The sequence below is a fragment of the Oncorhynchus gorbuscha genome, linkage group LG02 (genome assembly GCF_021184085.1).
Source record: "Oncorhynchus gorbuscha isolate QuinsamMale2020 ecotype Even-year linkage group LG02, OgorEven_v1.0, whole genome shotgun sequence".
Classification (NCBI taxonomy): Eukaryota; Metazoa; Chordata; class Actinopteri; order Salmoniformes; family Salmonidae; genus Oncorhynchus; species Oncorhynchus gorbuscha.
This window is the reverse complement of record NC_060174.1, coordinates 71,917,680-72,061,858: the sequence shown is the minus strand read 5'-3', so window position 1 is coordinate 72,061,858 and position 144,179 is coordinate 71,917,680. Positions and strand designations below refer to the sequence as shown.

Genomic DNA, 144,179 nt, shown 5'->3' with positions numbered 1-144,179 from the left:
AGACGCGATTTGTATCAATCCAGGGTATTAGTGTACATTTGCAATCCCACTGGTGCAGACTAAGATTTTCCAGACACCACTTTTTCTTAGAAGTAATTCTCACTCATTTAACAACTAAGCTCTTGCCTGTGAATAAAGTGAAGGACTATGTATTTAATCTACAGTATGCGCATCATATTCTAGATCTATTTTAATAGGGGTTTGTATAATACACATTTTCTGTGAACTTCTCTGGATTATAAATTGTGAGATTGCATCACTTTGTGAGATGAACAAGATATGCTTGTGCATTTCATTACAGTAAACGGAGCTTGCTGTATGAATGAGAATGGGAAATCCATCTAGCTTTTTATGAGATTATCACATTAGATAACAAAGAAAGTAAATAATGCAATAAGGGTTGGATTAAATTGAGCCTTAAAGGGATACTTCGGGACTTTCGCAATGAGGCCATTTATCTACTTCCCCAGATTCAGATGAACTCATGGAAACCATTTGTATGTCTCTGTGTTAAGTATGAAAGAAGTTAGAGAGAGTTTCGCTATCCAATGCTAACTAGAGTTAGCATGACTTCCAGCCATTGTGCTAACACCAGTTAGCAACTGCACTAGCGCTAGTTAGCAACTTCCTTCAAACTGCACGCAGAAACATAAAAATGGTATCCATGAGTACATCTGTCTCTGGGGAAGTAGCTAAAGGGCCTTATTGCCAAAATCCCAAAGTATCCCTTTAATTTCTCCTTTTCTAATAACTGGAACAATGAACTGGTCCAATATCCTCCCGTCACCTCTAGTACATCACAGCAGTACAGTTGCTTACTTTGGACAAACATAGGAGCATGAAATAGCTGAACAAAACGTAATCATGATATGGATGGAATATGTACGGTAGGGCACTTTTTGTATCATAATGGCATACATGGAAAGATACTTCCACAACTTAGTGTGCTGGGAGAAGGATAGAGCTCAGGGAGCCAGGGGTGAGCCCTAAAAACTGCTTATGTCATTGTATTGGGTTTCCATTGTAGGGGGGATGGTGGTTGGCCAGTGGCAGCATTCTTGTTCACTCTGTCTCTCAGTCAGTGTTCACGGTCTGGTAGGACTGCTGACAGAGCAGAGCCATGCCAGCGAGCCAGCGGCGCCTCTACGGCGGCTAGGGCATCAAATAACAACAGCTCTTTAGCCCATTCAGCCCAATGTACCCAGGAATGAAGCCTCAATGGATCAATTCACCCATGTACTGTTGCAGAACAGGACCAACAGGGTGCATGGACACTGACTCTGACAGACACGTCAGAATCCGACGCAACACACTGGATGTATTCAGAAGAATACACCAGGGAAACTGGGATGTATTCACAAGAATAAGTATTCGAAGAGGTGCATTTGGGAAAGACAGTATTACAGTGCATATCCCTGTGGGGTAGTACAGACATGAAGAATGTCATCAATGAGAGGCCCAGGCCCCACCTCTAAATCTAGACATTAATTTGTCTAATTTCTGATAAATTCAGTTTTTCATTTGTGAATTGGAGAATTGTTTGTTTTCACAATGTTGTATCTGTGGATACATGCAGCATGTTCCATATTCAAAATATGTACTAAAAACAATTTTAAATTGTTTAAACCCATCGCTATTAATAACAGCATTCCCTTGGCCTACATTTCAATGGGAAACATAAGTCTAATTGTCAGCTGGCACAACATACTTTAGAATGGCTTCCTAATGAATATGCTGAGAGCTAAATCAATTATTTAATCGGGCAACCCATCCTGAAATCTGTTCAGCCATGCTAAAATACATTAATAATGAATTAGATATGCACTCACCTAACATAGCCAAGTGAAGCATAGTTTATGGGAATGCAACAGGTCAGGAATGACATGATTAGTGATACTGGACTTTTCCCTCTGTTAGGCTTCCAGGCCTATGAAATACCTGAGGCATACAGAGACACACACTTGCATGTTTACATACACATATGGGCACTCACATTTATATAATGAATGTGTTTGTTAGGGAATCCAGTAATTGGCATATAACAAGATGAGTAATTGTTCCCAAAATACTGTACTCCACAGATCCAAAGGACAATCAGACTGGTTCTCTTTTGAGAAGATAGAAAAATAAATGTTGGTAGCACAGAGGCTGTACTAATGATAAAAATGCCACAAGAAAGTATTGATTATATTAATAGCTATATATTAGTAGCATCTATTTCCTGTGTTTGAGGGGTGCAAAATCCACTTGTCACTTAAATCTCGCTGGATTGATTGCTTTCATTTGACTCTTGTGACTCTTTCATACTCTTGTTTGTGCCTGTTTTTTTTTACCGTTAATGTTACGACTGCGGAAATGTTTGTAATGACCTGTCAGACACACACAGGTAATGTCTGAAATAGGCTCAATGGAAAACATTGGCTTTCTGTTGAATCTATAAGAATGTTAAAGCTTTGTCGGGGATTTAATGCAACATCTTGACACTTAAATTACAAGAAGTAGAAGAAAGAGAACCTTATTTTGATGGGTATTTATTTTTTGTGGAATTTAAAAAAGTAGTAATTTGATACGCTGAAATGAAAACAGCTTCCAAAAATTAACACTCAGATTATAGTGATATTATGTTTGATCTCGCAAACAATGTAAAGTATGCTTAGATGGGTGTATTCTAGAGCCCAGCTTGTTGATGTTTAAGATGTTATTGACACACGTGGAATTATGTAACAGAATGTGACAACAGTAGTTAATGAGGCAGACTAGACAGCGCAGGTGAGTGCAGGGTAGACAGAGCAAAGACAGAGCAAGTGTTTGATGGTTGTCCCCACCCTTTACGTTAATTGATTAATATATCCAAATGCAGCCAGTGTATTTATGCAAATTAGGCACACATAATTGTATATATTTTTAACACAAAAAATATTTATAAAAAAATACCTGATACAATAACAAAATGTATGAGTGCATTCTAAGATTATTATTTTATTTTTACAATAATTTGAATACCTCAATTCCCACTAAAATCCTTGAACTGTCATTGCCAATAAAATGTTTAATGTGATGTAATTCAGTCAATTTTGGATGAATTATAAACATTTATTAAAATGCATTGATTATAATTGTTTTTAAAACTTCTTACCAATTGTTATGACCATTATGAGATTATACCCAAAATGTATTATGTTTAGAGGTGTTAGAAATGTAATAACAGATCTGGGTTCATATTTATGTTTCATGTATGCTTATTAAAAGCCTCCTAATCCTAACTACCCATTCAGATGGTCAGATAGCGAACTGTCTCCTGAATGAACGGGTAAAGATTCAAATCAATGCCACCCCTATACAATTCAACATTTTCCCATCTGTTCTGCATCATCTGATAAATATCATCAGAGAAATAGAGCACTGTCCTATTTTATTCTGGTCCGACCTGCCACTTCTACTTGCAACTGCAAGTCTCTTACAGGCACTGGAGAAATAGCTGTGGAATCAGCCATTTAAATGTTTTCCCATTTGACTCAATTGAATCTACTTTCAGTTGTGGGACAGGCTGAGATGTGACCACAAGTGTTTGAATGCACGCACAGTGGTCAACTGCTTCTATAGGATCTATCACGTGGTCTTCTTCAAAGGTAAGGTGTTGTGCCTCTCAATTTCAGCAGCATTTTCACCCATGTCTCTCAGGCGTGACACCATGGAGACTCCATTAAGAAACACTGCTGTAGAGTGAAGAGGAAAATAGAAAGTCCATTCCCACTGGGCACAAACTGGTTGAATCATCACCATCATAAAAAAAACAATAGGCTGAGAAGCACATCCTACTGGAGAATTTACAATATGCCTAGAATTTCAAGCTCTGATTGATTTCAAGTGTAATTATATTTAGTAATGTTGAATTGTGTTTGGTTCACGCCCACATCTCAACCAAAAATCTAAGTTAAAGTATAGGACTAAATCAAATCAAACTTTATTTAAAGTGCATTTAAAGTTTGATTTGATTAGATTTAGTCCCATTTTTAACTTAGATTTTTGGTTGAGATTGAGATGTGAATCCAACATGTCAATTATTAATTTGTAGACAAACTGGAATTAAAGCCAGACTAAATCTTTGGCACAGATGGAACTATCCAAGCAGAAGATACATCTCCTTCAAATGTTGATAATTGATTGTGTTGACAACCAAACACAATTAAATATCACTTTTGAAATACAATAAATAGCCTATTAACTTGTTAACAAATTATAAGTTTGATTCACTTCTCCAACGCACCCAAAAATGTATGTTTCCTCTTAAATGTAAAGTCCCCAATGTTATCTGATGATGTATGACTTAATGACAACATCAAGTGTCCACCGAATGACTATATCTTGGCGCATGACAAATATGATGTTGCTTGCTTACGTACCATAGGCATCCATTACACAGGGGATTGGCTACTACGGAACATTGACAGTCTTGTAGTCAATGAGAAAAGCTTTCCCGTGATATGCAGTTGACCTGGATGGGACAAAGCAAGGACTAGAACCTTTTATGCATAACACGGAATCCAAACTGGCTGCGTGCGTGCGCCATCGTGCTTAAATGTATTTTGTCCCCCCCACACCAAACGCAATCACGATATCAGCTGATGTACGAAGGGCTATATAAATACATTTGATTTGATTTGAATCATGACACGCAGGTTAAAATATCAAAACAAATTCTGAACCAATTACATTAATTTGGGGACAGGTCGAAAAGCATTAAACATTTATGGTAATTTAGCTAGCTTGCACTTGCTAGCTAATTTGTCCTATTTAGCTAGCTTGCTGTTGTACCTTTTCTTAGTTGAAACTTCTTAGGGCTGCAATTCCGTTAACGGGATGATATGACAACAGCCAGTGAAAGTGCAGAGCGCCAAATTCAAAACAACAGAAATCTCATAATTAAAATTCCTCAAACATACATGCTGTCATGTTTTGTCTTATATTGTCTTGTCATTTTGCTTTTCCTTCTGTTCGTTTTCCCCCTGCTGGTCTTTTTAGGTTCGTTCCCTTTTTTCTCTCTCCCTCCCTCTCTCTCTTTCTCTCTATCGTTCCGTTCCTGCTCCCAGCTGTTCCTATTCCCCTAATCAATCATTTAGTCTTCCACTCCTGTTCCCTATCTTTTCCCCTGATTAGAGTCCCTATTTCTCCCCTTGTTTTCCGTTTCTGTCCTGTCGGATCCTTGTATATTGTTCACCGTGCTGTGTCTTTGTATCGCCCTGTCGTGTCGTGTTTCCCTCAGATGCTGCGTGGTGAGCAGGTGTCTGAGTCTGCTACGGTCAAGTGCCTTCCCGAGGCAACCTACAGTTTATGATCGAGTCTCCAGTCTGTTCTCGTCATTACGAGTGGAATTGTTTTTTATGCTTTATTTACCGCTCCGATTTGTCTAGGAGTATTGCATATTTCCTTTTCTGGATTAAGGACTCTGTTTTCGCCAAGTCGCTTTTGGGTCCTCATTCACCTGCATAACACATGCATCTTATACCGTTTTAAAGGTAATCTTGTTGTTAATCCCACCACAGTGTCCAATTTCAAATAGGCTTTACGGTGAAAGCACCACAAACGATTATGTTAGGTCACCACCAAAAACACAGCCATTTTTCCAGCCAAAGAGAGGAGTCACAAAAAGCACAAATATAAATCAAATTAATCACTAACCTTTGATCTTCATCAGATGACACTCATAGGACTTCATGTTACACAATACATGTATGTTTTCTTTGATAAAGTTCATATTTATATAAAAAAATCTGAGTTTACATTGGAGCATTACGTTCATTAGTTCCAAAAACATCCAGTGATTTTGCATAGCCACACCGATTCAACAGAAATACTCATCATGAATGTAGATTATATTACAAGTTATACACATGGAATTATAGATATACCTCTCCTTAATGCAACCGCTGTGTCAGATTTCAAAAAACCTTAAGGAAAAAGCAAACCATTCAATAATCTGAGACGGCGCCCAGAAAATTTATCAAATTAGCCGCCATGTTGGGGTCAACAGAAACCAGATATTACATGATAAATATTCCCTTACCTTTGATGATCTTCATCAGAATGCACTCCCAGGAATCGCAGTTCCACAATAAATGCTTGATTTTTTTCGATAATGTCTGTTATTTATGTCCAAGTAGCTGCTTTTGTTAGCGTTAGGTACACATATCCAAACGCTTGTGCATTTGGACAAAAACATCGGACAAAAATTTCAAAAAGTTATATTACAGGTCGAAGTAAGTATAGGTCAAAGTAAGTAAGTATAGAATCAATCATTAGGATGTTTTTATCATAAATCTTCAATAAAATTCCAACCGGAGAATTCCTTTGTGTCTACAGAAAGTCGATATCATGTGGAATGCGCATGACCAGGAAATGGCTCTCTGCCAGTAAGCTGACTCATTCATCTCTTATTCAGTCCCACAACACATCAGAAGCCTCATTCAAGTTTCTAAAGATGGTTGACATCTAGTGGAAGCCCTAGGAAGTGCAACTGCATTCATATCCCAATGTGAATTCAATAGGGCCTGGGTTGAAAATATACCAACCTCAGATTTCTCACTTTCTGTTTGTATTTCTTCTCAAGTTTTTGCCTGCCATATGAGTTCTGTTATACTCACAGACATCATTCAAACAATTTTAGAAACTTCAGCAGAGTGTTTTCTATCCAATACTACTAGTAATATGCATATATTAGCAACTGAGACTGAGGAGCAGGCCGTTTACTCTGGGCACCTTTCCTCCAAGCTACTCAATACTGCCCTGCAGCCATAAGAAGTTTTAAGGACACATGCGTAACAAAGTTTGTGTTTGATAATACATTTTTATATATGTTTTATGTATATCTGTTGTTTTATATTGTTTTTGTAAACCATTTTTTTGTATGTGGGACCAATAAATTGCATAAGCCAAGGTTAAACATTCAGGCACTTTGGAGAAGTTGAAGTTGAAGACATCAACACAATGTTTGAGAGAAGTTTTAGTTTCTATAATGAACAATAACTTTAAGCACATCCAGTGTGCAAAAACAGTGCAATTTCCACATTCGGACACTTTGGAGAGGTTGAAAGGACACTTGGTCGGCGGTCCGGAGCCTCCTGCGACGGTCAGCAGTCCAGAGCCTCTGGTGACAGTCGGCGGTCCGGAGCCTCCGGTGACGGTTCCCAGTTCGGAGTCCCCGGCGAAGATCGACGTTCCGGAGTCCCCGGCGACAATCTACGGTCCGGAGCTTCCGGCGATGATCCCCGCACCAGAGGCGCCACCGAAGTTGGAAAAGCCACGAGCAGAGCAAGGTCTGTGTCCCACACCGAAGCCATCAACGAGGGTAGATGCCCACCCGGACCCTCCCCTATAGGTTCAGGTTTGCGGACCTTTGGGGGGGGGTTATTGTCATGCCCTGACCTTAGATCTTTTAATTCTCTATTTGGTTAGGTCAGGGTGTGACTAGAGTGGGCAATCTATGTTGTATATTTCTTTGTTGGCAGGGTATGGTGACCTATCAGAGGCAGCTGTCTATTGTTGTCTCTGATTAGGGATCATACTTAGGCAGCCTTTATTCCACCTTAGTTTGTGGGATCTTGTTTTTGTACTGTTGCTTTCAAGCCCTACAGAACTGTGCGTTTCGTTTTGTATTTGTAAAAAAAAATCGGTGTCATCAATAAAAGAAAGATGTACGCCTACCACGCTGCACCTTGGTCTACTCCTTCCAATGACGAGCGTAACATTGTGTGTGCTTGAGCTTGTGTATTCTGAACTATGTAACTCCTATCTATCTTCTGATAATTTCCTCATTCCTTCCAAATGTTTTCTTTTCAAATGTCCCAAGTTTTGGCATGTCAGAATCATGAAATTTCACATGAATAGCAGTTACTTTGGGTATGTCTATTTAGGCGGAAGTCTATATATTGCCATTGTATTTAAGAGGTCAAAGAAAGGGATTACGTCAGTAGCTCAGATGCAACTATCCAAGCAGTAGATACATCTCCTTTAAATGTTTATATTTGGTTTCCTTGTTAACCAATCACAATTCAGTATTACTTTTGTAATACGGTAAATAGGTAAATAGCTTAAAAGTTGATCAGACTGATACAAACAAATGTAACATTCAACCTTGCAATGAATAACACATCCAGAGAGTGGGTGAATATAGGTTGTAATCTCATTGGTCAACGTCTCAACCAAATATTACCCAATTATCCATGTTGAAATGACGTGGTATCCCTGGGTTGTTTGCTTCTTCAAGCCTTCCGTGTTTGCTATCCCAGCCTCCTCCTCTTCCTCCTCATCATCATCCTTCGCTATACCACAAGACTGACTGCTTGCTTTCATTTCTTGGGCTTTGTAATGAAATAGATTTATCTTGGCAGTGCCAAAGTGCAGTGGTTCAATACATTTTTTTACAGGCATAGTACATCTGAAAGCCCACGATTCCCGTGATACGGTAAATACAGTGCCTCATTGAAAGTATTGGTATGTACTGTAACAGTAGTGTCGACCAGTTTGGTTAGCACTAAATGCAATGCAAATGATTCATGTCAAATCTGAGTTGACGAGACAAGGCTGCTGCGCTTGTTGTTAAACAAATCAATCTTTGAGCACTATTGGCAGTCAAGGGATGGAAAGACATCAAGGTGAAATCAAATTCAAATCACATTTTATTGGGTCACATAATCATTTTTAGCAGATGTTTTTACGTGTGTAGTGAAAAGCTTGTGTTCCTAACTCCAACAGCGCAGCAGTAACTAACAAGAATACACACATCTAAAAGTAAAATGAATAGAATTAAGAAATATTAGGACAAGTAATGTCGGAGTGATATTGACTAAAATACAGTAGAATATAATACAGTATATACATATGAAATGAGTAAAGCAGTTGGTAAACATTATTAAAGTGGCCAGTGATTCCATGTCGATGTACATACTGTAGGGCAGCAGCCTTTTAAGGTGCAGGGTTGAGTAACCAGGTGGTAGCCGGCTAGAGATGGCAATTTAACAGTCTGATGGCCTTGAGATAGAAGCTGTTTTTCAGTCTCTCAGTCCTAGCTTTGATGCACCTGTACTGACCTTGCCTTCTGGGTGGTAGCAGGATGAACAGGCCAGGGCTCTGGTGGTTGATGTCCTTGATGATATTTTTGGCTTTCCTGTGACATCGGGTGCTGTAGGTGTCCTGGAGGCCAGGCAGTGTGCCTCCAGTGATGCATTAGGCAGACTGCACCACCCTCTGGAGGGCCCTGCAGTTGAGCGCGGTGCAGTTGTCATACCAGGCGGTGATACAGCCCGACAGGATGCTTAGGGTCTTAGGGGCCAAGTCAAATTTCTTCAGCCTCCTGAGGTTGAAGAGGCGCTGTTGCGCCTTCTTCACCACACTGTCTGTGTATATGGACCATTTCAGATTGTCAGTGATGTGTGCACAGAGGAACTTGAAGCTTTTCACCTTCTCCACTCTGGGCCCGTCGATGTGGATGGGTGCGTGCTCCCTCTGCTGTTTTCTGAAGTCCACGATCATCTCCTTTGTTTTTCTAACGTTGAGGGAGAGGTTAGTTTCCTGGCACCACTCCGCCAGGGCCCTCACCTCCTCCCTATAGGCTGTCTCGTCATTGTTGGTAATCAGGCCTGTGTCGTCTGCAAACTTGATGATTGATTTGGAGGCGTGCGTGGCCACGCAGTCAAGGGTGAACAGGGAGTACAGGAGGGGAATCAGCTCGCACCCTTGTGGGGAATTTTAGATCGGTATTCCTCTTATCTAGATGGGATAGGGCAGTGCAATGGCGATTGCATCGTCTGTGGATCTATTGGGGCGGTGTGTAAATTGAAGTGTAGGTTTTGTTAATTCATGTTTAAGTTGATTTTGGTGTAGATATATTGTTTCACAATAATGTGTGTTATGGTACAGTAGGCCTACTGCATCAATGTGTATCACAGTGGAATGTTAAGGAAATAAAAAATGTTTACATAAGCAGATCATTCAGCAGTAAAATTAGATTTAAAAAACAGATAAAAAAACACCTTATGGAAGCAACACAAGCATTTGGCAGCAGCTAATGGGGATCCATAATAAATATAAATACAAAATTGCAGATTTCTTTCAGGTAAATAAATCCATTTTTGGTGTTTTTAATTTCTTAATTTACTGTAGCATCCACATACAGCTGAAGTGCTGTACAGAGCTAGAGAGAACAAAGAAAACACTATCTGTGCTTTGATTTGTGAACCCTAGAGGTTTATAGTTTCTGGATGTTGGGATGTTGAGTACTGTACAGTAACAGGCCTCTCATACACCTTAATTTGTGTATTTTCTGTTTAAGCATTCAAGGGTAATTTAATTACAGATTATAATGAAAGTGCAATCATAGCCTTTTACTGTATATTGTATACACTGCCAATTGAGTTTTTTCAATGGAAAGGCGAGTTAGAAGGTTAGGTCAAGATTTTAAGGCACATTTCAGCAGTTTAAATAACTAATAAATATATTCAAATTTAGCAATCAAAAGAAATTTAAAGTCGATGCATTCCAAAATGTGGTAATAATATACAATACGTAAATTGCACATGGATGCCAATTTAACGATACCATACAGGAAATGTATCTTGACATTAGTTTGATGCTCTTTATTACTCCTTCATATGTCTTCCGTCGCCGTTCTTTCATATTATTTTCTCAAAAGCGTTAAAAGCCAAGTCACAGTGGGCTTCGCTCTGGGGGAAGAGGAATGCCGTCTCTGCTCGGCTGCACTCCTCTGCCAACTTGGCTAAACTGTCATTGGCCTGCTGTTTCTGAGGAGGTCCTCTCTTCTCCACAGCCTAACAAACTCTGGCATGTGTCTTTGGCTCTTTGATTTATGAACTGATATTAGGCATGTCAAAGCACCCACAACACACATCAAACGCTTATCCCTAGATCCCTCTGAACTCCTCTGCAGGCTCGGAGACAGGGGAGTTTATAACCTCTCACAAATTGTTCAGCTCTGCATGGGACGGGCAGGGCGAAGAGGGCTCGATGTTTGCGTAAGTGTGTGTGCGTGTGTGTGTGTGTGAGTGACAGTAAGAGTTCAGATAAACCTCAGTAAAATGAAGACCAACATTTGACACTATACAATCTTTGTCTGAGGAGAACCCAAGGACACTTTGTTGTTTGACATAGAAAAGTATACATGATCAGTCTTCCCTGTCTCTGTCTCTCTCCCACACATCAATGCAGCTGGGATGAAGGACACACAGAGGAGAGAAGCAAGTGTTTTATTTTCTTCACTGAAACAGAGGAGCCTCATTGATAAGCATCACTCAATCATACCTGTCATCCACTTAAAAGCTTTGCAGGGGGCCTTCCCCATACTTGAATGCTTAGTGAAAACCAGTCTTCCCTTTGAAAAGACAAAAACACGACATCAGCCTCCTAATGATCCCGCTATTCCTGCTGCCTTATCTTCAGCAGGGTAATGACATTTCTGTTCACTTGATGTACACCACTTTTCATATGTGCCCATGGCTCCAATTATGAAGGGGGAGTCCAGCGGTTTTCCAGTGTGTTTAATGAAACATTTCTTTCCCTTTATTTGGAGCAGTGACACTGAATCTGGAAGCTGGCAATCAACAGTCGACTGGTCTTTTGAAGTGCTATGCCAGATCTAAAACACTTACATATGCCCTGGGCTTCTGTTATTGTAGAGCATGGGAAGTTAAAAGACATTGGGAATAAATATGTCACAGTTGTGCATTCTGAAGCCATCGTATGACTTCATAATGTCTCTTTGGATTCAGAAAACACCTGCTAACTATTATCCTCAAGAGAAAAAAAATATTTTAAGGCAATTAAGATGCTAGGGCTTGTCTTGATATTCCTTTGGGTAGTTAAAGAGGAGGATCAGCTTGTAATGTATGAGTTTGTTCTATTCAAAGGTGCCCATGTACTGTATGTTCATACTGTGTGCACAACTGTTGCAGATAAAGTGAAAGTATGTATTATAATGGTTGGATTGCAGCACCTTTCACGTTGGATTCTACCCATAGTGTTTTGTTCTAGGTTATATGTACACTGCCAGTCTAAAGTTTGGACACCCTCATTAAAGTGTTTTTTTTATTTTTTTGACTATTTTCTACATTGTAGAATGATAGTGAAGACATAAAAACTACGAAATAACTATGAAATAACACATGGAATCACATATAAAATCCTGTGGCGCACTGCACAAGCATCGAGTAGTCCTCACAACATGCAACTTTTCAGGGAATTCAGGTACCAATATACACAGTCACTTAAGAAAACAAAGGCTAGCTTTTTCAAGCAGAAATTTGCATCCGGCAGCACTAATTCCCAAAAGTTTTGGGACACTATAAAGTCCATGGAGAATAAGAACGCCTCCTCTAGGAGGCTAGGAAACACTGTCACCACCAATAAATCCACGATAATCAAGAATTTCAAGAAGCATTTCTCTACGGCTGGCCGTGCTTTCCACCTGGCAACCCCAACCCCGGCCAACAGCTCTGCACCCCCCACAGCACCTGGCCCAAGACATTACTTCGGTAATGTCATTTACAAAATAGCCTCCAACACTCTACTCAGCAAATTGGATGCAGTCTATCACAGTGCCATGCGTTTTGTAACCAAAGCCCCATACTACCAACCACTGCGATCTGTATGCTCTCGTTGTTTGGCCCTCACGACATATTCGTCACCAAACCCACTGGCTCAGGTCATCTATGGCTTTGCTAGGTAAAGCCCCGCCTTATCTCAGCTCACTATCGGAAGTTGACATACACCTTAGCCAAAGACATTTAAACTCAGTTTTTTTGCAATTCCTGACATTTAATCCTATTAAAAAATTCCTTGTCTTAGGTCAGTTAGGCTCACCACATTATTTTAAGAATGTGAAATGTCAGAATAATAGTAGAGGGATTTATTTCTTTCAGCTTTTATTTCTTTCATCACATTCCCAGTGGGTCAGAAGTTTACATACACTCAATCAGTATTTGGTAGCATTGCCTTTAAATGGTTTAACTTGAGTCAAAAGTTTCAGGTAGCCTTCCACAAGCTTCCCAGAATAAGTTGGGTGAATTTTGGCCGATTCCTCCTGACAGAGCTGGTGTAACTGAGTCAGGGTTGTAGGCCTCCTTGCTCTAATATGCTTTTTCACTTCTGCCCACACATTTTCTATATGATTGAGGTCAGGGCTTTGTGTTGGCCATTCCAATACCTTGACATTGTTGTCCTTAAGCCGTTTTGGTGTTCTTCGCCTTGCAAGACTCCCTCTTTTTCCTCCAAACATAACAATGGTCAGTATGGCCAAGCAGTTATATTTTTGTTTCATCAGACCAGAGGACATTTCTCCAAAAAGTATGATCTTTGTCCGCATGTGCAGTTGCAAACCATAGTCTGGCTTTTTTATGGCAGTTTTGGAGCAGTGGCTTCTTCTTTGCTGAACGGCCTTTCAGGTTATGTAGATATAGGACTCGTTTTACTGGGGATATAGATACTTTTGTACATGTTTTTCCCACCATCTTCACAAGGTCCTTTGCTGTTGTTCTGGGATTGATTTGCCTTTTCGCACCAACATATGACAGAGACGAACGTACGCTCCTTCCTGAGCGGTATGACGGCTGCGTGGCCCCATAGTGTTTATGCTTCCGTACAATTGTTTGTACAGATGCATGTGGTATCTTCAGGCTTTTGGAAATTGCTCCCAAGGATGAACCAGACTTGTGGTCTACAATTTCTTTCTGAAGTCTGGTCTGGTTTATTTTGAATTTTCCCATGATATCAAGCAAAGAGGCACTGAGTTTTAAGGTAGGCCTTGAAATACATCCACAGGTACACCTCCAAATGACTCAAATTATTTAAATTAGCATATTAGAAGCTTCTAAAGCCATGACATCATTTTCTGGAATTTTACAAGTTGTTTAAAGGCACAGTCAACTTAGTGTAAACTTCTGACCTACTGGAATTGTGATACAGTGAATTTTAAGTCAAATAATCTGTCTGTAAATAATTGTTGGAAAATGACTTGTGTCATGTCCTAACCTACCTGTCAAAACTATAGTTTGTTAACAAGAAATGTGTGGATTAATTGAAAAACAAATTTTAATGACTCCAACCTAAGTGTATGTAAACTTCCGATTTCAACTATATTAATTACTATACTCTACTATAATTTAGGAGTGCAATGTTATAGTTTTAGAGGTTAACAATTCACCCCCCTGCAACATTTGACCTCAACATGAAAGTGTCTAACAACATTTTATCATACATACACCATAATACAAATGCGTGAGTCAAAAGATTAGATTTCCCATTAGTGCTGTAACGTCCACAGTCTTTTTGTTTCACAGCTGGGGAAGTCGTCTCTTAGTTTTTCTGTGCCTTTTTCTCCATGCAGAACAGATGCTGCAATAAACATCACTGGGGCCACCTAGATACTTTCACAAAGATACAGATTTATAGGACAGGGCAGCGTATGGGCGATGCTGCTGGGCATGCAACCCTTGCAGCTCTCATTATTTTTAGTCTCATAAACGCTTGATTCAATTAAATTGTCAATTTAATTGCACTTGGTTTAGGGGGAAGGCACATAAAAAGGATATTATGTATGCCACAGATCTGGAGGTTCATTCATTTTGATCTTTCACTTTTATGGATCTAATGTAAATAAAATTAGATGATGTGTGGAAAGACTGGCAAACCAACCTGGCCTCCACATAACTGACAGAATTCCATGTGTACTGGGACATTGGAAATGTAATCAAAGCCTACTGGATAACAATTTGTTCTTAAGTAAGACAAAATAATGTATAACTTACTTTTTCCAGCACAACACATGCCCTTATTGTATGGGACACTATCAAATTAACCTTTATTAGAGGCTATTCAATTCAATACTCATCTTTAATCAAAAGAGAATAGACTAACAATGGAAATAGTGGAACTGTTACGAATCCCTTTTGGCCCGACAGTCTAGGGGGGATGGTAATGAGACCCGTAACATAACTCATGCAAATTATTATTGTGACAAAGTAAAAGTGTGCAAGAAATAACCACGACAACAAATCTACCGTCAAACTCTAGGTTTATTTATAAACACACGGTAATGGGGGAGCAGGAAAAGGGGCTGAGCTGGACCCAAGGAAAGAAACAATAAATATACAAAAACACACCCCTAAGCTAGACTAGCCTACTTTAACAACTAACTAACTAACCAAAAATACAGTGGGTGGTCCGCCCAGTTCTAACTAGTGTATTTAACAAAGTTCACCTACAGGTAGTGTATGCCCATGGGCGACTTGTCTTGGTTTCCCCTTTTTCCCACCAGCAACAAACAAACACCATAACCAAAAACAATACTCACAGGTGATGACAAAGTGCTATGAGGTGCTTTAAACAAAAGAGAGGTTAAGACACAAAGTGAGAGTGAAACACAGAGACCTACAGACATGGCATTTACAGAGAGATTGAGCTAGAGATTGAGCTGAGCTAGAGATTGAGCTGAGCAGAGTTTATGAACAAACAAATGATGGGGTTTTTAAACCATGGGGAAGGAACTGTGATAGGTCAGGAAATAGGAGGAGGTGTGTCTTCTGATTGATGATTGATTGTTGACTGATTGGGGAGTGATGATTTTCACCTGTGAGGGGAGAAGGAGAGAAAAGAAACACACACACAGGATACACACACACAGGATAACTGTATCCGTAACAGGAACTAACAGCACAGGTAGATACAGTAGCAAAATAAACTGTACTATAGATGCACAGAATAAGTTAGAGGGGAAAACAAAAAGAACCAGAGGAAAGTACTCAATTACGATCAAGTGTAATCTATGAAAAGATAATAAACCAAACTGCATGGAAAAAGATGAAAAATGCAATTATTTTTTATTTCTTATCTTGACGGAGTCATGTATGATTCTCCAAATTATTTTGAAAGAGGAAGCAAAATATTTTAAGCATACATTTTATTTTCAGTCTCCTCTATCGCCACTGAATGATGTTAGCTCTAAAGCCTCTTACACTTCGATATTGTGATGCAAAAATCCTGCTGAAATGCATAGCACAGAATTTAAAGGGTTTTTATCAGATATTGTCCATTCTGATCAGACAGTTTTTTTTACATGGACAATACATACAGATAATATACGACAATTATATGAAACAATAGAACAATATGAAACATCAAAGAAACCAGGCCTGGTCTTCATAGCAGATGTTGAAAAGTTTTTGATAAAGTACGACTAGAATTTATATATAAATGCCTGGACTATTTTTATTTTGGCAAATCTCTTATACAATGAGAGGAAGTTATTTATAACATCCCCAGGTGAAAAATAGTAAATAATGGTTACTTTTCAGAAAGTATTTAAATGTTAAGAGGAGTAAAACAAGGCTGTCCACTGTCTCCATATCTATTAGTTATGTCCATCAAAATACAAGCTATTAAAATCAGATCCAACAAGAACATCAAGGGGTTAGAAATCTAGGTCTTAATTAAAAACCTTAAGTTTCAATGTATGCCGATGACTCAACTTTTCTCTTAAATCTGCAGTCTGGATTCCAGCACGGTCTCATTGAGGATTTAGATCACTTCTCTAGCCTCTCTGTACTAAAACCCAATTATGATAAGTGTACCATATTACATATTGGTTCGTTAAAATACACAACCTTTTCATTACCCTGTAGTTTATTAACAATGAAATGGGCTGGTGGTGAAGTAGACATTCATGGTATTCATATTCCTAGATATATAAATCTAAATATATAACTTAACTTACCACAGCAAATCTAATCAAATCAAATTTTATTCGAGTTAAGAAATATAAATATTAGGACTAGCAATGTCGGGGGGGAGGGGGTTGACTTAGAAAATAGAAAGTTAACAAAAATAGACAAGATTCCATGGAGAAATAAATATAATTATATGGAAAAATCGTACTGATGAACTGTTCAGTCATATCACAGTTTACTTATTTACTTATGGTGAGGCCTACTCCAGATGACTCATTTTTTAAATCAAATGAGAAAAACAGATTTCACTTAATTTGGAATGCTAAGCCAGACAAAATTAAATGTGCCTATTTATATAATGAATATGAGTTTGGGGGGCTGAATTTATTTAATATTAAAGCATTAACTATCTCACTAAAAGCTTCACTAATACATCAGTTATGCATAAACCCAAACTTGTTCTCCAGTAGATTTTTTTTAAATGCTCACCTTTTTTCAAAATTTTATTTTAGCCTTTACACAGATTACAACTTCTAATTTTTGGTTAATTGAAAATTAATCCTTGTTCATTTAACATGCCATACAAAGCTAGTTGCAATTAAAATATTATCCTCCAGAAAAGACAGAACAAACATTAAATCAAATATTATAGTTAAACTCAAATATACTGATTAATAAAAAAAACATTCTCTATGGATTAAAAAAAAGAGTATATTTATTAATAATATTATGAATAGGAATGGTTATGTCGCACATGCAGCAATTAAAAATGTATGGGAATGTTGGCTAAATCCAAAGTTAAAACCATTTGAATGCAGCATTACAGCAAAATTGGAGGAGGCAAGGGGATGAGGGAGAAGGTAGGGAATGTGATTGTCTGCTATATATTAAAGACCAAAATTGTGTCATGTTTTGTCATATATTGTCATGTCTTGTCCCTGTGCTTCCTCTTCTATTCATTTCCCCCTGCTGGTCTTATTAGGTTCTTTCCCTCTTTCTATCCCTCTCTCTCCCCCTCCCTCTCTCTCTCGCTCTCTCTCTCTCTATCGTTCCGTTCCTGCTCCCAGCTGTTCCTCATTCTCCTAACTACCTCATTTACTCTTTCACACCTGTCCCCTATTTTGCCCTCTGATTAGAGTCCCTATTTCTCCCTCTGTTTCTGCGTCTGTCCTTGTCGGATCCTTGTTTGATGTTTGCTGTGCTGTGTTCTTGTTCCGTCGTGTTTTTGCCTTTTTCAGATGCTGCGTGTGAGCAGGTGTCTATATCAGCTACGGCCTGCGCCTTCCCGAAGCGACCTGCAGTCTGTGGTCGCATCTCCTGTTGTTCCCCTCTACTGACTAGAGGGTTTCAGTTTTCCTGTTTGGACTTTACCTGTGATAGTATCCAGGATTATCGTTTTGTTAAAGACTGGAATAAACTCTGTTTCTGTTAAGTCGCTTTTGGGTCCTCATTCACCTGCATAACAGAAGGATCCGACCAAGAATGGACCCAGCGACTACGGATTCTCTCTACTCTGCTGTCGAGTTCCAGGGAGCGATGCTAGGCAGACACGAACAGGAATTGTCTGCTGCTCGACATGCCGTTGAGACCCTGGCCGCCCAAGTCTCCGGCCTCTCGGAGGAGATTCACAATCTCCGCCTCGATCCACCGGTTACCTCCTGGGCTTCCGGGTCTCCGGAGCCCAGAATTAATAACCCACCGTGCTACTCTGGGAGCCCACTGAATGTCGCTCGTTCCTTACCCAGTGTGATATAGTGTTCTCTCTCCAGCCCCACACGTACTCCAGGGGTATTGCTCGTATCGCCTACGTCATATCTCTCCTCACTGGACGGGCTCGGGAGTGGGGCACGGCTATCTGGGAGGCAAGGGCTGAGTGTACTAACCAGTATCAGAACTTTAAGGAGGAGATGATACGGGTTTTTGATCGTTCTGTTTTTGGGAAAGAAGCTTCCTGGTCCCTGTCTTCCCTATGTCAAGGTAATCGATCCATAACGGATTACTCTATAGAGTTTCGCACTCTTGCTGCCTCCAGTAACTGGAACGAGCAGGCGTTGCTCGCTCGTTTTCTGGAGGGACTCCACGCTAAGGTTAAGGATGAGATTCTCTCCCGGGAGGTTCCATCCAGCGTGGATTCTTTGATTGAACTCGCTATTCGCATAGAACGACGGGTAGGTCTTCGTCACCGAGCTCATGGAAGAGAGCTCGTGTTAACTGTGTCCCCCCTCTCCCCGACACTACCATCTTTCCCCACTGACTCAGGTGTTGAGCCCATGCAGCTGGGGGGTATTCGCATCTCGACTAAGGAGAGGGAACGGAGAATCACCAACCGCCTCTGTCTCTATTGCGGTTCCGCTGGTCATTTTGTCATTTCATGTCCAGTTAAAGGCCAGAGCTCATCAGTAAGCAGATGGCTACTGATAAGCGCTACTACTCTGTCCTCTCCGTCAAGTTCCTGTACTACCTTGCCGGTCCATCTACGCTGGACCGGTTCGGCAGCTTCCTGCAGTGCATTAATAGACTCTGGGGCGGAGGGCTGTTTTATGGACGAAGCCTGGGCTCGGGAACATGACATTCCTCTCAGACAGTTAGGGGAGCCCACGGCCATGTTCGCCTTGGATGGTAGTCCTCTCCCCAGTATATTATGTGAAACACTACCTTTAACCCTCACAGTATCTGGTAACCATAGTGAGACCATTTCTTTTTTGATTTTTCGTTCACCTTTTACACCTGTTGTTTTGGGTCATCCCTGGCTAGTGTGTCATAATCCTTCTTTTGATTGGTCTAGTAATTCTATCCTTTCCTGGAACGTTTCTTGTCATGTGAAATGTTTAATGTCTGCTATTCCTCCTGTTTCTTCTGCTCCCTCTTCACAGGAGGAACCTGGTGATTTGACAGGAGGGCCGGAGGAATATCATGATCTGCGCACGGTCTTCAGTCGGTCTAGAGCCACCTCCCTTCCTCCTCACCGGTCGTATGATTGTTGTACTGATCTCCTCAAGAAGCGTTTTGCATCCGCTCCTATCCTTGTTGCACCTGACGTCACTAAACAGTTCATTGTCGAGGTAGACTCGTCGGGGGTGGGCGTGGGAGCCATTCTGTCCCAGCGCTCCCATACTGACGATGGGGTCCACCCTTGCGCGTATTTTTCTCATCGCCTGTCGCCGTCGGAACGTAACTATGATGTGGCTAACCGCGAACTGCTCGCCATCCGTTTAGCCCTAGGCGAATGGCGACAGTGGTTGGAGGGGCGACCGTTCCTTTTGTCGTTTGGACTGACCAAAAGAACCTTGAGTACATCCGTTCTGCCAAACGACTCAATGCGCGTCAAGCTCGTTGGGCGTTGTTTTTCGCTCGTTTCGAGTTCGTGATTTCTTATCGCCCGGGTACTAAGAACACCAAGCCTGATGCTTTAACCCATCTCTTCAGTTCTTCTGTAGCGTCTACCGACCCCGAGGGGATTCTCCCTGAGGGGCGTGTTGTCGGGTTGAATGTCTGGGGAATTGAGAGACAGGTTAAGCAAGCACTCACTCACACTCCGTCGCCGCGCGCTTGTCCTAGTAACCTTCTTTTCGTTCCCGTTTCTACTCGTCTGGCCGTTCTTCAGTGGGCTCACTCTGCCCAGTTAGCTGGCCACCCCGGCGTTCGGGGTACGCTTGCTTCTATTCGCCAGCGTTTTTGGTGGCCTACTCAGGAGCGTGACACGCGCCGTTTCGTGGCTGCTTGTTCGGACTGCGCGCAGACTAAGTCCGGTAACTTTCTTCCTGCTTCTGCTCCTGGCCTTGCTGGGTCTTAATCTGTCCCCTGCCACCGCATCTCTCCTGGTCCTGCTCCTGCCCTTGCTGTGTCTCAGTCTGTCCACAGCCACCGCCTCTCTCCTGTTCCTGGTCTTAGCCTTGCTGTGTCTCAGTCTGTCCCTAGTTGTTACTCTACATGGCCTGTTTGGTCCTGATTGCTCTAACGCTTATAGTTCTCTACCCGTGTCTCATTTTTATAAGAGTTATTGCCCTAGATTCCCTCTTCATCGTCTCCCGTTACGGTCCTGAGGAGAGGAGTTGGGTTCCTTCTCGGGACGTGCTGGACCGTTCGTTGATCAATGATTTCCTCCGTTGCCGCCAGGGTTCCTCCTCGAGTGCGCCAGGAGGCGCTCGGTGAGTGGGGGGGTACTGTCATGTTTTGTCATATATTGTCAAGTCTTGTCCCTGTGCTTCCTCTTCTATTCGTTTCCCCCTGCTGGTCTTATTAGGTTCTTTCCCTCTTTCTATCCCTCTCTCTCCCCCTCCCTCTCTCTCTCTCTCTCTATCGTTCCGTTCCTGCTCCCAGCTGTTCCTCATTCTCCTAACTACCTCATTTACTCTTTCACACCTGTCCCCTATTTTGCCCTCTGATTAGAGTCCCTATTTCTCCCTCTGTTTCTGCGTCTGTCCTTGTCGGATCCTTGTTTGATGTTTGCTGTGCTGTGTTCTTGTTCCGTCGTGTTTTTGCCTTCTTCAGATGCTGCGTGTGAGCAGGTGTCTATATCAGCTACGGCCTGCGCCTTCCCGAAGCGACCTGCAGTCTGTGGTCGCATCTCCTGTTGTTCCCCTCTACTGACTAGAGGGTTTCAGTTTTCCTGTTTGGACTTTACCTGTGATAGTATCCAGGATTATCGTTTTGTTAAAGACTGGAATAAACTCTGTTTCTGTTAAGTCGCTTTTGGGTCCTCATTCACCTGCATAACAAATTGTTTTAAAAAGATTGGAATAAATAAACAAATATACCAGTTTGAGCACAATTTTGACAGCTACGCCATACAGGATGCAAAATAGCTGGGAAGACATTTTCGAAGTACCGATTCCATTGCACATGGTGAATCAAATGATATACAAAACAACACTTGTTTTAACATTTCCTGTTTTTCAATTTAATTTATTATAAAAAATGATTGCCACCAACTGAATGTTATATACATGTACAGCGCATTCGGAAAGTATTCAGATCCCTTCCATTTTTCCACATTTGTTACGTCACAGCCTTATTCTAAAATGGATTCAATTAAAACAAGTTATACACAATACCCCACAATGACAAAGTAGAAAAACATTGTTGCAAATGTTTAAAAAAATACAGGATGCAATGAAGTTTGACATGTCCACTTTTAAATTTTAGACTTGATTTTCCCTCTGGAAAAATGTATCAACCCCTACAAAAATGTCCATTAACTATAATCCACATAATGGTTCACATTTAGTAGCAAACTGGCTCAATTTAAGATCCTACATCTGTATCCCACTTTCCATCAGAAATTTGTTAATCATTCCCAGATTGAGAAAATTCGAAAATAGGACTTTTTGTTTTTTGGCTTCAGTGGTCATTTTAGCATGAAAATGTTGGTGAGGAAATAAAAAAATGTTTTAGATGCATGCCAGCAAAGCCACTACACAACACAATACACTAACTGGACTATAACGGTGAGAAACGGTGCCCACAAACTGTTAGGGCCTACATAAATCTGTCCCAACTGCAGAGTCCCGACAGTAGTCCCAACACCTTACCACCGCTACACATAGCTATCAGAGGAGCCTTGTCTGGCAGCGAAACCGTTAATTCAGCCTCATTTACTGCCTTTAAAAAAAACATAGCTGATATGGCTGACTTGTTTTAACACCTTGAGCCTTCTTGGATGGGCACTTCTTCTGTAACTATATGGCAGCACCCAAGGGGCTTGAAACACCTGGAAGCACTGAGCTAGGCTGAAACACCTGCATTTTGGAGATGCCTTACTCAAGAAAGCAAAAAAGAGACCATGTTTGTATGCAGCTTTATTAACCCAATGTTTTTTTTACATTGTTTGCAAACTGATATATGACACGTATTAATGCCAAAATAACATGCAAAAGAGGTCACCACTGGTTCTCTCCTTATAGCATATCGAATGACGTGAACGCTAAAGTCATTGAATGCAAATCATATTTTATTGGTCCTCCGTGTGACCTGCAAAAGTAAATCTTCCCCATATGGCTGGGTACAGCAGGGTGCTGTCATCTCTGAAGTAAGATACGCTGTCATGCTGAGCAGTGACAGCTGTCCACTCATCTCCTCATTCACTGACATTAGGAGAGATGACCAACATACAGTATATTTCAGATGACAATGACAAGTCTATGGGGGAAAAAACACGTTTTTGTGGAAATGAGTCAGTGAACAGAGAATTTAAAGTTAACCGGAGCAAGAGCACTGGAGCTTTAATAATTGACAGCTCAGTTTAGCACTGAGCATACAACTAGCAACTTCGACACTTTAATGAGCTTGAGTTGCTTGAATACCCTCCCAGTGAAGCATCTGCATTATGGAACACATCAGGTTAGATGGAAAGAGAATGGACTGCCACTAGTTTATTACAAATGAACTGAATCATTCATTACTTTAATGTAATGGGGGTATGAGAAACTATCGATTAACCTTCACTTTTGGGTACTTTTGATGATTTTGTGCAGCATTATTCAGATCCAATACAGCATCTTTCATGCCAGTATAGCATCAACATAGACCACCTGAAACAACAGGCTGACAATGATCAGACCAGGAGTCTGAGTGGTTAGTTGACTTGTATTCCAGAAACTCATCTCACATTCTTTGATCATTTTCTACATAATCTAATTTCTATTTATTGGTACTTTCCAATATGGATATCAAAGACTTGCATAATTGATTCTTCAATCTCATGTCATTTGAGCATCCACCATGAATATTATAATGATCATCTAGGCGGTGTTGGACATTTGCAAACCTATATATCACTGTTCATAAGCCTATGATTATCACTTCAGACTTGTATTGTTGTGCTACTTTATGCCTGAGGGGGGACAGGATATTATGATGGATAGTGTTATGTTGAAATTCTATTCCATAATACCATCAGTGAGCAAAGGCCTTTTATCTTCTATATCCAGGGAAATGTCACCTGTAAATGCAAGTATTCTTGTACTCAATGGCCTCACAAAGATGTAGAGAATTTTGTAATATTGTCTTATTAAACACTCATAGAAATATTCAACATCTTTAAACTTTCAACAACGCGTCATTGTTTTCTCTGCTGTATTTCAGTTTAGACGTCCAGAAAATAATCAAGGAATGAGGCAAATATAATAAGCGCTCTCATTCCATGAATGGTAATTCTCGTATTGTTGCAAGTTGTACTTGTTTCCATAAAATAAGCAGCCACACTCACATTAGAAATGCTTTTTTTAAATGCAGGCTGAGGCTTATAAAAAAATAAAATTTGAAACAACACTTTAATCTCTGTATGTTAGATTGAGTCCACCTACGCATATAAGCGGTTTTGTGAGTCAAACCAATCTAGGAAAGCTGCCACCAAGTCATCAGTGATTTAAAAGTGCACAGACTCTCTCTCTCTCTCTCTCTCTCTCTCTCTCTCTCTCTCTCTCTCTCTCTCTCTCTCTCTCTCTCTCTCTCTCTCTCTCTCTCTCTCTCTCTCTCTCTCTCTAAGAAAACGAGCAGTGTGCCAAAAAAGCTGTCACCAGTCAAGCCGTCAGATGCCCTGTAACAGAATACATAAGCTGTGCCAAACAACTCGGATGTGAACTAACCCCACAATTAGAGGAGGAGGCCCTTATCAGAGAACATGAATTGGCATGTTGCAGCCTGAAATTAACTAACAATAGTGGCAGTAATTTAAAACAGTTGTGCACTTTGGGAATAATTTAGTTTATATGCAAAAGAAAATCAAGCAAGATAACCTTTCATTCAAAGTGGTGTTGTTAAAGTGGAGATTGAAATAAGGCCACCAGGAACAAGGAAAAAATCATTCATCTTCATCCTTTCTTACAAAGTGAAAAGCGTTGCAATGTTAGATAGCATTTAGCCTACAACCTGAAGCGTATTGTACCTAACGACTGAAAGAACTGCTATGAGCATCAATCAACTGGCATAATTCAATAAATGTGTTCTTACGGACTTTGGTTGCCCTAACCTGTTCTTTCCTCTTTAGTTCATACTACCATACCCCTTATATCTAGGGAGAGGCCATTTCTTATACAGAGAAAAGTGTTTGACTGTTATACAGTTTAAAATCCTTCATTAATATACAAGACCTGTTACTGCAGACTCCCAAGTGTAACCAATCATGATCCTGTTGTATGGAATGGGTGCAATTAAATATTGGAGCCTTTCGTTAAAGGTGCCTGCAGGAGTAACCTGATTATGTTTTTTTTGCCAGAGCGACGCTTAGAACACTGCATATTCCCCTAAGTGTGGACGTCCAGTCCTCACAAAATAATGACAGAACCAGCCATTCATGAGAACATGGAGCCTCTCAAGGTTCCTCTCTAGTTATTTTATTTTTTATTTCACCTTTATTTAACCAGGTAGGCCAGTTGAGAACAAGTTCTCATTTACAACTGCAACCTGGCCAAGATAAAGCAAAGCAGTGCAACAAAAACACAGAGTTACACAAAAACAAATGTACAGTCAAAAATGTATGTACAGTGTGTGCAAATGTAGAAGAGTCGGAAGGTAGGGCAATAAATAGGCCTTAGTGGCAAAATAATTACAATTTAGCATTAACACTGGAGTGATCGATGTGCAGATGATGATGTGCAAGTAGAGATACTGGGGTGCAAAAGAGCAGGAGCATAAGTAACAATATGGGGATGAGGTAGTTGGGTGTGCTATTTACAGATTAGCTGTGTACAGGTACAGTGATCGGTAAGCTGCTCTGATAGCTGATGCTTAAAGTTAGAGAGGGAGATATAAGTCTGCAGCTTCATTCATTGCCAGCAGAGAAATGGAAGGAAAGGCGACCAAAGGAAGTGATGTCTTTGGGGATGACCAGTGAAATATACCTGCTGGAACGCGTGCTAAGGGTGGGAGTTGCTATGGTGACCAGTGTGCTGAGATAAGGCGGGGCTTTACCTAGCAAAGACTTGTAGATGGCCTGGAGCCAGTGGGTTTGGGGTGCGACCTGGAGCCAGTGGGGGGTGCAGGCAGCAATCGGTTGAAGAGCATACACTTAGTTTTACTAGCATTTAAAAGCAGTTGGAGGCCACAGAAAGGGTGTTGTATGGCATTGAAGCTTGTTTGAGGTTTGTTGGCACAGTGTCCAAAGAAGGGCCAGATGTATACAGAATGGTGTTGTTTGCGTAGAGGTGGATCAGAGAATCACCAGCAGCATGAGCGACATCATTTTTATATACAGAGAAAAGAGTCGGCCCGAGAATTGAACCCTGTGGCACCGCCATAGAGACTGCCAGAGGTCCGGACAACAGGCCGTCCGATTTGACACACTGAACTCTCTCTGAGAAGTAGTTGGTGAACCAGGCGAGGGAGTCATTTGAGAAGCCAAGGCTATTGAGTCTGCCAATAACAATGCAGTGATTGACAGAGTCGAAAGCCTTGGCTTTTTGGTTTTTAACTGGGCTTTCGAAGATTTTAGAAAGGCAGGGCAGGATGGATATACAGATGAAGTCAGAAGTTTACATACACTTAGGTTGGAATCATTAAAACTTCTTAGGGATAGGGTCTAGTTTCCTGATATTCCGCCTGTTACTTAGGCCCAGAAGCCAGGATATGCATATAACTGTTAGCATTGGATAGAAAACTGTTAAAATAATATCTGAGACTATAACTGCATTGATATGGCAGGCAAAACTCAAAAGAAATCCAACCAAAATGTGTTTTTTTTTTTTTGCTCCCAGGCTCTTATAATGGGAGTCTACTGTTTCTATGTAAATCAGTCTCCAAGATTGCAATTCCTATGGCTTCCACTAGATTCAACCGTCTTTATTCGAGGTTTCAGGCTTGTTTTTTTGAAAACGAATAAGTATTTGGAGCACAGGAAACAATATCAGTCTTTCGGCAACAAAACAACAAAACGACCAAATGACCATTCATGTTGTAGCTGGGACCCTTGGGATTGCAAATGTTACGCCCCTGAAAACAGGGGAGAAATAATCACGAGAGTGATACAGTGTTGTATTCTCAATTCAACGTTTAGTGTAAATATTTCACAAAAGTAACACATTACAAAACAACAGAAAACCCATTATACAAATAACACAGCAAAATATCTTATTAACCACGCGCATGTTCATTCACAATCGACATAAAATGGCAGCTACTCTCAGTACGATGCTTTTCTTCACTTCAACCGAGCAGGGCTAATTGTTACGGAGTCTAGTTGATAGGTAATCAACTAGCCGGACTGTTCCCCGGGACTCCAGTTGTTGCCATTCGTACAATGCACAACAAGGCTATTGAACCTGACATTGGTGTCTGTCGTTATTCCTTTATGTAACATATCATACTGAAATATGGTATGAGAAGTGGCTCGGAAAACACACGTTTGTTATTTTTGTAGCTAAGTACAGTATAGGCGCAGTTACGTTCCATATGCGAACACACGCCATTTCCTACTCACAACACTGATCAACTCATTGTTAGCTGCCTAGCTAGCATCACTACCTACGTCGATGACTGAAGGCAAAGGAATCTCATATTCCATTGCTATGGCAGCGAACATTCCGCCACCAAATCCCATGGTTCTCACAGGGGACTGGAATACTAATTGGGACAACTTCAGGGATGAATTCGAGGACTATGCGCTGGCGACCGGTCTACATGAGAAACCCAATGAGGTACAAGCGGCAACTCTGAGGAGTTTAATGGGCAGCGAATGCAGGCATATCTACCGGCACAATCTCACCCTCACAACACGTCAACAGTGTGATGCAAAGGCTATATTGGATGCATTGGAGAATTACTTCAAACCCGCCAGAAACGTAATTTATGAGCGGTTCGTTTTCGGAAGCTGTAAACAGGAAGAGGGTGAGTCAGTACACAACTTTGTAACCCGTTTGAGAGAGAAATCCGCCACTTGTGAATACGGGGGATTGAAAGATGAATTGATTCGTGACAAAATAGTGCTGGGAATTGCAAATGAGGATACACGCCGGCGTCTACTGAGAGAGAGAGACTTAACATTAGTAACTGCCATTGAAATGTGCCGCACTGCTGAAGCCACTGACATGAGAATGAGAGCAATGGAAATCGAAACCCCACGCTCCGACGTTGATACCGTTCACACTGTTGCTAGGCAGACATTCAGACTAAACCAATCGAGGCAGAGCAATTCACCACGAACGGTGAACACAGAGAGCCCCGTAGCATGTAAATACTGTGGGAATACACACACACACGTGGCAAAGAGCACTGCCCTGCCTACGGAAAACCATGCAGAGCTTGTGGAACTAATAATCATTTTGCAAAAGTGTGTCTCAAAAGCAAAAGAAGGGTGAGTGAGGGCAAGATTCACTGTGTTGATGATGTCATTCAATGTTCAGAGCTGAAAAGTGAAAGTGACATTTACATGCATGAATCCATTGGGGCTGTACACTCAAGAGGGAAGAAATGGTTTGTGACACTACGATTACACAACAAGCAACAACAATGTCAACTGGATTCTGGTGCTACATGCAACGTAATGAGCTACAAAGACAAAATCAATCTGGCACCTGACACACATCTATTGCCCAGCGATACTAGACTAAAGCTCTACTCAGGAGAGCTAATGAGCTCTATGGGCACATTTGAGACCGAATGTGTTATTCGGGGACGCAAACACAAGCTGGAGTTTGAGATTGTAAAAACCAGTCAATATCCTCTCCTCTCAGGCTCTACATGCGAACGCCTGGGACTGATGCAGTTCACTGTACCACATGACCTGCACATTGTGGATCATGTCCAGCATGGCCCACTGTCCAAAGAACAACTACTTAGCAGATATGACGATGTATTCAACATGCCCGTTGAATCTGTGCCTGGGGAGGTACACTTTGAAGTGGATGAGTGCATCACTCCAGTCCAGTGTGCTCCTCGCAATGTGCCCATTGCAATGAAAGTGGCTGTGAAGGCCCAGCTGGACAAGTATGAGGCCGATGGCCACATGACATCTGTGACTGAACCAACTGACTGGATCAGCAATATGGTCATAGTGAAAAAACCAGAGAAGCTGAGGGTCTGCATCGTCCCAAAGCATCTGAACCAAGCACTGAAACGATCCCACTACATCATGCCGACACTAGAGGATGTCCTCTATAAGCTTCCCAAGGCCAGGATTTTCACCTTGGTGGATGCCTGAGATGCATTCCTTCAATGCAAGCTGGATGAAGAAAGCAGCCTCATGACTCCCTTCTGGACCCCCTGGGGTCGGAAACGCTGGCTCAAGCTCCCGTTTGGTGTCTCGGTGGCGCCTGAGATATACCAACGTAAGCAGCACGAGTTACTGGCTGGGCTCAAGGGCATTGAACCCATCGCAGATGATGTCCTGATCGTAGGCTGTGGTGACACAGATGAAGAAGCAGTACGCGACCACCATGTGAAGCTCCTGGCACTGATGGAGCGCTGCCGATCAGTTAAGCTTCGACCTTGGCCTGAAGAAGCTGCAGTTCAAGGTGAAAGACGTCCACTTCCATGGCCACATTCTCTCGGCAAAAGGCCTGAAGCCGGACCCAGACAAGGTCAGAGCGATCCTCGACATGCCAAACCCGTCTGATGCAAAAGGAGTACAGCGTCTCATCGGCTTTGCAAACTATCTTGCAAAGTTCATGCCACACCTATCAGCAGTCTGTGAGCCTCTGCGCCGGTTGCTGGACAAAGACACACCATGGCACTGGCTACTCAAGCACGAGGCCGCAGTGCAGGAGATGAAATCTCTGGCTTCATCCATGCCAGTGTTGCGCTACTACGACGTCATGAAGCCTGTCACAATCCAGAGCGACTCCAGCCAAAGGGGACTTGGATGCTGCCTTATGCAGGAAGGCCAGCTCATTGCGTTTGCCTCGAGAGCGCTCACCCCCACCGAACAAAACTATGCACAAATTGAGAAAGAGTGCCTCAGCATCGTCTTCTCCTGCCAGCGATTCCATCACTACTTATATGGGCAAGACCTGGTCATCGCTGAAACTGACCACAAACCACTTATTGCCATATTCAGTAAACCTCTCCTCAACGCGCCCAAGAGGCTTCAAAGCATGCTCCTGACTCTGCAAAACTACAGCCTGAAGGTCATTTACAAGCCAGGACCAGAGATGTACATCAGCGACACACTGAGCAGGGCAACAACACAATGTACAGGCAGAGGCACTGTCTATCAGCGGCTGGCCATCTGTTCGCTACAGCAGGAACAACAAGATGTTCAACATATCAATCAGGCAGACTACTTAAACGTCACAGATCACCGCCTAGCCCAGATAAGGCAACACACTGACAAGGACGAATGCCTACAGTCACTGAAGTCCATGGCTCTCGCAGGTTGGCCATACCTGAAAGAGGAGACACCTTTCACAGTGAGAGAATACTGGACCTTTCGAGATGAGATCAGCGTGCAAAATGGCATCTTGTTCAGAGGTCAGAAGGTCATTATTCCCAAATCACTACGTCCAGAGATGCTTACCCGCATACACTCCAGTCACATTGGAGGTGATGCATGCTACCGCCAGGCTCGTGAAACATTATACTGGCCAAACATGCAAGCAGAAATTAAAGTCTTTGTCAGCAACTGTACCACATGCAACGAGTACACTCATGAACAGCAAAAGGAAACCATGATGTCACACGAACTGCCCACAAGGGCCTGGCAAATCGTCAGCATGGACTTAGTCCTTTTGTCTGTGGCTGAATATCTTCTCATCGTTGATCACTACTCTGACTTTTGGGAAATTGAACTGCTCCCTGACTTGTCTGCAGAGACGGTCATAAAGCGCTGCAAGGCGCAGTTTGCAAGGCAAGGTCAGCCTGACAAGGTAATCACGGACAATGGCCCACAATTCACTGCACAGTTCAAGCGTTTCGACTCAGAATGGGAGTTTGACCACGTGACCTCCTCTCCAAGACACCCAAAAGCAAATGGCAAGGCAGAATCAGCTGTCAAGATTGTAAAAAACCTGTTAAGCAGGGCCTTGCGCGACAGCAACGACCCATGGAAAGCGATCTTACAGTGGAGGAACACACCCACTGAATACATGGACAGCAGCCCAGCACAACGCCTTCTGTCCAGACATCTGAAGACTACCATCCCCGTAGCTAACAAGCTACTTGAGCCCTGCGTCATGGTTGGCGTCACGGACAAACTGCGTCACAGAAAGCAGCTCGCTAAGTGCTTCTACGACCGGACTGTTCGGGACCTACCAGAGCTGGAGGTGGGTGAAACAATAAGGATGAAACCGCTGCAGGGAGACCACACAGGACTTTGGAGGCTGGGCACATGCCTGCAGAGAGTTGCACCACGTTCTTACCTGGTGGATGTTGGTGGCTCCCTCTATCGTCGCAATCGGGTGGATCTGCGCGTAGCAGAGCAGACAAACCAGAACACGCCATACACTCACCTAGATGAGCTGGATCACAGTCCAGGCCTAAGGGTAAGGGGTGCAGAATTGAGACATGGGCCAACTGAAGGTGAGGCTTCTACCCCACCAAGCTCTCCAGCTCGTGCCCCTAATCCTACCCCTGTCAGAGCCAATACTTACTCACGGGTGGGTCGGCTGTGCAAGCCACCGGACAGGCTTACTCTGTAAGCAAGGGACTGTTAACTTGCCCTCGGTTAATTAAAATCTATATTTGTTCTTAAATAATTACATTGAAATTAAAAAAGGAAGATGACAACTGAAGTAAAAAAGAAAATGTAATGCTTTTTCTATTGTTATGACTTGCCATCTATTGTTAAGAATTTAATGTTATGCCTTTATGTTTGCACTTTCTATTGAAAAGGATGATGTTACGGAGTCTAGTTGATAGGTAATCAACTAGCCGGACTGTTCCCCGGGACTCCAGTTGTTGCCATTCGTACAATGCACAACAAGGCATTTGAACCTGACATTGGTGTCTGTCGTTATTCCTTTATGTAACATATCATACTGAAACAGCTAATATTACTCTCTGCAAACTTAACTCTAACTTCCTCAAGACGTTACTAAAACACACCTTAAACACTCTTGACATGTTAGCGAGTTATAACATTTAAATTACTATTTTTATCATCAATAAAGTACCTGAAAACAGGGGAGAAATAATCATGAGAGTGATACGGTGTTGTATTCTCAATTCAACGTTTAGTGTAATGAGAAAAGACCGCGATTTTCCCCAGGAATATGGATGGAGACCAGAGCAATCGATCTCCGGCTCATAGATTAAGAGCATTTCGTAGATCACAGATTAACACTTTTAGGCATTACAAAATAAAGTAATCAATATAACATTTACACATTACTCTCCCAATTCGTACCCTTTGACAGATTTTAACTTTAACACAATTATATGAATGTTATCAATCTCTATCAACTAATACTGAATGCATCTTTTTAACCTTAGATGTTTTAAGATCCTCACATACTATGAACTTACTAATACTTTTTAATGTATAACAGGCTATGAATATTTCCTTTAACCTGTCACACAAACAGAGGAAGATCTTCAAAAGTAAGTGATTTATTTAATTGCTATTTGTGATTTTATGAAGCCTGTGCTGGTTGGAAAACATGTTGATGTGGGGTGCTGCCCTCAGACAATTGCATGGTATGCTTTTGCCGTAAAACCTTTTCGAAATTGGACAATGCAGTTAGATTAATAAGAATTTAAGCTTTTAAATGATACAAGACACTTGTATGTTCACAATTATTTATTTGAATTGCGCTGCCTCCAATTTTACTGGAAAATGTCAGCTTGTGTCCCTCCAGCGGGACGCCTATCCCTAATTAAAACATGCATTTCAACCACTCCACAAATTTCTTGTTAACAAACTATAGTATTGGCAAGTCGGTTAGGACATCTACTTTGTGCATGACACAAGGCATCTTTCCAACAATTGTTTACAGACAGATTATTTCACTAATTCACTGTATCACAATTCCAGTGGGTCAGAGGAATACTTGCACTAAGATGACTGTGCCTTTAAACAGCTCGGAAAATTCCAGAAAATGATGTCATGGCTTTAGAAGCTTCTGATAGGCTAATTGACATCATTTGAGTCAATTGGAGGTGAACCTGTGGATGTATTTCAAGGCCTACCTTCAAACTCAGTGACTTTTTGCTTGACATCATGGGGAAATCGCAGGAAATCAGGCAAGACCCCAGAAAATAAATTGTAGACCTCCACAAATCTGGTTCATCCTTGGGAGCACTTTCCAAACTCTTGAAGGTACCACGTTCATCTGTACAAACAATAGTCTGCAACTACAAACACCGTGGGACCACGCAGCTGTCATACTGCTCAGGAAGGAGACGGGTTCTGTTTCCTAGCGATGAACGTACTTTGGTGCGAAAAGTGCAAACCAATCCCAGAACAACAGCAAAGGACCTTGTGAAGATGCTGGAGGAAACAGGTACAAAACCATTATATCCACAGTAAAACGAGTCCTATATTGACATAACCTGAAAGGCTGCTCAGCAAGGAAGAAACCATTGCTCCAAAACCACCATAAAAAATACAGACTACGGTTTGCAACTGCACATGGGTACAAATATCATACTTTTTGGAGAAATGTCCTCTGGTCTGATGAAAGAAAAATTGAACTGTTTGGTCATAATTACCATCGTTATGTTTGGAGGAAAAAGGTGGATCCTTGCAAGCCGAAGAACACCATCCGAACTGTGAAGCACGGGGGTGGCAGCATCATGTGTGTGGTGCTTCGCTGCATGAAGTACTGGTTCACTTCACAAAATAGATTGCATCATGAGGCAGGGAAATTATGTGGATATATTAAAGCATCTCAAGACATCAGTCAGGAAGTTCAAGCTTGGTTGCAAAGGGGTATTCCTAATGGACAAGGACCCCAAGTATACTTCTAAAGTTTTGGCAAAATGGCTTAAGAATAACAAAGTCAATGTGTTGGAGTAGCCAACACAAAGCCCTGACCTCAATCCTATCGAAAAAAAGTGGGCAGAACTGAAAAAGCACTTACGAGCAAAGAGGCCTACAAACCTGACTCAGTTACACCAGCTCGGTCAGGAGGGATGGGCCAAAATTCACCCACCTTTTTGTGGGAAGGCTGTCCAAAATGTTTGACCCACGTTAAACAATTTGAAGACAATGCTACCAAATACTAATTGAGTGTATGTAAACTTCTGACCCACTGGGAATGTGATGAATGAAATAAAAGCTGAAAAACTCATTCCCTCTGCTAATATTCTGACATTTCACATTCTTAAAATTAAGTGGTGATCCTAACCGATCTAAGACAGGGAATTTTAACTAACATTAAATGTCAGGAATTGTGAAAAACTGAGTTTAAATGTATTTGGCTAAGGTGTATGTAATCTTCAGACTTAAACTGTAGGTCTATAACAGTTTGGGTCTAGTGTCTCCCCCTTTGAAGAGGGGGATGACCGCGGCAGCTTTCCAGTCTTTGGGGAACTGAGACGAAAAGAAAGAGAGGTTGAATAGGCTAGTAGAGGTTAAAAAAATTTCAGCTGATAACTTTAGGAAGAGGGTGTCCAGATTGTCAAGCCCACCTCATTTGCAGAGATCCAGATTTTACAGCTCTTTCAGAACATCAGCTGTCTGGATTTGGGTGAAGGAGAAGGAGAAGAAGGGGGGGGGGCTTGGGCAAGTTGCTGCAGGCGGTGCTGAAATGTTGGCTGGGGTAGGGGTAGCCAGGTGGAAAGCATCGCCAGCCATTGAAAAATGCTTATTGAAATGATTGATTATCGTGGATTAATCGGTGATGACAGTGTTTCCTATCCTCAGTGCAGTGGGCAGCTGGGAGGAGGTGCTCATTCTCCATGAACTTCACAGTGTCCCAAACCCTTTTGGAATTAGTATTACTGGATGCAAACTTCTGTTTGAAAAAGCTGGCCTTAGCTTTCCTAACTGACTGAGTATATTGGTCCCTGACTTCCCTGAAAAGTTGCATAACGCGGGTACTTTTCGATGATAATGCAGAACGCCACAGGATTTTTTTTGTGCTGGTCAAGGGCAGTCAAGTCTGGGGTGAACCAAGGGCTATATCTGTTCTTAGTTCTTATGCTTACTTAAGATGGTGAGGAAGGCACTTTTAAAGAGAAACCAGGCATCCTCTGCTGACGGGGTGAGGTCAATATCCTTCCAGGATACTCACCCCCCTTAAAATATTTAGATGCCAGGTTCGATTGAAGAAAGGCCTGCTCTAAATGACTTAAATAAAGTGTTTTAGGGAGTGTTTGACAGTGATGAGTGGTGGTCGTTTGACCGCAGACCCATTATGCACATAGGCAATGAGGCAGTGATCACTGAGATGCTAGTTGAAGATAGCAGAGGTGTATTTAAGTTGGCCAGGATGATATCTAAAAGGGTGCCCATGGTTACGGATTTAGAGTTGTACCTGGTAGCGTCCTTAATAATTTGTGTCAGATTGAGGGCATCTAGCTTAGATTGTAGGACGGCCGGGGCATGTCCCAGTTTAGGTCACCTAACAGTACAAACTCTGAGGATAGATGAGGGGCATTCAGTTCACATATGGTGTCCAAGGCACAGCAGGGGGCTGAAGGGGGTCTATAACAAGCGGCAACGGTGAGAGACTTGTTTCTGGAAAGGTGAATTTGTAAAAGTAGATGCTCGAATTGTTTGGGCACAGACCTCGATAGTATGACAGCACTCTGCAGGCTATTTCTGCAGTAGATTGCAGTAGATTGTTATAGTTAGGGATGGAAATTTTAGAATTTTTGGTGGCCTTCCTATGCCCGGATTCAGACTCAGCTAGTACGTCCGGGTTGGCGGAGTATGCTAAAGCAGTGAATAAAACAAACTTAGGGAGGAGGCTTTTAATGTTAACATGCATGAAACCAAGGCCTTTACGGTTACAGATGTCAACAAATGAGAGCACCTGGGGAATGGGAGTGGTGCTAGGGGCTTCAGGGCCAGGGTTAACCTCTACATCACCAGAGGAACAGAGGAGGAGTAGGATAACTGTATGGCTAAAGGCTATAAGAACTGGTCGTCTAGTGAGTTCAGAACAGATAGTAAAAGGAGCAGATTTCTGGGCGCGAAGAATAGATTCAAGGCATAATGTACAGACAAGTCTATGGTAAGATGTGAGTACAGTGGAGATAAACCTAGGCATTGAGTGACGATGAGAGAGGTTTTGTCTCTAGAGGCACCATTTAAGCCAGGTGAGGTCACCGCATGTGTGGGGGGTGGAACAAAAAGGCTAGCTAAGGCATATGGAGCAGGGCTGGAGGCTCTACAGTGAAATAAGACAATAATCACTAACCAAAACAGCAATAGAGAAGGCATATTAACATTAGGGAGAGACATGTATAGCCGAGTGATCATAGAGTCCAGTGAGTAGCTAGGTGAGCTGGAGACACGGCGATTCAGACAGCTAGAGGGCCGGGCTAGCAGGCTAGCAGATGGACCTCCAGGGGACGTCGCAACGGAAGAGCCTGTTGAAACCCCCTCGGATGGTTACGTCGGCAGACCAGTCGTGATGGATGGGCTGGGCTCCGCTTCGGCAGTTACAGTGTCCAGGGCAATTGGCAAAATAGGTATTGTAGCCCAATAATTGGCTGATGGACCTCTTCGGCTAGTCGGGAGATGTGCCTAGCTCGAGGCTAGCTACAGGCTAACTGGTGCTTGCATCGGGACAGATACGTTAGCCAGGAGAAGTCAACCGGATAGCAGCTAGCTAGCTGCAATGATCCGGTGTAAAGGTTCAGAGCTTGCGGTAGGAATCTGGAGATGTGTTAGAGAAAAAGCAGTCCTATATGTTCTGGGTTGATATCGCGCTGTGCGGGCTGGCAGGAATTGACCGTGCTGAGGCTGGCTGATGTCCGAGTTAACAGTGATGACCGCTAGCAGTGGCTAACTGACTACTAGCTAGTAGCTAGTTAGCTGGCTAGCTCCTGATGGGGGTTCCGGTAGCAGATCCGCACCACATTGGGTGAGATGGGTTGCAGGAGAGTATGTTCAGTCCTTAGATGGAAATTGAGATAAAAAAAAATATAAACAAATACGAAATATAGAATGAAGAAAACGATATATACACGAGATCGGTCGGGACAAGACAAAACATATTTCCGACTGCTACGCCATCTTGGAACACACGTGGTCAGATTCGATTTTCCAATAAGGCTGAATGGATGCATTTTGATTGCTCTGCTATATCCCTGTTGTAAATGCATGAGGTAGCATCACTGGTTTTGTATGCTCTCTTATTATGACCTTTCCCTACCAACACGGAGAGGGAGAGCCAACACAATTGCTTCAAGGCCCATTCCATCAGGGAATGTTATAAATGCACATGCTCTGTTATATCTCTTAGCAGGCTATTAGGAAAGAATGTATCACTGTAGGTTCAATAAGATCCATACATATGGGATAGTCATTTGTGTCCCATGCATGAGAGTCAGTAGAGCTTACAGCTAAATACAACAAAGCTGTCCTGGTCCTTCTCTTCCGCACCATAAAAACCCACACTTCCTCCCTATATGTGCTCCTCTAACAGTCACGTCTCTCTCCATGACTCTGATGACTTTCTTGTGTTCTCGTCCTGAGACACACCGTCTCTAAGCCATTGTCTCCGACCATTCCTACACGCACTTCATCTTATGGATTCCTGAAACCTGCTTTGCCAAGGATGTTTCTACCTGTCCTTCCGCTTGTTCTTGTGGCCATAGCTCACTTTAGATCCACATCTTGATCTGGAGACAAGGATCGTTATCCTCTCCTCCACTGGAGGGTTTGGTGTGAAGATGTCCACTTCATATGGCTGTAATTCTATATAGTAAATCATGTTAACATATGACTGTTGTGTCATCATATACTACTGTATTTCCAAGCTACCCCAGTTTAAGCATGTCTACTCTTCTCTTACCATTCAAGTTCAAACATGAAGACTTTTTTTGCTGATTTTCTCCCCCACTGTGCAGCCAGAGCTTTTGGAGACTTTGCAGACTTGGCTTGCCTCTGGCCTCCTCCAGACTAGAACATTATTTATCACAGTGGCAGTGCCTGCAGGAGCTGGAGAGCTACATACGCTTATTTTTAATTAGTGAATCGCCCCTGTAATGTGGGAGATAGGGAGTGTCCATTTCTGTGGGGCAAATAAACACAAATTGGTTTCTTATGAATTTGTGTTGTTGTAACCATGAAAGACCATTAATACTGTGTCTGTACTGTAGCCTTTAGGACATTATGATGTTGACATGGCCATTTCTAGCATTTTGGTGGCCCTAAGTGATATTTGGTTGACACCCACCCCCAACCCCCTCCACCCCTCCTCGTCGGCAAAACATTTTAATGGCCCCCTCTTGGCGTCGGAGAGAATAATATGCAGCTTTAAAGTTCATGTCCTGCAATTCTATGCATTTTTTTATGGGGCAGAAATAAGATTTTGCAGTTTTAAAATGAATTACATGCGATTCTACTCATTTTGCCATGGGCAGGAGAGAGAACTGCAATTTTAAAGCAAAATTCGTGCAATTCTACACATTTTGCTACAGGGTTAAAACATGTCAATCCATTTTTGAAGCAAATATTTTGCAGTTCTTCACATTTAGCCTTGGGATGGAGAGAACATTTAACCTTGGGATGGAGAGAACATTTAGCCTTGGGAAGTAGAGAAAATGTAGCCTTGGGATGGAGAGAACATTTAGCCTGGGGATGGAGAGAACATTTAGCCTTGGGAAGTAGAGAACATTTAGCCTTGGGAAGTAGAGAACATTTAGCCTTGGGAAGTAGAGAACATTTAGCCTTGGGATGGAGAGAACATTTAGCCTTGGGATGGAGAGAACCTTTTGCAGTTTTAAAGCGAATTTCCTGCAATTCTACACATTTTGCAATGACTTATGCCATGTTTATATGACACCTGAGTGAGAGTGACTAACAAAATCAATGCGGGCTCCCTGGAGGGCAGGGCCCCTGGGCACGTGCCTTGCATGCCCAGTCAGTAATTTGGCCTTTATTACTACAATGTTTAGATAGCTGGCTGGACTAACTTACCTAGCAATATGTGAAATGTTAGCTAATATATGGGATAATTGTCACTGTCAGTGACTGACATAACAAGAGTAAAATCGTGTATTCTACTATCCTAACTAACATTAAGTTGAGACCACGACTGACTTCCTAAAAAAAAATGTTTGGAGACCCCTAGCGGACACACCTATGTCACTTATGCCTAGAAACGGCACTGCCCTTGTATGTTGACATTACATAGTGCTGTACGTGCAAAGTGTACAGAGTGCATAATGCATATGGCCATAGGTCTTCAGGTGTTGTATTATGGTATCAGGAGTTTAAATGTGACCAGCATATGTACAGTTGACACAATTTAGACTGCAAACATGTGCTCACATGTGCGTCATTGTGTACAGTATGTGTGCATTGTAAATATAGCTACATATTGTATGCACAGATAAACAAATACTGTATGCAAACAACGTATCAACCCGATGCAGGTTTGTAGGTAATCCAGTGATACATTTTCATGAAGGTGAGGTGTTAATTATCAAATTGAAGTAATTGTGGAAAACAATTCCACAGAAGCCTTTGGTCTGCCTCAAAAATGATCCTAATGAAAATAATGACTGTGGTGGTGAATTACGTCTGTGGTCATAATATGTGTGTGCCACATGAAGTTTGCGGAGAGACTCATAATAAATGCTCTTGGCACTTTCATCCACAGAGATTTATTAACAGCCTACTTTATGTGAGAAAAAAAATCCCATCTGTTGTTTCAAAGGTGGCAGTCTTAAAATGCCTTCCAGGGATGAGAATGAAATCTGTTCATATTCATCAATATTATATGAGTTAAAGCTCACTCTTTAGTTTATCCCAAGTCAAACTACTGTATAAGGAATTCGCTCATTCAGATACACAAAGTCAAGGCTCATTCATTCATTCAGTTGAGTGAGGTGCTTGTGATTTTACTCACATCATTTGTGTTCATATGAGAATGAGCCACTCATATTATCTCACATTTACTTATATTCACTCTTATGGCTCTGCACCAGTTCAGATGTTATCTACCGGGTGCACTGCAAGTTCTAATGGGAGGGCTGCTAAAGTCATCATGTGTGATATGATATCACTTAATCTCAGCCACATGTTTTTTAAATTCCACCCCCTACTCTGCATCCAGGGCCTGAGTGCTCTGGGATTGATGTGTGAGTACTGTTCTATGAGTGCCAGAAACCCCTGATATGAAAACTTGCACTGTTGGATAGCAGAGCAATGTCGCATGCCACAGTCATTCTGATAACATACGTTAATACATTTATCTTACAGTAAGTAACTCATTTATCTTACAGAAAGCATTATGAGATGAGGTTGGGAGTTTAAATAAATCTCATATCTTCAGATTTGCCCACTACAGTGATCTGAGGACGAACGAACGGTTAAGTAATTTACACATTTTTAATGGCACTGTTTAATTTAGCAGCTACATAGAGAACAGTTTTGAACGGATAATACTGTACATGGTACAGAAAATATTTATCAGGTTTATCTGGTGACTAAATGACTAAGGAAATACCACATTTTAGGGGGATTGCATGCCTGATAGACCGTCTCCAGGAATAATTCTGTAACTTTCAACTAAGTCTCAGGAAGCCTCATGGCCAACAATTCAAACTATTCTGTTTTGATTTTGCTGGGCAGCAGAACATTAGAATGGCTTTGAGAAAAGATGGTGCTTTCCGCTGTATTTGGAACTGATCATGGATCATGCCAAGGCTTGACACAGTGGAAAGTAACACTTACTTGAGTTTAACTGGGAGCTATAACTCTTTTTGGGCATATATTTATTTATTGTGGCGGTTGACTCTTGAATTCCACCCATTTTGTTTAATAAGGTCATAGTTAACATAGTACTAGTTCGCTTTGAAGAGGCATTTCGTGTCCATGTAAAACTGTCTGTGAACTTTAAAACTTTAAAAGTGTCACTTTATACTCTCTATGTACTATCTGTTTGAAATGACAAACGGGTGGCATACATTTTTTGAATATTTTCACTAATAAAAAGACACTACTTACAGTAATATCATCTCTAAGTTGATTTTCATACGTTACCTCTCAATTGTGATATGGTATAAAAACATTTTAAAGTGTTAATACATTTCACATGCTTTAAGCCTATCACCCCTAATAATATATAATACTTGTGCTCCTTTTTATCTCTCCAAAGTAAAATAAAGATCTGGTGTGTGTTCTTGGAAGGCTATACTCTGGTCTCTCCTGCTGGTGTATAAAAAGTGTGAATCTATTTCCGGCTGATGTATATAGATAATTTAGAACACATGGTGACAGAAGGGGAGCAATTGTGACAGACCCTACACAAAAGCATCCATCTTGGAGGATGTGTGAATTATGTTCTACATTATGGTATTTTGTTTACCTAAACACTACTATTGTCTTCTGCTAAGAAACAAGGACAGACAAAGAGCGACAGGAGAAATTAGGGTGGGGCCTTGCTCAAGGGCACATTGGCAGATAGTTCACCTAATCAGCTCTGGGATTTGAACCAGTGACCTTTCAGTTACTGGCCCAACGCTTTTAACCGCTGGGGTTGGGATGTCATCCTCTGCCTCTGCTTGTGAAAGATCAGGAAAGATGCAGTAGCAGCAGGGGACCCCCAAACGTTTTGAAGCCCCATATGGCCAGCACCCTGACAAACCAGAAAGGGCATAAATTACAACCCCTACTTCTCTCTTACACACAGACACAAAAATGCACACATGTGCACTCAGAGAGAGAGAGAGAGAGAGAGATGAAAAGAGAGAACGATGCTAGTGTCCCAGCACGTCTGAGAACAGCTTAATTAAGTGTCATTCTGATCCTGCGTGGTAATCTGTGTTTTAATGTCATATGTACAAATTGGAAGGTGAAGCAATTTGGCTAAATCATGTGGTGGCATGTGGATGTCTATAATCCTGCCAATGCATCACCAGCCGGTGTGCTGTAGCTCACTAACCAGGATAAAGTACAGATTACATTAAAATATGTGCAGACAGGGACCTCTGGAAATTATTGTGTGATACAGTGCAGCAATTTGTGGGCTGTGTCACAGTATTTCACACATTATGTGAATGTCCCAGATAAGCTGCTGACAGTTGATTCAAGCAGGCAAGGTACAGACGAGAATGTTTATGGATCCTGTTCAATCTGATATGCATTGTAAAAGGATGTACTGTAGGTGAATAAAATATACTATGAGAAAGAAAGCTGTGAAAAACTGTGAGAGAATTTCATACTTATTACACACCCTGACATATTCATACACATGCACGTACACGCACAAACAGGCCTACTGAACAGGAAAGCTTGTTTTCCATCCCCTCAATTGTGGCTGAAAAAAATTGCAATTTGCTCTTGGTCATTTTTTGCGCTTTCTTCTCTGCCCATCGTTTCTCCAAAGCTCCCTGACAGACATATTTGTCTTAAGCCAAGGCTCTTTGGCTCCTGTCGTGAGTAGGAAGGCAATATTAAATCTGACATTTCCAAACATCCTCCCTCCTCACTGTGTGTGTGTGTGTGTGTGTGTGTGTGTGTGTGTGTGTGTGTGTGTGTGTGTGTGTGTGTGTGTGTGTGTGTGTGTGTGTGTGTGTGTGTGTGTGTGTGTGTGTGTGTGTGTGTGTGTGTGTGTGTGTGTGTGTGTGTGTGTGTGTCTGTGTATGCGCGTGTGTGCGACAGAGAGAGAGAGAGAAAGAAAGTGACACCGACAAACCTCAATGCATTGGGGAGAAGGCCGTTAAGCAGGAAGACCAGGAGACTAAGATAACTAATGGGAACGTTTTCACACACTGGTACTTTTAATGATGTGTGTACAGTTGTATGATCTTAATTTGACCGGTATTGCAATAGCAAAAATAATTCTCCAGCATCAGGATTATTATTATTTTTTTAAACTTGCTTGACCAGTAGACCAGGCTAAAATTAGGCTACATGAAAAGTGCAATACTGTTAATATAATTGCGTGTTAGTGCGGGTTTTCAGGGAATTTTCAGAAGCAACAGAGTGATCAAATTAAGATCATACACTTGTATTTGTTCTTTAAAAGTGTCAAAGCTTGCTTAATCGTAACAGGTGCTGCAGGGTTGAGTATGTGTTTCCTATAGCCTCAGGCTCTCTGCGGGGAAAAACTCCCATGAATAAGCTTCTTGAGGTTTGTTTTACTGCACAGAATAAGTATGGGATATTTAGCTACTGTACAGAAATTCCTCCCAAACCAGTGAGAAGCCTTTTAATTGATACCAAATGTTTGTGTGTAGAAAGGAATTGATTGAAATTGTGAGGTTTATTGAGCTGCTGGCTCTGTGGCCTGGGAATGTCAGAGGTCAAGTCTAATTGTCTGCAGATGTATTCTTGATGTAGGGTTCAAAAACCAACTAAATGCCCTTGCTTTTTAGTTGCATTAAAATAATCTAACACTGCAGAGAGAGATAGAGAGAGAGAGAAACTGCAGTGTTAGTTGTTTATATGTGAACCCTAGAAGGGAAACATTTGTGGTTTATTTAGGGTCATTCAAGGTTTATTATCTTCTCAAACGCTCACACATTCAGCCTTTAGGACTGTATAATGTAAGACCACACCTTAGCTAAAGGCTTGAGTAAACACTACTTGTATTTCTCAATGTCTGGTTGACTCACAGAAAAAGCATACTGTTCGGAGTAAATTGCCATTTGTTTAAATATTCTGAATAACATGACAGTCCGCTCTCTTGGCAGCGTTCATTTGATTTCTCAGGATGTGTACTTTATTGTCAGGGGATTTATATTGTACCATAAACACTGCCGTTCCACTGTCGTCTGCAAAGGACCTCCCAACTGCAAGTAACTTTAACACTAGTATTTAAGTTATGAATACAGTACATGGAGATTACTCAGAACAGAGATTAATGGGACGTGGGACAGACTTGCTTTCTCTTTCCAACATGAATATTTACTTTATCTTCATTTTCAGGCAGAGTGGAGATGATACTGATGCTATCCTGACAGGGCTGCATATGGCTATTGTTACTTTCAAGTAACTTGTATTAGCCGTATATATGGGATATATATACAAGTAAATTGTATTAGCCGTATATATGGGATACGCATGGTATAGATTGTCCAACAAAATGTTTACTTGCAGGCTCCTTCTTGACAATGCAGCAACAATAATACATAATAAAATATAAGAATATGAACATAAAGTAAATGGCTCAGTGGAATAGAATAATACATTTTAGCATAAGCATAATACAGGAAGGCACAATTTATAGTCCAAAATTGTACATGTGGGGCCTCCCGAATGGCACAGTGGTCTAAGCTGTGCCACTAGAGATCCTGGTTAGAGTCCAGGCTCTGTCATAGCCGGCCGCGACTGGGAGACCCATGGGGCGGTGAACAATTGGCCCAGCGTCGTCCGGGTTAGGGGAGGGTTTGGCCGGCAGGGATGTTCTTGTCCCATTGCGCTCTCGTAACTCCTGCGGCAGGCCGGGCGCATGCACGCATGCACGGTCGCCAGGTGTACTGTGTTTCCTCCGACACATTGGTGGGGCTGGCTTCCGGGTTAAGCGGGCATTGTGTCAAGAAGCAGTGTGTCTTGGTTTGGTCATGTTTCAGAACACGCACGGCTCTCGACCTTCGTCTCTCCCGAGCCGTATGGGAGTTGCAGCGATGAGACAAGACTGTACTTGATACCAATTTGATACCACGAAATTGGGGAGAAAAAGGGGGTTAAACAAAATGTTATATATAAAAAAAAATATTAAAACAATTTTAGGCAAAAAATTACAAAAAATGTCACCTAAAAATACTACAAAAAGAAACATTCATACAAAAAAACAATTGTACATGTGTATTGGGGAAGGTGGGGATGGTGGGCAAGTGTATACATTGAGCAGTATAATAAGAGGGGTATTTATTAGGATCCTTATTAGCTGTTGCAAAAGTAGCAGCTACTCTTCTTAGGGTCCACATGAAACATGACATAATACAGAACATTAATAGACAAGAACAGCTCAAGGACAGAACTACATAACAACAAAAAATTAAAGGCACAAGTGGCATACATATCAATACATACACACAAACGATCAAGGTAAATAAGGGAAAGGTGTTGTGTCGTGAGTTGTTGCTTTATCTGCTTTGTGAAACCAGGTTTCTGTTCATTTGAGCAATATGTGAGGGAATGGAGTTCCATGCAATAATGACTCTATATAATACTGTACTCTTTCTTGAATTTGTTCTGGATTTGGGGACTGTGAAAAGACCCCTGGTGGCATGTCTGGTGGGATATGTGTGTGTGTCAGAGATTTGTGTAAGTTGACTATGCAAACAATATGGGATTTCCAACACATTAACATTTCTTATGAAATGAAGAAGTGATGCAGTCAGAAGAAGTGATGCAGTCAGTAATTTAGTTACCTCAACTTGTTAAACAGCCACACCATTCATTACCAGATTTAGCTGAGGTCTAGAACTTAGGGAATTATTTGTACCAAATAGTTTTAGAGATGTTCAGGACCAGTTTATTACTGGACTGAAACTGTTTGTTACAGACTGAAACTGTTTGTTAAGGGTTTCTGTGACTTCATTAGCTGTGGTTACTAATGCATATATGGTTGAATCATCAGCTTACATGGACACACATGCTTTGTTTAATGCAAGTGGCAGGTCCTTGGTAAAAAGAGAAAATAGTACAGGGCCTAGAGAGCTGCCCTGCGGTACACCACACTTTAAATGTTTGCCAAAGAGAGGCTTCCATTTAAGAAAACCCTTTGAGTTGTATTAGGTAAATAGCTCAGAATCCACAATATGATGGATTCTGTTGTAAAGCCATAACATATGTTATTTCAGCATCAGGTTATGGTCAATAGTATCAAAGGCTGCACTGAAATCTAACAGTACAGCTCCCACAATCGTCCTATTGTCAATTTCTTTCAACCAATCATCAGTCATTTGAGTCTGTGCAGTACATGTTGAGTGCCCTGCTGACAGTCTGTTGTTCATTTTTCTTCTAGGCTCAGATTAAAGATATGACAGAGTCAACTATCATCCTTAGTAGCTTTCCATCTAAGTTGTCAATGCCAGGAGGTTTGTCATTATTGATCGATAACAATAATGTTTCCACATCTCCCACACTAACTTTACAAAATTCAAACCTCCAAAGCATTTCTTTCATTTTTAGTTTTTTTTATGCATGAACACGATGGCTCACTGTTTGTTTTTGGCATTTCCTGCCTAAGTTTGCCCACTTTGCCAATGAAGTAATCATTAAAATAATTGGCAACATCAAATGGTTTTGTGATGAATAAGCCATCTGATTTGATGAAAGATGGAGTTGAATTTGTCTTTGTGCCCATAATTTCATTTAAAATATGTCTGTTCAAACTCTCTTTCATATCATCCGATATCCCTAAAGATTGGAAAGCTGCCGCGGTCATCCCCCTCTTCAAAGGGGGTGACACTCTAGACCCAAACTGTTAAAGACCTATATCCATCCTGCCCTGCCTTTCTAAAGTCTTTGAAAGCCAAGTTAATAAACAGATCACTGACCATTTCGAATCCCACCACACCTTCTCCACTGTGCAATCCGGTTTCAGAGTTGGTCACGGGTGCACCTCAGCCACGCTCAAGGTACTAAACAATATCATAACCGCCATCAATAAAAGACAGTACTGTGCTGCCGTCTTCATCGGCCTGACCAAGGCTTTCGACTCTGTCAATCACCGTATTCTTATCGGCAGACTCAACGACCTTGGTTTCTCTAATGACTGCCTCACATGGTTCACCAACTACTTCTCAGACAGAGTTCAGTGTATCAAATCGGAGGGCCTGTTGTCCAGACCTCTGGCAGTCTCTATGGGGGTTACACAGGGTTCAATTCTCGGGCCGACTCTTTTCTCTGTATATATCAACAATGTCGCTTGTGCTGCTGGTGATTCCCTGATCCACCTCTACTCAGACGACACTATTCTGTATACATCTGGCCCTTCTTTGGACACTGTGTTAACTAACCTCCAAATGAGCTTCAATGCCATACAACACTCCTCCAACTGCTCTTAAACGCTAGTAAAACCAAATGCATGCTGTTACGTTCCCCAGTTTATGTGTTGTAGTTTGTGTATTTGCATGTATGTATTTCAGGATATGGCTTTGTGAATTCTCCCCAAGCAGCTGATTGGTCAGCCCCGTTGATGATTGGTGCTGACCCCGCCCCCTCGTCAAGATGCAGCTGTCTCCAATTACCAATTCCTTCTGAAACTATATAAAGGCCAGTGTTCTGTTCAGAAGAGAGATCATTGCTGGGAGGTCATTGCTGAGAGAAAGAGCATTGCTGAGAGAAAGAGCATTGCTGAGAGAGGAGGCTGATGGCTATGGGTGATATACTGTGTTGGTTGTTCTCAGAGGGAGATGATTAGTGTGTCCTGTATTGGTTGAGTGAGAGCGCTGATTGGTTATGTCTGTTGTGTGTCAATAGGACGCAGTGTTTTGATTATTGAAATTGTTTGTGTTATTCTGTTTCATTTGTTCCCAGGGGGAAGGGGAAGGCACCTAGTGAGTGCTTAGGCAAGACGCCCGCGGGCATACATATACCCGTAGTATATTCACTGTCTAGGCACACTAGGTAAGACCTGGGCGAACCACCCCCTGTATTTTGGTTAGGGCACCAGGTGGTGCTAAATTAGGTAAGTTGTGGGTAGGCAGGTAGGGGAGGGGGCTTTGATATTTACTTTCTTTGCTTTGGTTCCGTCCAGTCCATGTTTCCCATATTACCGTGTGACGGAATAAATTCCTTGTAAACGGTACCACTCTCTCTGCCTTTGTCATCCTTACTCGCACCGACAGTCCCATACCTCTTTCATGTCACGTTGAGTTGAGTTGTAGCAGGGTTTTGCGTTCCCTCTTCACAGAGGCGTGCATAAAACATGCTCTTCAACTGTTCACTGCCCGCACCCGCCCGACTAGCATCCCTACTCTGGATGGTTCTGACTTAGAATATGTGGACAACTACAAATACCTAGGTGTCTGATTAGACTGCAAACTCTCCTTCCAGAATCTTGTAACTAGGGGGCACTATTTTCATTTTTGGAAAAATAATGTTCCCAAAGTAAACGGTCTATTTTGTCAGGATAAGAAGCTAGAATATGCATATAATTGACAGCTTAGGATAGAACATTCTAAAGCTTCCAAAACTGTAAAAATATTGTCTGTGAGTATAACAGAACTGATATTGCAGGCGAAAGCCTGAGAAATCCAATCAAGAAGTGACTCATGTTTTGAAAGCTCTGCGTTCCGATGCGTCCCTATTGAGCAGTGAATGGGATATCAACCAGATTCCTTTTTCTACGTATTCCCCAAGGTGTTTACAGCATTTTGACGTAGTTTCACGTCTTTATGTTGAAGAATGAGCGTAAACGACTACATTGCGTAAGTGGCCGGCTGAGTGCTCTCAGAGTAATTCTTGCGTAATAGACAGAGGTAGCTATTTTTCCTCCCAGTCTTACTGAAAATACAGCTGTCCCGGTTGATATATTATCGATTAGTTATTTGAAAAACACCTTGAGGATTGATTATAAACAACGTTTGCCATGTTTCTGTCTATATTATGGCGCTAATTTGGAATATTTTTTGGCGTTGTCGTGACCGCAATTTCCGGTTGAATTCTCAGCCAAACGTGAAGAATTTACGGAGCTATTTCGGCTACAAAAATAATCTTTATGGAAAAAAGGAACATTTGCTATCTAACTGGGAGTCTCGTGAGTGAAAACATCCGAAGCTCATCAAAGGTAAACGATTTGATTGCTTTTCTGATTTTCATGACCAGGTTGCCTGCTGCAAGCTCGGCATAATGCTATACTAGGCTATCGATAAACTTACACAAATGCTTGTCTTGCTTTGGCTGTAAAGCATAATTTCAAAATCTGAGATGACCGGGTGATTAGCAAAAGGCTAAGCTGTGTTTCAATATATTTCACTTGTGATTTCATGAATGAATATTTTCTAGTAATAGCTTGTCTGTTGCATTATGCGGTAGTTCCTTCTCTAATCCAAAATTTAAATCTAGAATCGGCTTCCTATTTCGGAACAAAGCCTCCTTCAATCTCGCCCCCAAACATACCCTCGTAAAACTGACTATCCTACCGATCCTCGACTTCGGCAATGTCATTTGCAAAATAGCTTCCAATACTCTTCTCAGCAACTCAGCAAACTGGATGCAGTCTGGATGAAGTCTAACACAGTGCCATCTGTTTTGTCAACAAAGCCCCTGATCGCACCCACTATTGCGACCTGTATGCTCTAGTTGGCTGGCCCTTGCTACATATTCATCGCCAGACCCACTGGCTCCAGGTCATCTATAAGTCTTTGCTAGGTAAAGCTCCTCCTCATCTCAGCTCACTGGTCACGATAACAACAACCACCCGTAGCACATGCTCCAGTAGGTATATCTCATTGGTCATCCCCAAAGCCAACACCTTTATGCTCTTTTGCACACACATTTTTACTTGCACATCACCATCTGCTCATCTATCCCTCTGGTGTTAATTTGCTAAATTGTAATTACTTTGCTACTATGGCCTATTTATTGCCTTACCACCTCACGCCATTTGCACACACTGTATAGACCTTATTTTGTTTTCTATTGTGTTATTGACTGTACGCTTGTTTATTCCATGTGTAACTCTGTGTCACAATGCTTTGCTTTATCCTGGCCAGGTCGCAGTTGTAAATGAGAACTTGTTCTTAACTAGCTTACCTGGTTAAATAAAGGTTATATAAAAGTACTTGTTTTTTTCATAATTCTTTATATCATTGATCTTGGATTTACAATACAGTCTATTCTTTTTGTTGAGTTTAGTCACATCATTTCTCAATTTGCGGTAACCAGACTTTTATTAGCCATTCCTTTCCCCCCATCTTTCAACCATAGTTTTTTTTATTTCCTCATTAATCCTTGGAGCCTGAACAATTCCAACAGTCAGTTTCTTAACAGGTGCATTATCAATAATTGGAAGCATTTTCTTAAATTAAATTCTGCGTCTGAGTTACATGCAAAATCGTTTGTATGATTTCTTATGCACTTTTAGGCCCAGCTTTTGGAATTTTGGCTTTCCTGGATATCACCACTATATTGTGATCACTGCATCCAATGGGTACGGATACAGCTTTAGAACAAAGTTATTCAGTATTAGTAAAAATGTGATCAATACATGTGGATGATCTTGTTCCTGTAGTGTTTGTAAACACTCCGGTAGGTTGATTAATAACCTGAACCAGATTACAGGTACTGGTTAGTGAGAAGCTTCCTCTTGAGCAGACAGCTTGATGAAAAGCAGTAAATATTCAGGTCCCCAAGAAAGTAGTCATCTCTGATTACATCACATATTGTACATTTACATTTAAGTCATTTAGCAGACGCTCTTATCCAGAGCGACTTACAACACTATCAAGCATTTCACACAAGTTATTTAGATACTGACCGTTAGCACTTGGTGGCATATAGCAACACCCCAAACGAAAATAGTTCAGCAGTGCCAGGTTAACCTGGAATCACAGTTGAGTAACACTTGACATAAGATCTTCTCTAAGTATTACTTCTGGGAGGGAGGATGGACAATGAGCCTGTCATAGCTGATGTAAGCAATATCCTCACGCGCTCTGGGCTTTCATGGCTGAGAAGTTCTTTCCACTTCTGGTGCACATCTTCAGGATAGTCCTCATTGAGGAAGATATATGTCCCTCATGTTCTTGGCTATTTTCAGCACAGCTACCTTGTCCTTGAGCCTCAGGAACTTGACCACAATCGGCCTGTGCCTGTCACTTGGGCCGGTAGTGGGTTTTCCAGACCTGTGAGCATGCTCCACCTCAATATTCCTGTGGTCAATCTTCAATCTCAGAGATCATTTCCATCACTTTGTCCTCAGACTCCTTCCAGGTCTCATGTGGAGATTCTGCAATTCCGTCCACAACCATGTTCTGCCTTTATTGTCCCTGGAGAGTCTGATTTCTCCGTAATTGTTATCATGGATTCACACACAGAACTGATGTCCTCTCTCAATGACTTACAGATTGCTGTCATCTTGCCGTTCTCCTATTTCAACACATCGAGTTTACCCTGGGAGAACTACAAACTGTTCTTCAGGTCCTGGACCTCTCTGGTCAGGATGTCCATTCCACCATTTTCTTGTGGTTGTAACAACTTGTAGAACTTGTTTGTTTAAAATATCCCTCAGGGCCTCCCGGGTGGCACAGTGGTTAAGGGCGCTGTACTGCAGTGCCAGCTGTGCCACCAGAGTCTGGGTTCGCGCCTAGGTTCTGTCGTAACCGGCCGCGACCGGGAGGTCCGTGGGGCGACGCACAATTGGCCTAGCGTCGTCCGGTTTACGGAGGGCTTGGCCGGTAGGGATATCCTTGTCTCATCGCGCACCAGCGACTCCTGGTTGCCAGGTGCACATTGTTTCCACCGACACATTGGTGCGGCTGGCTTCTGGGTTGGATGTGCGCTGTGTTAAGAAGCAGTGCGGCTTGGTTGGGTTGTGTATCGGAGGACGCATGACTTTCAACCTTCGTCTCTCCCGAGCCCATACGGGAGTTGTAGCGATAAGACAAGATAGTAGCTACTAACAATTGGATACCACGAAATTGGGGAGAAATAAAATGAAAAAAATAAAAGATCCCTCCCGCCAGCTGTACTCCCGCCAGCTTTAGTCTTTGTAATGGTCGCCTGCAACCTAGGTTACGCTGTTACTCCTCACAGTTCAAGACAGGGCAGGTCACAGGGGAGATTGAAAACAACAACAAACAGCAGGGATCTAGACAGTCACAAACTCGGGACAATCTGCAGTCCCAGCCACAATGGCTAACCACATCGCGGGCTGTGTTCAAGCCCTCAAGGAAACCCTACTAGCTTGATAGGCTACACCAAATAGCTCCTCAGACCCGCCCTTGGTCGGCAGGATCACTAGACAGAGAGTATCTGTCCCAGCAACTGATGCCAACTGCGTCACGGGATCCAAACTCAAAGGTTAGCTAGCTACTAAGTAACTTACCAATAAACTTTCAAAACATCAAACATTCCAAAACAACAAACCGAGCTCTCCCCTTGTAGCAGCAGTTGTGGTGTGTGGGTGTGTTATTAAGGACACTTTAAAAAAATATTATCCTAAAATGACACCCAAATCTAACTGCCTGTAGCTCTGGACCTGAAGCAAGGATATGCATATGCTTGATACCATTTGAATGGAAACACTTTGAAGTTTGTGGAAATGTGAAATTAATGTAGGATAATATAACACATTAGATCTGTTCAAAGATAATACAACAAAATGATGTTCCATCATCTTTGAAATGCAAGATAAAGGCCATAATATAATATTGCAATTTAAATGCAATTTAGATTTTGTCCACTAGATGACAGCAGTGTATGGGCAATGTCTCAGATTGATCCTGTGAAGCATTGCAATACTGGACAATATTTAGTCTGCCCAAATGTGCTGAAATGATCCATTTTCAAGTACATAACTATGTATAACTATGGTAATACAACATTTTAGTTTACACACTCCCAGGAATGTCATACATGATGGATCATTAGCTTATACACTAACCGGGCAAGGTAGGTATGGAGCCAGAGACAGCAGGTGTTCAAACTGTAGAACCCAGTTCCTACATTTGAATATAAAAATGGATTTTATCCCCCAAAAAACTATGCTACATTTTATATCTGGGACCCTCAGGATGACAAATCAGAGCAAGATTACTGAATATCGGTACATTATTTACCTTCAGAGGTGCATGTATCAAACCAGTTGCTGTGATAAGTGTGTTGTTGGTGTGCACTCTCCTCAAACAATAGCATGGACAGTTTTTCACTGTAATAACTACTGAAAATTGGACAATGCAGTTAGATTAACAATAATTTAAGCTTTCTGCCCATATGAGACATGTCTATGTCCTGGAAAGTTTGCTGTTACTTACAATGTCATGTAATCACATTAGTACACGTTAGCGCAACCGTCCCGGTATAGGGACACCGATCCCGTAGTCAAGAGTGAGTGTATGCATGCAAGGTGCGGAGAATCAGAGCAGGTAGTCAGTTCAAGTGTTCAGCAGTCTGATGGCTTATAGATAGAAACGGTCTCTGAGCCTTTTGCAGGAGTAGTATTTGAAGAGGAGTCGTGGCGGCATGCTGAATTTCTTTAGCCGCCTTAGGATGTAGAGACGCTGGTTAGCCCTCTTGCCAAGAGTTGTGGTGTTCTTGGTCCATGACAAGTCCTCAGTGATGTGGACACAGAGGAACTTAAAACGTGTGACTTTCTCTAATGCTGTTCCGTTGATGTGGATAAGTGTTTGTTCCCTTCTCTGCTTCCTGAAGTCTGCAATCAACTCCTTTGTTTTGCTGATGTTGAAGGAGAAGTTGCTTGATAGGAAAGAAATTGTTTCTCAAATATTATAGTATATCAACTCCATCTTTACTCCCTCCCTCAATGCCAAGCAAGACACATGAAAAAAATCTGATATGAATTCTCTATATTCCTTTTTAACAACAATATACTGTACACCTTGTTGTACAAAAAATACACTGTACTACTGATGGGGAACAGGTCAAAAACACATGATGTATGCTTTTCACATTGCTATGTTCTTTGATCAGACCGTGACATTTTGTGTATGACTAATACAGCTATATTAAGAGTCAGAGGCCCCTTGCTCTGGCTCTGGGGTAGAGGCACCGTTGAATGGGCATCTTTCCAGGTCCTAAAGCCATGACTGTGCCTGATATTCAAATTACCAGTTCCCTCTGCTCTCTCTTAAGATTGTAGGATAGCATTGCTTGGCCTTAACCAAATCAACTAGCCCCCCTTGACAAAAAAGCACATGTACAAAATCCCTGACTAAATGATTCCAGTCTTACTGTAGAAAACATCCCAAAGGTAGATCCAAAATTTAAATAATAACATATTAATACCAGAGAATGGATTCTTTCTCTTTCTGCACAGAGACACTTAAATTAGAAGCAATGATTCTAACCACAGGAAAATAAACCTCTGAAGAAGGATGGACAATCTCTGTGGTTTCCACTCATTGTCCAACATACTGTACCAATGTTTCCACTTTACTACGTATTTATAAATGCAAATGAAGGTGTCACAATAGACTAAATAGTTTACCTTTTCCATCTAGATATTGTGTGATGGCCGTCAGATATGGGTAATGCTGCCTTTGTGGCAGTGAGTGGGACTGCAGAGGTTGTTAGTGTTTAGATGGTATTACAGTCTATTTCGCCCCTGCCTCTGCCCCTACCGCCCCACTGTCTGCACATGGCTCCTAGATTTAGGTCATGTCTCAGATGGAGGGGCTGCCGCTCTGCACTTTTCACATGACACAATTGATAGTGAGTGAACTGAACTGTACACTATGTACGAGGGTGAGTGGATTTCGGGAACAGTTATGCACTGCTCAGTCTATGAAGCGTAACAAGACCCCATCAAAGGCTTTTTATGAGTTTGGCAATGTTTTCTTTCAAACTTTACAACAGATAAAATATTGAATTAGTGATTGACATAGCATATAAACACAAATGTATATGCATTGCTTTTAAAAATGATGGGCATCTTTTATATCGGACCACTGCACTTAAGTGTTACCCAATGTCTGACTAACAATGACAAAAATAATGCCGTAAGTAGGCCTACAGTGAAACATGGAGAATCATGTAATCATTGGAATTATTATAATAATTTATCAAGTGCAATTTGAGATCAAGGGACAGGGATTAGAGCACATGTTTGTCCTTGTTGTCCTTAAAATATATTGAATATGTCTTTTTTGAATACATCTTTAATCCTGTACCGTGATAGTCATCTAATAGGCGAAACTATTCCATCACAATTAAATGTTTTATTTTATTGGAGTATTCAGTATGTTTGATTTCAGTATCGGGTGTGTTTTGGCTTGTATTGATATGCGGGAGGAATTCCAGGCATCCCATAATTAAGGTAATAGTGTAAAACAAACCATAACCTGTCTTCGTCTCCGCACTCATAAAAACAATCCTGTGGCTGTTCCAAACACGTATTTCAGCCAGCCTGTCTTGTACCCAGTTATCAGATGGCCGGAGGAGGTACACGTAGCCAGCAAAGATTTGAAACTGGCAGAAAAATGTAATGCTCTCAGCCATGCACCTGAATACATGCCTGGTAATTTCCCAGGTTGTAGGAAAATGTAATGCTCTCAGCCATGCACCTGAATACATGCCTGGTCATTTCCCAGGTTGTAGGAAAATGAGCTGCCCCTGCTTTACATATTTAGCAGTTTAATCTGCACCCCAATATTAATCTTTAACACAAGCATACCCTGTGTTGGTTGGTCTTCAGCCTATGCAGTGACAGTGTGTGTTAGGATCCGGTCCGGTGCATTGCCCTAAATGTGGATTGGTCTGTTGAGGCTGTTTCCAGGGGAAATTAGCTCATTCGGAGCAGTGGAGCGTCAGACTTGCCTCCAATTGGTTCTCACCTGTGATGTTACTGGAGACACATTACTTGTCAGGAAATTACAGTAACTGCACTCATTACAACATCCTGTCCTGTGTATCTTGGATATCTGTGTATCACAAGTATCCAGCACATGAAAAGTTTATATTGCAATTGATGTATTCAGTTGCTGAAATGTTGGTTTAACTGACATTAAAGGGCAGTAATGCCAATATATAAGTGTTTAGGAATCTCAAAGTACAATGTAACGGGGGTCAACGAGACTAATTTCCTAATGGCATCACCATCAGTAAATTGAATGCATTTATTAAACCAGGAATGACTAATCATGACTGCATCTCTTTATTTAAAGACACCTCGGTTTGCTGTGTATGAGCGTGTTTTAAGATCACCCCTAGCATACAGATTGCTGAGTGATGTCAAGAGAGGGTGAAGGTCGAGAGTCGGCCCTTTTCATGTCACGGAAAGTGGTTTATTTTTCGTTCCAGTCGCAGCACAAACATTCATGATATGCATGCGAATTCACAGCGATGGGGAGATCAAACAGTCCGTCGTGAAGGAGAGAGGGGGAAACTACTTTTCCTCATGACAGTATGATGCACTGCAGAGTGTCTGCAACATAAACATGGCCCAGAAAAGTAATTTCACTCTGAATTTGAGCACCGGTCTGACAGCACAAGCCAGATAACCAGAATTTGTGGGCAGAGTGTTATCTCTGCAGGCAGTGTCAGGAAATTTACTGCTGAAAACATTCAACGGTAATCCATTTGTTGCTTACGGTCATTCCTAAAAGAGTGTTTCTCCCACCTCACTGACCAGATCTCGGTCTCTCCACTTTGGCTTGATGCTCTCATCAAAGATGAAGAGAAATGTCATCTACACTATATATTACAGACATGATACAAAATCATGCATGCATAGCTTCCAAGGTGAAAAGTTCAAGGTGAACTGTATATGAAAGTAATAATGTTTAAATAATACTAATAATGTTTAGTTTTCATTATTAAAACTCTAATGTTAAAATCAAATCAAATCAAACATTATTTGTCACATGCGCCGAATACAGTGAAATGCTTACTTAAGCCCTTAATCAACAGTGCAGTTCAAGAAGAGTTAAGATAATATTTATCAAATAAACTAAAGAAAAAATAATCAAAATTAACACAATAACATAACAATAACGAGGCTATATACATGGGGTACCGAGTCAGTGTTCAGGGGTACAGGTTAGAGGTTAGAGGTCGACCGATTAATCGGAATGGCCGATTAATTAGGGCTGATTTCAAGTTTTCATAACAATCGGAAATCAGTATTTTTGGAAGCCAATTTTGCAGATTATTATTATTTTATTTTTTACACCTTTATTTAACTAGGCAACACCTTTATTTAACTAGGCAAGTCAGTTAAGAACACATTCTTATTTTCAATGACGGTGGGTTAACTGCCTTGTTCAGGGGCAGAATGGCAGACTTTTACCTTGTCAGCTCAGGGATTCAATCTTGTAACCTTACGGTTAACTAGTCCAACGCTCTAACCACCTGCATCACGAGAAACCTGCCTGCTACGCGAATGCAGTAAGAAGCCAAGGTAAGTTGCTAGCTAGCATTAAACTTATCTTATAAAAGACAATCAATCAATCATAATCACTAGTTATAACTACACATGGTTGATGATATTACTAGTTTATCTAGCGTGTCCTGCATTGCATATAATCGATGCGGTGCGCATTTGTGAAAAAGGACTGTCGTTGCTCCAACGTGTACCCAACCATAAACATAAATGCCTTTCTTAAAATCAATACAGAAAAATATATTTTTAAACCTGCACTTTTAGCTAAAAGAAAGGTTAGCAGGTAATATTAACCAGGTGAAATTGTGTCACTTCTCTTGCGTTCATTGCACGCAGAGTCAGGGTATATGCAACAGTTTGGGCCGCCTGGCTCATTGCGAACTAATTTACCAGAATTTTACGTAATTATGACATAACATTGAATGTTGTGCAATGTAACACCAATGTTTAGACTTAGGGATGCCATCCATTAGATAAAATACGGAACGGTTCCGTATTTCACTGAAAGAATAAATGTTTTGTTTTCGAAATGATAGTTTCCGGATTCGACCGTATTAATCACCTAAGGCTCGTATTTCTGTGTGTTATTATGTTATAATTAAGTCTATGATTTGATAGAGCAGTCTGACTGAATGATGATAGGCACCAGCAGGCTCGTAAGCATTCATTTAAACAGCACGTTTTGCCAGCAGCTCTTCGCAATGCTTCAATCATTGAGCTGTTTATGACTTCAAGCCTATCAACTCCCGAGATTAGGCTGGTGTAACCGATGTGAAATGGCTAGCTAGTTAGCGGGTTGCGCGCTAATAGTGTTTCAAACGTCACTCACTCTGAGACTTGGAGTAGTTGTTCCCCTTCCTCTGCAAGGGCCCGCGCCTTTCGTGGAGCGATGGGTAACGCTGCTTCGAGGGTGGCTGTTGTCGATGTGTTCCTGGTTCGAGCCCAGGTAGGGGCGAGGAGAGGGATGGAAGCTATAATGTTACACTGGCAATACTAAAGTGCCTATAAGAACATCCAATAGTCAAAGGTATATGAAATACAAATGGTATAGAGAGAAATAGTCCTATACTTCCTATAATAACTACAACCAAATCTTACCTGGGAATATTGAAGACTCATGTTAAAAGGAACCACCAGCTTTCATATGTTCTCATGTTCTGAGCAAGGAACTTAAACATTAGCTTTCTTACATGGCACATTGCACTTTTACTTTCTTCTCCAACACTTTGTTTTTGCATTATTTAACCAAATTGAACATGTTTCATTATTTATTTGATGCTAAATTGATTTTATTGATGTATTATACTAAGTTAAAATAAGTGTTCATTCTGTGTTGTTGTAATTGTCATTATTACAAATACATTTAAAAAATCGTCCGATTAATTGGTTTTGGCTTTTTTTGGTCCTCCAATAATCGGTACCGGCGTTGAAAAATCATAATCTGTCGAACTCTAGTACAGGATAGAGGTCATTTGTACATGTAGGTAGGGGTGAAGTGACTATGCATCGATAATAAACAGTGAGTAGCAACAGTGTACAAAACAAATGGAGAGGGGTCAATGTAATAGTCCGGTGGTCATTTGATTAATTGTTTAATTGGGGGTAGAAGCTGTTAAGGAGCCTTTTTGGTCCTAGACTTGGCGCTCTGTTACCTCTTGCCATGCGGTAGCAGAGAAAACAGTCTATGACTTGGGTGACTGGAGTCTCTGACAATTGTATGGGCTTTCCTCTGACACCACCTATTATATAGGTACTGGCAGAAGCAGGAAGCTTGGCCCCAGTGATGTACTGGGCAGTACGCACTACCCTCTGTAGTGCCTTACGGTCAGATGCTGATCAGTTGCCATACCAGGCAGTGATATAGAGCCTTTTGAGGATCTGGGGACCCATGCCAAATCTTTTCAGTCTCCAGGAGGGGAAAAGGTTTTGTGCCCTCTTCACGACCGTCTTGGTATGTTTGGACCATGATAGATCGTTGGTGATGTGGACACCAAAGAACTTGAAACTTTTGACCCGCTCCACTACAGTCCCGTTGATGATAATGGGGGCCTGTTTGGCCCGCCTTTTCCTGTAGTCCACGATCAGCTCCTTTGTCTTGCTCACATTGAGAGAGAGGTTGTTGTCCTGGCACCACACTGCCAGTTCTCTGACCTGCTCCCTACAGGCTGTCTCATCATTGTCTGTGATTAGGCCTACCACTGTTGTGTCGTCAGCAAACTTAATGGTGGTGTTGGAGTCGTGTTTGGCAACACAGTCGTGGGTGAACAGGGAGGACAGGAGGGGACTAAGTACACACCTCTTAGGGGCCCCAGTGTTGAGGATCAGTGTGGCAGACGTGTTGTTGCCTACTCTTACCACCTGGGTGCGGCCCGTCAGGAACTCCAGGATCCAGTTGCAGAGGGAGGTGTTTAGTCCCCGGGTCCTTAGCTTAGTGATGAGCATCGTGGGCACTATGGTGTTGACTGCTGAGCTGTTGTCAATGAACAGCATTCTCACATATGTGATTTTTTTGTCCAGGTGGGAAAGGGAAGTGTGGAGTGCGATTGAGATTGAGATTGCGTCATCTGTGGATCTGTTGTTGCGGTATGCGAATTGGAGTGGGTCTAGGGTATCCGGGAGGATTTTGTTGATGTGAGCCATGACCAGCCTTTCAAAGCACTTCATGGCTACCAACGTGAGTGCTACGGGGCGTTTAGACAGGTTACCTTCGCTTCCTTGGGCACAGGGACTATGGTGGCCTGCTTGAAACATGTACACTACTGTTCAAAAGTTTAGGGTCATTTAGAAATGTCCTCGTTTTTGAAAGAAAAGCACAAAAAAATTGTCCATTAAAATAACATCAAATTGATCAGAAATACAGTGTAGACATTGTTAATGTTGTAAATGACTATTGTAGCTGGAAACGGCAGATTTGTTATGGAATATCTACATAGGCATACAGAGGCCCATTATCAGAAACCATCACTCCTGTGTTCCAATGGCACGTTGTGTTAACTAATCCAAGTTTATCATTTTAAAAGGCTAATTGATCATTAGAAAATAATTTTGCAAACATGTTAGCACAGCTGCAAACTGTTGTTCAGATTAAAGAAGCAATAAAACTGGCCTTCTTTAGACTAGTTGAGTATCTGGAGCATCAGCATTTGTGGGTTCGATTACAGGCTAGGCCAGCATCCCGGAGTCGCCTCTTCACTGTTGAATATTGAGACTGGTGTTTTGCGGGTAATATTAAATGAAGCTGCCAGTGAGGTGTCTGTTACAGACTCATTCAGGGAGAGGTTGAAAATGTCAGTGAAGACACTTGCCAGTTGGTTTGCGAATTCTTTGAGTACACGTCCTGGTAATCGATCTGGCCACACAGTTTTGTGAATGTCGCTCACACCGGCTAAAGAGAGCGTTATCACACAGTCATGTAGAACAGCTGATGCTCTCATGCATGCTTCAGTGTTGCTTGCCTCGAAGCAAGCATAAAAGGCATTTAGCTAGTCTGGTAGGCTCGCATCACTGGGCAGCTCGCGTCTAGGGTTCCCTTTGTAGTCTGTAATAGAATTCATGCCCTGACATATCCGACGAGCATCAGAGCCTGTGTAGTAATCTTGCATTGACGCTTTGCTTGTTTGATGGTTAATTTGAGGGCATAGAGGGACTTCTTATACGCGTCCGGATTAGTGTCCCGCTCCTTGAAAGCAGCAGCTCTAGCCATTAGTTTGATGTGGATTTTGTCTGTAATCCATGGCTTCTGGTTGGGATATGTACGTACGGTTCCTGTGGGGACGACGTCGTCGATGCACTTATTGATGAAGCCGATGACTGAGGTGGTATACTCCTCTGGTACTTCCTGCTCCTGCTTGTAAGCAGGAATCAGGAGGATAGAATTATGGTCAGATTTGCCAAATGGAAGGCGTGTATGCATCTCTGTGTGTGGAGTAAAGGTGGTCTTGAGTTTTCTTTTCCTCTGGTTGCACATGTGACATGCTGGTAAATCTTTGGTAAAACTGATTTAAGTTTGCCTGCATTAAAGTCCCCGGCCACTAGGAGCGACACTTCTGGGTGAGCATTTTCTTGTTTGCTTATGGCCTTATAGAGTTGTTTGAGTACGATCTTAGTGCCAGCCTTTGTCTGTGGTGGTAAATAGACATCTACGAGTAATATACGTAGATGAGAAGTCTCTTTGTAGATAGTGTGGTCTACAGCTTATCATAAGGTACTCTACCCACAGGCAAGCAATACCTTGAGACTTCTTTAATATTAGACGTTGCGCACTAGCTGTTATTGACAAAAAGACACACACCCCACCCCTGGTCGTAGCTTCTCTGTTCTGCAGATGCTTTGAAACTCCCTCGAGCTCTATATTGTCCATGTCGTCGTTCAGCCACAACTCGGTGAAACATAGGATATTACAGTTCTTAATGTCCCGTTGGTAGGGTAAGCAAAATAATGAACAAATTGCACAATTGATTACGGCCATGTAAAGCGTTGGCCATCTTCTTCGGCACCATTTTATTTAAATAATCAATTATTTAAATAATCAAAATAATCAACTTCTACCATCTTCTTTATGTTAGATGGGTTGCTTACTGCTTAACGTTGCTTATTGATTGTGCCATATAAACGTTTGTACTTTTTTCCCTACTATGTTCAGAATGGAATAAAAAAATAAAAAAAACATGTTAACAGTAAAATCATACCTTGATCTCACGAATGCAAGAGAATGCGTGGCCCTCCTGAGGGTGAACAGCCTTGGTTAGATTTTTATGAACACATAGATCTCTATATTATAACTCTCATATTTAAGTGATGGGTTGGGATAGGTTGAACCCTTTATCTCATGGGAAGTCTGCTGCCTTACTGGGTCACATGGCCCAGCACTGCTTTCTAGCTCTGCTGTTCTGTTCCAAGAGGAACAAATTAAAGTTGCAGGGAGGAGAGGAAAGTTTCCAAAGTTAGCAGCGTTAGCATTCACTTTTCTCTTGAAGGCGGTGCATGTAATGATTTTTTCCCTCCAGACAGTTTTCTTTCACTCCATGAAGCAAATATGGAAAAGTTTATTTTTTTATATTCATGACAAGATATTTGCTGACAGTGGCACTTATGAAACTTTTTGAGAAGTCAAAGAAATATGTGCTGAATTTTCTTTCACAAACTGAGTGTCTGAAAGAGTTGAGGATGAAACATGTATTGGGGAGTGCCTGGAACATCTGTTTAAGAACCAATTCAATGCCTTATACAAACATTTAGCAAACCGTGTGAGAGACAGGATACTTCCAATTAATACCACCAAATACATGTGTTTGACTGAAATTCTGTTCGAAGTGACGACACCTAAGAGCTTGCTGTGGTTGTGTTTGAGATTAAAATGACCAGCAATGTCTAAATAAATGATCGCTTTGAAGAGTTGAATTTCTATAAATTCTGGAGGACTTCAGGGAGCTAATAGGGATCACTGCAACAACACATTTGTTCATTTGGATCAATCGCCAGTTGGGATGTCAAAAAGCCAGGATGTCAAACACCAGGATGACTCAGCAGCAGATATATCCACAGTCAGAGCTCAACCTGCAAATACACATTTATTACAAGACCTCCTGCATTAACTCCAGCCATGAGAGCAACATTTGCTCATTAGATGTGTGCTGGAAGCTGAGGCTCGGAACAAATGAATAGCATCAACGAAAAAATCAATGGAGAAGAAATGTACAGTCGTGGCCAAAAGTTTTAAGAATGACACAAATATAAATGTTCACAAAGTCTGCTGCCTCAGTTTGTATGATAGCAATTTGCATATACTCCAGAATGTTATGAAGAGTGATCAGATGAAATGCAATTAATTGCAAAGTCCCTCTGCCATGCAAATGAACTGAATCCCCCCCAAAAAAACATTTGCACGGCATTTGAGCCCTGCCACAAAAGGACCAGCTGACATCATGTCAGTGATTCTCTCGTTAACACAGGTGTGAGTGTTGACGAGGACAAGGCTGGAGATCACTCTGTCATGCTGATTGAGATTGAATAACAAACTGGAAGCTTCAAAAGGAGGGTGGTGCTTGGAATCATTGTTCTTCCTCTGTCATCCATGGTTACCTGCAAGGAAACACGTGCCATCATCATTGCTTTGCACGAAAAGGGCTTCAAAGCAAGGATATTGCTACCAGTAAGATTGCACCTAAATCAACCATTTATCGGATCATCAAGAACTTCAAGGGGAGCGGTTCAATTGTTGTGAAGAAGGCTTCAGGGCGCCCAAGAAAGTCCAGCAAGCGCCTGGACCGTCTCCTAAACTTGATTCAGCAGCGGGATCGGGGCACCACCAGTACAGAGCTTGCTCAGGAATGGCAGCAGGCAGGTGTGAGTGCATCTGCACGCACAGTGAGGCGAACACTTTTGGAGGATGGCCTGGTGTCAAGAAGGGCAGCAAAGAAGCCACTTCTCTCCAGGAAAAACATCAGGGACAGAATGATATTCTGCAAAAGGTACAGGGATTGGACTGCTGAGGACTGGGGTAAAATAATTTTCTCTGATGAATCCCCTTGACCGATTGTTTGGGGCATCCGGAAAAAAGCTTGTCTGGAGAAGACAAGGTGAGCTCTACCATCAGTCCTGTGTCATGCCAACAATAAATCATCCTGATACCATTCATGTGTGGTGTTGCTTCTCAGCCAAGGGAGTGGGCTCACTCTCAATTCTGCCTAAGAATACAGCCATGAATAAAAAATGGTACCAACACATCCTCCGAGAGCAACTTCTCCCAACCATCCAGGAACAGTTTGGTGACGAACAATGCCTTTTCCAGCATGATGGATCACCTTGCCATAAGGCAAAAGTGATAACTTAGTGGCTCGGAGAACAAAACAGATTTTTTGGGTCCATGACCAGGAAACTCCCCAGACCTTAATCTCATTGAGAACTTGTGGTCAATCCTCAAGAGGCGGGTGGACAAACAAAACCCCACAAATTCTGACAAACTCCAAGCATTGATTATGCAAGAATGGGCTGCCATCAGTCAGGATGTAGCCCAGAAGTTAATTGACAGCATGCCAGGGCGGATTGCAGAGGTCTTGAAAAAGAAGGGTCAACACTGAAAATATTGACTCTTTGCATCAACTTCATGTAATTGTCAATAAAAGCCTTTGACACTTATGAAATGCTTGTAATTATACTTCAGTATTCCATAGTAACATCTGACAAAAATATCTAAAGACACTGAAGCAGCAAACTTTGTGAAAATTAATATTTGTGGCATTCTCAAAACTTTTGGCCATGACTGAACACTAAAGCACCCAGTTGTTTTTCTCTCGCTCTCTCTAAATCAAACTACGAAGTTCCAAACTGCCTCTGGAAGCAACATCAGCACAAGAACTGTTTGTCGGGAGCTTCATAAAATGGGTTTCCATGGCCGAGCAGCCTAAGATCACCATGGTTGATCATGGTTCGGGCTAGGCCCCTTAGTTCCAGTGAAGGGAAATCTTAATGCTACAGCAGACAATGACATTCTAGACAGTTATGTACTCCTAACTTTGTGGCAACAGTTTGGGGGAAGGCTCTTTCTTGTTTCAGAATAGCAATGACCCCGTGCATATAGCGAGGTCCATATAGAAATGGTTTGTCGAGATCGGTGTGGAAGAACTTGACTGGCCTGCACAGAGCCCTGACCTCAACCCCATCGAACACCTTTAGGATGAATTGGAACACCAACTGCAAGCCAGGCCTAATCACCCAACCTCAGTGCCTGACCTCATTAATGCTCTTGTGGCTGAATGGAAGCACCTCAGTACCTCCAGGCTCTGATCAGGCCCTACACCCAAACAAGGGCACTGCGTTCATCCACCTCTGGCCTGCTCGCCTCCCTACCACTGAGGAAGTACAGCTCCCGCTCAGCCCAGTCAAAACTTTTCGCTGCTCTGGCCCCCCCAATGGTGGAACAAACTCCCTCACGACTCCAGGACAGCGGAGTCAATCACCACCTTCCGGAGACACCTGAAACCCCACCTCTTTAAGGAATACCTAGGATAGGATAAGTAATCCCTCTCACCCCCCCCCCCCCCTTTAAGTTTTAGATGCACTATTGTAAAGTGACTGTTCCACTGGATGTCATAAGGTGAATGCACCAATTTGTAAGTCGCTCTGGATAAGAGCGTCTGCTAAATGACTTAAATGTAATGTAAATGTAAGTCCCCGCAGCAATGTTCCAACATCTAGTGAAAAGATTTCCCAGAAGAAGCTGTTTATATCAGCAAAGGGGGACCAACTCTATATTAATGTCCATGATTTTGGAATGAGATGTTCGACGAGCAGTGTCCACATACATACTCATGTAGTGTAGCTATACCACCACATTTATTTTGTTCAGCTAAGAAATGTGGCAGTCCAGATATACACTCTGAATTGCTTTACAATAAAACCCATATCAGTGTTGCCTTGCGTAAGACACATTCTACCGTGCATGGTTCAATGCACCATCTGCTTGCTATACATTTTGAAATAAAAGACACCAGATAAATTCCATAGGAAAAATTTATTTATCAATATGCAATATCAGGATTTCAAACTTGGCTCATGGAATTTCCATTCCATAGTAACTGGTTATGTTGAACATGGGTTGAAGCTGCGTGTGAATGAAAGGCGAAATATGAACGCGGAGCAGATACAAAAAACACAAGTGCACTGGGATTGCATACATGTACATTGAAAATAATACTGTATCATGAACAGAAATAAAACAATGACAATAATGACACAGAGCAGGGAAAGTGAGCAACCAGTCAAACTGAACAAGCCAGTACTGTTTAAACGGTGATGAGCAGGAAAACCAAAACACTGTATTACTACTCTAATAACACGGAGCTGTATATGTTCATGTACTGTACTTCCGCTATCATGTCGCTAATCACTGCTCGAATATGTTCCTTTGTGAGCGGCCTGGCCACCACACACAGCACAGCAGAGTTTGGCTGAACTTGGCTGTGTGGCGGCTGATAGCTGAAGAAATGTCTGGGGCTTGAGCTGCTTTACCATTAAAGAGAGCCAGAGATAATATTGTGATAATCTGCAAAGGTCAAGAGAGCATCTCCATTTCACCTTGAGGGCTGACAAAGGAGTGAGAGATCGAGCCATGTATGCTGGCATTATTTATTTCCTAAAGTCGCAAGCTCAGCAGACCTCCAAGCACGCAGCTCCCCCTTGGACTCTCACAAGTAGAGATGGAATGACTGTATTTAGGGAAACTTGCCCAGAATAATATACTGCCAAAGAGATGCCCGGAATAATGCTCTGTTCATCTGAATATTTTAAATCAGCATGGGTTTATTTATTTACCTATGGAGTATGTTATTATACTCAGATGAATCTTGATCAAGGCATTGGATATTTAACTGGTTGCTGACCCTCCCCTGTTTTACGTTCACTAACAGTTCCATTGATATCAAGGGGTGACTGTCACAGAGAAAATTGATTACATGTATAGTAGAGTGTCTAGCCCTTCTCTAGGTTCCCAATCCAGCACCCACAAACAAACAGTCTGGGACAGCTAGAATGAAACTAAGGGGTGGGGGGGGGGGGGATCTCTCATGCTGAATGTATGTGGTGAACCATGATACGATGTTCTTCTCCCTTTGCAATGTCTGACACTTAAACACTGTCTCTAAGAGATGTGTCATCTATTATCAGTCTCTAAAGAAAAATCTGGATTTATATGAAATGTATTTCCAAAAAGACATCTATTTACAAAATTCTGCATACAAAAAAAAAACAAATATGTTCATAAATGGGGCTCTATTAAATGTAACTTTTAAATTGAATTTTTTCACATATTTACATTATTTTAGGGCACTGAACTAACCAAACAATAATAAACAAGTAGTAAATGGATGTCACTTCTAGGACCACATGGTGTTTGTGGTAGTGTTAATTGAAGACCATACAGTGGTGTAGACATTATCCTTCCAACATTTTGATGATTATCATTGTATTCAACTAAACCTTTACCCAATGACAAACCACACACAATAACCACACAATGTTTGTTCAATATCTGAAGAATTTGGATTCTGTTGGTCACCAGTTTGTCATTGACTTCATCTGAGTTTTTTTTAATTTATCACTTATCGAGTTGTGCCCTCGATAAAACTTAGTTACAGTATTGAACAAAATATGTTTAAAAAAATGTAATGCCAAATCATGATTACAGTCATTTTACATATGTTGTAAACAATGTATTTTTTTCAATGTAGGTGTCAATGTACAAGACACTAGGAAGGCAATAGTACATTTTTTCTAGGCCCTTTTTAAGCCAAACAAATGTGAATGTATCAACATAAATCCAGACTGGGAAAAAATAAAATAAATGTTTTGTTATAAAAGAACAGGCAGTCTGCTATAGCCCTCAAAGCAAACAAATATGTCTGTGTACAGCACAGGAGGTTGGTGGCACCTTAAGAATCTGAAACAATGCCAACCAACTGGTCGCACATGTCCTGCTCTTGCTGCTATACTTCTTAATAACTTTAAATAATGTCAATGTTATCAGCATTAAACATATGCCAAAATAACCTCTACTGTAAATACAGGACAGTATCTATCTTCTTTCACAATAAACACAGACAACTAAACAACGGGACCAACTTCAGAACATGGGGATAAGATATTGACACAGAAAATACTGTACGTGTAATGATTTGTGTTTAAAAACTATTTGGTACCAGTGTAATCTTCCCTGGTCTTTGAGGTTGCCATGTGATAGGAATTGTAAGTCATTAGTTGTCCTCCTGTTGACACCAGAGATGTTGAAGCGCCACCCTGTTGCAGTGGTAATAACTCTTTAGGAATTAAAAAAGCCTTTTCATGAGCAGGAATAGTTTAAGATAAAAATGTTCTGTATTGCAATTACGTTTGTACAACAATTTGTAATGTAGAATCATTATTTACTTTAAGTGTCTACTCTGTGCCTCATCTGCGCTAAGTGATTTTGAAAGGTTTGGTTTTCCCACCATCGCACAGCTGAGGAGAATAGGGACTGGAGCTGGTTGCCAAACTCTTTCTATTATCATTTATTCTCCTGAAACTAGCTTTTATTGAGATGCACAACACACATGATTGACATTACCTGCACCCACTTCTCATTCTGAGCACATGACTGATCCAGGCACCATGTCTACAGTATGTGACTATGAATGAATTCAGACCCAAAAGAGAATGTGGAAAACAATAAAACCATCCTTAGCAACATCCCTATCCATTCCATTGTCTCCGGGTGCAGAACTAACACTACAAATGTCATACCATTCGGTGGACACCACTCATTCCCTCCAAAGCCATCCAATTCTTCTGAGAGCACGACCTTTAGGTGGGAGTGAAAGGTTTGATAACATCTTAATTGTGCCCACACCTTTTCTGCTCATACAAATCAGATCTTGTTATTATTTTTCGCCGAAGGGAAAACTCAGGCCTAATTTAAGAGGAGCAAAACCCCTTGAGGCTTCAGATACAGAAGTGACTTGTCAATTTGAAACAACCTTTGTTTTCTTTTATTTCAGTCATGATGGCCTCTCACCATGATTGAGTATGAGCTATTTGTTTTTTATTCATTTATATCCAGGGTGAGGCAACTTCGTTGCTCGTTTTTTCCCGCCACAGTTGCATAACTGACTTTGCCTGTTCAGACAAGCTTAGAGGAGTAGAAGAGGAGACACTTATTTCACACAAGTATGTCACCTAGATTTGTGTGTTTAAAAAAAAATACAGTACCAGTCAAAAGTCTGGACACAACTACTCATTCAAGGGTTTTTCATATTTTTTAAAATGTTCTATATTGTAGAATAATAGTAAAGACATCAAAACTATGAAATAACACATATGGAATCATGTAGTAACCAACAGGACAATGACCTAAAACACCTCCAGGCTGTGTAACGGCCATTTGACCAAGAAGGAGAGTGATGGAGTGCTGTACTAGATTACCTGTCCTGCACAACCACCCAACCTCAACCCAAGTGAGATGGTTTGGGATGAGTTGGACTGCAGAGTGAAGGAAAAGCCGCCAACAAGTGCTCAGCATATGTGGGAACTCCTTCAAGACTGTTGGAAAAGCATTCCAGGTGTAGCTGGTTGAGAGAATGCCAAGAGTGTGCAAAACTGTCATCAAGGTAAAGCGTGGCTACTTTGAAGAAAATATATTTGTATATGTTTAACACTTTCTTGGTTACTACATGATTCCATATGTGTTATTTCATAGTTTTGAGGTCTTCACTATTATCCTACAATGTTGAAAATAGTACAAATTAAGAAAAACCCTGGGATGCGTAGGTGTGTCCAAACATTTGACTGGTAATGTGTGTGTGTGTGTATATATATATATATATATATATATATATATATATATATATATATATATATATATATATATATATATATATATATATATATATATATATATATATATATATATATATACAGTATATATATATATATATATATACAGTATATATATATACAGTATATATATATACATATATGTGTATATATATATATATATGAGAAAGAGTGGCAAAGTATCACTAAAGGACACATGAAAAATATTAATATTTACCATAATATTGTATGTATTAACTAGATATACAGTAGAAAATAAACAACGTTGAAGGAGCAGACATTGGTGAAGAGGGAGCTACTGTAGGTGACTGATAAAAAAGAATAGTGCAGGTAAAACATATTAAAGGGAAGTGTGTTATGCTATATCATCACACTGTGCCTTTTTCTGTCTCTTAGCAGACCATGGAGGCTTCATTACAGGAATGGAGCCCATGAGTGACAGCCCTATCACGGGTCCTTTGTTTGTGTAGTATACCCTGTTTGCAACTTGTCTCCATTGTCAGAGCAAAGGCTTTTCTACTCCATAGGCTTGACCATCTTTACAGTCCTCTCTGACACACAGAATAGCAAAACTTGGGTGAATTCAATTTCTAGCAAGAAGCAGGAAGAGAAGACGACACAAACCCTCCAAAACCTGCCCTTTGGCCTATCTGGAAACAAACAATTATTCAACTACCGTGTCCATGACGACCTGTTTTGTATTTCTGTTCTTGTGATGCTATTTTGAACATCAGATGGACAAGGTAGTAAAAGGTAGACCAGAATTATCCCCTACAAGCAAACATCCTAAAGATAGTCTTTGCTCAGACCTTGTAGTAGATGTTGGCTGGGCTCTGCGGGGGCATCTCCTGGACTATATAAACCGGATGGCCGTAGTCCCCGCTCACCTTCTCGTAATGGGGGCAGTAGTTGTTTTCTGTAGTCCGTAGAGGGATGATGATATCACTGGGTTCTGAGCCAGCGTTCCCAGAGCACTTGGGGCTGGCCAGCGTGCTGAGTGACAGAGCGGTGGTCCGCTGCTGGGTGTGCTTGCGGTTCCTCTTCCTCAGCTTGATCAGCAGGACGATGAGGATGATGATGATCAGCAGGAAGATGACGCATCCCGCCCCGATGGCAGCAAACAGCGCTGGCTTGGAGGCAAAAATACCCTCTGCTGAGTTGGACTTGTTGTCCTGGTTCATGGTGTCTGTGGATGGAAAAATAAAGGAATCAGTTAGCAGCAGGGAATGAACAAGTGGTGGTCTGCTTGGCAGCCAAGTCAGACAAAGCTGTACTGTTGCTGATCAGGATAGAGGTGGAACCCTGCGAGGGTGCAAATGGGTTCTCAATGAGAAAAAGGCTTCTTCCATTATTTCTCTGAATTGACTGAGTAGCTAGGGGCTTCCTGACTGTGTGGCCTTTGTGAGCGTGTGGGGGTGTCCGTTTTCCACAGATGATAGCTCATTTCTTCTTGGCATGCATCCTGAGAGCGAGTGGAGGATTAAACTGTGTATGTTTAGCCATATGTTATAACTCCACATGAGGGGGTAAAGGAAGAGAAACTGTTTAAACGTATATAACCGGCTGCGAGGGAAAAGAAAACAACACCAGTCCCTCTATTAGACACAGAGGATGAGGATTGAGTCCAATTAGAGTGGCATGCCTATTTCCTGTGTGGTCCTGAAGCCTCCCTCCCTCCCTATCCCTCCCTCCCTCCCTTCACTATGTATACTTCACTGCATCCCAGCGCTGCCTGCCTGGGAGCACAGCTTCCGCCGCTGTCTGCCTGCCTGCCCAACGGTGCTGCGGCACTGTCAAATCAGAGGCTGCTAGCTGCATTTACACTGGGGGTAGAGGAATGGATTCCACAGTGATCCCAAACATAACCAAATCACCACTAGAATTATTCCCAGCTCTTATTATTTTCTTTCATTTTGCAGGGTAAGACGGCCCTGATGAAAGGGGAAGAAAATCACATTTCAAAGTTGACAGATGGAAAACAGTCGACTATTGATCTTACACGAGACCATAGAGCCAAATGTGTGTTGAAGGCAATGGAGCTGATCAGTGTCTGTCAGTCCCCACTGTTTTTACTTTCCAGCATGTCGAGTGAACAGAAGATTAGTTTGTGAACAAAAGACTAGTTCGTTCTCGCTCATATGAATGAAGTCAAGACCACCTGCCGGTTAATGAGCACGAGGACGTTATCGTGACATGGAACATTAGCTTTCCTCAAGATCGTCTGAACGATTCTAAGACACTAGAATTATTCAAATGACTTCTGGGTGAACTAATCTTCACATTTGCACCTAACTGTAGACCCATGCCAACACTTCAGAATGTTCTGAATAATTTATAGAAATCTATTCTGGCCATCTCTCTACCCAGTTTAATTTAGATGCTGAGCATGAATGACTGTGAGTGTTATTATAATGTGCTTTCCTCACTCTGCTGAGACCTTTTCTGCTTCCAAAGACCTTAATGGCTCAGGAAAAAAAATGTGCATACAAATTAAAACGAGGTATTACCTCTTTGTATTACAGAGGCAAAACAACATTTGATCTTTCCACTGAATGAATGATAGGCAGAAGGAAGCAGCTTGATAAAAGCCTTTTTCTGCCATAATAAGCAGATACAGATAGTACCTGTGCTCCTCTGTCAAAGCATCAACACCATAAAGGCAAAGCATTGTACCGGATATCTCACTATATTTTCACTTTAGTGCAGAGGGATAAACCTCCCAACAGTATCTCTGACTGTTTAAATGCTGAAGTATTTGTAAATTGAAACGTATCATTTTGCTCCTGCTGACAATAATCCCATGCATTTATTTTGTCTGTTGTCCTGATTGGCTTTGGATGAGTTGTGCCCATTTAGCCGCCGTTCAGCACTCAGCTGTGCAGACAGGCATGATAAACTGTGCACCTGTATTATATTCCTCTTCACCTGTGGTATGAGAGAAGTCAGATGCAAAAGGTTGTTAGGCGGAGCTCTCGTGTGCAGGTAAAGGAATAGCACAGAAACAGAAGTTCAAAGTAACACACCAAGAAAGATGACTGTCAAACCTTCACATTGAAAGAAAACCCCACTGTGGGAGACTTGGCAGCTCTCCAGGATGAGAGGGAAGGCCATTTTGTTTGTCCTGCTGCAGAGCCAGAACTCAAGGGTCCAAATGACTTTCTAAACCTATGTAAACTTTAGCATTTTCTGCCTCCCTGTGAAAAAATACCATTCTGGTGACTGAAACCCAAGCAAAACAAACACAACTTGCTATATCTAATGTGCAGAAACCCTGCTGATGGATTTAATAGTCTCTGATCATTTTATCATCTGCCACTAGATCTCAGCCGAGCAGATATGGTTTTCATTTTTCATTACCACACTTGAACACTGTTTCTATCTATCCACATTACTACTCAGCATAATTAAAAAGGTAGATTAGTGTAGCTTTCTTAAACCAAAATGGAAAAATATAATACTTTTGTGCCTGTGTTTGTGCATGCGTGCGGAACAGAGGATGCTGGTGGGTGGAGCTATAGCTGGACAGGCTTATTGTAATAGCTTGAATGGAATAAATGGAGCGGAGTCACACATGTGGTTCCCATACGTTTGATGTGTTTGTTAGTGTTCCTTTATTAGTTTCCAGTCTTTACAATGAGCCAATCCTCCTATAGCTCCTCCCACCAGCCTCCCCTGGACTGAGAGAATATGTGTGTGGCAGACGTGGGGAAGCATTGTACTTAGAAAATGCAGTTACAAATGGTTTCACAATGTGGGATACAGTATTGGAAGCAAAACCATGACCTTTTGGCATTGAAGGTTACAGTCCAATCCACTGATAATGAGGACTATAACACAAAACAAGGAAACAGGGCTCATACTGAGACAAATATTCCTTTTCCCACAAGTTTGAGAATCCTCACCTTTGTTGCCTGGTTCCACAGCCCCACCACTGCCCCCCTTTTTCTTATATGGGCTGGTGGTTGTCTCCTTCACAGTGTTGTCCTGGTCTTGGCTTGGCTTGTCTGTTATAACTGGGTCCGGTACAACTGTGTTTGGGTCTGCAATTTATATGAAGAAAGTCAACAAAGTTAGATTCTAATGTGAATACTGTAAATTCTGTTGCTCTTTTTATAATTTTCCATTAAAGATTTGAAAATGGAGTTTGAAATGGGAGCCATATTTATCAGTTCCTTTGAACTCAATTTCTTCAAAGTAGTCGATGGCACACTTTTCAATTTAAAAACGGACAAGTCATGATGTCATATTTTGAGACATGCATGACAGTATCTACTATACCTTGCCAAATTAAGCTATAAGAAATGATGTAACTTGTCTCCTGACAAAAATGTCACTTTTTTCATGGTTCCCCTGAATCTCATCGATACCATGCAGAAGTCTACGGGGATACAATGGCATTAAGGGAGATTTCATCGACTGGAATATTATTGAAGTGTGCATATGAGTTTTACTGCCCCTCCTTCCAAGAGAACTTAGAGATCTTGGAATTATTTTACTGTAATAGTTTATAGAAAATATTCTAAATGTCCAATTGTTCTATTTTTAGAATAGCATTTTAAGAGCCCTAATGGAGGTGTGTCTCTTTGGTTATTAACACAGTATTTATAAAGGCATAGCTACAGATATTGATTATTTTAAACCAGCTCATATTGCTGCTACAGTGTGCTATGTATAACCTAAACTGCACCCTCAGTTTGTCTGTTTGATTACAGTTATTAAGAGAACTATTGTTCCAGGCGCTTTGGTGGTGTGCTGTCTGCTACTGCTGAGTGCTAGTTTCTAATGTGCAACACAACAAATGGATATGTCTACAACCACTAAAGAATCTCCATCACAAAGACAATATCACACATTTTAACATGACAGCTTGTTCTATAAAGACATTACACACCCCATACTAATATAAATGTGACCAATTCACCTGAGTTTCAAACATCGACAGGCCTGGCTCTTTCTCATTATACTAACATTTTGAAAGCTTCGTCTGCAGATAAGAGAGAGTCCATCAAAGCCATCAGCCTCCCTTTAAACTACCCAGCATACGGTGCCATACAATCTCATTTCATGGGTGAATAGTCATCTTATAATTGCATAAAATTCAATGTTCATATACAAATCAATAAATTACATCTCATAGTGTGCAGTAATACAAGAGTGACTCAGTATGAGGAAGTGTATCAGCAGATTAACAGTCTGCTATATATCCAGATATTGGTCATATGATCGTCTCCAATCATTGCCATTTATGTTAAGAAAGGCATTTTGTTAGAGATAAAGTTCTCTCCGTGAAAAATATAGGAATTACTTTTTACATTTTTTATTTTATTTTTTACAAAAGGGTTTAGCTTACTGTATGTATCCTCTTCTGATAATATAACATTTGTTCATGTTGCTTTGTGTGTATTTAACAATAATACTTTAGTGACCGTTGCCCTGGATGAGTCAGTGTAATAAAAGCAAAGAGACGATACCGTTTCTTCCTTACTTTATTGTATGTAAACCGTTTCTCTGTGTCTACAATATTTGTGGCAACAGAGTTGCTATGACTCAGTGGCTGAAAATAGGACCCAATCCTTCAGCAAACACGCAGATGAATGTACTATGACCTAGGGTCGGTAACGTCATTGCTCCAAATCCTAAAGAAATAAACCGTTGCATTCCAATCGTAACTACCTGCACAAGACAGCACAGTTAATGACATCTATAATCTTTTTACTGTTTCCTAGCTTCTAACATAATGGGCATCTTGTGCATTAAACACAGATTTACGCAAACAAGTCTTGAGAAAGACAAAAGGAATGTCAAGCCAACTATGATAATTATTATCTAAGGTCAGCTATACAAATAATCCCTATCTGTAGAATAAGAGTCTTATCGGCAGACCCTCCCTTTGTGGTTTGTTTGTTTTGGATGTGTGGACGCTGACTAGGGCAGTGATTAAGACTGACCCTGCCACTCCTAGCATGACGGCAGGCCACGAGCTACACTCTTCCAAAGAACCTAAAATGGTTCTTCGGCTGTCCCCATAGCAGAACCCTTTTAAAGAACCCTTTCCAAGTTGAACTATTTTGGGTTCCATGAAGAACCCTTTCCACAGAGGGTTCTACATGGAGCCAAAAAGGGTTATCCTATGGGGACAGCCTAAGAACCCTTTTGGAGCCCTGTGTGGATGAGTGGGCCAATATATCAGTGAGGATTTAAGGAGAGGGAGAGTGCATGTGCTGACTGATGCATATATATGGAGAACCTGGGTTTTTCCAGTGGTCTCATCTGTTCCACACGGCTGATGGTGCGTCTTTATTCCTTCATCACATTGATTTGTGTTGAATTGGTTTGTGTTGGCCTCGTAATCCACTGTCAGCATGATTATGTATTGAGACAAATGCGTATACATGTTGCACAGTGTTATTTCTAAAAGCTAGTGGGGACATGCCATGGCAGATTAGACAGCCCACACCACACCAGTGTAGAATGCCTGGGAACTCTTGCCCCACTTATCTCAATACATTGACATTATGTTAAGGCTGCTGCCTCATTTGGAAAACAATGTTAACACTTATTTGAGTTTGTGACACTGTGAGAGACAAAGTTCAAATTTAAGAGTGACAGTGTGTGAGAAACCTGGGCTCTTCAGGCAAAGCAATCTCATTCATGTTAGACCAACAGACAGTCTAAGTTATAGGACAACAGGTAGTCCATAACATGCTCTATCGAATGTCCTCTATGTTTTCCACAGCTTTAATTTGTCATTGTGTGAGTGAGGTCTTTTGGTATGTGTGAGAAAGTGTTTCAGTGTGTCCATCTGTATTTGCACAATAGCTTTTCTTTGTTTCATCTTTCCCTTCTCAAAAAAGAAAAGTAAAGAATGGAGTGAAATGTGATGTCTGAGGCCCTTATTTTATGAGCGATGAAGTCACTGGGCGACTCTCCACACACTGTGAGCAGCGGAGTATCCCACTGTAAAACCCACGCCCGGGGTGTCTGGCTTTATGAACAATAGCTCACGAAACGCTCCTCTTGCACTGCAGTCATGACAGTCCCCATACTAAGCTTTCATTATCACTCATCCATACATATCCTGCCTGGCTCTATTGTGACTGCCTTTTACTGCTTTTCTGGCATTCCTGCCAGCCCGCATCGAGATGCTTACTTACCCTGGCCCACTTTCATGACGATCTTCATGGAGAGGGTGTTGCAGACCCCTCCTTCCCTGTTCTCTAGACCCTCCAGGGTCCCATTCGACGTGGCTGTGATGAGACAGGAAACAGTGTTGGAACATAAATAATAATTACAGCCACTCAGAATTAATGTATGGCTTGATTGTTCATTCATGAAGAGAAAATATATTTGCTTCATAAGATACAATCTAACCACTTGCGCTGAGAAAATACTTTTTAACATCAAGCTGTATATATTGCTTTACAACAGGTTCATTTTCTAAACCGCACACTGGTAATGTCCGCTCAGGCTGTGGCACCATATAAAAACAAGGTTCTATTATTTTTGAAGGTGCTGCTTATATCTGTACATAGGAAGGAAATGGATGATGAAAAGTGGTGTCTCCTCCTACTAAGACATGGCTGTGATAGTAATCTGATCCCAAGGGAATGTGGTGGCCTTCAAAACACTGCTGAAATCATACATGTGGAGAGAGGGAGGTGTGCACAGTGCACAGTCCAATAATGTATATGTGGTAATCACTTTTACCCACCTCCTCCTATCTCTCCCCCTCCTCTTTAAAACAGGTTTTGTACCAAACATTTGGCAAGGCATGTTATGCCAGAAGCAATTATCGCAAGCTGCAAATGCCAGGGGCTTAGCTTTCTCTTTCGGCATGTCCTGTAATTAGAGACTGGGTGGCACAATGGCCTGCAGCCCTTATCTCTGAGGGGCTTTCCTTCAAATCAATATCCACTGAGGGGAGCTGAAGAGGCCAGGGGACAGGGGAGGCCAATAGGATCTCTGTCGCCCTGTGTTGCTTCTGTCAGCTTCGCTTCCCAAGGACTTAAGTCACAGAAACGGGGCGCAATTGGCACTCTCTATTCTAAGTTGGGACAGAAAAGACCAAGGAGTGTGAATATGGATCGGGTTCTCAATAATGCTTTCAGCCCATATATACGAGGAGGTGGTTTCCATGCCAGTGAAAGCTGGAGCCCGCCCTGCCCTGTGTGATTCTTTTCAGACCTGCTCCGTGGGTATTTTTACCTCCAGAAACCTCCGCTTTTTTCTCCATCTGCTCCATTCTCCCCCTCACATGGCACTAAAGGGACGGCCACCTTATTAGCTGGTCCAGATTCCTCTCTCATTAAGAGTCATGAATGAGTTGCCATGTAGGAGAGTGTTTGACTAATAAGGTCCCTCTCCAGGAGAATCAAAGCCCCTCTCAGTGGAGCCCAGGCACAATGGCGGTGGGCCGGTGAGAATGAGGCATGTGGCGCTGCTCCAGCAGAGGTATCCCACCACACCACTGGCTCAAATCACCAACCGCTCAACAACACAGAATGGGAGGCCTGTGAACCTGATTTCACTCTTTCTTTCCCACATTTTGTTTTTTCATTCTTCAAGGATGCAATTAGAAGACAGAGGACACACAAAACCGGGCTCATGACAAACATTTTGGATTAGCAATTTCTTCTTATGGAGCAGCCAGATAGAATAACATGAGAATTTGAATTATTTTGTTTTACAGGCAAAGCTTAAAGGAGCTTATATATTTCACTAATGACACCCTGCATATACTGACAGCCGTACAGTATGGCCAATCAAGAGACATTATAATGGAAAGGGATTCATTAAGTTAAGGAGCTGTGAGAGGTACAGCGAAAAGACAATCTCATTGACTATTGGCCAATGCCGGGAATAAACGTGGAACCAAGCCTCGTCTACCTACAAGCCGCGACCTTAGCTGATTACATTACCTGACTGGCTCATTCACATTGCATGCTATATCATGCAGGGCACTCTTTTACTACTACTACTACCACCAAATGAGACTTCTTTGTCAGTCGAGAGAGGCTCCAGCAAACTAATGTTGGGTTTAAATAAAAGTGACAAGCTAACCTTGAACAGTTTGATGGAGCAAGAGAAGCAAAACCCTAGACACAATTCATTAGTATTTTCTGATTGCATTAACCACCAAATAGACTTACCATGTTTCTCAAAAACCAACTGTCTCATACATCCCATATCTGTCCAGTATTCCACAAATAGAACCCCTCATTTGACAGATGCCTTTTTAAACTTTGTCGTTGAAAAGGTGGGCTTGTCTTATTAGGTTTTGAGCACTCGTGAAATGAGAATGGATGTGAGAAAAACATGAGCAATCGATAGCTTACAGCACTTAACCCCAAGAACAAATTGCGTTACAAAAAAAAATTTGAACGGATCCTCAACGCTCTGTTAGTGGAAAGTTGAGGCAGTGAGTGGGAGAAAGCTCCGCTGCCGTGAATGATGTCACAACTATTAAGATGCATGGGCCTGGGAGAGGTGCCAGGCTCCGACCGAGTCGTCATGCACAATGTGAGCATGCCACCGTGCCCGCGAGAAGCAGGGCAGAGATACAGACAACTGTCCAACAAGGCCTCTATTTATAGGCCACTATGTTGCCCATCAGAGAAACACTTAGATTCCAGGACAGGAAATCACGGCATCACTGAGAAAGGATAAGGGAATTTTATAACATGCATGGCCGTTGTCTGTTATTATTGTAATAACAAATATTGTATAATTGTTTGTCACTGCAATGAGTAAACTCATAGTTGGTTCTAGGACTGCCAAGGCCAACCTTTGAACTGGGAAAACATAATTTAACACAGGATATGAAGCAGGGTCATCAGCAGTCCCATCTCTTCCACAGCTGCTGAAACTGACTTCTGTTTTCAAGGGAACTGGGGGTCACGTTTCACAACTCATGGGGCTCTGAGATGTTGGAAAGATATCTTTACCTTGCAACAACACTGGTCTCTATCATTCAACTTCAACAAAGCTACTGCACTCGTTCCATGAAACGGAGTCTGGAAAATAGGTATTCCAATGTAAAAGTCTGAAATAATAGTCAACTCTAAAAAAATTCAAGGACAATACTCAAACTATTCCGTCTGGGGGGTACTAGGAAATGGTATTTTTTTTTGTCCCCAACTGTACTGTAGTGTACCAAAAACATCTGGAGGACATCTTGAGATTTGAACACAGCAGATTAGTTTAGGGACTGGGGATACTTTTTGCATGACAGCCTGTATCGACAAAAAGTTCCCTTCTTACCCAATAGATCAATGATTTATGTTGATAAAAAAACACCTTTCGGGGAAAGGGGGATACCTAGTCATTTGTACAACTGAATGCCTTCAACTGAAATGTGTATTCTGCATTTAACCCAACCCCTCTGAATCAGAGAGGTGTTATATGTAAGATTACCACCTCAAATTATCAGGGCAAATGTTTGTTTATTTCTAAAGAATGTGGACCATATAGTGCATAGTTCAGGTCTGAGAATTCTAACTCGTTCCTAGGTATGTTTATAAGACTGAGATGGGACCCTTTGTTAATATACGGTGCTCAAAATATAAATGACTTACTGTATAGCTACCAATTATAAAAATCCCCTTGAGAAAGTGGAGCCTTTCTGTTTGAATCATAGCATGGTTGTTTGGAGCCTTTACCACTGGGGGTAGGGAGCCAACAGACATTAGCACATAATTCATTTGGCAAGAATAACTCTATATGCTATAGTGTGTGGCTCTGAGGGAGGTTTCTCTGAGGGAGGCTTCATGACTAAAATAAATCTTGTGCCATTCTAGGTTTCTTCCTTTAGCACCTCTAATTAACTCCAACATGTTTCCTCTTGATTATGGTTTCTTTCTTTGCTCCAAGGACAAATAGCATGGTCTTGCAGGCCATCATACTTGTATGCAACTGCAACAGCACAGACACTGTGCTGCTTGTTTAAACATAAGCCAATCTGAAGGGAGTCTTATTCACTCATTGTAAGACATTGTGGGTGAGGATATGAAGCAAAACAGTTTGTTTTACAATTGACATTCTCTGTGGTTTGTCCTCATTTAGCTGACAAACTAAATGCAGACAGTATTTCCAAACTTAACTGTCATTTCAGTTTGTAGGACGCTATGGATGTTCCTCTGAGCGCAGCCAATACCACATCCCCACATACTCACACATGCACACCATGTTTAGAAGCAAACACGATTTGTCCCAAAAATTATTCCCTGTACTTAGATGAAATGACAAAGACATTCTCCAAAAACAAAAGACCAAGCGCATTCAATTTTAATGAATGTGCTCTGCAGCATGCTTCTGTAGAATGCGTAGACAATACCTTATACACAGTCCTGTGCATGTGTTTACTGAGCAATAGCATGTACTTATGCATGCATGAGTCAACATCTGACATACAAGGACTCTCTTTACTGTAATTAAACATGAGCAAAATCTATACCGTATACTCATTATTCATTTTTCAATTATATTTGATTACATATTGATTTAGCAGTATTACAGAACTTGCCAGTGTACACTACATCAGGCCCATAATGTTAATGCCACGGCTTCTGTATTCTTTCCCTGTAACTCACTGTAACTCCTAGTGGCATCTTTGCCCCAAACACCATCTGACATGTCTGAGCTTTGCCCCGTCTGACAAAAACTCATGTAATCTGTTTCAGTGGAGTCAGAACCTTCACTGACGCGCCACTTTAAAACCTTGGGACAAATGGTAAGAAAAAGGCACAGAGAAAACCACGCAAAGCACCTTTAAAAGGCCTTGATGAGTGATAGGCTTAGCGGGATAGAAAGGGTTGTTGTAAACTCAACTCCCAGATGAGCACTGATAACTGTGTTCCAAGGACTATGCCAGGTAGCCACCCTGACAGAAACTGGAGTGGGATTCAGCATTCTGAGACAAGGCCACAGCTACTCTCTGACCCACATCATTTAGACACACAGGGGACACTGGAAACATTGAAGCTAGCTATTCTGTCCATAATAGAAGGAAATTATAAAAGTCTTGAAAAGTAAGAAACTGTGGTATGTTAGACAGTTTAAAATTATATTTTGACAATGTCAATCGCTTGTGAAATAGAGAACATTTTGGACTCACTATCTTTAGTGAGAAACTGGGTTTGGTCTGTGTTTATGATCAGTAAGATAATAAGATGCAAAATATTTGGGTTAGGAATAGAAGCAGTTGTTTTAGGGATTCAAGGGAGAGTGGCTAAGTCCCAAGGCTGCCCCATCAGATCAGGCACAGTTGACCTGCCTGCTGACAAATTAAGCTGAGGGTCTGGAGTGGATATTTCAGCGCTGCTGCAAGATTACAGCACACTCAGCTCCGCCAATGATATTAAGAACAACCTTTAAATCCCGGGGGCCAGCTGCACCATGGGAGCTAAGAGTCCCAGAACAGGAGGGAGGGGGAACTCAGCCCAGCCGCCACCACTGTCTCCCACCTACCCACCTCACATCAGAATGAGACCACAGGCTCACTACACGACATCAGAACCAAAGCAGGGCTTTGACGAAAATGAAGAGAAACACATTTTTTTATTTTTCTCCCACTAAACCTGTCAGCTCTGTGAGTGTCTCTGTGGATGCTAGGGTGGATGCCAACTCACAACATTGCGATTACGAAAATGGATTGCTCCTACAGACAGTGAGTCACGTGGCCGTGGCTTGATATATAAAGCAGGCATCGAGGCATTCCGTTACTGTTCGATTGAACATTAGAATGGGCAAAACGAGTAACCCAAGCCTTTGAGAGTGGTATGACCGTCTGTACCAGGCACGCCGGATCCACTATTTCAGAAATGTCCGGCCTCCTGGACTTTTCACGCACAACAGTGTCTAGGGTTTACCGAGAATGGTGCGACAAACAAAAAAGCGGCATTCCAGTCAGCGGCAGTCCTGTGGGTGATAAAAGCTCATTGATGAGAGGTCGAAGGAGAACGGCAAGAATCGTACAAGCTAAAAGGCGTGCCACAAACTGACAAATAATGGTGCTGTACAACAGTGGTGTGCAGAACGGCACCTCGCAACGCACAACTCCTCGATCCTTGTCACGGATGGGCTATCACAGCAGACGGTTCCACTTCTATCAGCTAAAAGAAGAGGCTTCAGTGTGCACGCAATCACCAACACTGGACAATAGAGGAGTGGAAAAACATTGTCTGGAACATAACAGTGAGTTCAGTTTACTTGAGTGGCCTCCAAAGTCCCCGGACCTCAACCAAATAGAGCATCTTTGGGATGAGATGGAACAGGCTGTTCGCAAAATGAACGTACCGCCGTCTAATCTGCAGCAACTGCGTGATGCCATTGCGTCAGCATGGACCAACATCCCTGTGGAACATTTCTGACACCTTGTAGAATGCCCCAAATAATTCAGGATGTTCTGGAGGCAAAGAGGGTGGTCCGACCCAGTACTATATGGGTGTACCTAATGAACGGTCCAGTGGGCACCTGAGAGGTTGCCTGTGGTTGAACAGACAATTAAATGTGGGTTATGAGTGGAGACACGTGCTCAATATTTACAAAATAGGATTCTGTAAACACTCCAGGGTGTAACAACAATGAAAAGCCCTCAGATGTGTATTTTTACATTTTGACAGCAGTCAAATGTAAATTGAAAAGTCAACATTTAATTCCGTTCCATATGACTTCATTAATGTATTGGGTTGGTTGCCTGAGCTTGACAGGGACCAGTAAGTGACTAGTTTTACCCAAATCCCCAGTTTAATGGGCATAACTGTAATTATACACAGAGCACAGATCAAAGCTGTAACCCATGTTTAAAGATGATGCACAGGCACAGTAATTGTTTGTCTTTGGGGAAGCGGCGTTTCTGACAGAAATAGTGAGTTGAAAAGACCCCAGTCGACTCGTTCTGGGTCACTCCCTACCACTGTTCACAGGAACCTAAACTCTGGTGCCGCAGAGTGACAGAGGAGACAATGTCTGGAAGGCTCTGCCGGGATCTTCCTGCAAGCTGGGAGTATCTGATTTCACTCGAAGGAAACTACAGAGATAATATACAATCATTCAATAGACACCAGAAGGGTTTTATTGGGAAACTACTGAGCTCAGGAAACAAACATTTGATATGCTGAATACCACTTTCAAAGATTCTTTATTCTCAAGGTCATGCTGAAAGAGGGATTAACGAAGAATACAATAGTTGAGAGGGGATGTCATTTTTTATTCTTGTTCAAACTGATTCACGTAGAGTGGGATCAAATAGAATAGGATCAAAAGAGTTTCAGAAAGCAATTCAAACAGAAAGCTTGACTTGAAGAGGACGTAATGGTGAAATGTTTATTTAAACTATTATTTTCTGTGCACAATTTCTTCTTTATGCTACATACTTTCAATGAAATCCCTCAAATTAAAAATGAAACACCAGATTTCAGATTTCTTTTAAGGGGGCAGAATTTAGGTATGCACAAGTACCCCCCTACACAGTCAAATCATAAGAGTTAATTCAACTCCTATGGATTCAAATGTAACAGTATTTTGGGGTTTATATTGTCCCACCCCCATTTGCTAAATCCCCTCTGGTTATGGTGTTGATCTTTTTTTCTTATTTTTAACGACACTAAATGGAGTAAATATTCAACTCTCAGAGAGTTGCTCAAAATGAACTTAAATGACAATTTTACTCTTCTCAGTATTATTTTTAATCAACTCCCTTGCTATGATACATTTGCCTGTGTTAACAATCAACTACAGCATAGTACATTTGTCTTTCAGTTTACCTCCTTTAAGGGTGTAAAGGGTGTATACGCGTGTAATTTTGAGAGAAAAAAAATGTATGTGTCACATTATGGTGGTTTGCAAAGTGATATCCAAACTCTGTTGGAAGCCGACTTGCTGGAAGAAATCCATCCCTTTTCATCACTCACAACTTGCAATTAAAATCCCTATCAGGGTAGGAAAGAAAATATCATACATGAAGACTACCTACACCCTTCAAATTCAACTCTGGACCTCGAAGCGAGTTCCACAGAATTTTTTTACATCTTTTATCGTTTGCCTCTAATCGGGGACTGATTTAGACCTGGGACATCAGGTGTGTGAAATTCATTATCAGGTAGAACAGAAAACCAGCATGCTCCAGACCTTGTAGGGTAAGAGTTGAGTACCCCTGACCAACACCATGTAAACTGGAACAACTATCTCACTAACTAACAGTTGCAATTAATCCAACCACTTACAGATTGGATTAGTTTAGAAAGATGTGTGTTTCTTATCTTTGTGTAGTAATAGATAAAAACAATCAAATGTAAATGCAAAAACACAGATATTGAAACAAACTATTTGAAATATGACAAGGCCCCTCCCACATATGTGGATAACTCAAAATATTTAACTGTCTCTGGTTACTCTTAATGGAGTTAAATGTACTCTGTCCCAATTAACCATAATTTATCAACATTACGGAGCGTATCACTCCCTCGAGGGATAAGATGATTCACAGTAGAGTCAATTTAACCAACATTTTTTAACACTGATTTCAACTATCCTTGATTTACTTGATTTTATTTATTTTCCTGTAGAAATCTTGGTGTAAAGGTGGAAATTGCACATTACGAGAATGGTGTAGCCTCACATATCGCTTTTCTTCCAGAAGAGAAGCTTGCCAGCATTCCAACACTGGAACTGACCTGCTTTAATGTCCATCCATTCTCCCTCCCATAGGCAGATGTGATATTTAGTATACTGCCAGTTGAATTTTATACTCTCTGAACTCTTTTTTTCATGGGGACAACTGACATTTTTCACCCCCCATCCTATATACAGCATGATGGTAGCGCCATCCTGTGATCATACAGCAGTTCATCTTTAGTACCATAAGAGGTGATACAAACATAAAAAGGATCCAGATTATTGTAGCTTTATCATAGACCTAGATGTCTTGGTGCTAACTCAAACCCCTGCAGTACTTCATCACACACACACACACACACACACACACACACACACACACACACACACACACACACACACACACACACACACACACACACACACACACACACACACACACACACACACACACACCAGCTCTCTGTGCTGCAGAGTGTTTGTAATTCGATTTGAACTCTGGCAAATTGTTTGATGGGAAACACAAAAACAGTAATGCGGTCCTGCACCCGGCAGGAGGTTCATTGAACCAATATACTCCACTAATTTTCATAGACAGCAGGCGGGGGAGGGGGCAGTACAGGTGCATCAAAGCTGGGACCGCGAGACTGAAAAACAGCTTCCATCTCCAGGCCATCAGACTGTTAAATAGTCACCACTAGCCGGCCTCTGCTCAGTACCCTGCCCTGAAATTGAGTCACTCTCACAAGCCACCACCACCCTGTACTCAACCCTGCACCTTAGAGACTGCTGCCCTTTGTACATAGTTATTGAACACTGGTCACTTTGACAATGTTTACATACCATTTTACACAATTTATGTATTCTAGTCAAGGCTCACCCTATATAACTACTGCTGTTCACACCTTTTATATTCATACACTGTCCATAAATGTCTATACACACCATCATATACAGTTGAAATCGGAAGTTTACATACACTTCTGTTGGAGTCATTAAAACTTGTTTTTCAACCACTCCACAAATGTCTTGTTAACAAACTATAGTTTTGGCAAGTCGTTTAGGACATCTACGTAATTTTCCCAACAATTGTTCACACACACACTAAGTTGACTGAGCTTGGAAAGTTACAGAAAATGATGTCATGGCTTTAGAAGCTTCTGATAGGCTAATTGATATAATTTGAGTCAATTGGAGGTGTACCTGTGGATGTATTTCAAGACCTACCTTCAAAATCAGTGCCTCTTTGCTTGACATCATAGGAAAATCAAAAGAAATCAGCCAAGACCTCAGAAAAAAAAATTGTAGACCTCCACAAGTCTGGTTCATCCTTGGGAGCAATTTACAAATGCCTGAAGGTACCACATTCATCTGTACAAACAATAGTATGCAAGTATAAACACCATGGGACCATGCAGCCGCCATGCCACTCAGGAAGGAGACTCGTTCTGTCTCCTAGAGATTAACGTACTTTGGTGCAAAAAGTGAAAATCAATCACAGAACAACAGTAAAGGACCTTGTGAAAATGCTGGAGGAAACAGGTACAAAAGTATCTATATCCACAGTAAAACAAGTCCTATATTGACATAACCTGAAAGGCCGCTCAGCAAGGAAGAAGCCACTGCTCCAAAACCGCCATAAAAAAGCCAGACTATGATTTGCAACTGCACATGGGGACAAAGATGGTACTTTTTGGAGAAATGTCCTCTGGTCTGATGAAACAAAAATAGAACTGTTTGGCCATAATGACCATCGTTATGTTTGAAGGAAAAAGGGGGATGCTTGCAAGCCGAAGAACACCATCCCAATTGTGAAGCACTGGGGTGGCAGCATCATGTTGTGGGGGTGCTTGCCGCAGGAAGGACTGGTGCACTTCACAAAATAGATGGCATCATGAGGGGGAAAATTATGTGGATATATTGAAACAACAGCTCAAGACATCAGTCAGAAAGTTAAAGCTTGGTCGCAAATGGGTCTTCCAAATGGACAATGACCCCAAGCATACTTCCAAAGTTGTGGCAAAATGACCTAAGGACAACAAAGTCAAGGTATTAGAATGGCCATCTCAAAGCCCTGACCTCAATCCTATAGAAGATTTGTGGGCATAACTGAAAAAGCGTGTGCGTGAAAGGAGGCCTACAAACCTGACTCAGTTATACCAGCTCTGTCAGGAGGATTAGGCCAAAATTCAAAGGGAAGCTTTGGGAAGCTTTGTGGGAAGCTTGTGGAAGGCTAACCGAAACATTTGACCCAAGTTAAACTATTTAAAGGCAATGCTACCAAATACTAATTGAGTGTATGTAAACTTCTGACCCACTGGGTATGTGATGAAAGAAATAAAAGCTGAAATAAATCATTCTCTCTACTATTATTCTGACATTTCACATTCTTGAAATAAAGTGGTGATCCTAACTGTCAGGAATTGTGAAAAACTGAGTTTAAATGTATTTGGCTAAGATGTACGTAAACTTCCGACTTTAACCATACATACAATGAGTGTCTTTCCGAGACAGACTTACCAGGTGAATCCAGGTGAAAGCTATTATTCCTTATTGACGTCACTTGTTAAATCCACTTCAAAATCAGTGTAGATTAAGGGGAGGAGACTGGTTAAAGAAGGATTTTTAAGCCTTGAGACATTAATTGCGCAAGTGTGCAATTCAGTGGGTGAGTGGGCAAGACAAAATATTTAAATGCCTTTGAATGGGGTATGGTAGTACGTGCCAGGTGCACTGGTTTGAGTGTCAACAACTGCAACGCTTTTGGGTTTTTCACACTCAACAGTTTCCCGTGTGTATCAAGAATCGGATTATTAATATTAGGAAGGTGTTTGGAATGTTTTGTGATGTTTAATGTTTCAAATATGTCTATATTTCTTAATAATTTTCTTGAAATGTTTTGGCTTCGCATGGATTGTTTTGACAGGTATTACTGCACTCTCGGTGCTAGGAACATAAGCATTTCGCTACACCCACTAGAACATTTGCTAAATATGTGTACGCGACCAATACTATTTCACAGCCTCCCAGCAGTGTCTCCTTATATTTTATTTATGTTAATTAATGGATGCTTAAAGGAGAAAAACGGCATCTTAACTTGCTCTCTAAAGTCTCACAATCCATTATGTACAGGATTGACAGCACTGGGACTAAACCGCCTCCTAAAATCCAGTAGATGCCTGGATAATTTATGCATCGGTGCAATGAGATAGCAGTGGGACACAGAGGCAGATATTGCAAACCTTATCAGGCCCTTATACACTGGACAAGATGGAGCTGTTCCCAAACTGGTATAGGGAATTATTACATGGTGTGTATAACCTACATTACATGGTTTGGAGGTGTGTGTATGTACATCTGTACTTGGTTGTGCGTGTTGGGTGGGCGTGATAGATATGTTTCACATTTGTTTCTCATTTTCCCCATGTTTTCTATTTCTAATAAAACAGTGGATTTGAAAGGATAAAGTAGCTGCTAGGGCTGATTCCATTTAGTAGACTGGTCGATTGTTTGGGCGATAAGAAATGTTGGCCGACCAACAGCCTTAGTCGAGCAGTAGCAAAAAATATAAAAACAGTACCAGTCAAAGGTTTGGACACACCTACTCATTCAGGTTTTTATTTTATTTTTTACCATTTTCTAAACAAATCAAAATATATTTGATATTTGTGAGATTCTTCAAAGTAGCCACCCTTTGCCTTGATGATAGATTTGCACACTCTTGACATTCTCTCAACCAGCTTCATGAAGTAGTCACCTGGAATGCATTTCAATTAACAGGTGTGCCTTGTTAACCCTTTCATGTGTGAGTTCCAAATATCTCTAACGGTTGCCCCAGCGTTATTTTTTTTATGCACATGATGTTAGAACGTTCTCTCCATCTCAGAATGTGATTGTTACGCAACAGTACAACAGTACATTTAATCCGCGCTGCCCTCAAACCAAGGCACTTAGCTTGTTTTTATTTATAGGCTGTTTCAACTTCAATTTCAAATGATTTTCGAACAAGTTTTTATTTTCTAAGAACAGTTTGAATTGAAGTGTGTTCCGCCTCCTCATTCATTGACATAAAAATAGTCCTTTTCACTTTTGCGGACAATTATGTTTTGGGACATTTCTGACCCAGACAAAATTCCCCAGGCACTTCCCAATTGTTGGCATGCATTCCGATTCTTGCATAGATTGTAATGGGCACATATTATGTGTGCAAAATACTTTTTTGAAGGTTGTACTGATTATGATGATCTAAGCTAATTCCAGCTGTGTGTAGCCATGTTTGTTGACAAACAATGCATTATGGGTTTCACGTAATCGTCTGTTGGACCAAATATGTTATAACAAAATGAGGTGAGTAAGGGTTCACTCATTTTTTGAGTAAAGTTCCGGAAATGAATGGTGGGATGTGAACGATGGTGGACGACACCCTCCCTTGAACATGCAAACTATAAACAGACCAAAAACACCGTCTCCTCTTATTATCTTTGGTTTCTGTGAAGGGAAAAAAGCATGACAGCGCGCAGAAACTACCCATCTTCTAATTACTTTCAATTTCTAGAGATGTTTAACTCAATTATTTTGATCAATGGTGAGCTCACCTGTGATGTGATTAATTATAAACAGTCATTTATATTAGCTAATTCATATTGTAGTTTGTCAGCGAGAGTTATACAAACATGACCGCTTGTGTTACGTCAATCTTTTCTCAGTTAGCGCTAGGACAAATGTAGCCTACATTTTTCCGGTTTGGATGATTGTGTTATGCTGTAGATACTTTTGTGTATGTCTGAACATTGCATCCAAAAATAAACTGCTCACATTTTGGACATAACTTTGTAAGGACTGTGTTTGTGCAAAATGTTTCTGAAAAATGTGTGGCCAGCTCAAATGCTGTTTGTTGCTTCATTCGAAACTGGCCCTTCTAAATAAGTGTTCTAATCACAACAGTTTTATCGTACACTACAGGGACCACTGTAGAACGATCACACCCGTGTGTCCGTACGTGTGAAAAGGTTAAATGTTCATTTGTGGAATTTCATTACTTCTTAAAGCGTTTGAGCCAATCACTTATGTTGTGACATGGTAGCGGTGGTATACAGAAGATAGCCCTCTGGGTCTTCCAGGAAAGGAAGAGTTCTCTCTGCTGCAGAGGATAACTTATTTAGAGTTAATTGCACCTCAGATTACAGCCCAAATAACTGCTTCAGAGTTCAAGTAACAGACACATCTCAACATCAACTCTTCAGAGGAGACTGCGTGAATCAAGCATTCATGGTCAAATTGCTGCAAAGAAACCACTACTAAATGTCACCATTACGAATAAGAGGCTTGCTTGGGCCAAGAAACACAAGCAATGGGCATTAGACCGGTGGAAATCTGTCCTTTGGTCTGATGAGTCCAAATGTGAGATTTGGGGATTTTTTGTTACATGCAGAGTATGTGAATGGATGATCTCTGCATTTGTGGTTCCCACCATGAAGCATGGAGGAGGAGGTGTGACGGAGTGGGGGTACTTTGCTGTCGACACTGTTGTTGATTTATTTAGAAGTCAAGGCGCACTTAACCAGCATGGCTACCACAGCATTCTGCACCGATACGCCATCCCATCTGGTTTGAGCTTAGTGGGACTATCATTTGTTTTTCAACAGGACAATGACCCAAAACACACCTCCAGGCTGTGTAAGGGCTATTTGACCAAGACGGAGAGTGATGGAGTGCTGCATCAGATGATCTGGCCTCCACAATCACCTGACCTCAATGCAATTGAGATGGTTTGAGATGAGTTGGACCGCAGAGTGAAGGAAAAGCAGCCAACAAGTGCTTAGCATGTGGGAACTCCTTCAAGACTGTTGGAAAAGCATTCCAGGTATAGCTGGTTGAGAGAATGTGGCAACTTTGAAAAATCTAAAATTGCTTAACACTTTTTTGGTTATTACATGATTCCATATGTGCTATTTCAGTTTATTTCTTCACTATTATTCTACAATGTAGAAAATAGTAAAAAAATTATAAAGAAAAACCCTTGAATGAGTAGGTGTGTCCAAACTTCTGATGGGCACTGTTTCTCACAAATCTATTGTCCAAGGACATGCTATCATCTACTCTACAGGGATATTAAACACTTTGAATTATTGTTCCAAAAGGGACTCATATGATATCAACATACATTTTTTTAAATTCATATCATTGACATAGAAACCAAATCATGGCTCCTAGAAGCATGTCGTTTGTCATATTTCAGCAACATTTTTCTAATCTTAAACAATTCCTAGAAACAGCTTAATAGGATGAAAGGCAGAATGCCCACTGTGTTTGCTTACAGCTTTATCTCAGACATAATGAGAAAGGTAGACAACAGGAATATTTGCAAGGGCCCGTGTAGAGGAGTTGGAAATAAAAAAATTCAGTGCGACTAGCAATATCCATATTAGCACATTTATTTATTATAGAGCAACAATAGTTTGTTTATGAGCAACAATATTGTGGAGGAAAAACATCCTCCCAACGAACCTTCCTCCCGGTCTTTGATGTCTCAGCCAAGACAAATGGCAGTAGATTGGGGCGTGCCCTGTTTTCCTTACTGTACTCCCTGTCTATGATGGATCTGACACTACCAACACCGACCTTTTCATAGTGCCCTTCTGATTTCATCGATTGAGGCATGGTTAAAGTCAACAGTGACTTATGAAACCCTACCACAAGAAATAATTTCCACAACTACCGATCCTTTGGCCAGGACTGAGATGGATGGTTTACAAAAGAGGGCTTTCACATCCAGCTTGAAATCCCATTGGCAGCAACACTTTTCTCTGGTCTGATTATGATCGCTCTCATTTATTTTAATGATGTACACTGAGTGCACAAAATATTAAAAACGACTTCCTAATATTGAGTTGCACCCCACCCTTTCGCTCTCAGAACAGCATCAATTCATAGTGGCATGGTCTCTACAAGGTGTCGAAAGCGTTCCACAGGGATTCTGGCCCATGTTGACTCCAATGCTTCACACAGTTGTGTCAAGTTGGCTGGACGTCCTTTGGGTGAAGGACCATTCTTGACACCTGGGAAACTTGAGCGTGAAAAACCCAGCAGCGTTGCAGTTCTTGACACAAACCGGGGCACCTGGCATCTACTACTATACCCCATTCAAAAGGCACGTAAATATTTTGTCTTACCCATTCACCCTCTGAAAGGTACACATACACAATCCATGTCTCAATTGTCTCAAGGCCTAAAAATCCTTCTTTAACCTGTCTCTTCCACTTCATCTACACTGATTGAAGTGGATTTAACAAGTGACATCAATAAAGGATCATACTGTCGCTTCACCTGGTCAGTCTATGTCATTCATGTTTTGTACACTCAGTGTATAAGTGAACACAACCTCTGCAGTCATTTTCAAATGTCTGATTAAAAAGTCCACTATTATTCAAAATGAGATTATTCCAAAATAGTGCAGCGTAACCTACCATTTACAATGGCGGAGCGTGTTCTAAGACCTGTCCAAGCAATTTGACTTAAATGGGAAAAATCATGATCCAGGATTGTAGGACAGTTCGTTGGAACTGCAAGCTTGATCTGACACTGCGAGATTTCTGAAAGAGCATTAACTTAACTACAATCTCTCCTCAGGGATGTGAGAAAGTCCCTGAAAGCATTAATTGGTGTAAAATTGGTGTTAGTTTCTGCTGTACGCACAGGGAGCGTACTCATTACCCTACATAACACACATCACTACATCCCATCATGCCTCACTCTATGGCCCCCAAAGGTCAAGGTGACTACCTTGGGGATATTGCTATGGCAACAGGTGGGGGATCTGATCCATGTGGGGGCTCAGATGGTTCAGTGTTTGAATAAGCAGAGGCTGACCAATGACTGAAAAAACAGCTACACTCTGAGAAGGCAAAGGTCAACTTTAATCATCTCCACAGCTCCCCACAGGAATCTCATAAAAAAGTTACACAAGTTCATTCTCATCTCCACTCTACAAAAGAGAAAGGTGAGAAGAGATTAAAAGTATTTATCTAAAACAGTATTTAATCCTCTGAAAACTGATATAAAGACTAGTAAGTCATATTGAAAGTAGTTTACAGATTGGGCACTTTGTAAGAAGTTAATAAAAACTTAAAATAAAACGAGCTAAGATTGGATATTTACCAAGAAACAAAAGGAAAGCTTTGCCTACGATCTCGACAGAACCTAGTTAAATAAGATAAAAAAATCTAAAGCATATGCTTTGTTGGAACTCCAAAGGCTGCGATTAAATGTGTTGTCTGCAGAGCGAACAATTAATATGCTTCTAAGCCTAAGCGCTCATTACGTTCACATCAAGGCAGTAAACAAGTCTACAAGAAAATGCAGATACAGTAGATAGTACATTACTGAACTCTGGTATGCAGCATACCACCCTGCATACCACTGCTGGCTTACTTCTGAAGCTAAGCAGGGTTGGTCCTGGTCAGTTCTTGGATGAGAGACCAGATGTTGCTGGAAGTGGTGTTGGAGGGCCAGTAGGAGGCACTCTTTCCTCTGTTCTAAAAAATATGTCCCAATTCCCCATGGCAGTGATTGGGGACACTGCCCGGGGTAGGGTGTTGACTTTCAGATGGGATGTTAAATGGGTGTCCTGACTCTCTGAGGTCATTAAAGATCCCATGGCACTTATTGTAAGAGTAGGGGTGCTAACCCCAGTGTCCTGGCTAAAAAAATTTTTTTAATCTTTATTTAACCAGGTAGGCAAGTTGAGAACGAGTTCTCATTTACAATTGCACCTGGCCAAGATAAAGCAAAGCAGTTTGACAGATACAACGACACAGAGTTACACGTGGAGTAAAACAAACATACAGTCAATAATACAGTATAAACAAGTCTATATACAATGTGAGCAAATGAGGTGAGAAGGGAGGTAAAGGCAAAAAAGGCCATGGTGGCAAAGTAAATACAATATAGCAAGTAAAACACTGGAATTGTAGTTTTGCAATGGAAGAATGTGCAAAGTAGAAATAAAAATAATGGGGTGCAAAGGAGAAAAATTAATTAATTAATTAAATACAGTTGGGAAAGAGGTAGTTGTTTGGGCTAAATTATAGGTGGGCTATGTACAGGTGCAGTAATCTGTGAGCTGCTCTGTGATTCCCAATCTGGACCTCAAACCATCACAGTCACCTAATAATCTCCAGTTTACAATTGGCTCATTCATATCCCTCCTTTCCCCTGTAACTATTCCCCAGGTCGTTGCTGCAAATGAGAACGTGTTCTCAGTCAACTTACCTGGTAAAATAACAGATAAATAAAATAAATACATTACTATGTAACACACTTTTGAACTTTTCACACTATCTTTTATGAGACAACTGACTCCTTTCAATGAAGGTGTTTCATGTCACAGACTCCTCTACGACTGATTTCTATTTTCAGTTTATTCACCACACACTGCTTCTGTCAATAAATCAAGCCTTTGACACTGTGGGTCACACAGAGATTTAGGAGTTTAGTCACCACCCTCACACCATTTGAATAAACCTCTGAATAGGATGTTCTTCACACTATACTAGCGACCACTGTGGAAAGCCCCTTGGTCCCCACCTCAGGGAAACGTGACCCTTCTGACATGGCAGCCACTACGAAACAAAAAATGAACCTGGTAATTATAATTTTTCATCTGTGGCATATGAAAAATGTTTGCTCAGGCCGGCTCCAAAAGCGGTGGCTGCTCTGCGGTACATCAAAGCCAGGGATATGTCCTCAAAATCAGAATCATATGTTCTTTATTCCAAAGTGACCGGCTATTCAACTTCCTTATGCATTCTAGTCAGCTCCGGCTCCGATCTCACCCTCAAGGTGCAGTCTAGGCCAGCGACGACTATCAATAAATAATCAGAGGCTCTTTTAGAATAAACCAGGCCCTAGATTAGCATTTCCCAAACTACACAGCTGATTTAAATAATAAACTCATCATCAAGCTTTGATTATTTGAATCAGCTGTGTAGTGCAGCGGAAATGCTGCCCTAGATAACTAAGCCATGAGCAAAGGTTCTACACTCCAGTGCCATTGTTGTGATATGTGCAACACAATACACTTGATAGGCCTTACATTTTTCATTATGCCTTCTCAATTGAAAATGTGGATCTATTCCTGATGAAACAAACCATTAGGGGTATCCAGGGACCAGTTCAACTAGTGATAAAAAGAGAACCTTTCAACTGTACATTTCCTGGTCTTCGTTTTTCAGTCTGTTCCAGATTTGTAATACTTCTCTAGAGAGGATGACACTAGTTTCCCGGATCATGTTTTTCACATTATCTTCTCTGAGACAATACCAGGTCCTTTTTAAAAAAATATTTAAACTCAGGCATGTTTCTTTACAGATTTACGTTTTTTTTTTTTAAAGCAAAGCCAATTCATTTGACGCCAGATTCATTATGAGCCAAATCACAGTTACTACACTGTATGTGACCTGACACATAACCACAAGTTTCACAAAATAAACATATTCTGCATATTCTTCCATGGCCTTCAGTCCGCATATGAATACTGGCCCAGTTGTTTCTCTCTCGGTGCATCTCGACTCGTGTGCAATGAGAGACTAATTGTAGGGTCTTAAACCGACTCGTAGACGATGGAGATGTCGTGGTGTGTCAAAAGGTAAGATGGAGCGCGGCAGATGACATCGTTCCTGGGGCTGTGCTGAAGATTAGAGAGTCAGCTGTCCGAGGGAGCCTCCATGACAAATCTCCCCATTCCCCTCCTGCATCCCCTGTGCTCAGGGGGGAACGTTGCTATATCTGGCCCAATTACACTGTGATTCCATCCTCCTCAGTGACAAGGCTCCTGCAGCTCTCTGCCTGCTTCCTGATTAACCTGATATGAAGGAGACCTCCAGAGGTTGTTAACTCCCGGGCATGGAAGGTAGCAGAGAAAAATCAAGAGGAATCAGGACAATAGAAGAGAGGCAACATGGGGGATATACGATCGGACAGATCGGTGCGGTCGGTCATAAAGATGGAGTAATGCCTGAGCAGCTGTTTGGCTGTGCTTGTGTTTCACATCCATTTGAATTACTAGAGGAAGGCTTTTGAGTCAAGCTCAGTTAGCGACCTTGACCAGTAACAGAAACCAGTTAACTGGATACACAAGTAAGATTTGACTAGTCAGCGTGTTGAACCAATGACTATGCATCAGTGATGTTCCGCTTGCGGTGTCATTTTTGTGCAATGCATTCCAATGTTGCGAGTCCTATAATCAAGGTTCCCACTGTAACATTTTAGAGAAGTTATGTCAGTGAGAGACGGTGCTAGCGGAACACGATGAAAGAGTTTAATTGTTATCGGGCCCGGGATTGAAGATTTTCAAAGCTACAGTGAATTCTGCAGACGCAGTGCTTTATGAGCTGAATCGAGCAGAGGGAGATTATGGGAGAAGCAAATGCACTACACATGGTGTGGGAGAGCCATGGAAGCAACACCTCCTGAAAGACGCTGCCTGCAAAGGCTTTGTTGTGTTTTGCTGTAACAGCATGGGCCAGATCAAATGACTTGGGAGACATAATGGGATAACTAGTCACATTTGAATGCTGAAAAACATTAAAACAGTTTGTTAGCTTGAAATGGTACTCATTATTTCATGTCATTTGTTCAAATCTATCATTCTTTGAAAATCTTCATGTATTTCTTCCACAATACCTCTCATGAAAAATATTTGCCTTTATTGAACTTACACTCACGGTTATCTTTTCTTACCAGCACTAACTTTGTTGATAGCTACTTTGAGAATAAATGTACTTATTACTATGACTGATGTTTGATTGTTTCACCTAACTATTTTAAGATGAATGCACTTTAAATTGCTCTGGATTAGAACGTCTGCTAAATTACTCTAATGTAATGTATGTATACTACACTGCCCTACAAAGGAAAAACTTTGATCTGTTGTAATCTGATTAGTGTGGTATTTAGTTTCCTGAGACAAGAATGAGCCAGTTGATCAGAACATATCATGGAATATCAGAAATGACTATGTCTAGATGGAAAAAGACTTCGAATTCAGATTTTGCAGTAACAATAATTACATAGTTACTGTGTTTTGCCTTTGTAGGGCAGTACAGTTAAAAAAGGTATTGTTTATATTATCTTGTAGCATCTCCTTACTCAGCTTTTCTTGCACAAATGTCCTCGTCTGCCCCTGCAATACACTGGATGGAAATTCAGTCTGTGGTGCCAATCAGATCAGTTTCCAGAGACATTTAGTGGATTATGTCCATTTCCTGCCAACAGCCCACCCAACACACACACACACACACAAAAAAAACACATACGCATGCAGACTTACATACTGTATGTGATCAAGCCCCCCCTCCCCACACACACAGACACCCATCCCAATTGGAGTGGCAGCTGTCAAAATGCGTCACCATCAGGCATGGTGGGTTACAGGGAATCAGTGTGTAGCTGACAACACAGCCAGACTGGTTTAGTGCAGGCTAAAAAAAATATCCCTCTCCCAATAAATAACCTACTGTACATACACATCGTTCATAGCAGGGGATGTGTTGTCTTCTGAAAAGAGAACAAGATAAATTGCATGGAAGAACTCCATGCTAAGATGGATTTTTGTTTGAAGGATTGTTTTCTTCTCTGGGAGTATAATCACTCCAGTATGTCTGTTTCTTTCTCCTGCAGTTCTGTGGCCTTGCTGCCAAATGGTGGTCAGGTTGGAGTTGACATCAGTGGGTTATTACTGACACCCCTCCCGCTGAGACTCGATGACCCTCTGTACAGGGGCACATGGGAAAAGACCCACACCACAGGGGGAGGGTGTCGGTGACCACCACAGGCCACCACAGTCACTCTGTTTACTATGGGGCTGAACTATGCAGTGCAGCCAGCGCAAGAACTGACTCCCAACACACAACATGTGTACGAACTATACCAGTGTGCATACAGTCAACAAAGATAATCCTCTCCATGTCAGTGTAAACACAAGGGAACTATGCCAACGAATCAGTTGGATGGGCATTTGATTTCCATACGCGGGCACGTTTTTTATTTTTCTACACGGGACATTTTTTTAAAGGATGTTACAGTAAAGACCATAAGCGGCATCTGAGTTTCAAGTTTGGGGAAGCTTACAAGCTTACATACATTTATACTGATCTGAATGCCAGGTAAGAGTTCCATATGTGCATTTTTGTGGAACTGTCATTTCATGAATAAAGTTTTTTTGTTTTTCAAAATCATTGTCAGGCGTTTAATCATAAAAATCTGAACTAAAATGATACAATTCTAAAAGTAAAAATTAAACTAAAGGAGAGCACCAGCCTCTGCCATATGGACACTGATAAACTGTGATCCGTTGGCGGCTAAAGAAATGAGCGCATGGAACTCCGAGATGCATCATCAGCTAAGTAAAATACATACAGTACATTCGGAAAGTATTCAGACCTTTTACAAATGTTGTTAGGTTACAGTCTTATTCTAAAGTAATTACATGGTTTCCCCCCCTGTTCAATCTACACACAATAACCCATAATGACAAAGCAAAAACAGTTTTTTTATTCATAATAAAAACTGAAATATCACGTTTACATTAGTATTCAGACCCTTTACTCAGTACTTTGTTGAATCACCTTTGGCAGCGATTACAGCCTCGAGTCTTTTTGGGTATGATGCTACAAGCTTGACACACCTGTATTTGGGGAGTTTCTCCCATTCTTCTCTGCAGATGGAAGAGCAGGTAGCCTAGTGGTTAGAGTGTTGGACTTGTAACCGAAAGGTCGCAGAATCCCCGTGCTGACAAGGTAAAAACAAGGCAGAATGACAATCTGTCATTCTGCCTCTGAACTAGGCTCTCACTGAAAATAAGAATTTGTTCTAAATAAATAAAGGTTCAAAAAAATGATCCTCTCAAGCTCTGTCTAGTTGGACGGGTTCTGGCAACTCAAGGACATTCAGAGTCTTATCCTGAAGCCACTTCTGTGTTGTCTTGGCTGTGTGCTTAGGGTTGTTGTCCTGTGGGAAGGTGAACATTTGCCCCAGTCTGAGGTCCTGTATGCTCTGGAGCAGGTTTTCATCGAGGAACTCTCTGTACTTTGCCCTGTTTGTCTCTCCCTAGAGCCTGACTAGTCTCCAAGTCCTTGCTGCTGAAAAACATCCCCACAGCATGATTCTGCCACCACCATGCTTCCCCGTAGGGATGGTGCCAGGTTTCCTCCAGACGTGACCTTGGCATTCAGGCCAAAGAGTTCAATCTTGGTTTCATCAGACCAGAAAACTTTGTTTCTCATGGTCAGAGAACCTTAGGTGCCTTTTGGCAAACTCCAAGCGTGGTGTCATGTGAATTTTACTGTGGCTTCCATCTGGCCACTACCATAAAGGCCTGATTGGTGGAGTGCTGCAGAGATGGCTGTCCTTCTGGAAGCTTCTCCCATCTCCACAGAGGAACTCTGGAGCTCTGTCAGGGTTCTTGGTCACCTCCCTGACCAAAGCACTTCTCCCTTGGTTGCTCAGTGTGGCCGGGCGGCCAGCTCTAGGATGAGTCTTGGTTGTTCAAAACTTCTTCCATTTAAGAATGGAGGCCACTGTGTTCTCGGGGTCCTTCAATGCTGCATAAATGTTTTGGTACCCTGACCCAGATCTGTGCCCTGACAAAATCCTGTCTTTGAGCTCTACGGACAATTCCTTTGACCTCATGGCTTGTTTTTTGTTGTTGTTGCATGCACTGTCAACTGTGGGACCTTAGACAGGTGTGGGCTTTTCCAAATCATGTCCAATCAATTTAAATTTACCACAGGTGGATTCCAATCAAGTTGTATAAACATAAAGGATGATTAATGGAAACAGGATGCACCTGAGCTCAATTTTGAGTCTCATAGCAAAGGGTCTGAAAAATTATATAAACAAGACTGGGGTCTGAATACTTTCCGATTGCACTGTAGGTCTAAAGCCAACAATTAAAAACATAAAATATCCTGATACAGTCATGTACTTTTAATCACCTTCATCTCTCTTCTCTGCCTCCCTTTTAATCTGTCTTGATTTGAAACATTGTATTAAATCAATCAACTGGGTGTGGCCCAAAGCTGTAGCTAGCGAACTTGTAACATTGTAACTAGCCTATTCCGGGCCCTCAGTTTCCAGCCAGTGAGCTCAGGACAGAAAGCTATTTTTGAGTAAGGGAAAAAACATCAGGTACTTAATTTTAAGGCATTTCCACTGGATATGTGGGATCATCAGATCATGATGTTTTGCTCTTTCACACTGAGGCTTGGTGATTATCAAGGCCGGTGAGGAACTATTGTAATTCGCAACGGATGTTAAAAAACATACTCCACTGACTTAGGCTACTGTGTGAGGTGAACAAAATGACTGAGTAGCTCAGGTTATAAGTGGTGGATGTGGTGAGTTAAGACAAACAGAAATCAGACATCCCCAGATGGGCATTTTCCTACATTTGCGCGCAGCAGGTCAGGTACTTCTATGCATGCTCACACGCAGTTCTCCCTCAACATTATCAGAACAGATACACCAGATTCATGCTCATTGTTCACATGGACCACTCCAAACAAAAGACAATGAAGAAATGATATACAAATTTTACATTGCCGTGTATTTTACCAATACAATAGTCAGACGGTGAAGTGGACATTCTCTGTATTCATACCCTGAAAGAAAGACATTATCTCACTACAATACATTTTTATAGAAAATTAGACAAGATGTTGCTACCTTGGAAAGAAAGGACAACACCAGTCCATTTGTGGAAAAATCACCCTGATTAATTCTTTAGTCATATTCCTGTTTACCTATTTACTTATTGCCCTGCCTACACCTAATGACTTGCTTTTTTTAAATGTATGTGCCTATTTGGGTAGGAACTATATCTTGTGGAAGGATGAAATAGTATGAATACATTTTTTTTAATGAAAATATGTCAATCATTATATCAATCAACGGTAAGCCGTTGTATAAGACTGATAATGGAGGATATATTGGCACGATTTTACCGGCCCGAGACGTATGATTAAATATTAAAGCATTGGACCTCTCACTAAAGGCTTCAGTCATACATAAACTAGATTTAAAATCAAACTGGTTCTCTAGCAAATTAGTACAACCTCTCACTTTCGGTTATTTCAAAATGAAATCTCCAAAATATTGCTATTTTTAAAACAAGCCATAGAAAGCTGGTTGCAATTTCAATTTAATCCACCAGAAAAGACAGAAGAAATATTATAAAAAATATATATTTCCGTTATAAAAACTATATAACTAATTGATAAAAATGTATAAAAAAATAGGACTGGTATGCCACACATGCAGTTAACAAATATATATAGAAATGGCTGCTCTATCCAAAATTATAACCAACTGATTGCATCATTACTGCAAAAATGGAGGAGGCTAGTGGAAAGGGGAGAAGGTAAGGAACTTGTCTGCATTAAAATTGTGATAAATAAAAGTATACCAGTTTAATTTAAGGACCAAAAAATGTATAGCTGCACCATACAGGTTGCAAAATAGTTTGAAGGAGATTTCTGATGTACTGATACACAAAATGTTTTAAAATGTAAATTATTATACAGAATTATTGCAACCAATAGAATGTTAAATATATTAGATTACTTGTTTTGGTACTGCCCATATTGTGTGTAGCTTGTTTTTGGTCGCAGGTTTGGGAATGGCTGAAAAATCTCACTTAAATTAATTTAAAATTCAGTCTAACACAACAAAATGTTGAAAAAGTCAAGGGGTGTGAATACTTTCTGAAGGCACTGTAGCTCTATGCGTTTGATATTTGAAACAATCCACAGCGAATTATTTAAAGAAGCTAGTGATCCTCTGTGGCTAAGTCATTCTCTCTGGTGAAGTGCTTTGAATTTTTTTATTTAGGAGTAATGATATAATACTGGCAAAACATACATTTATTTTAGGTAAAGCCAGCATCTGAACAGTGCACTGTGCAGTTGACAAGCTTAGGTCTTTCCTTTCCAATTCGCAAGAGACTGCTTGAAACCAGAGAACTGTATATAATGAAGAGATGCTCATGTCTCCGACCTAACAATGGGAGTTGTTGTCCCAAAGGCGAGAATGCAGTTGACAAGCTCAGGTCTGCATATTAAGCCCAACGCCACGCACAGAGGTTATTCTGGACAGATTTTGACAAGAGTGAGCCTCTTTCGCTTCGTCTCTTCCTCTCTGCTTAAACTCCCTCACCGGAGAAAACATTGGAGCGAGTGAAACAGCGCCACTCTGTCTTACTATATGTAGCCCATGTATCTGATGCTGTCTGGTCAAAAAGAGTATGGCATCAGATACATGGGCTACACATACAGAGACAGAGGGGCAAATGTTTCGCTCGCTCGGATACTTTATCTGAGATTGATGCGTCTGTCTGTCGGCATGCGTCTCTGTCAAATAAATGATAAATATTTCTATATTTTACTTGGATGGGCAAGGAGGTAAGGTAGGGTGGGCCAAGCCCCCTAAGGCCCGCCCATAATGCCGGCCCTGTATGCCAGAGCATATATTTTTATTCTTAGAAGAGAGAGGGAGTTCAAAGTTCATGCTAGCCTTCTCTGTGTACTGTATTATCCACCAATCACTGGAGCTAATTAGAGGCATTATCTCTGGTCAGATGATGTTTACAGAGCAGTATACAAATCTTTGATGAAGCCTTACGGCTACTTTGCCACAGATCAGTAAAACAAGCACAGTTTGTCATAAAGCCACAGTTATTCTGAGAGAGAGAGTTAAAGTCCACACAAAGCTGGACCAGCTGTGTCCCATTGCCTCGAGACAATATTAAAGTGCCAGGGAAGTTTAATCTTATCAATCGAGTGATACCTAATAGAAAAATTGTTATCACAGAGATAGATTGAGACAATTTGGCATACCAATTGAAAAAAGTGTATGATTAATCTGTACTGACTGAGGAATGTTCATGGTCAGTTGTTTTGAGTCAAAGGAAACAAAGATCTGACCCTCAACAGGGAAACTCTTCGAGGCACTTTCTTTTCTCTAATGTCATAAAAACTACTTGGACCCATAAAACAACTTTTATACGCCCTTAGTACACTCTAAATGTAACCCCTAGGATCTCTGCCAATTTTCTGAAAATGAGGTTTCAATACACCAACAAGTAAACTAATTACATATGTTCTAATATGGACATATTGTATAACAGATTATATTGTCAATGGCTTACGAACATATATATTTTATTTCCTGTCTATGTCTGACATACACTGAGTGTACAAAACATTAAGGACACCTGCTCTTTCCATGATATAGACTGACCAGGTGAATACAGGTGAAAGTTATGAATCCTTAATGATATCACTTGTAAAATCCACTTCAATCAGTGTAGATTAAGGGGAGGAGACTGGTTAAAGAAGGATTGTTAAGGCTTGAGACAATTGAGACTAGGATTGTGTATGTGTGCCATTCAGATGGTGAGTGGGTAAAACAAAATATTTAAGTGCATTTGAATGTGGTATGGAAGTAGGAGGTTTGTGTCAAGAACTGCAACGCTGCTGGGATTTTCACGCTCAACAGTTTCCCTTGTATATCAAGAAGGGTCCACCACCCAAGGGGGTGAGCAACTAAATATTAGGAAGGTGTTCTTAATGTATTGAAATATAGAAGTTGACCACTAATGATCAGATCATCAAAGACACAAAGTCAGTAAGATCTCAGAGAGACTCACACTGACAGCAGCACTCTTGGCAATAGACATCCTGCGTTGTATTAAACCATACTTTGATTTACGAGGAAACAATTGAATCAGCAGTGTAGAGTGCACTCTGCCCCTGCCTCTCGTCTTCATCACTAATCCATCACTACTCAGAAAGCTACAGAGTTCACTAATTAAACAAGCACTTGAGCTCATTTCCCCTATATCAAGGGTGTTTAAACAAAAAAAAAGAGGCACTGTTTATCAAATGGATGTCAAAAGGATACTGGATACCTGATCCAACATACTGTACATGTGTGACTGGGACACCTCTTACACATTCAGTGTGCACACGTTTTGATAAATGTGGCCCATTTACTCGTGAAACCACATAAATCGTTCTTTTAGAACAAGACTAAAGAACATGAGAAAAATATACTGACTACTTTCAAGGATAGTCGAAAATGTAATCGGTTTATATCAAAACTGCAAGCCTTTTTTTTTCATGGGTCATTCACGTTGGGTTGGATAGACATTAGTGAGACTGGACATTATGGTGTCATTGATGTTCTAATGCTAGATCTCTGAGAGGATAGGACAATAGCAGAGTACCTTCCCCAGCCAGCCACCAGTGATTGTCTAAAGACATACCATGTGGATTAGAGGGTTAAAGAAAAGCAGCCGTGGGCCTGTGGAGTCAGTTGAAGTCGATTATGTGCTGGTGTTAGGATGTCAGAGCCAATGGGCCCGGCTCAGCGATGTGTAACAGAACAAATCAGGCCTGCTTGACTGGAGCTGACCCCTCTGCCACTGAGTTTTAGTGTTATTGCAACTGACCGGATCTGACAGAAATGATTTTGCCGCAGAAAATTCAGAAACGCCACTGCGTTTAGAGTCGCGCTGAGCAGGGAGAGCTAGGCTAGTAATGGCTGCACTTAAACACAATGGGTCAAAAAGATATCAAGGCTGCTGAGGCATTCCTGACCAAGGACTACTTGATAAGGCTTTTATTCAACACACATTATATTCCGACGACCTTAAGAAAATGTTTATGGGGGGCCATGGGAGGTTAATGTGAGCTGTAATGATATCAGGCTCAGCAGGATAATCAATTCAGTGGTACTAGACAGGTCTCTTTCAGAAAGTTACATGCTCCACAGCAAATATTTTATATAAGCTTTAATTCCAAATAAAAGGCACAAGTAAGTACAGTACCTCTTCTATATGTTGCATACTATGGAACGTTAAGCCCATGGAAATTACAATTGTTTGATTTTATCGCAGCATTGCAATGCCCATTTCTAAATTGTAGATTTAGGAAAAGCCTCATTGCATTTAAGTGCCTTGTGAATCCTTTGTATTCCATGTCAGGACTGTATTAAAGGGATACTTTGGGATTTTGGCAAGGATGGCCCTTATCTTCTTCCCCAGTGTCAGAGTTTTATGTATTTACTATGAAGGAAGTTAGAGATAGTTTCGTGAGCCAATGCTAGCTAGCGTCAGCGCAATGACTGGAAGTGTATGGGGTATCTGCTAACATGGATACCCATAGACATCCAGTCATCCAGTCAACTCTAGTACTTAGTTCAAACTGCACTCAGTCATAAAAATGGTATCCACAAGTTCATCGGACTCTGGGGAAGTAGTTCAAAAATCCCAAATTATCCCTTTAAATGAACAATTATGTTGTAATTTGTAAGCATAAATAAAATGTTTATAGATGGTGTAAAATACGATACAGTAAGGTAAAATGCCAGATACTCACATGTGATGAAGTAGTTGATGTTCTTTTTGAACTCCAGGCCCATGTAGTTTGGACTGAACTCCTGAAACTTGATGGTGAATTTGATGTCCTTCTCAGGTTTATTGCAGTTGACCAACACATTGGGGTCCATGACCGTGCTGCACTGGTCTGCCTGGTCCTTCTTCACCAGGTACAGTTTGTAAAACTCATATGGCCGCCCCATGTCTGCCTTTGGGCAGATAATGTCCAGCTTGTCCCCTATCTCTGGGTAGATCACCAAGCCCTTCCCATACTGAAATCTGAAACAGACAAAATAAGACAGAGAAATATTAGAATATTTCAAATATTCTAATAACCATACATGCAACGTTTGGGCATACATCACATTAATTGCGTAAGTGTGTAATAACACTGTAAAATGCCATTAGTCTCTTCACACAAGTGTTTTTTTCTTCTGTGTCTGGCTGAACAGCGACTAAGGGGGCATTCACACCAAATTGGTTTGGAGTGTTTTTTTTCCGAACTCTGGTGCATTAAACCCCCTAGTTCGGTTCATTTGGACTGGTCTACGCACTAAACAAAGCACCATGGTTCGTTCAAAAAGGGTGGTCTCGGTCTGATTCAATTCATATAGTGGTGGTGTGGTTCTTTTCAGGTGAGAACGCAGTCCAAACACAGGAAAAAAGAACCAGAGTTGTGTAGTCATATTAGTTTGTTAAGTGCGAGCATAATTTGATATCTTTGAAACATTGTGAGAGTTGATGCATTTAGAAGCACATCCAATGCAGACGGGGGCTATACCGGGAATATAGGCTACTGAATATAGCATATTCACTTCGCAGTTAGAGCGGCAATTGCGCCAAAGCAATATGAAGATTGGGAATCAAAAGTGATGCTTTATAATAATCATGGATGGATTTAACATGAACATTTTTGTCCAAAAAATTAATGACTTGCATGGGCACGTGGTTTTGTTTAGGAATTTTTGTTTGTTTGACATTTGGAAATGTGAAACCAACCGGGCCAAGTGAAAGAAATACAAATAATCAAACTATTCTAACCGATTTGAACTATAGCTCAAAACTGTGTGAAAACGCCCAAATATAGAGTAGATTGTTTGTTATTTCACTTCACTAAAAGCCGGTGCAAAATAAATCATGAGTGAATTCGTTGCAAGGAACAGGTTAAGGGAAGCAGGGGCGGGTATTTACAACATCAAACACACAGATAACAACCGAGAGCCCAAGCAGTTATACGGTAAACACATGCATTAATTTACATGAATTCCCTTTGATTTAAAACACTGTAAACAAAGCAAACATACAGCACATTGCCAGGGTAGATGTCAATAGGAAATCAGTATGACAGAGGGCTGCAGGGGTCCTGACTGAGCTTAATCTGCGCCCGGCGAGGGAGAGTATAGATAAACACAGAGCACTGTGATGGTCAGATGGCATGCATGCCTTATCGAGATGCTCCACGCCTTATCTTTCACATTCATTTTGATATCTTCTCTCTAACTCAAAGAGACAGACACTGCTGAATTCTATTTGAGGATTTGGACCCGCTGATTGCCTTTGGTGTGTGATACTTTGAGTGGTTTCATTTCCTTTTTTCCTTCTTGATAAGAACCCTTAGGTCTGCCGACATGCTTAATCCGCACAAATTCATTATAAAAGAAGAGCTGATGTAGGCAATATTTGATCTGGTACTGTAAGAAGTCAAACAAATCTGTGTTGAATGTATTTTTGTTCCGCTTAAAGTCTAAACAACCTTGTCCTAGTTACCAGAGTGACGTTGCTCAATTTGATAATGACGTATTCGGTTACGGTGGAGACGGAAAGGGACAATCTGATCCTTATTTACATTTGATTTGCATATACACTTTTCCAGACCATTTTAAACATGGTTAAATTGACAAGAAAACAGCTTTCATGACTCATCTTAAGGCCCTGGTGGTTAGGCGGCTGACTAATACTCAACACACATACAATTAATCAACAGTCAGCATTGTCTGTCTGTCTGCCTGCTTTTATCTGTCTGTGAGAAACATTAGTTATGGTTTGCTATGGTATCTTAGACAAAAGTATGTGCCCTGGTTCCACTATGCCAATCCACTATGGCTCCTTTAGTCTCTTGTCTGCACCGACCCTGTTTCTCTACATGCTGTAATTAGGATCTCTCCCTCTCTCAATTCTTCGTTCTCTGGTTCTATGTGGGATTACAGCTCTTTGCCATGCATGATGGGACTCATGATTTGTGAAATAAAACGGGTGCTGTGTGCTCGCTAACAGTTTAGGAGTGATGATGATGCCTTATTATTCCCCATATGGTGCGGCAGGGTAGCCTAGTGGTCAGAGTGTTGGAGTGTTGGACTAGTGTTGGACAAATCCTTCTTTCTGCCCCTGAACAGGCAACTAACCTACTGTTCCTAGGCCGTCATTGAAAATAAGAATTTGTTCTTGACTGATTTGCCTAGTTAAATAAAGGTAATAAAAATATACTGAAGCAGAACTGGCATACTATTACCATACTGTACATAAAGACCAAGCAGAGTGCACAGTCTGGAGTCAGCACAGTTTGCCTGGCCCTGCGGTTAGCTTGGTGTTGTCTTTGTTTCTCAAACAGTGGGTCCTCTGTTTGGCTTCTCAAACTCGTTTGATTTGCCCTTATCCTCAGGCTTCTTCAGAGACTGATCAAATGTCTGGCTTTAGTTTTCATATAGTCTACAATGTGTTTCTGAGCCAAAGGAAATGCATTCTTCAACGTGTGTAGGCTACATAATACAGCTCTGTTAGCTAACTTTCTCAAACTAAAGACTTTCGCATGCTTCGGTTCGGTTGGCACCTAGCCGAGAACCCAACGAGTGTGCTCGTATACTCCTTTAAAATACCTTTACTTGAGCAACAAAAACAAAGCGTCAATAGTACCGTTTGTCCATCTTGAGACTCCGTAGCCAGTATACACTTCCTCAAATGTCTAAAATAACTCAAGAAATCTGTCATTCATTTTTACGTTTTTGTCAAGGAGATCTTAGTCGTGCAATTATACTCCTAACTAAGATGTTTGGGGCAGTATTTCTCAAGTGATTTTCTTTTCTTCATGGAAATGATTCATCTCTTATTGAATGACAGCAAACACGTCATTATAGAATCCCTACTATTGACCAATCACCGGAGACCAAAACTAACAAAAACTGTTCTGAATTGTTTCGGATGGGAAGCATGCAGATGCCTTAACATTCAAACCTCCACAAAGCAGAAATGCTCTCTCTGCTATAATCTTCTGTATTTGCGATCATGGTACCCTGAGAGGATAAGGTAAACGGCCACGGGCCAGCACAAAGTAATGCGGCTTACAAAGGGTTCACTGCATTTGCGGTAACCGTCAACTAGCAACATACTGTATAAAAAAAGAAACCAAACCAACTGTATTTCAAACTAAAGTGACCAACACATAATTCATAGCTGTCTACAAAACCGACACCGATTGTCTCATTCTGTAGTCTCTCAGCAGTATCCCCTTCTTCAGTTCACTTTTATGGCTTCACACAAGCATCTCAAAATGGAGTACTTCAACAGAAAAATATGACAAAAACCATGTTAGATATCTCTCTATACACTGGCAGAGCAATTGCTGTTGATAGTTGGCCGACTCTGCGTGGGCCAACAAAAATAGAGAATAGTACATGTACAAAAACGCCAACAATAAATGCCCCAAACCTGACTAAATGAACAACAGAGTGTAGATGGCAGAGGAGGATATAACTCAAGGATAACTTTACAACCACATAATACCATGTCTGCTGCTGCTCTGTGCTGATTAGGATGTCTCAGGTTTTGTGACTCTTCTTTTCCTGCCTATTATTACTATTATTAACCATTTTACAAGTAGATGTCCGAACAGATTCTCCATTCCCTTTGTACTGATCCAACAGGACTGCTGCTCAGAAGAGCTAAGAGGCCGAGCAAAGACTGTTCAGATTCAAGACTGAACACTGGAAATTACAGGTCATCTTCACGATTAAGGCTTTAAGCTCTGAACATCCTCCCACAACTCTAGTTTCCATAGGAAATGTGGTTTAAAGAGTGACAATTTAACATGGCAGGCCAGAGTTGATATTTTTATTCATCACTATTATTTTCAGGGACAGATATCAGCAGAGACCGTGGGGTGTTATGTGTGTTTTAAAGTGGAATGAATATGAATGAGATTGATTGGCATATTCATCAGGAGTGCTCAATGGTTGCCATTTCATTCAGTTTGCCCGTCATACAAATCCTTTCATGTCTTTTCAATGGTCATTTTTCATCAGAAGAAGACAGGTATTATTACAGCTCTCCACAGTCAGTGGGGTTTTAAAGTGCTGTTATCTGCACGTGCAGCGAGCACACCAGGATCCTTTTCAGTTTAGGATGCATGGTGATCCTCAAATAAAATGCATTATATAGAATATGGGTACATGCATGTTCAAATCACCATAATTCATTGTTACAACTTAGAGATGTTTTCCTCAAGGTCTTAAAAAAAGGCAGAATCAAACAAGTAACTTACATTTGCATAAACGATCACAGACAATAGTGGGGTGAAAACAATGAATGGTCAGTCTCATTCTGGATAGTGATACAATGACAATAAGCAAAATAGCTATCCGCATAATAACATCTGCAACTATTGACTTGAAATTCAATTGTCAAGGTCTTCCAGGGCAGGGAAAAATAGCAATGTTGCACTGAGTGCATTTGTGAAAACAGATTAAAAAAAGATTGGATTTGATTTCAATATTGAGCTAATCCTCCATGACCAGGTTGCCTCTCCTCCTGCTGTACGTTGCCACCCTGGGCCTGATGCTGCCTCCGCATCGAGGCCCCTGAGATCCTGTTTAACATAATTAGGTACCAGGTCAACCCCTTATCACAGCCTCACATGCAAAATAAAATTAACTGGGGTCCAGCAGAGACACAATATGGTGACTGCTGCTCTCAATCTCAAGACACAGCCCCTCAAAGTCAATAATCTAATAAACATTAGAAAAACACACAGTTTAAACCGTGGGGGAATTATTGCTTATAGATAAGCGGCTGCTAGATTAAGCCAGCTTCTGTTAACATTTTACGCCATAGTTATCTTAATGTTTGATCATTCTAAAAACATTGAGTGAGTGACAAGCTAAATTAACACTCCTTTAAGACAAACTTTGATTGTTCTCCTTGCTCTGAAATCAAAGCATAAAAATTAAGTCAATATTTTTGTTTGAATGTTAAATTGATGTTTTAGGAGTCAACATATTTGCATTAAAATATACTTCCCAAGGATACAACCTCAGGCGGACATTTGGCTCCATTATGGTCAAACACTGAATCACAGACATTCAATCAGCCTGTCAATGAAGATGTCAACTTCTGTGAACCATCACTGATACATGCCTCTGGTTGAACAAACCAAGCAGACATCTAATCAAATAAAAACACAAATGTCCCAGTATCTTTCCCACTGCTAGCAAAACTACTTAATCAAATACGTGTCAAATATACCAGGTGCAAGGGGACAAACTCAAGCAATATGGGCAAAGTTGAAGAAGCAAACTGATCTCCATTGTCTGCGCTGCTCATTATCAAACTGTGGAAAGACTGAAAAATAGCCCTCCTTTGTTCTTCACTCATTTGGGCCTCCTACACACTTAGAGCCTAGGCAGTTCCATTCAGGCTTTGGAGGAGACAAGGCCTCATTCTCTCACCAATCGGATTTACAAGATGCACCATTAGGGCATAAACAAGTTGCCATGGAAACGTTATGGTTTTTGCACAATCTGTCCCTTTTCCTCTCCCTCCTTCCCCTCCATCCTCTCTGATTGAAAATGATTAAACAGTATACAGCTGTAGGGAGGGAAAATATGTTATCTTATTCAAAATTAAGGTAAAGACTTATATGTACTTTCGTCTGTGACTAAAATGTGAAGTCAATTTATTCAAAGCCAGGAAAATAATATAACATGTAGGTTTGAAGTTACATTGTATGCAATACAACCCCACCCACAAAGTGACAAATGATAAACTTCATAGGACATCCTTATCACAGCGTTCTGCTTTTATCATTTTAACATGAAGCACCCAGGTTCTCTCTCTCTCTTTACCAATTAAAGAGCTACAATTCGTAGTCCATGCAAATGAAGTTTATTCATGCACATGCTCTCACAATGCTACTGAGCTCTTCTCACAGCCAAGGGGGAAAAGGAGCTCTCATAAGTGGCATCGCCACACTCTCCTCCCCCCTTCATACATTCCAAGGGGGAATTCAAGCACATGACTTGGCAGACCCCTCCATCCCACAATGCCTCTCTGCTGGAGGATTTAGGCTATCCAATGGAATATCAGAGAGCAGTGCAACTAGTCTGACACTCTAAAACAGTCACCATTCATACAACACTCTCAATAGGCATCAGGCTAGCTAGAAGGCAGGATACACTCTACATTCAAACATGCACTTTGCATACTTAGTTATTTAATATATAGATATAATGATCAGTACATTTGAGTTGAAGACAAAATTGACTATGCAAACTTGCTATTGACTACTTTTATTTTGCAGTTGAAGGATGTTGGGCTCTCTGAAAGAAACATTTCTTTATTTCACCATAAGTAGTTTTCCCCTAGTCCTATTTTCAATGTTGGCTAAAAATGGAGATTGGCAGGTATAGTTTTCCTTCATGCCTGCAAATCATTAACTAACAGAAAAACATCTTCTTGCTCTGACAGTAATTTGAGGGTAAGGGAACCACAGCCCAAATGAGCTGTTATGCAGAGAGGGAAGAAAAACAAATGCCTCAAAAAAGAAAATCAACATACATCAAATCTTAAAAACATTTCCTGCAAGTCTGTGATTGTGTTAAAATACTGAACAAAAATATAAACACAACATGTAAAGTGTTAGTCCTATGTTCCATGAGCAATTTTCCAAAAAGCTTATTTCTCTCAAATGTTGTGTACAAATGTATATACATCACTGTTAGTGAGCATTTCTCCTTTGCCAAGTAATCCATCTACATGACAGGTGTGGCATTTCAAGAAGCTGAATAAACAGCACAATAATTACACAGGTTCACCTTGTGCTGGGGACAATAAAAGGCCACTCTAAAATGTGCAGTTTTGTAACACAAAACAATGCCACAGATGTCTAGACCAGCCACCCGGACAGCTGATGAAACTGAGGAGTATTTTTGTCTGTAATAAAGCCCTTTTGTGGGGAAAAACTCATTCTGATTGGCTGGTCCTGGCTCCCCAGTGGGTGGGCCTGGCTCCTAAGTGGGCGGGCCTATGTCCTCCAAGGCCCACCCATGGCTGCGCCCCTGCCCAGTCGCATGAAATCCATAGATTAGAGCTTAATTTATTGATTTAAATTGACTGATTTCCTTCAATGAACTGTAACTCAGTAAAATGGTTGAAATTGTTGCATGTTGCATTTATATTTTTGTTCGGTATATATTTCAGATATGGATGTTGCTTTCCTGTTCAAAAGACTGCATCTGAAACAGTTAGTACCGGTCAATAAATGATTACTGTAGCGTTATAAAAACGTTGTCATATTGTACACATTTTCTGTTTGTTTTGCTTCAGGTTGATCCTGTTTGTACTTCATATAATTGCCAAGCGGAACATGTAAACAGAAATGTACAGCCATTCATGGGGTACAGTATAAAAAGGCCTGTGATACCATTCACCCCTAAACCAATTCCTTGGTTAAGGTTGCTCAAATACAGACTGGTCATTGTTTAGAGATCAGTGTGGAATAATGGCTTTTGTGTCAATTGACTATACTGTGGTTTACAGAGGCCCTCGTGCCACGTGCATCACTAAAGTATCACAGCAATTTCAACGAGCCAAGACATTTTGGCCTCAACAAGGATTTGTAAAGCAGATGGCCAGTTCGTGTCCAGTGGTGGAAAAGGTACCCAATTGTCATACTTGAGTAAAAGTAAAAAGGTACATTAATAGGGGCTCCCGAGTGGCGCAGTGGTCTAAGGCACTGCTTCTCAGAGCAAGGCGTCACTACAGTCCCTAGTTTAGAATTTCATAGGGCGGCACATAATTGGCCCAGCGTCGTCCAGGTTTGGTCCGGGTAGGCCATCATTGTAAATAAGAATTTGTTCTTAACTGACTTGCCTGGTAAAATAAATAGAAAATAACAAGCAAAAGTGAAAGTAAAACATCAGTAAAAGTCTAAAAGTATCTGGGGTTTGAATGTATGTAAGTACAGTGGTGGAAAAGGTACTGAATTGTCATACTTGAGTAAAAAGTAAAAGCTATACATCAAATTCATTATATTAAGCAAACCAGATGGAACAAAGGTTCTTTTTTATATATTTTTCCCCAGATAGCCAGGGGCACACTCCAACCCTCAGCCATCATTTACAAACGCAGTATTTGTGTTTAGTGAGTCGGTGCGTGAATTGGACCATATTGCTGTCCTGCCTGAACATTTGAAATGTAACGAGCACTTTTGGGTGTCAGGGAAAATGTATGGGAGTAAAAAGTACATATTTCCTTTAGGAATGTCATGGAGTAAAAGTAGTCAGAAATATAAATTGTTAAGTACAGATACCCTCCAAAAATGACTTAAGTGCTACTTCAAACTATTTTGACTTAGTTACAGAGGATCAGGCACAGAGGTGTCATGCCCATAGGGGGCACAGGGCTCCTTATGTTCTTCCGAGTGGCACAGCGGTGGCACAGTGGTGACACTGCATCTTAGAGCAAGAGGCGTCACTGCCGTCCCTGGTTCGAATCCAGGCTGCATCACATCTCGCTGTGATTGGGAGCACAATTGACCCAGTGTTGTCTGGGGTAGGCTGTCATTGTAAATATAATTTCTTCCTCACTGACTTGCCTAGTTAAATAAAAAGAATAGGGGACTCTCAGACTTGTCCTGCAAAAGAAACATTGCCACTTAGCAATTGTATGAAGTTGGCTTTAGTATCCCAGATAGGTTCCCAATCTACCAACCTTATAACTAGCTGTCAAGAAGCCATTTCAGGCTATCAATCCAGTTAGAGTAGCCAACTATCTTAGCTGACAAGGTTGGTAGACTAAATGTACTACATGTAAGCAAGCATGAACTGACTGTGAAGTGTCACATTCCTTTCAATCTTTTACCCAGATTTTAGCAGAGATGCAGAGAAGCATATTTAGTTTCTTTAAACCAGATTCACCAGTCAGGAGGATATAGACATATTTTCTTTACATAGATTTATGCATAATTATTAAGGCTCTAGATTGCAGGAAAAGGCTGTTTCGGACCACACCCCAGCCATCCTCATGTATTTTGTGCCCCCTCAGATTTTTTGGGGTGCATGATGCCCCTGATCAGGCACAGTTAAACAGCTAGAGGGCTGGTAATGTGTTATCATAAAGTTGCCATACCCTCACTGAAATGTTCAAATACGTATCGAAGAAGGAAGGGTAAACCCTGGGGGCAACAGATGCCCCCAACAGGCGGAGAGAGATAATCACTCTCCTTACTAAATTTGCTTTTACGTCTATTCTGGTCTCCAGTGCATGGAGCAGCCTGAGATTACAGTGATACAGTAATTGGCAACATGGCTGTGACTTTTCCAGATCAAGAGCCCAGTTTGGAGTGTATATAAGTTCTCGTGGGCTGAAGACTGATGCCCAAGGCCGGCTGTGTGAATTATCGAATGATCCCAATTACCTTCAAGCAGGCTAAGGATTCTGCAAAAGGCCAGTGGCAGTATGAAGAGTTGTCACTGTGACTGGGGTTTGATTCAGTGTAGTAACACCCTCCTCCACATTGAACAGTGACCAATGGCTAAACCTAATAACACACTGGACAATTATCAGTCACATCATAGAAGTGCACAGCAGACAAGTTGAATGCAGAGAAATCATATCTGTCTACTACACAGTGCTTAAACACATATAAACGTGTATAAAACACGCATACATATCCACGCTATAAACACTTGATATCAGACACAGAAGCAGAAAAGTGCCTGCTGCATGACTAATTTAATTTCCTTTTCAACTGAAAATCTTTCCACACCTCCTTCTTGTCGTATGAGTAAATGTGTCCCAGCTTATGCTGTAAAATACAAACAAGATTTCTAAATGATCAATTCCACCTAGAAATGAGAGTGGGATTCACCACCATAACAATACAACTCGGCAACTGAGGCAAGCATGAACATCAACTGGACTTTTAAAGCCTACATCTGAGGGGTGGTAACTCTTTTAAACAGCTATGCCACTCTGACCACAAGGGCCTCGTACCAAAAACTTTGTTTAAATAAAACAAATTCTGAGATGTGGAAATACTGACTTATCTACACTCTTAAATCTAGATACAAAAATGAGTACAGTAAATAAAATCTAGGTCCTTTCTAAGTTGGAGACAGAGGCAGTCCAGGGTCACTGTGGTCTTGAGAGACACATTTTCAGTCCTGGAGGAAGCCCAACCCCAGATGGACTCTGATCTGTTGAGGAAACCGGCTACAGGCTGCAGACCCAGGGGGCCTAGTGGCAGCCCAGCAGACCAGGCCTGATCTGAACGGTGGCCAAAACACACTGAGTGATAGAAGAGCGCTCCATACCACAAGGTCCTCAGGATGCTCCTTAAATTTGTTTTTTTTAGGCGTCTGCCTCTGACTGTGATATGTGCTTCTAATGAGGATATATCCGGGTGGCCTCATGGAGACAGGGATGACATGATGAGACATGCTGTGTTATAATATGCAGGGGTAAACAGACTATTACCTGGGATCGGAGAGGAAGGTGACATCCATATCCTGCTACTTGATAAGAGGGGGAGATTTTATGTTCTGTATCAAAAGGGCTTTGACAACATTTCTCTGTGATGTGTTTCTGAGGCAGGTGCCCTGGATAACGTACCAGGAATATATTTGGCTGCATGGCACATGGAAATAAATATATCACACATTTACCACAGGAGACTACTAGCTAGCACTAGCTATGGACATACATTTGAATCAGAGGTATTTCCAGTATACGAAATGGTCAACCACTCAGTGTTTTTATTTTTTGGGTTTATGTATCTTTCTGTGATAGCAAAGAAGGAAAAACAAAAGACAACCTAATTTCAATATCCTCCAACACAGACCAATGCAAAACTAAAACCACCATAAAGATGTTCAGATAGTGCCTCCTCTGTTGTTGCATCCCTTCAAGTGTACTAGGAAAAGTGTATAGAAAGAAAACTATACAAATCAATGGGGCATATAAAAAGCACAACTTTTTAAACGTATTTTTAAAAGTTGCTTCATCACTGCTTACACATCTCGTGTTCTCTGCTTTTTTATCAGTTTTGCCTTGGTTTGGGGAAGGTAATTAGCTACTTTGAGTCCAGCAAGGCAGCATAATTTGTCTTGCTCACGCCCGGCAGCACAGAAGCAAGTCATTGCTGATAATAAGACTGAAGAACGCATTTGACCTTAGGACTGTTCCCATATGCAAAAGCATGGCAACAGTAGCTCAGGACAAAACCTGACAGGCAGGCAAGATTCATAATGCAACTGAACAAACTATAAGGGGTATAATGTTTTTTTAAACATTTGTAAGTGTTCAATATTTATCTTTCTTTGCTAGGAAATGGACCATCACAACTATTGTTCAAGCCTCAATTGGACAAGCAAAGCATTCCTGGGGCAGGTTCCCCAGATACGTTCATGACTATTGCCCACATTCCCATCGCTTTGGTTAGGAGGAGAGAATGCCACAGGTCAGAGGAATGAGACGATGAGGCTGGCTCCTTTCTTCCCCCTTCAGGTTTGACATGGAATACGTGATTGGCAGCTCTCTTTACCTTCCCCCAGTCAGAAAAATATCTCAATAATACAATCTGACTCCGACCAGTCCACTGGCAACAAGTACATATGATTCTAAATAAGAACTTTCTCCAAAATATTTTGAGGTAATACATTAGCAATGTACATACAGCTTTAAGATGTATTTGTCAACAAATATGATTCATAGTATTTCCAAATGTTACCCTCGCTACATTTCCTATCTGAGAGACTGCAGTCTTGCTTGAGGCGAAAACAAACCTTTCAGTGGATGTAGAATATTGCTCACTGACATCCCCAGGCAGCATTTGATGTGAGTGAGGGTGATCTGAATTCAGAGGGAATTTTCATAACTGTACTGTTACAGGAAGGACTTAAATCAGTGGTTTTAAGTACTTCAGTAAAAATACTTTAAAGTACTACTTAAGTATACTGAGCAAAAATGTAAATGCAACATGTAAAGTGTTGGTCCCATGTTCAATGAGCTGAAATAACAGATCCCAGAAATGTTTCAAACGCACAAAAAGCTTATTTTAAAAAATACATTTGTTTCCAAACTTGTTAGTGAGCATTTATCCTTTTCCAAGATAATCCATCCACCTGACAGGTGTGGCATATTAAGAAACTAATTAAACAGCAGTATCATTACACAGGTGCAACTTGTGCTGGGGACAATAAAAGTCCACTCTAAAATGTGCAGTTTGTCACACAATGCAACAGATGTCTCGAGTTTTGAGGGAGTGTGCAATTGGCATGCTGACTGCATGTCCACCCGAGGTGTTGCCAGAGAATTTAATTTTAATTTTTCTACCATAAGCCACATCCAAAGTCATTTTAGAGAATTTGGCAGAATGTCCAACCAGCCTCACAACCGGGCAGATGGCAGACAACGTGTATGGCGTTGTGTGGTTGAGCGGTTTGCTGATGTCAAAGTTGTGCCATTCATCCGCCACCATCACCTCATGTTTCAGTTTGATAATGCACAGCCACATGTTGCAGGGATCTGTACACAATTATTGGAAGCTGACAGTGTCCCCAGTTCTTCCATGGCTTGCATACACACCATACATGTCACGCATTGAGCATGTTTGGGATGCTCTGGATCAACGTGTATGACAGCATGATCAGGTTCCCGCCAATATCCAGCAACTTTACACAGCCATTGAAGATGAGTGGGACAACATTCCATTGGCCACAACCAACAGCCTGATCAACCCCATGTGAAGGAGATGTCGCACTACATAAGGAAATGATGGTCACACCAGATATTGACTGGTTATCTGATCCACGCCCCTACATTTTTTTCAAGATATCTGTATCCAACAGATGCATATCTGTATTCCCAGTCATGTGAAATCCATAGAGTAGGACCTAAGGAATTTATTTCAATTGACTGATTTCCTTATATGAACTGTAAATATACTATTTATATTTTGTACAACTAACTTTTACTCCACTAGATTCCTAAAGAAGCGATATGTACTTTTTACCCACATACAGTTTCCCTGACACCCAAAAGTACTTGTTACATTTCGAGTGCTTAGCAGGACAGGAAAATGGTCCAATTCTCGCACTTATCAAGAGCACATCCCTGGTCATCCATACTGTCGCTGATCTGGTGGACTCACTAAACACAAATGCTTTGTTTGTGCCGTCTGGTTTGAAAAGGAATGTGAAATTATTTAGACTTTATTTGTACTTACAGTGGGGCGAAAAAGTATTTAGTCAGCCACCAATTGTGCAAGTTCTCGCACTTAGAAAGATGAGAGAGGCCTGTAATTTTCATCATAGGTACACTTCAAATATGACAGACAAAATTAGGAAAAAAATCCAGAGAATCACATTGTAGGATTTTTAATTTATTTATTTGCAAATGGAAAATAAGTGGAAAATAAGTATTTGGTCAATAACAAAAGTTTATCTCAATACTTTATATATGTTATATACCCTTTGTGGGCAATGACAGAGGTCAAACGTTTTCTGTAGGTCTTCACACGGTTTTCACACACTGTTGCTGGTATTTTGGCCCATTCCTCCATGCAGATCTCCTCTAGAGCAGTGATGTTTTGGGGCTGTTGCTGGGCAACATGGACTTTCAACTCCCTCCAAAGCTTTTCTATGGGGTTGAGATCTGGAGACTGGCTCGGCCACTCCAGGACCTTGAAATGCTTCTTACGAAGCCACTCCTTCGTTGCCCAGGCGGTGTGTTTGGGATCATTGTCATGCTGAAAGACCCAGCCACGTTTCATCTTCAATGCCCTTGCTGATGGAAGGAGGTTTTCACTCAATCTCACATACATAGCCCCATTTATTCTTCGTTTACACGGATCAGTCGTCCTGGTCCCTTTGCAGAAAAACACCCCCAAAGCATGATGTTTCCACCCCCATGCTTCACAGTAGGTATGGTGTTCTTTGGATGCATCTCAGCATTCTTTGTCCTCCAAACACGACGAGTTGAGTTTTTACCAAAAAGTTCTATTTTGGTTTCATCTGACCATATGACATTCTCCCAATCTTCTTCTGGATCATCCAAATGCTCTCTAGTAAACGTCAGACGGACCTGGACATGTACTGGCTTAAGCAGGGGGACACGTCTGGCACTGCAGGATTTGAGTCCCTGGCGGCGTAGTGTGTTACTGATGGTAGGCTTTGTTACTTTGGTCCCAGCTCTCTGCAGGTCATTCACTAGGTCCCCCCGTGTGGTTCTGGGATTTTTGCTCACCGTTCTTGTGATCTTTTTGACCCCACGGGGTGAGATCTTGCGTGGAGCCCCAGATCAAGGGAGATTATCAGTGGTCTTATATGTCTTCCATTTCCTAATAATTGCTCCCACAGTTGATTTTTTCAAACCAAGCTGCTTACCTATTTCAGATTCAGTCTTCCCAGCCTGGTGCAGGTCTACAATTTTGTTTCTGGTGTCCTTTGACAGCTCTTTGGTCTTGGCCATAGTAGAGTTTGGAGTGTGACTGTTTGAGGTTGTGGACAGGTGTCTTTTATACTGATAACAAGTTCAAAGAGGTGCCATTAATACAGGTAACGAGCAGAGGACAGAGGAGCCTCTTAAAGAAGAAGTTACATGTCTGTGAGAGCCAGAAGTCTTGCTTGTTTGTTGGTGACCAAATACTTATTTTCCACCATAATTTGCAAATAAATGCATAAAAATCCTACAATGTGATTTTCTGGATTTTCTTTCTTGTTTTGTCTGTCATAATTGAAGTGTATCTTTGATGAAAATTCTCTCATCTTTTTAAGTGGGAGAACTTGCACAATTGGAGGCTGACTAAATACTTTTTTGCCCCACTGTAAGTATATTTACTTTTGATACGTAAGTATACTTCAAACCAAATACTTAGACTTTTACTAGTATTTTACTGGGTGACTGTCACTTTTACTTTAGTCATTTTCAAGTAAGGAAACTTTACTTTTACTCAAGTATGAAAATTAGGTACTTTTCCCACCACTTGGACTTAATGAGGATCTGGCACCGTGTTGGTGTTGCTGATCAGGTTACACACAGAACTGATTACCCTCTGCCCAAAAACCAGCAAATAAACAGGTTTTACTTGGCAAACTAGAAGAATGGATAACCTGAGTAGCCTGAGAGACCCATGTCAATGATTATAATATAAATTCCATTAAGGTGAATTTTTAAAAAGTCCCTAGCCTTGGATTTAAGACAGACGGGTAATGTTATCAATTGATTTGCTCAATGAGCTGCATTGGCATGAATGATGTCTTCTATCCTATAAGAGGCATCTGTAGCACTGATTCACCATTAGAGAAGCCAGAACTAAATCATTTGGCAGTAATAGCTGATATTGAAGCTGCCGACTGTGACTAGTCTGCCTAGCTAACACCTCTTCCAGGAAGAAAAAAAACTTGGTAGGCTCACAAAACACCTGGTTCAGTGCAAGTTGAAACATCTATGACACAACAGCCATTTGATTGTCAAGGCCTGTCTCAGGAACATGGAAAGACTGCAATAAAACCATATAAAGCACAGATCATTTTCTATAGGAGCATTACACCACTTTACATGTTGAGCCCTGCACAACCGAAAAGTAATATCTAATGTGTTTAACCAAAACCCACCAAATGCACACATAACATCAAAGTAAGTACGTGTCTTGGCCTGACCAGATTTGTGTCTGATGGCCCTCTCGTCCCTGTATTAACTACCAAACCAAAGAGACTCCTTTCAGAGTCAAGCCAGGGATGAGAAAAGAACATGGGGGTAATTGTACACAAGGGAACAAAAAGGAGCCCAGCCTGTCATTGGGAAAGACAACTCAATCTCATATTGGTTACTTGAGAGTAACACAATGTAACAATTCCACTGTGGGGATCACAGTCAACTTACGTATGTATTTTTGATTAGAGGGCATAGCTTGTGATCATATCAACATCTAAAATGGACCCTCTTTGTATCACACTGCTGGTCTGTCTTGTATAACCAGGTGACATCTATATAAATGCAAATAGGATCTCCACCCAACACGTGGGAACATTATGTTCACTGTCAAGAGGAAACAAGGTTAAAACGTTAAAACAAATTATTGACCTTTTCAGCACTTTGTGTGATTCTTTGTCACACTGGTTGTGAACAAGTTAGACCCCGAAGCAATGACATACATTTGCTCTCTATCTGCCTATTAACAGTGATACACAGGAGGGACTTTACAGAAACAGCCGACCACAGAACAACGTTATTAATAAGGGGGGATAATTGTATATTATTTGACACAATGTTATCTCAATCTCCTCAACACACTCAATGGAAAGGTCAGCCAGTAAACAAAAATATAGGTTAACAGTGAGACTAGACAGATGTGTATGGAACATACTACATTTGCTAATGCACCATTTCATTTGAATAGCTAATTTGAAAAAGGCAAATCTCTCTTGTGAAACTAGAGTTTCAACATTAGCTGACAGGAGTCAGAAGAAACATGAGCAGTCTAAACAAAGCTGTTGTGATAGGGTTGGAACAGGTCTGCTTTAGTGCCTGGGGTGTGTATTACAGCTCTGGTCTGACAGACAGAAAGTTGACAGTCCTGTTCTTTCCTTGTTGTTTCAGTAGGGTTGTTCCCTTTTTAATTATAGTCTTCTCAAGAAACAATTTGTTTTTGTTTTTGAGGAACAGCTGGCTAATAGCTTAAGACAGCAGGGGGAAAGACACGCTATTAGGGAAGCTATATTATCACCATTAGTACCATCTGCAACAGATACTGGGCCTTAATCTCACTGAGATCGGCCACATTGACACCGGAGCCTTCCTCTACCCAACAAGTCTTCCCTTTTGTGGAGACAGCTGCAACCTTGCCTTGCAATGGGACTGTGGACACGCACTTCTAGCACCTGACCAGAACACGGATACAAAGTGATAACTGTGCTTAAGCAGACAATGCCAAATGCAGAAGACATAATGCAGAAGACCACCACAGCCATAATGTCCGATCACAAAGCAAGTTCTATTTGGCTTCCCCCCAGGAATGTCTTAATGAAATATCGCATAAGACTAGTTCATCCTCTTTATTAAGATGTAGAAATGAAACTCATATGTGATATTTTCTACATGTTTGATTCTTGGAGATTTGATTCTTCCCTGGTTCTGCTTTCAACACACAGAGAACAAGAAATGTATTAAAAATCCTGAAAATACTTTTTGTGTGCTAAGCCAGGCTATTTTACAAACCTCGCTCCGAGGGGGTAAATGCTGACACACTATAATAGCACTTGTCACGCAGCTGGCAATCTTAATACCAGCACAATGTATCAGAGGACTGCTGTTTTCTGAGCGTCTTCCTACCCTCTTCTTTCAGCAGACAATTCAGTCCGACTAAATTTGGGAACATTGGAATCATTCCACAGCAGCTCCCCTAATATGGCAGAGAGAATTCTGATGCGTGGATATTGTTCCCTGTATCAAATAACTATTAGGATTTGGGCATGTGTGTTAGTTGCTTTGGTATGGCAGATGTTGAGCTAACGGAGCTGTTTGAGGTGTCAACTGCTCAAACTCTCCCCTCTCTTCAAAAACACAGCAGTCAACCGTGAAAATATTGTTCCTTTGTGTAAGGAGTCCATCGAGTTACTTGCCTTTTCCTTAGACTTACAATACATCTGTCAGTTTATATAATAAAGTTTAATTTCCCCTACAGCTACGCATGTGCACCAGCCTGCACTCATGACAAATGCACCAAGACTAATTGCTCTAACTTTTAGTGTGGAGAAAATTCTAACTCAAAAAGTAGGTTAAATCAGTCACTGGAGCATACATTTCTGTACACAGAATCTCAAATCAGTAAATCAGCTTCCCACCATTACTATAACATTCAATGTCCCTCCTAACAATGGTTGTCAAGCAATCAAGTTCCAGCCAATACAGTCAGAGGATAACCATGACCACTCTATTGAAACAACTTGCTTGAAAACTCGGAATTGAAATGTTTTGTGCGTATTACTGTTTACGTTACAAGCATTACTGAGGCAAGATGATATAACGTGCATATATTTTGCTGCTATTATGCAAAACAGGCTTCAAAGATGCATAGCCTGGGGTTTCTCAGTCATATTTTACTTCAGAGTGCCTTCAAAAGTTTTTAATCTGCCAGATCCATAAAGGCCATTCTGTTGGGAGGAAGCTGTGGCTTGTGTCACAGCCTCATCATCAGTCAGAGCCTTGGCGCGGTGACTTGCAGCCACACTGTAACCTCACTGCAGGCAGACAATGACCCATTCCCCCAGAGGAGTACCTGGTCTCCAGACAATGTCATTCATTTTAATGTGAAAGGCCACACTGGGAGGAATTTCAATATGGCTTTGTGTGGACTTCATTGTCCCCTTTTCTTTCTGAAACTTTAACCTGACAGCTCACCGCCTCTTCTCAAAACAAATGCTTTTGTTTGCAGGATTAATTCTCTATTGGTATGCCTGCATTGTCTTCAATATTTTCCAATGTCCCTGACTGTCAGGCAGTGTTGGGGAGTAGTGAACTACATGTAGTTCAACTAGTAATTTAATTACATTTTGCAGTCGCTTGGTGGTGGTTGAACTAAATTCAAATCTCTGTATTGTTTTTTAGTATTTACATTACTTTTTTTGCAATGTAGTGGTGTAGCTAACTACTGGAACTACACACCATATTTTTGCTAAGAGAAAGGAAAATATGAATAAAGTAGGGAAGATTGTTTTCTTTTTCGACATCAGACCTGCCTAAATCTCACTTGAATCATCGTTTTTGTGTTTAATAGGCCAAATTACATATTCTGTTAACATCTGACACCAGAGTGACCTGTTCTTGCAATTTGTAGTGAATGATAATTTTTCACAAATCTCCAAGAATCAAAAATGTGTTTGCATACTTTGACCTTGAAGTGTATATATTTAAGGATAACTTCAGTGTAGCTTAACTTCTTTCAGTCTGAAGTAATTGGTAGCTTGGTAAACTATATTTTCAGAGTAGCTAACACAACACTGCAGTTCGGTCAAATAATTACATCAGTCATAAAAAGAGAATTGCCAAAAATCTGACTTTTTCCATCAATCAAAATAATTCATTAAATGGACCTCAAATCCCACTTGCTTTAAGCCACTAAGGATATAACTGAAGCCTAACAGAATGTGTATGAAGCTCAAAACCACTATTCTCAGAATGTAAAAAAAAATATATATATTTATATATAACACACCTACTCATTCAAGGGTTTTCTTTATTTTTATTATTTTCTACATTGTAGAATAATAGTTAAGACATCAAAACAATGAAATAGCACATATGGAATCATGTAGTAAGCATTCTCTCGCGGTCGTTTTAGGAGGCTGCTAAGGAACCTGTGCACACACAGAGAAAAAACAACCCACGTTTCTCCTATTTTTGACACATTTTAGGCAAACTATAGACCGCCCATAGCAGATGATTTGTAGTGCATATAACTTTTGACCATGTGGATGTAACGAACCGGTCAAAAGATTGGAAACACCTACTCATTCAAGGGTTTTTCTTCATGTTTACTATTTTCTACATTTTAGAATAATAGTGGAATCATGTAGTAACAAAAAAAGTGTTATATTTTCGATTTTTCAAAGTAGCCACCCTTTGCCTTGATGACAGCTTTGCACATTATTGTCATTCTCTCAACCAGCTTCATGAGGTAGTCACCTGGAATGCATTAAAAATTCAAATGTGTGCCTTGTGAAAAGTTAATTTGTGAAATGTCTTTCCTTCTTAATGCTTTTGAGCCAATCAGTTGTGTTGTGACAAGGTAGTGGGGGTATACAGAAGATAGCCCTATGTGGTAAAAGACCAAGTCCAAATTATGGCAAGAACAGCTCAAATAAACAAAGAGAAATGACAGTCCATCATTACTTTAATACATGAAGGTCAGTCAATCCGGAACATTAAGAACTTTGAAAGTTTCTTCAAGTGCAGTCGCAAAAACCATGAAGCTGGCTCTCATGAGAAACGCCACAGGAAAAGAAGTCCAAATTTGAGATTTTTGGTTCCATCCGCCATGTCTTTGTGAGACGCAGAGTTGGTGAACGGATGATGTCATTGTGTGTGGTTCCCACCGTGAAGCATAGAAGAGGAGGTTTGATGTTGTGGGGGTTCTTTGCTGGTGACACTGTTGTTGATTTATTTAGAAGTCAAGGCACAATTAACCAGCATGGCTACTACAGCATTCTGCAGCAATACGCCATCCCATCTGGTTTGCGCTTTGTGGGACTAACATTTGTTTTTCAACAGGACAATGACTCAAAACACCTCCAGGCTGTGTAAAGGCTATTTGACCAAGACGGAGAGTGATGGATTCCTGCATCAGATGACCTGGACTCCACAATCACCCGATCTCAACCCAATTGAAATGGTTTGGGATGAGTTGGACCACAGAGTGAAGGAAAAGCAGCCAACAGGTGCTCAGCATAGACTGCTGGAAAAGCCTTCCAGGTGAAGCTGGTTGAGAGAATTCAAAGCTGTCATCAAGTCTGCAAATCTGTCATCAAGAAGAATCTAAAATATATTTTGATTTGTTTAACACTATTTCTAGTTACTACATGATTCCATATGTGTTATTTCATAGTTTTGATGGTCTTCACTATTATTCTAAAATGTAGAAAATAGTAAACAAAGAAAAACCCTTGAATGAGTAGGTGTTTCCACACTTTTGACTGGTACTGCACATCCACATGGTCAAAAGTTATATGCACTACAAATCACCTGCTATGGGCCCTCTATAGTTTTTCGAAAATTTGTCAAAAATGGGAGAAAAGGGGATTGTTTTTTCTCTGTGTATTCGCAGATTCCTTAGCAGCCTCCTATAAAGAGTGGGAGAGAATGCTTCCAGGCGTGGGGCTATTGAGCTGGCCTCTCCAGCTGCCAGGCCACTCGGCGGTTTGAGGGTCCGCCAATCCTAGGGAGCTGTGGCGTTAACAGCGTGACTTTTAATCCCCCCCCAACTCTGTGCAGTGGACTAGGGAATCCTTTCATGCTGGTCATTCACATAGCAACGCCTCGAGAGGGCTTTGAGGAGCCCCAGTAGAATGGGTTAAAGGTGGCATGGAGAAAGCCCTGGCTTACAGACACATTGGATCACTAGCCTTTGTAGAGCTGGACGGAGAGACAAAGGAGAGAGGAAAACCTCAGCGTAGCTCAAGATGGCTCCCATCTGATGTGTACACTCAGAGCGGGAGAAAAATCAGGTTTATGAAATGTGAACGATTTGGCTATTTGTCACTGTCAGGGCCTATGTTTATAATCACTATGTCTGTGTTACGCAATTTCTGCTGTGTAATCTCTCTCATTACACACAGTGGAAATTAAAGGGTCTGTTTCATAATTAATAATAAAATGTATTCTAGCAAAAAAGTACATCTGGCGCAGCGACACACTTACAGAGGACTAGGCCCAGCAGGCCCATGGCATCAGCCATTTAGTTAAATCTGCTTTGAAACGCCGGTTCTAATGGGCTTTGAACTGGCTGTCACACCCATCCGTTCCAGAGCCAGGGACTAGATCTGGAATGCAGCGAGACACAAGGGTTTCCCTACTGTTGTCTTCTCCATGAAGGAGATCAAACCACTCTTTGGGATCCTGCTCTACACATAGGTGTAACTAATGGAGAAAGATCCAATCAGAGTCTTTGTCTGTGTGTGTGTGTGTGCTCTCCGAAGTATTGAGGATATAACAACGTTGATCCTAAGATAAAAGATAACACAAGAGACATAGCATGTCTACACATTACCATACCTTTAGTCGTCCTTATTACGAAACGATTCAAAGCATATTTTAAGAAAACCTCTGTACACTATTAACACAGACCACCTGTTGCAAACTGTGATACTGCTGCAAACTGTGAATGCAAAAACGATTATATTGTCGAAGCCCTCAGAGACAGAGAGCACATTGTTAGGGGAGCCATATGCATTTATGGAAAGCAATATCTGGATCCAAATCTCACAGTTGGTTGGGGCGATATGTGTACTGAGTTTCAAGGAGATTGTGTCTGGTGGAATACCCATTTGTGTGACCTATGCCTCTGATATCTAACATCTGTTCCTCTCTCCTTGTGCTACACAATCCTCATTCTGTACAGAAACCTCTCCGCCATTGTTGGTGCAAGCATGAGCTAGGCATGTAGAGCTGACCCCCCCCCCTCCAACCCCCATATCCCAAGCCCTTGATTATTTAGTAGAGTCCCATGAATGTTGTAGTTAACTTAGGAATGGTCATGGATCGAGTGTGCCAAACAATGGTATTCTTGTGGTGTTCAACAATGACTCAGCCTACTCTGCCAATAAATATAAACTCAATGGCTTTGAGTCAACTGTATGTAACGGCTCTGTCAAGAGATAGAAAAACACATGCATCCATTTTCTCATGAAACAAAATGTCAGTAATGAAAAATATAACCTTTCTGGCTATTTTCTTTCATTTTATATGGCTACCACTAATGTACTACACTTCTGAATTTGCCTTTCAAATTATGTCCAGGTGCTGTTTACATATGAGCACCTATGTAATGGTAACTGCTTTAGGGTCCAACCTAATGACGGATGTGCAACTATAGGACATTAACAGACAGCATTAATTATTAGTTGTCCCTTAAGCATTTGGGTATCTTTCGTTGCACTGGAGAGCTCAGTATTTCATTAAGAGGGCTGTGTATGCATGAGTCACTGCTAAGGAACTTTATAGCCAGACTGTCGACAGATTCCTAAAAGGATTCTGCACATACAAGTCACCACGTGAAAAGAAATAATTGTAACAGCTAGAAAATACATATTTATTGGGTTGTCCATTAACAGTTCATTTGTCTGTAAATCTCACTCCCCAGTGTAGCCCTGAGAAAACCCGGTGTAGCCCTGAGAAAACAGGCTGTAAAACATTCCCCTGAATATTCCCTTTTCATGTATTGATTTAAATAAATAACGAGAAGGGAAAAGGCCACTTGGAGCGACCGGATCGGTCAGCTAGACTAGAGCACTCAGATACGAGAATGTGGCTCACATGAGAATGAAGCATCAATGTTCTCATAGACATAAGATGTAGGAACAGTTTATGGATTTTTGTATGTATTCATTTCAAAATGTCTAAAACCATATCTAACAAAGGCTTTACTCAGGATCTCAGTTGCTCAAAATCAAGCCATCGATGGCTGCAAAATGAAGCCTCAGACAACTGTCTAGACAAGTAGCTCCAGTGCATTCTAAAAGTAGAATATTAGAGTGCCTAATAACCAGTGTTTGTATTTATTAAGGATCCCCATTAAGGATCCCTGGGGTCCAGCAACATTAAAGCAGTTATATACAATTTAAAATGTCCTCAGTCATTTTACATCCAAGTTGTCAGACCCCGGTGGCTTGTCATTGTTGAACAACAAAAAATGACCTCTTCCACACTCACTTTACAGAATTCAAAATTACAATGCTTGTCTTTCATAATTGTATCAGTTATACTTGGATGTGTAGTGTCAGCGTTTGTTGCTGGCATGTCATGCCTAAGTTTGCTAATCTTGCCAATGAGCATTAAAAAAAAGCATTAAAGTAATTGGTAATATCAGTTGGTTTTGTGATGAATGAGCCATCTGATTCAATTAATGATAGAGCTGAGTTTGCCTTTTTGGCCAACATTTCATGTAAGGTGCTCCAAAGCTTTTTTACTATAATTCTTTATATCATACATCTTGGTTTCATTGTATAGTTTCTTATTCTTTTTATTCAGTTTAGTCACATGATTTCTCAATTTGCAGTACATTTGCCAATCAGTTGTGCAGCCAGACTTATTTGCCATTCCTTTTGCCTCATCCTTCTCAACCATACATTTTTTAAATTCCTCATCAATCCACAGGGATTTAACAGTTTTTCAAGTAATTTTCTTAACGGGTGCATGCTTATTAGTAACTGGAATAAGCAATTTCATAAATGTGTCAAGTGCAGCGTCTGGTTGCTCCTCATTACACACCACAGACCAACAAATATTTTTTGCAACAACATAGGAATCACTACAAAACTTATTGTATAACCTCTTACATACTATATTAGCCCCCAGCCTTTGGAACTTTGTCTTTCCTAGATATGGCTACTCCTGTAGATTGTGATCACTACATCAAATGGATTTGCATACTACTTTAATCTTTTCACAAGTGAGTGTCAAATATCTCTAACGGTCACCCCAGCATGAGTTGATTTAAGCATGTGATGTCAGAATTCACTCATTGTTCCAAAATGTGATTGTTAAGAAAAAGGACAGTTAACACGCGCTGCCTCATTAACTACAGTGGGGCAAAAAAGTATTTAGTCAGCCACCAATTGTGCAAGTTCTCCCACTTAAAAAGACGAGAGAGGCCTGTCATTTTCATCATAGGTAAACTTCAACTATGACAGACAAAATGAGGGAAAAAAATCCAGAAAATCACATTGTAGGATTTTTAATGAATTTATTAGCAAATTATGGTGGAAAATAAGTATTTTAATGTCATCTGTTCTGAGCAAATTATTGATTTCATGAACCTTGTTTCTTAAGCTACATATGTTAACCTGAGCTATTTTTACCACTTTTTGGGATGACTTATTGTTGTTATTGCTTTACTGGAAAGTGTGGCAGAAGCAGACATGATCATGTTATTTATGTTTGTGCAGGTTGAGCTGCACACAGTGGACTTCCTACTAGGGACACTGCCTCAGTGGTTCATAGGCACATGATTACTGCATACATTAGCTGTAGGATCAGCAGAGCCGCCAGAGTCTCCCGTCTGTCCAGAGCCGCTAGTCTCCAGTCTGTCCAGGGCCGCCAGAGTCTCCCGTCTGTCCTGAGCCGCCAGAGTCACCCGTCTGTCCAGAGCCGCCAGAGCCGCCAGTCTGTCCTGAGCCCTCAGAGCCGCCAATCTGTCCTGAGCCGTCAGTCAGCCAGGACCTGCCAGAGCCGTCAACCAGCCAGGACCTGCCAGAGCCGTCAACCAGCCAGGACCTGCCAGAGCCGTCAACCAGCCAGGACCTGCCAGAGCCGTCAACCAGCCAGGACCTGCCAGAGCCGTCAACCAGCCAGGACCTGCCAGAGCCGTCAACCAGCCAGGACCTGCCAGAGCCGTCAACCAGCCAGGACCTGCCAGAGCCGCCCTTCACTCCGGCGCTGCCGGAGTCTCCCGGCTGTCCGGCGCTGCCGGAGTCTCCCGGCTGTCCGGCGCTGCCGGAGTCTCCCGGCTGTCCGGCGCTGCCGGAGTCTCCCGGCTGTCCGGCGCTGCCGGAGTCTCCCGGCTGTCCGGCGCTGCCGGAGTCTCCCGGCTGTCCGGCGCTGCCGGAGTCTCCCGGCTGTCCGGCGCTGCCGGAGTCTCCCGGCTGTCCGGCGCTGCCGGAGTCTCCCGGCTGTAATCAATCATAATCACCAGTTAACTACACATGGTTGATGATATTACTAGTTTATCTAGCGTGTCCTGCGTTGCATATAATCGATGCGGTGCATATTCGCAAAAAAGGACTGTCGTTGCTCCAATATGTACCTAACCATAAACATCAATGCAAGTATATATTTTTAAACCTGCATATTTAGCTAAAAGAAATTCAGGTTAGCAGGCAATATTAACCAGGTGTAATTGTGTCACTTCCCTTGCGTTCATTGCACGCAGAGTCAGGGTATATGCAACAGTTTGGGCCGCCTGGCTCATTGCGAACTAAGTTGCCAGAATTGTACGTAATTATGACGTAATATTGAAGGTTGTGCAATGTAACAGCAATATTTAGACTTAGGAATGCCATCCGTTAGATAAAATACGGAACGGTTCCATATTTCACTGAAAGAATAAACGTTTTGTTTTCGAAATTATAGTTTCCGTATTCGACCATATTAATGACCCTAAGGCTCGTATTTCTGTGTGTTATTATGTTATAATTAAGTCTTTGATTTGATAGAGCAGTCTGACTGAGCAATAGTGGGCATCAGCCGGCTCGTAAGCATTCATTCAAACAGCACTTTCGTGCGTTTTGCCAGCAGCTCTTATGACTTCAAGCCTATCAATTCCCAAGATTAGGCTGGTGTAACCGATGTGAAATGGCTAGCTAGTTAGCGGGGTACGCGCTAATAGCGTTTCAAACATCACTCGCTCTGAGACTTGGAGTAGTTGTTCCCCTTGCTCTGCATGGGTAACGCTGCTTCGAGGGTGGCTGTTGTCGATGTGTTCCTAGTTTGAGCCCAGGTAGCGGTGAGCAGAGGGATGGAAGCTATAATGTTACACTGGCAATACTAAAGTGCCTATAAGAACATCCAATAGTCAAAGGTATATGAAATACAAATCGTATAGAGAGAAATAGTCCTATAATTCCTATAATAACTACAACCTAAAACTTCTTACCTGGGAATATTGAAGACTCATGTTAAAAGGAACCACCAACTTTCATATGTTCTCATGTTCTGAGCAAGGAACTTAAACATTAGCTTTCTTATATGGCACATTGCACTTTTACTTTCTTCTCCAACATGTTGTTTTTGCATTATTTAAACCAAATTGAACATGTTTCATTATTTATTTGAGGATAAATTGATTTTATTGATGTATTATATTAAGTTAAAATAAGTGTTCATTCAGTATTGTTGTAATTGTCATTATTATAAATAAATAAAAATTGTCCGATTAATCGGTAGAGGCTTTTTTGGGGGGGGCCCCTCCAATAAATCGGCATCGGCATTGAAAAAGCATAATCGGTCGACCTCTAATAAAAATAGCTTTGCTTGCAGACGGTATCAAAATTGTCAATGAATGTTACACATACAGAGCTGCAGTATAACTGCCAGTTATGGAGGGCTAAAAGTCTGCTGAAACATTCAATGCTACAATTTAGGGAGGGCACAGGGACAAATATTATGGGGAGTTTGTTGGTGTCAAGCAAAGATCCAATCAGTTATTTAAAATCCATCTTCAGCTGTTCTGAGCTGCCTGTAATTGAATCAGAGTCAATTTCCTGATGCAGGTTTAAATTGTTTGGCAGCAGTTTACTGATGTCCTGTACTCGTGCTCCTGGATAGCACAAAGTTTTGCTCCAAGAACTGAGCCATTTCTCACCATTGAACTGCCCAACGGACCGAGAAGGGGTTGAAGAAATCTGCTCATTCCTACACCTCGACAATTCGTGGAACCTTTCACAGGCCCACAAGAAGCAGGATAGCATACGCCCGCAGCTCCCGGGCAATAGGTCCAGACCTCCCACAGCAGGCAGTGCCCTGATAGATCCAGAGAAAAGAAAAGGAGCTGGACTTGCTGCTGGATTCAGCCTAGTTGGAGTCAGCGAAGCCGTCGCAGACATAGGTAGTCCCAGCGATGAAGGCGCAGTTAGATCAGGCACCAGGGCGGAGAAGCTATTCCTCATGTCAATCTGCTCCAGACCTCTCGCAGGCATTCCAGTCCGCTTAGCAGCATGCCGCTGCCTTCGTTTTCCACGACTTGTGACATGGGACCAGCGCTGATTGGAACAATCATCTTGCTGTTCTCTGTCTACTCCACTGCAACATGGAAGAGAAGAAGATGGAGACGACTTCCTTGGCAGGCAAGTTACAGGTAGCATAGACCATTCGGATAGGGACAGATGACAAGGTGGGGATACATCCATTAAGCCCGAGTGGCATCCAGCCACAGGAGTTGAGAGAGAAGAAGTTCCAATTTGCATTTTCCCCTATAAGTTCACACAGAATTGAAATTTGCTTGCTAAGGATAGCCACCTCATTCCGCAAGCAAACAACTGCTGCATTGAAACTCCGGATTGCCAATATTATCCCGGAAAAGAGCGTAATAAACACAGCTGCTACAGCGCTGGAGACGTTCGTTAGCTATTCCAGGCGAAGCAGGCTTCATTGCAACCTAGCTAGCTGGCTAGTAAGTAGCAGATGTTTCAGGCCTGGACAACTCCAGTCCTCGGGGGCCTGATTGGTGTCACACTTTTGCTCCAGCCCCAGCTAACACACCCGACTCCAATAATCAACGAATCATGATCTTTAGTTAAAAATGCAATTAGCATAAAAGCAGGTGTGTTTGCTAGGGATAGGGCCCCCAAGGACTACTGAAATTGCCCAGGCCTGTAAGAGGGTTGGGGTTGTTACTCCAACAAGGTCATATTATCTATTACTCATTACTTATTTTAACAGTAACAAATTACTTTACTTATCACTTCATGGGAAAAGTGATTAGTTACAATACTCTTTATATTACTTTTGCCTTACACCCCAAAAGGTTGCTCAATGTAAACAACATTACAGAGGTAGGATCTTAATTTGTGCCAGTTTGCTACAGCAGTAATATAATTCTGCAGCAACAGGAAAATATAGTTATTATGTGGATTATAATTTATGGACATTTGTGTTGTGAGGTTGATAGATTTTGTTGTTAGGGCAAATCAAGTCTGAAATTTCAAAGTGGAACTTTATAAGCCTTTTTAAAACTCAAAAGAATTTCCTCTACAACATACCCAGTTACAAGCTTGTTCAGCTCCCCCCGGGTTACAGCCTGTCCTCCAGAACTATTCAAATCAAACCTTGGTTGTTTGGATGAGGTAGGTCTAAAGACATCTTCAGCAGCAGTGGTCAGGCCTCAGGGATCTTTCGCTACAAGTTTTGTCTTGCTTTTGCAGGTGCTTCAAAAGATTTGGAAGATGTGTTTCTAGCAGTGGAGAGCACAGTTTATATTTCACAGTTATATTATTGTCATTTTATCCTCCTACCAAATCAAAGTAATGGGAGTAACCCAACCCAACGCTTCTGCCAAGTTTAATCTCCCTCACTAAAGCAGTTAGTAGTAATGTGTGAGTGTTAACAGGAACTTGGTGAGAGGACATCAAACTCAGGTTGAAAACAATTAGAATTTTAAAAATTGCGCCAACAGAGAGGGAATAATAATCTTCAAAAATATTTATTTGGATCAATAACTAATAGGAAGGGAATGATAACAAAAGTAACAATGAACTATCTGTGATCAGTAACTGTAATATTATTACTCAAATTGGAACAGTACTCCATTATATTACTTGTTACCACAAAAACATATATTATTTCTGTAACGGGTTACTTTGTAATGCGTTAACCCAGACACTGCTAATGACTGACTGCTTTTACTTTCCTTTCATTCTTGAACTAAGCCGCCCTGAGGTGGCTCTAAGTCTCTCCTCTTTGTGATGGGGTCTGGGTTTCTGTGAAACGTTATCAAAACCAGCGTGAAGGGATGAGGCCAGGAGGAGAACAAAACCACTCCTGTGACACTTCTCAAAGGAATCTCTTTCTTGTGTAAACTACGGCTGAAACCTAGGGAGCAGGGGCATGGGTGGGTTTATTAAAGGCTGGAGGGTTGGCACAGCCTATTTAAACAGTGACAGAGTTAATCTCTAGACTGTCACTTTTAATCACAGGAGCATTGATCATGATGGCACAGTCAGGCAAAGCTTGAGCTACTTCACTTGGCTCTAATGCATTAAACACACAGGCCACTCGATATTTGCTCAATTTATCATACACTGCTGAATCTTCCGACCAAGCTAGATCTGTAATTGTCTGTATGGAAGGCCATTTGACTTTGTGGGAACAATTAAAACACAAATCAATATCAATTTTCTCTCCCGTTTTACAATGTGATGTCAAACTGTTGACATAAGCATAGACCAGTTACTGCAGACAGTCCCTCGTGTCGGTCTTCACAGAGTGAGAATTCCGAGGTTTCACCCCTCTTAAAGATAACTTCAATAACACATGAGCTGAGTGGTTAAAACATTAACTGACTGGTGTCTCCCTTCTCTTTTTTTGTCTCCACTTGTTTTTCCTTGAGGAATTAAATCAGGGATTTGTTGAATTACCTAAAGCTGGAGGGTCTTATTTCAAGATTGCGCAAACAAAAATAACACTCCCTGGCTTTAACAGGCAAAGATCATTTCTGAATCATTGGCAACAGTATAATTATGGTATGAAGTGCACCATCAAATGGAATGAAACTGATTTCAAACATATTTTTTTCTTAAACAGCTATCTTCGTGTTGTCCTATCATAACCTCTGTGAGAAGACCTTTCAGAAAATGCCTCATGAAGATATTATAAAACTATTACTGTTTGCATGTAAGTGCAAGTTGTCTAAAAGCTTACCATTGCCTGTAATTCACGTGCCAATGGTTAAACACAACAAATATAGTCTCTTGACGACATAAAGTAGGCCTGACTGGCCACCACCTGCTTGGGTCTGTCAGACACCGAACTCATAATCTTGGAAATTACAAGGCCAGAATTACATATTGTTCTCACAAGGGAGAGAGATGGCAGGGTGAATGTATGAGATTTAGCAGCGATGGGTCTCAAAAGCTGATAGAATTACTACATGTAGGATGCTTTAAGTGACAAATGACTATATTCTTTCTCAATGTTTTTGTGAGATACCAGTCCCAGCCCAACATGGGAATTGCTATACCACATTATATTATAAGATGACAAATATGATTTCAAGTATATTTTATAAAGCTATCACATGCATAACAAAATAAATACAAGTTTGTTATAATATATTTGATTGTGCTTTGAAAAAATTAATGGTAGATCTGTTGTAAATGCAAGTAAATCTATATTAAGTTAATAGTGAGCTCAATTCTGAGATTTTCAATGACCTCATTTTATTCCATCCTGAGAAATTAGAGAGAAGCAGGTTTGTTCAATATCAATAAATCCAATTACAGCTATTTCCCCCTTGCAAACACTCCATTTAGCTGCTGTCTCAGAAGAGAGAAAAAGCTCAAATAATATATACAGTTATCTATCCTTCTTGCAGAAGAAACAGCAGGTTGCTATCTAGCTAGCTAGATAGCTAACATGACTAGCTAGCTAAAAAAATGTTTGTTATCAAACCAGAAAATAGAGTGTCACGAGTAGTTTAAAACTGCCCGTGACAGGCGCACGAATCAACGGCAGAAAGAAAAAGCATAACTCTGTTAATATTGGGCATAACTTTCACCTGATTTTCGTTAGAGGCACAGTCTTCAGCTATGTAAAGGAGCAAGCAAGCATTGACTAGCTGTGTTCCATGTTGTGTTCTGCACTTAAACCGGTCAGTGTGGAAATGTGCACGTAATATGGTTGTGTGTTGAAGAAATGGAGATGCGATTAACAGCGGCAAAGAAATGATGGTGGTAAACATGTCAAGCGTTAACTTTGACAGCCCTAATTTGAATGTTTAAATTAGAAGTCTGCAAGAAACAACTTGTCCAAAATGTTAACAGTATCTTAAAATGTTGGCTTGTGACCAAAGAACAACAGCTTTTAAGTGCATTCATCTTTGTATTCTGTCTAGAGTTCACACTTTTAAGCATTCTGTCTACCACAAGCTTTTCCTCATGTGCTCAATCAACATCTCTGCTTTTTATGATGTACAAGTTTGGTCTCTGCATCTCAGTAGGCCTATCTACATGTTTCAGTGTGACTTCATGATTCATGTGATTAAATGAAAGGAACGCTCTTCTTAAGTTTATAGCTGTAACGGTGTGGGCTAGCCAAGCCAGAGGTCTGGTACTGGTGAGAATTCAGCAGACAGTGTGGCTGAAGTGTATAAGACTCAATGTGGTAGACCGTCTGCATAACTTTAATGAGGCAAAATAATAAAGAGCCGGAGAAGGGAATGGTGGCAACCGAAAAACATTTCTGTTAGTCTGTTAATCTGAACAAGCAACAGAAATACTGAGTGCCAAAGTAAAACACCATTTGAGTGAACATTGACAGAGAAGTGAAGTATCCCATTGAGAGAAATGTGTAAATCATAAAATCATACAATATAATAATTCATGTAATAACTATTGCTTTCGAAACATACTAACAGCCAATTTTATATACCAGGGGCATTTCCATGAATGTGTCTTCTTCAACAAACATGTGTGGGCTCTGCTCATTATCTGAGAACTGAAGTCTGAGTTTATATCCACACTGGAACTAATCCCAACTACTGACAACTTTGACATACAATATCTTGATACAAAATGGCTGCTGCATTACAATTCAAAAACTACAGCTGCAGTTGGAGCAAACTTAGTCTGCACCAATTCAGCAAAATAAATGTTGTGCCTCTGTATAAAATTAATTATTTTAGTTCATACATTGGAAAGACAATCTATATTTTATGTTTTGAGGTAGGATTCTCTGGTGGTGTAGTCCTGCATTTGTTTGTATGAATTCAATTTATAACAAGTCAACAAAAAAAATGTTATGCCTTTATGAACATGAGCATGCCCTCATGTCCAGATAGATCTGTAATCAGCTTTTAAGTGCCTGTCTGCACTCTCGTTGACCTAACTACAAGCATTGTAGAGGTAGGAAGAGCAAAGCATCACCCCTTGGTGGGGTAAGTAAACAAACATTAACTTACTTGAGAAAACAGCCACCAACTGTTTTAAAACAACATAATCTTTATTTTAACAAATGGTTAACGGCAATTGAAGTCTTGTCTTTTACGTTGTTCAGTGTCGTGACTTCTTTTAGACTGTGTACTGATGAGTGAACAAGGCCAGGACTAGGCCACTTCACTTGTCTACATCCACAGCTGGTGTTTAAATCCTGAATATTGAGTCCCTTGGTAACTCCTTTCAATAATAATAGAGATGTGTTCTGAACATTTCACATTTTGAAGAGATTATTATAAAATGTGTGATTCACCTTATCAGCCCATATACTGTATACTTATATGCACGATACATAACTCTGCTACCTTGTGGTACCACAACTTTTCCCCCTTATATTAATGAAATGTTGAATTGAAGGGATTTTGCCAAAAGGTTTTATATATATATATGTATGTATGTATGTATGTATGTATGTATGTATGTATGTATGTATGTGTGTATGTGTGTATGTGTGTATGTATATATGTATATATATATGTGTATATATATATATATATATATATATATATATATATATATATATATATATATATATATATATATATATATGTGTATATGTATGTATATATATGTGTGTGTTATTTTCTACACTGTAGACAGACAGAGACCGCAACAGCGAAACACTTAATATAATCTATTGAAGACGAGGTAATATTAATAATTCCAGGACTAACGTGGATTGAAATACAAATATATAGACATTTGATATATATTATTCTAGATCAAATAACAAAATAACATTTAAAGGCCTACATATTCTAAAAGCAAAGTCCCTGTTACTCTCTGAGGACTCAAGTTGGGATGTTATCTTAGGCAATGTGTCTACCCTCAAAGCCAGAAAGATATTGATTAAACTTGAAAAACACACTTATAAATGTGTCATTCCAGCCATAGGAGAGCACCTGAAAACACATATGAGAACACACACACCGACAGCAGTTGCTGCCTCTCCCTTGATTGTAGAGACCACTCTGCAGTAGAGATGCAGGCTACCCGTAAATTATGGGGCCTGCTTGATTCTAGCTGAAATTGGCACCTCATAAATGTTGGTTGGAAGTTGATTAATGGCAAACGCGAGTTAATGAATCCTATCAAAAATAACCTATATGAAAGACATTTACCACAACATGTAGAAATATATTAATGACTCACTAGGCAGAACTGAATGCTTATTGTTGTATTGTTTAAACTATGGCCTATATGATACATGCTATCAAACAATGTCTGGCTTTTTTCTATGATGCCTTCTTTCATATTGTTTTACAGCATGCTGTTTCATTCAACACTGTGTGAGTCTTCAGAGCCAGCACATCACAGAGTCCTGAATGTCATTCAGCGCAAACAGTAGTCGAAAACATGTCCTGGCGTCAATGCATATTTATTTCCATTAGCAAGCTTTACGCATGCTAATAGAATAACATAAGTATTCAGTGTTTTTTTTCAATGCATGGTAATACAGTTTACGTCTTCTATAGACTAGATTAGCAAATTTAACACTTACTTGGGGTTTTGCGAGTTCCAAATCACCGATTCCAATGATTTGGCATAGGGCAACAGCGACCTGCACAAGACTGTCAAAATCCAAAGGTAGTACTTCCAATTGGAACCGGAGCCTGCCATTTCCACGCTTATTCAGTCAGGCAAATTAGTCAACGGCACGATGAAATCATTCGAAAATGTGGATACAGTGTAAATCTCGCACAATTCTAGATCCCATTCACTGGTGTCGCATGTAGCCTAGCCTAGATTATACGTAAATCTACGTTGAAGATAGAAAAATATTACCCAGCAATGAATATAATATATGAAATCCTATTTTCCCGTTTCGTGCAGGCTATGCAAGCAGAACAAGAGTATCTTGCAGGTGAGTGAGTCAATGTTCTGGATTCTTTATCTCATCACCTTACCGGTGTCGAATATATTTCTAAGGTAGGATATGCGCACGTTTAAACGCATTGATAGAACAAGTTTCTTGTTGCTGGTCAGAAAATAATGTTGAATCCGGTAACAAGTGGAGTCTTCACCCACGAACCCGTGCGCTGGAGTGCGTTTTGCGGTTGTTGATGCACATTTAACAAGCAGACTACAATAAATGTGACCCTTTTGTTATTGCTTCTTCAGTAAACATCTGTTTTGTCCAGTTGGTGCAACGGGGTCTTCTTTGTATGGTGAAGCCGTTGTCTATAGATACATCCATTTAATTTGTAGCGACTATTTTAAAAAACGCTCTGACAGAAAATATTTTGCGTACCTCCAAAGTAGTCTACTCCATCAGTGTAGCAGCAGACTCAAAAACAGTCGCGATAAAATGCGTAAAATCCTTATTTCAGGTGGACATTAGGCTCCGATGCATTGAACTTAGAATCCACTTGAAATGTTACAGTCTGCCTGTATATTGTGGACACCAACTCATGTTCGAAGTCCGCGCTGAACTGCTTCTTCCAAAGGGCATGAATAGTCTCTTAAACATCACGTCATTGATACGAGTGAGTAATCCAGTTCAGTCTCTCTAAAAAAACAGTTTGTAAATAAAGTGAAATATTGTGCCTATTTAACTTGAACTCGCAATGAATTTTAGCAGTGAAGGTTCCAGCGTAGAGTGCACACCAAACTAGCATTCGATACTCATTTTTTGCACACACTGCTGAGTACGTAATGCAACGCTTAGATAGCCCTGGCCTCCTAACCAATCAAGGGAGCTTGGCGAAGTCCTCTCATTATTCAGTTGGTCAACATTCTCTTGACTGAAGATATTCAGGCATAGTGCAGCCTGGGTCTTTACAGTGAATACATTATAATTAAGAGATAATTATATTTCTCAACATATGCACGGACTATGTTGTATAAATATGAATTGATTTAGATATGGTGGCCTAGACTTGTCTCCACAATCAACAGGTAATATAGTATGCCTACATACGTTTTAATGTAGCAGTGCATGGTAAATGTATTATCAGATCTTGCTCACTACATGGGCTACTTATAAGATGTTTTGATAGAATCCAAAACATATATTTTTAAAATGTCGTTGATTCTCCCATTACAGATGGTAGTCTATTCTATGTGACTCTTGTAGGTCTAAGATGGCTTGCAATACTCATTTGACAATGTTGCCCTCTATTGGAATGGGTGGAAATGTGAGGAAACAGAAAGCATTATCACGAGTGGATCTTGCTGGATCTATTCTGTTTCTATTCTATTATAGGCCTATTATGTTATATAATAAAACGTTTCCCTGCTTGTAATATATTTGATGCCTTTGAAGTGAAATGATGTTTAATATCAACGTTAGGGCAGCCTATTGTAAAGTCATTACTTGGTTATAGTCTGGCTTGCTCTTTCAAAACGTATTAACCAACTTTTTTTACCAGTTATAATGTGTATTTAACATTTGTTATTGATTAATAAATATCTCGATATGGTTCCAATGTAAACTATTTCTTGTTAAATCACATTTCAACACAAGCCTTAACCAAAGCTACCTAGTAAGATTGTGCTTATACACCAAAAAACTAACTCATTCTAAAAATGTAAAGTTAGAGCACAACTGTTTTCATAGTTGTGTTTCATGCCATGGTTAGCATTAGATGCATCTCTACAAAGTCAGCAATATGTGACCTTTTCATATTGCTGTAACTTCATCTATGGCAGGTCTCTAAAAATAACTCATTGCTCTAAACTAGATGTTTGATTGGTGACCTACTTACGATAGACACCTATATCAACTTTACATTGCAGTTTGCTTATTTGATATAACCTGATATCATGGCATGAGAGTAGACTATGTAGAAGTTTCTCCAACCTCCTTAACAAGGCAATTATTTCAACCTTTGGAATAAGGGAGGAAAAGACAAATAGGTCTTCATTTGAATATGACACTCATTGAAAATACCATTCAGGCATGTAGTGAAATGCTCCAGGAATCCAGCGGTATGATATAGCAGACGATTGGCACGTGGCCAGGTTTAATTCCCAGATGTGGACACTACTGTTTTGTCCTTGAGAAAGGCACAGCTTCACTGAATATAATCAGCTGTATAGTTAGTTCAGTGTCAAGTATGAAATGCAGAGTTACTCTCAGATTATAAGTGCCATCAACCAGACACATATTATAAATTGTTGTTTGTATGCATTTCAAGTCATGTTTGCCACCCAGTAAGAGGGAGATGGATGCAGCTAGTTGTCATCATTATATAATTTGTTTTATTTAATCTTTATTTAACTAGGCAATTCAGTTAAGAACAAATTCTTATTTACAATGACGGCCTACCCCGGCCAAACCCAGACAACGCTGGGCCAATTGTGCGACGCCTTATGGGACTTCCAATCACGACCAGATGTGATACAGCCTGGATTCGAACCAGGGACAGTAGTGACGCCTCTTGTGCTGAGATGCAGTGCCTTAGACCGCTGCGCCACAGGGGAAAATGTGTTTATTGATAAAAGATGGACTACATTTTAGTACTAAGAGGTGTGTTTGGACAGTTTTATGTTAGAGCTGACTGTTTAGACTGATGTTCTAAATACATATCCAATGAAAGGCAGCCACTGTGGCGAGATATTTTCATTTAGATCATTCTTGGCTATGGATTTCCCCTTGTGTTTTTACTGGTTATGGACATAGACAGATGACCTCAACAACTGTCTGACATAGTACAGTCATGGCCAAAAGTTTTGAGAATGACACAAATATTAAGTTCCACAAAGTTTGCTGCTTTAGTGTCTGTAGATATTTTTGTCAGATGTTACTATGGAATACTGAAGTATAATTACAAGCATTTCATAAGTGTCAAAGGCTTTTATTGACAATTACATGAAGTTGATGCAAAGAGTCTATTTGCAGTGTTGACCCTTCTTTTTCAAGACCTCTGCAATCCGCCCTGGCATGCTGTCAATTAACTTCTGGGCCACATCCTGACTGATGGCAGCCAATTCTTTCATAATCAATGCTTGGAGTTTGTCAGAATTTGTGGGTGTTTGTTTGTCCACCTGCCTCTTGAGGATTGACCACAAGTTCTCAATGGGATTAAGGTCTGGGGAGTTTCCTGGCCATGGACCCAAAATATCAATGTTTTGTTTCCCGAGCCACTTAGTTCTCTTTTTCCTTATGGCAAGGTGCTCCATCATGCTGGAAAAGGCATTGTTCATCACCAAACTGTTCCTGGATGGTTGGGAGAAGTTGCTCTCGGAGGATGTATTGGTACTGAAAGATTAGTGGAATCTGTGTGGGTTGCTGGACAGGTAGGATGACTGACAGTGAAGGTGAACAGGTGGTCACGTGTCAGGTGACAGAGGAATGTATGAGACTGAGGCAGGAATTCCTTTAACCATAAAGTGGTATATTTACTGGTAGTCTGTGCTGCATCACAAAGGAAACAAATAACATGTATACAATCAAATTCATAATCAAAGATCAAATCATAGCAGTCATTATTAACAATTCACATTACACAATATGTTTGAAGCGTGCGCTCCAAGCCGCACTCCGCGGTGATAACTATAAACAATAACTGAATGGCCCACTCTCCCGATCACCACAGATCATTCAGATGAAAGGTAAGAGTCGGTGGACTTACGTGGATTCATGGACTCACAGAACTTCTGGATCAGATGGATTTAGGGAAGAGAAAGCAGCGAGATCAGGCGATGGCAATTTCCTCCTTTTATAGAGTTGAGATCTGTAGGACATTTCCACCTGACCTAATTAAAGCGCCCCTGGCCCAGCTGAGTAAATGGCAATTAATTAAAGGAGTATTCCACCAACTCCATGGGCCTTTTCTACAGCCACCCCGGAAATTTGTTAATTTCCACATTCCTCAAAAAGGCTCATTGCTCCCCATCCTCTGTTATCTCAGGGAGAGGAATCAGTCGGGCAACTGGCCGGATATATGTCCGGTTCTTCACCTGGATTTCCACTGATCTACCACGACCATCGGTCCCAGGCATGGTCTTAGTTATACGGCCCACCGGCCAGGAGGCTCGAGGCAGCTGAGGGTCCACCATCATTACTACTTGGCCAGTTTCCAGGCTGGCCATTTCTCTCCGCCATTTCACTCTGTGCTGTAGACTTGGTAGGTAATCCCGAATGAATCGGGCCCAAAAATGGTCAGCTAAGATTTGGCTGTGTCGCCACCGGCATCTGCCGACGAGGTTGGTATCAGCATACATGGCTTGAGGAAGTGACGCATCTCGGCGTCCCATCAAGAGCATATTCGGTGTAACCGGATCGGGGTCAGCGATGTCTGCAGAGAGATATCCCAAGGGTTTGGAGTTCAGAATCCCTTCCACCTCTATCAGGACAGTCCTCAAGACCGTTTCAGTGACAGTTTGGTCCCCTAGTACG

General features: G+C 41.1%; 1 protein-coding gene across 1 annotated transcript; it reads right to left on the bottom strand.

The window, feature by feature from the left end:
• Positions 1 to 69,257: 69,257 nt before the first annotated feature.
• On the bottom strand, positions 69,258 to 140,484 carry LOC124008800 (ephrin-B1-like). Its single transcript, XM_046320365.1, has 5 exons — positions 139,338 to 140,484; positions 105,151 to 105,428; positions 76,258 to 76,350; positions 73,006 to 73,143; positions 69,258 to 70,289 (listed from the first exon to the last, which is right to left on the bottom strand). Exons 1-5 carry the CDS (start codon positions 139,454 to 139,456, stop codon positions 69,907 to 69,909), a joined length of 1,011 nt encoding a protein of 336 aa, XP_046176321.1. The 5' UTR covers positions 139,457 to 140,484; the 3' UTR covers positions 69,258 to 69,906.
• Positions 140,485 to 144,179: the final 3,695 nt, after the last annotated feature.

Coding starts and splice junctions, on each gene's coding strand:
- LOC124008800 (XM_046320365.1), bottom strand. CDS start 139,456: ATGGCAGGCTCCGGTTCCAATTGGAAGTACTACCTTTGGATTTTGACA. Junction 76,351..105,150: donor CATCAACTACTTCATCACAT/GTGAGTATCTGG, acceptor GTCTCATCACAG/CCACGTCGAATGGGACCCTG. Junction 73,144..76,257: donor CGTCATGAAAGTGGGCCAGG/GTAAGTAAGCAT, acceptor TATAAATTGCAG/ACCCAAACACAGTTGTACCG.